Source organism: Myxocyprinus asiaticus, chromosome 12 (assembly GCF_019703515.2).
Source record: "Myxocyprinus asiaticus isolate MX2 ecotype Aquarium Trade chromosome 12, UBuf_Myxa_2, whole genome shotgun sequence".
NCBI classification, from domain to species: Eukaryota; Metazoa; Chordata; class Actinopteri; order Cypriniformes; family Catostomidae; genus Myxocyprinus; species Myxocyprinus asiaticus.
In genome coordinates, this window is record NC_059355.1 from 35,714,054 (window position 1) to 35,840,281 (window position 126,228).

The window sequence follows — 126,228 nt, forward strand, 5'->3', positions numbered from 1 at the left end:
CCGTGTCCTGCATGTCATGAGCAGTATTTACGTATTAACCCGTGCTCTTGCAGGGGGACTGACAACTATTACAGCTACTTTGGGTGGATTAACTGTATAAATGTAAACATGTAAACATCCAAGTTAAGTGTAAATAAATGCCTTTTGCTCTGCCATTCGCGTGATTGACAACTGGAGCACGAACAGGCAGCATTTCTGTACATGCACAGTGAGGGCGCAGGGCACGCGCGTGAGATGTGCGGGCACGAGGCGTTCATATGGTGAAGAGAGACTGGCTGTGTCTGAAATCATTCACTCATTCACTATTTCCTATATAGTGAATGGCAGTTAGTGCACTATATCTCGGCAGTAAGAGAACAAAATGAGTGATTTGGATGCTGACGTATACACCGAGTGTCGGAGCTCTGGGGCTGTTGCAGAATCAACGTCATATATGAAATTTTAAAATACTTGGGCCTTACTTGTTATTCTTATTAAATAATATATTAATACAATAAATCTTCATTCTGTTTGTCATTTTTAATATATATTGTGTGTTAATATAAAGAGTAAACACATTTTATCAAATAAAGAGTACATTTTAAAATGTATCTGTATGTTTTGCCTCTCTATATGTTATTTTGTTAATCAAGTAATGATTTGTCAAAAAGTAATTTATTACATTCAGCATGAAATAAAACATCGCATGAGTGAAGGAAGCAGTAAACTCCCAGCTCGTACATCGTGCAAGCCAAAGAACACCATCCCAACCATGAAGCATGGGGGTGGCAGCATCATGTTGTGGGGGTGCTTTGATGCAGGAGGGACTGGTGCACTTCACAAAATAGATGGCATCATGGATATATTGAAGCAACATCTCAAGACATCAGCCAGGAAGTTAAAGCTTGGTTGCAAATGGGTCTTCCAAATGGACAATGACCCCAAGCATACCTCCAATGTTGTGGCAAAATGGCTTAAGTACAACAAAGTCAAGGCATTGGAGTGGCCATCACAAAGCCCTCACCTCAATCTGATAGAAAATTTGTGGGCAGAACTGAAAAACCATGTGCAAGCAAGGAGGCCCACAAACCTGACTCAGTCACACCAGTTCTATCTGGAGGAATGGGCCAAAATTCCAGCAACTTATTGTGAGAAGCTTGTGGAAGGCTACCCAAAATGTTTTACCCAAGTTAAACAATGATACCAAATACTAACAAAGTGCTTGGGAATGTGATGAAAGAAATAAAAGCTGAAATAAATAATTCTCTCTACTATTATTCTGACATTTCACATTCTTCTGATTAACCCTTTTTATTGATTCACACATTTGAAACAGAAAAGCAAAACATATATTCATAGAATCAACTATAACCCCCATTATTCCCTTTCCCCCTCCCAATCCCACCCTGACCCTCAACAAATATCCCTGTGGTCACAACTTAAGAAAAAAAAAAAATTATATATGTATATATTTTAGGGCTGTCAACGTTAACGTGTTAATGCATGCGATTATTCTAAAAATTTTAACGCATTATTTTTTTCACGCAAATTAATCATTTGATCAAGTTTGACCCCAACTTCTTCCCATAATCGCAGCATGGATGGTTACCTAGCTTTGTGTGATAAGGGCACGACAAACGCGAGTAATATGATGACAGAGGAGACGGTGTCCGCACTGCTGAACGGCAAGTTTCGTTATAAAAAGCTTCCAGATGGAAGTTTTGATAAAACCAAAGTTGTACGCACTTATTGCAGTGATGAACTGTCCTTCCACCGAAGCACGACAAGTTTGAAGTACCATTTTCGGGCAAAACACATTTTTGCTGATTTTAGCAAAAGATGCTAGTGCTGAGACAGGGTCAACAAGCCGTGCTCATCAAACGACACTGGCGGAGTACAGCCGGGGCAAGTTTGTCAACAAAAAGACAACAGCAAAGCTAACCAGTACAATCGCTAAATGGATTGCCACAGACTGCAGGCCCATCAACATAGTTCAAGACCGGGGGCTTCAAGACATCATTCAGATCGCCACAGGTGACCCATCATACAAGCTACCTTCGAGGGGAACTATTGTTACGAGAATACATGAACTGTACAATGTTGATAATGCTACGAAAGTGAGGCAGTTGGCAGAAGGTACTTTTATTGCACTTACTGGAGACCACTGGACATCAGTAAGTAACCATAACTACCTCAGTGTAACAGTACACCTAATCGATGACAACTGGCAGCTGCACTCATTCACTTTAGGCGTTAAAAACAGAAGAAAGGCATTTTGCCGAAGCATGCGCTAGCCAGTTTCTCAAAGTTGCAAATGAGTGGGAGATAACGGGCAAGGTCACAACCATAGGAACAGACAGCACTCACAATATGATTGCCACTGCAAGGAGTCTACCATTCGAGCATGTGCAGTGTTTGGTGCACATGATACAAAGGGTGATCACCGCAGCTTTACGGGACAGCGGATTTGACAGCGTTTTAGCCAAGTGCCGTAAAACAGTCGGACACTTCAGACACAGTCCCGCAAACACAACAGAGCTGAAAGCTCAGCAAGCCTCTCATGGACTAATAGAGGAGTCCCTCATCCAGAATGTACCGACACACTGGAATTCAACTCCTGAAATGATAAGACGGATTCAACACAACAAAGATCCACTGAAAGCAATGCTGGCACAGCAGAAGCACAACTTAGCCATGCTAACCTCAGCTGAATATAACAGGCTGGCAAAGTTGGAAACGTTGCTGGAAACCTGCAGGTAAAGTGATTTCTCTGTCTTCTCCAATTTTACTGATAAAAATAAGTAATTTGTAAGTCATCTAGACATAATTTAAGGCCTATACCCTAAACAGATGCCATCTGCATGAAAACTGTAGTCATTAAGTCAATTGTGTGGTGCTGTGTTTGCACTGTAGGTACATCACTGAGCTCCTAGGTGGTGAAAAGTATGTATCCTACTCCGTGGTGCTACCTGCACTATGTCATCTCCTGCGTACAGTGGAGGTCTCTGATGTTGACCCTGCCTACATAGTGTGCTTCAAGGCTGCATTCACAAAGGACCTCAATGGGCGAAAGAACTCAAACCTGCGGTGGTTAAAGGTAGAAACCGCTCTAGATCCTAGGTTCAAGGACCTTAGGTGCTTGCCCAGAGCAGAGAGGGGAGAGGTGTGGCAAAAGCTGAGCGAGATGTTGAAGGATAGAGAACCTGCACCACAGACCTCTGGAGAAAAAGTGGAGCCAGAGCCACCAAAGAAGAAGATGGCCCTCCTACTGATGGGATCAGAGTCAGAGTCTGATGATGAGGTACTGTCCACAGATAAATCTCTAGAGAGGTACAAGGCAGAGCCCTGTGTCAGCATAGAAACATGTCCACTACAGTGATGGTAGTCACAAGCAGGTGCAAATGGTTAGCTGGCCCATATTGCAAAAAGGTACTGGGCTACACCTGCCTCAACAGTGCCATGTGAGAGACTGTTCTCTTTGGCAGGCCACATCCTGCAGAAGAAGAGGTCAGCTCTATCATCTGAAAATTTGAACAAGCTAGTCTGCCTGAGCAACTGGTTGAAAGAAGAGTAGACTGTATGATTGGTTGACAGGTGGGATGTTGCACAGATGCACACTGTTTGAAGTAATAATCTTTAACCAAGAATGTAGAGATGTTCACTCTGTCTCTTCACAGACATTATGGCATTCCATTTCTATAATAGGCATACTTATTGTTGCATTCATTTGAGTTGATGTTACTATGCAAAAAATTTACAGGTAAGCTATTTGTGACTTTGTAGCATACATTACTTTGTAACAGTTGTTGGTTTCTGCTAAATATGTCTGCAGTTCATATGGATGCCTCAACAAATTAAGAGATTATTATTGAACACTTGATAAATAAATGTTAATGGTTGAGATAATAAAACTGAAGAATCTGTTTCCTTAAACCAGTTTGTCATGCATTTATTTATTTCAACACTGCAGGTTTACAAGTAAAGCACATGACTGTGATTAACTCGATTAGATTTTTTTATCGATTGACAGCACTAATATATATATATATATATATATATATACAGTTGTGCTCAAAAGTTTGCATACCCTGGTAGAAATTGTGAAATTTTGGCATTGATTTTGAAAATATGACTGATCATGCAAAAAACTGTCTTTTATTTAAGGATAGTGATCATATGAAGCCATTTATTATAACATAGTTGTTTGGCTCCTTTTTAAATCACAATGATAACAGAAATCACCCACATAGCCCTGATCAAAAGTTTACATACCCTTGAATGTTTGGCCTTGTTATAGACACACAAGGTGACACACGCTGGTTTAAATGACAATTAAAAGGTTAATTTTTCACACCTGTGGCTTTTTAAATTGCAATTAGTGTCTGTGTATAAATAGTCAATGAGTTTGTTAGCTCTCACATGGATGCACTGAGCAGGCTAAATACTGGGCCATGGGGAGCAGAAAAGAACTGTCAAAAGACCTGTGTAACAAGGTAATGGAACTTTATAAAGATGGAAAAGGATATAAAAAGATATCCAAAGCCTTGAAAATTTTCCTCTCACTTTTTTCTCCCCAATTTGGAATGCCCAGTTCACATTGCACTCTAAGTCCTCATGGTGGCGTAGTGACTTGCCTCAATCCGGGTGGCGGAGGACAAATATCAGTTGCCTCTGCATCTGAGACCATCAACCCGCGCATCTTATCACGTGGCTTGAGCGCGTTACCGCGGAGACAGAGTGTGTGTGGAGGCCTCATGCTATTCTCCGCAGCATCCACGCACAACTCACCACGCGCCCCACTGAGAGTGAACCACATTATAGCAACCACGAGGAGGTTACCTCATGTGACTCTACCCTCCATAGCAACCGGGCCAATTTGGTTGCTTAGGAGACCTGGCTGGAGTCACTCAGCATGCCCTGGATTCAAACTTGGGACTTCAGGGGTGGTAGTCAGCGTCTTTACTCACTGCACTACCCAGGCCACTGACCACATAATATTGATGAAACGCCTAATGTTATCAGAATGTTATCAGTTTTTTCAGCACCGAGTAAACCCCACCTGATCTATATGTATGAGATGTAATAACTTTACTTAATCGGTTAGCCAAAATTTTTGACAATATTTTTTCGTCTAGCTGGATCAGGGAAATTGGACGGTAACTATTACACTCACTTGGATCTTTATCATTTTTAAGAATCAGACTGATCCGGGCTCGTGTCATGGTTGGCAGAAGCTTTACATTCTTTAATGCATCCGTATAAACTTCCAACAAAAGTGGAGCCAGTTCTGTAGCATAAGATCTAAAAAATTCAGCGGCAAAGCCATCTGGCCCCAGAGCATTGCCTGTAGGCAAGACCTTAATTACCTCGCCAAGCTCCTCGAGTGCAGAAATTTTCCTGCTTTGTCCCCCGACTCAAAGTATGACTGTCTTGCCCTGAATAGCCAAAACTCCACCTTCCGTGACAAAATAGTATTATATCTGTATTTCAATCGGGTCAATTCTCTGAGGCCATCAGATGACATTCGATGCTTCAGTTCTGCCTTGGCACTTTTAATATTTCCTTCCAACTCCAAGTGTTCTTGTGCTTTGGATTTTTAGATGAATGAGGCATACTATATGATCTGACCCCTAAGAACTGCCTTAAGTGCCACAGAGGATAATGAGGACCAGTTGGTCTCCATATAAACATTGATTTCGGCCTTTAACATTTGTTGAAATTCAGGATTTTGCAAAAGGGATACATTAAAGCGCCAACTATACGATTTATTTTTCTCCATATGTGGCCACACCTCTAAACTCACCAGGGCGTGATCTGAGACTATGTTTCAGATGAAATGAGGGACTTAAATATAAAAAATAAAATCTATTCTAGAATACATTTTATGGACTGATGAAAAAACAAATTACAGTCCCTACCAAATGGGTTCAAAAGTCTCCAAATATCTGTAAGACCAAGATTTTTTACACATCCTGTGAAGCAACAGTGTTGCTCTAGGGGGCTTACACACTTTTGCTTCACTATGATCGAGGACTGAGTCAATCAAAAGATTAAAGTCTCCTCCCAATATTATATCATGAGGGGTGCCAGCAACTTGCAACCTCCCTTCAAGATCTATAAAAAAGCCCCGATCATCAGCGTTAGGTGCGTAAATATTAGCCAAAATAAGACTTTGCCCCTGAATTTCTGCTAAAACAATAATGACTCTTCCTAATTTATCTTTAATCTGTTTGAGACATTTGAATTGTAGATTTTTACTCATCAATGAAATGAATCCCCTGCTCTTACTTGAGCCAGCACTAAAGAAAACACGTCCACCCCATATCTTCCAAAATTTTTCAGCTTCCTGTGGGGAAAGATGTTTCTTGAAGAAACACTAATATCATATTTCTTACTTTTAAGAAAATAAATAACCTTCCTTCTTTTTATGGGGTGCCACAACCCATTCACATTCCACGTGGAGAGAGACAATCCACTCATATTAACATTTGACATTTTGATATATCAGAAAAAATAGATTGTATGTCAAAAATAAAATTATAAAGACCACATTTCAACATTAGTGCAATCAAACCCCGAACTTCCCCTAGAACAAAAAAAAAAAAAAAAAGAAAAAGAAAAACGTGCGCATTAACCCCGCACATGACAGCGCCAACTGGCGTCCATCCTTCTAAACTCAAACAGTCCATACACGCCTACGAGAGCCCCCGTGACAACTTTGCTGTCGGATTGCTCAAGTCTGGTGCTTCTATACAAATTTGTGAGACAGAATTACACAACAGAAGATAATCTATAAAACAAACTTCAGCCAATAGGAGGCATAAGCACAAAGAATGTATTGATTCATCCACATAACTGTTCCGACGGTGTGTTTCTCCACAAAAAAAGCTCCAGCTGCTAGCGGAACCAGCACACACACACACACACACACACACACAAAAAGACGTTCAGTTTCCTCAGGCAGTCAAACTAATGTTCAGTAAGCTGGCCCATTCGGCTGTTACCTGAGTGCAACAAATGACAATCACTCCAATGTCCTGCAAGAAATATTCCACAAAACAAACTCCAGACAATAGGAGGCATAAGCACAAAGAATGTGCAGATTCATCCACAAACTGTCCTGAAGGAGTGTTATTCCACAAAACAAACTCCAGCCGCTAGGCAGAACCAGCACAAAAAGAAACAAAAAGGCGCTCCGTTTCCTCGGTCAGTCAAGTGAATGTTCAGTGAGCCGGTCCACTCGGATGCAATGTGAGTACCACAAGATAACTTACTCACTCCACTGACTTTATGAAGGACATTGCTTGCTGTGGGCATGTGAAGGTTTTACGGCCATCCTTAGCATCTATTATCAATTTGGCCGGGAATATCAGTGCAAAAGCGACCTTCCATTGATGTAAGAGTTTCTTGTATTCCTTGAATCGATCACGTTTCTCTCATTGAATTCGCAAAGTCTGGGAACAAGAAAATGCTGTGGTTCTTCCAAGAAAGCCTTCCTTTATCCTTGCCTCACGTAACACAGGATCTTTATCAGATGATCTCAGAAATTTGGCCAGAATTGATTGGGGCCTGCCTCCCTCAGTGAATCTCCGAGCCGGAACCCTGTGAGCTTGTTCGATTTCCAGCTTATGGCCTGCTATGTCAAGCAGATTCGGAAAGAGCCCGTCCAGGAATTTCATCGTATTCTGTCCCTCTTCGCCCCCTGGAATTCCGACGATACGGACGTTATTCTGCCGGCTACGGTTCTCCATGACCTCTAACTTCTCCCAGACATGCTCCAAATCCACCTTGGTCGCTAGCGGATTAGCAGATAATTCCCTCTCTGCTGACTCTAAATAATCGATCCATTTCTTGACATTCCCCACTCTTGTAACCAAATCAAGTAAATTTCGCTTCCATGACAGTGAACGATCGACGTATCACAGCAAGATCCTCCAAGACAGCAACGACCTTCGTCAGCATTGCCGACATGTTCAACATCTCTCGCTGCACTTCCCCAATTAAATCGACTCCATGGCTCACATCCTGCTAAGGGGCGTCAGCTTAAGCACGTAAGTGTCTTTTAATGTCTCCAGAGCCCGAGGATTTTGAATTCTTTGACATATTGTCCTTCTAGAACAGTTATGGAACAGAGTGTATCGAATCTCACCAGTTAATATTGTTAGTATTAAAATTAGCAAAGCTCGCCGTTCACACGTCCTATCCTTGCATGGCGTCACATGACCTCGACATTTCACATTCTTAAAATAAAGTAGTGATCCTAACTGACCTAAGACAGGGAATGTTTTCTATGATTAAATGTCAGGAATTGTGAAAAGTTTTAAGAGTTTAAATGTATTTGGCTAAGGTGAATGTAAACTTCTGACTTCAACTATATTTGTGAAATGCTTCATTTTAAATACATTTACTGAAATAAAATATAAAGCCAGCAGTGTTTTCATATTTTTGACAGAGCTGTGTTCTCCCATTATTTTTAAAGTCTCAAATAATAGACATTTCAGCTTTTGTCTGGACACACACACAAAGTCTGCAGTAATGCTAGGAAACCCAGCATTTCACAAGCCTAGGCACACATTTCAAACTGTGTAATCTCAGCATTCTTAACATTGCAACAAATGCACAGCCACACTCAGTGAAGATAAAGCTGAGATAAGATAAAAACAAGCAATTTTGAATAACAAAACAAAACAAGAAAAAAATATATATATAATTATGAAAGGGCATCCTAATTCTCCTGAATCATCTCTAAAAAGTTTCATATCCAATTTGTAAATCATCAAATATCTGTACTGAATGTGTATGCATAACACAGTGGAATATGTGTCAAATTTAACAAGCAATTCATTTGAATATTGATACTGACTGGTTCACCCATTAGATTTTCTTTTCTTTAACCTGTTTGCACAAAATCTCAACATTATATAGAGGCCATATCAAAAGATCTGCCTGACCAGATAAATGTCATGGTTATAGTTATTTTAGAACAGTATTTTTATTTTTTATTTTTTTTGGTGAATACTGCACCATTACTAACAAACTCACATTTCAAACAAAAAAGAGTCGTGATCAAGGAAACGGTATAAATCCTAAATAACAATACAATTAATTTTCTTGGACTGATTTTTGAGTGTATAAAACACAAAACATGCTTCAGAACATAAATGAACATTTGGAACAAACAGAGGGATGTTACAAAGACAGAAAGTTTCATTTGGGTGACTAAGTGATGGTGCACGATAAATAAAAATATGCATAAAAAAATAACTACAACCTATTATATCATACCAGTGCTATATTTTGTGTGAATCATTGGGGGGGAAAAATAGTTTGGATTTATTTTATTTTTTTCAGATTCGGACACAAAAAGTCATTTCAGATAGGCAAGAAATCAGAAGCATTCCGTGCTAGTGCCTTTAATCTTAAGTGCAATTCTCTGCCATCTGCAAGGACAGCGTTATCATAAATCATACAATTTAATTCAAATTAATTTGAAGGATTATTAATATGGACATTCTAGCATATGACACTGAAGCTATTTTTTTTTAAGACAAAAAATGTCACACATAGCCATTACCATGTCACACCCAGGAATTACTAGAACAATTCACTGTTTTTATTGTGGATTGACAAATCAATTCAACCGAGACAGGACATTCGGGACAACACATACTAAACTAATTTGTGATTTATAAAACAAATACAATAAAAAAATATTTCAACAGGAACACAAAAGATCAAGAGAATTTGTCTTCAGCTTAAGATGATAAAATACAATGTTCCAGGTTCAGCTCAATCGACAGCATTTGTGGCACAATGTTGATTACCACAAAAATTAATTTCAACACGTTCCTCCTTTTCTTTAAAAAAACAAAAATCGAGATTACAGTGAGGCACTTACAATGGAAGTTAATGGGGCCAATTTTTCAAGGGTTAATAGGCAGAAATTTGAAGATTATAATTTTATAAATGTACTTTAATTCTTCTATTAAAACTCATGTATTATCTGAGTTGTAAAGCTGTTTAAATTGTAGTTTTTACAGTCATTTTAGGGTTTGTTGACATTAGTTGCAAAATTGGCTGTAACTTTACACAGAAATGGTTTGTGATTTTATCACACTAAAACCATGTTTACAAGCATATTGTTTGTCTTGCGGCTATACTTTTGAAAAAGTGAGTATTTTACTGTTCAAAAATTGGCCCCCCATTTACTTTCATTGTAAGTGCCTCACTGTAATCTCAATTTTTTTTTTTTTTTTTTAAAAAGGAGGAACAAGTCTAAATTTATCTTTATGGTAATCAATTATGGTACAAATGCTGTCGATTGAGCTCAACTTGTATTGAAACCGGAACATTCATTTAAGTGCTGAAAAAGTACCACTCCCAAACTAACAACAGTGTATGACTAATCAAAACTTTCTAACTGATTACTCGCCTATCCAGGAAACAGGAAAATCCAACATTTCTATATTCTTGAAGTTGTGCAATTTAGTAAAAACCATCTTATTCCCTTTTAAATGATTAACTCAAGTAAAAAAAGAAAAAAAAAAAGAAAGAAAAAAATCCAACTGACTCCAAACAAAATATTCAAAAACATTTCCTGGCACTTCTCTACATTGTGCCAACTCAATATTGGTGTAAAATATGATTGACTATAAATGACAAAATACAAATGATAAGGTTAATGTTTTTAAGAGGCAAAAAAAATAATAATTAAAATAATTTTACTCACAGATCATTTTTAGGGCAACATTAAGCTATGTTTGTTTCTCATTAACAAATAATCCAAAGATGCAGAACTTAGATAAAGCATAACCTTAGTATTAAAAGACTACTGTAGTAGCATAATGATAATTGTTCCCCTCAGTGTAACATTAAGGGATTACATCTCAACAACTAATACAACTGTGTCTCTTTTAAGGTTTGCAAATTCCCAAATTCCAAACCAAGGGATACAAAAGATCAAAAACGCTCTTGTAAAGACATTTTCATGTGTTTTACACTTCTTAAAAGTTTACAATTCCATAGGTTACTTTTAGTTTGTTCTACAATCATAAATATATGCACAACGTGACCACAGAACTGACAGTGCTGTACATGACATGCCTTTAAAAATTGCATGGGAAGCAGTGGCTGACTGGCATGAAGGTGCTGACATCTATTAACACATTAATAGGGACTTAATAAAGTTCACAGCTTAAACTATCAAATTATATCTCTTCAATAAAAATCTCTACAAACTACTGTTTTGACTTGCAAAAAACTAATCATTACTTGGATCAAATAGTAGGGGTTTGTATTTTTACACACACAGTCAATATAACTGAAATGTCCGCAAATTCATCTTTTTCCCTCCCCTTTTGGCGTAGTGACTCGCCTCAATCCGGGTGGTGGAGGATGAATCTCAGTTGCCTCCGCGTCTGAGACTGTCAATCCGCGCATCTTATCACGTGTCTTGTTGAGCACGTTACCACAGAGATGTAGCGCGTGTGGAGGCTTCACGCTAATCTCCGCGGAGAATAACCTCCGAGGAGGTTACCCCATGTGACTCTACCTTCCCTAGCAACAGGGCCAATTTGGTTGCTTAGGAGACCTGGCTGGAGTCTCTCAGCACGCACTGGACTCGCGAATTCAGGGGTGGTAGTCAGCATCAATACTCACTGACGTACCCAGGCAGTCTGCATACTCTTCTAAAACAAAAGTACGGTGATATAGTTTGAATTGTTTTCAATAAAACATTTCCCCCCTCTAATTACTAGCAGCTTACGAATGGTCGGGATGGGTCACATGACCTCATCCCAGAGTGCCGTCTTTGTTTTTTTATTTGGATGGGTCAAAAGGCTTGCTTCTGTTAAAACAGAGAACATATACCAGTAACAGATACATGTAAGAACAGACTGATATATAAATGGAAGGCTAAATAAATGAAATTAATATTGTAAATGAAGTTATGAGTTGTGATAAGCATGTTACATCACTGGCTTGCAATGATGCTTGCAATGATGCAACTTGACACAATTAAGACTGCAAGAAGAAAAGGTTAAGTTAAAATGTTTAATATGAAACTGTGAGTTGTCCAATTAGGTCATGGGTTTAAGTTAAATGGGTCAAATTCAGGGTGTCAGTGGCTTGTTAAAAGGGAAACCAAAATCTTGAAGACCATGATCAGGGATGGAGGCCTCTGGCTCCTCCTGCAGGAAACAAGGGTTCATTCCATTCAGGATGTTCGGCTCATTTAGGAACTCTTGCAATGTTATACTAACATCAGTGTCAGGAGGAGAGAATGCTTCTGGAAAGAGGACATCTACACTAGCCATGGGAAGAGAGTCTTGGAAGCATGGTGATGAAATGTTGGAATCGGTCTCTGGGAATGCTTGTGGAACACTGAATTCATCCTCTAAAATGCTGTTAAGCAAGTCAGCATCAATGGTAGAGCTGGAGAGCATGGGTGAATTCTCAGGCCCTTGGAGCATGACCTCATTGGCCATCTCAGAAATGGGAGGGTCTTTTTTTTTTTTTTTAATGAAGGAAAGGAGAAATAAGGAGATATTATAAACCCAATAAGTGCAGTATCACAACAATAGCAGATTCTTTCAGTTCTGACACATTCCTTCTTTGGTGGACTCGAATAACTGAGCATTAGGCATTACATGCATTTTAACAATTTAAAGGTATAGTTTACCTAAAAATAATTTTGTATTATTTACTCACCCTTATGTTGTTCCAAACCCATATGACTATCTTCTGTGGGGAAAAAAAAAAAAAAAATTACGTTAGGGATTGACTACCTCAGTCACCATTCACTTTCATTGTATGGAAAAAGATGGAATGGAAGTGAATGGTGACTGAGACAGAGTAAATAACGAGATAATTTTCATTTTTGGGTGAATTATCACTTTAAGAAAGTCAGTTCAAGAGAATGGCGTGCAACCTGAAGAGTTAAGTCAACAAGCTTCCACACACAAAGAATGATACATTTATGTTAAGCGGCTTCCACATGACTCAGGTCAGGGCGTCAACGCTCTGCAGAATGCTAGCGTCAAGCGCTGCTTTGCTCTCCACATGCAGGGTTTGCACAGCTTTTTAAGAATGAAATTTAAGCACTTTTGCAGCGCTCTCAAGCTACCCAAGTCATCTTTTTCCAGCACAACATTATCCAGTTTTTCTTGGAAAAAAATGCAATGATATATATAAAAAATAAATAAATAAATAAATAAAACAAACAAAAAACTTGTGACTTCAAACCCCATCTATAAAAATAAAAGTTTCAAGAATTAATTTACACCCACAGCTAGGAGAATCCTTAATAGGATAACACCCAATGCTTAGCATTAACACAAATCGGCAACACCGGGTATCTATGTGGCCGTGGTTTATAGTGGGGTTAAAACCGTGGTTTATAGTGGGGTTAAATTAATATAAAAACAGAATTTCAAGAATTTATATTTTTTTATAAGCCATTTGAATAGTGGATAAAAGAAGACTTTGTTGAAAAATGCAAGCAATTCAGTGACAAGATATGAGACACTGAATCTCACCTCTAAATTCAGTGTGGGACTGTTTTACCCCCACACCATTATACAGCATGACTGCAATTATTAGACTGATCTGAAGAATATGTGGAGTATTATGAGTGATTTCAGCTGTTTTAACAGCTAAAATATATAAGGGATAAATCTATACAGCTAGCCTGAAGCACACATTCAACAAGGCCTTAAAACATGTAACACTGATTGTCAGTAAAACATATATAAATTTAACACTCAAGGCATGTTTTCCACTTATAGTTTTCCACTAAATGTGTTAATGGAAGAATATTCAATCATAAATATAACTATATATAAAATTGGTAAATGTACCAACATATCAATAAATATGAACAATATTTAACCACAGATACTAAATTTATTGTACAAACTCATGATCACTTTTAACAGATTTAAGAAACAAACTCAGATATTAGTCTACATTACTGTAGTCTAGTACTGAATAAGAATTATTGAAGTACAAATATAATATGTCATAATTTTTTATGTTCATATGAATTGGTCCCGTTAAACCCTCAAGCCTTTATTTTGAAGGTGAACTGAATACATTTGTGTTTCTTGCGTAGTGTTTTTGAATCGCTCCTCATTCACAATCTGGGAAAATGCCCCCTTCTCCTCTGTGCCTCAGTGTCACGTTATAACAAGAATATCTGGAATTACATGAAAAAGTGATTTCGTAGCACAAAAAAAAAACGCACCGCACACTAATAGCAAACCAAATTCAAAACACTCCTGAGATTGATGGAGTTTGTGTTGGCCGTTCACGGTTTACAAGTTTACCGTATCATGTTAGGGCCATGTCTATGAAGACTATATGTATATTTAGCTAATAAAACTGCAGCCTTTTGGAGGGTTTAATAAATTGCACTAGGCTTAATGCAATTTCCCTTTTATTTTGATAAACTGTTCAGCCCTAAACTGAACACATTTAATTATCACATGCATTAACTTTCTGCCCTACTTTTAAGCATTCATGCAATTCTACATATTTATTGTAAAGTTGTTCCAAAGTAAATTCAAGTTTGTAAGCTTGTCTTGTGCATAATCCCTGCACAAGACAAGCTTACAAAAATGTTTAAAATGTTCTTGGCGAATTTAAATTAGTTCAAGAAACGAGGTCTCTGGAGTCTGGATGCTTGGAAGCAATAAGGTAAAAACTTATGGATACAAAATATTTGAGATATTGAGACATTAAATATCTCTTCATATAGTTTGACCGTTTCTAAAAGTTTCTTGTTAGTTTCATCAGTAGTGAGGCAAAAATTTGCTCTAAAGTTGAACCTGTCATTGCCAAGACAGACTTTGTGTATATGCAAATTGCCCGGTAATCATTGGATGACACTTTGAAAGGTCAGTGAAAACAAGTTCACAGTGGAAATTATTTGAATTTATCGGCACCGGGGGCAATGCTGACGCTTCAATACACAGACTTCGATATATTCGGCATGTGGAAGCGCTTTAGAGTAATGGTTACATTTTTGTTGTTAAAACAGAGAAGTATAAATGCCACAGTCCCCAGTCAAAGTCCATCACACAAACTGAAGGTCCCTTTGTGCACAGTAAATCAAATGCACTTAGGGAGGGAAAGAGTGAGAAAGGGAGGGTCTAAAAAAGATCCTGGCTATTGACAGACAACTTGATATGGCTTCTGAATGGAAGATACATATCTGAAAAAGCATCTATTATAGATCTCCATTTATTAGAAAATCATGCATCATGAAATCCAGGTGCACAGTAACACCACAATGATCACCCAGCAAGTGAGAGGCAGGACAGAGACGAACTGATTGGATTTTGAGGGGCCGTGGAGGCTGGACTCACCTCTGTGCTGAGTGCACAGGTCAGAATCTGGCCCCTCTCTGACGCTTGTACATCCGTTCCTGCAGCAACCAAGCACAGAGCACTCAGTTTACTATGGAAACCAGTAAACCTACTCACACCACATTCCTGAAACTTTACAGCATCACATGCATGGTATAATTGTTCCAGATAAACTAGTCGTAACTACTTTAAAAGAATTGTCACAATGTGATCCTTACATTATCAGATAATGATGCTATGTGCAACATCCAGTAATAAAGTGCTGTATAATCTCTACACAGGCAGTATAACAAGTATGTGTCTTCACCAGCCGAAGACCGCTAAAGTGATTTACAACTCGATTTTCTTGTGAATCCAGCACCACCTCAAATCTCTGAATGAAGCCAGCATGTGCGAGATAAGACTTAATCAAACTCCCATCTGAACAGACCCGAGTTTTCTTAAAACAACTTGTACCACTCCCTACATTATAAGAAGTCATTAGTCAATCAAACATGCTGGCTATTAAATAAGCTATATGGCTTAAAGTAAAGCCCAACAAGAACATAATGTATGATTTATAAAACTTACAGCAGTTAATATCCAGCAGAAAACGACCTCCAATAGTACCTTTAAAATAGGGATGTGCAAAATTATGTATTTTCCAAATCAACAAGTTGGTGGGTTGCTTAAATGACTAGTTGGAAGAATATTCCTTTAAGAAGCGTTTGAAATGGGTACTGCAGTCTAAATTCAAAATATTGGAGAGTTGTCTGCCCCGCCCCAGACTCGAAGCTCATGCGGGTTTCCAGAATTAACCAACTCAGCATCCATTTTAAAGGATTTACGTGCTTTAAGTTGTCTCCATCTTCCAAAGGCATCTCCAATATTTATCCTTGTTTTACTACGTCTCTGGTCATGGTGGTACTTCGATGGATGGCGAGGCTTTTTAGATCGGGTGGAATCTGTTATCTCTTATCCAGTTCATTTGCTGGCTTCCATAGCTGCAGCACGCAGTGTTGTTTGCCTGCAAACTTGTTCAAATCTGGCAACCCGGCGGTGTCTAAATACTATTGGTGAGTGGGCGGGATCACACAGGCCAAAACACAAACAGAAATTCGCCCGGAATGGAAACTTGAAAGTTGTGGCTGTAGCATTGTTATCGGAGAAGCCAGTATTTCAACTTAGCATGTTTCCTAATTCTCTAATGACATATTACGGTCATTTTATGATTTAGTACAGTAAAAATATTACATATAGCACCTTAAGTTCAATCAATAGCATTTGTGGCATTATATTGATTTCCACAAAAAATTACTGACTCATCTGTCCTCTTCTTTAAAAAAAGGAACAGGGTTCAAATTTACAGGGATAGTTTACCCAAAAATGAAACTTTTCTCATCATTTACTCACCCTCATGCCATCCCAGATGTGTATGACTTTCTTACTTCCGCAGAACACAAATGAAGATTTTTACATAAATATTTCAGCATTGTAGATCCTCACAATGCAAGTGAATGGGTGCCAAAATTTTGACCTCCAAAAAGCACAAAGCCATCATAAAAGTAATCCATACAACTCTAGTGTTTTAATCCATATCTTCAGAAGTGATATGATACGAAACAGATCAATATTTAAGTCTTGTTTTGCTAGAAATTCTTCCCCCTGCCCAGTAGGGGGCGATATGCATTAAAGGTGCTATAAGCGATTTTGGAATTATGAAGCGTTCACACGACTGAGATTAGCCTAACCCCCTCATTCCAAAACCCCACCCTCCAAAGATAATTTTGAGACCAAAAACCGAACAAAAGAGCAGCATTGTTCATTCCTGTGGCTGTCAAATTCAACTGACAAACATTATGAATCAAAGCCTCAATTACCTGCTTCAAATACAACACTAAGTGAACGAGCAAAATGATTGACAGGTGAAAAGCGTCAATGTCCGGACACATTTTTGATTGCTGTATACAAAGTCTACAGCTGTCACAGAGACCAGTGAGATATCTCAGGACACTTATTTCATTAATATCTTGAAGGGAGTTGGAAAATTTTCCTGGATTTTTTGCATACTTTTCCATGAGAAAGAGAGAAATAAAAATAAATAAAAATAATCGCTTACAGCACCTTTAAGAACATGAATCACCAAAAACACAAGAAGAATGTGAAAGTGAAAGTGGAGATTGATAGTAAAAAAGGACTTAAATATTCATCAGTTTCTGACCCACACCTATCATATCACTTCTGAGGACAATGATTTAATCACTTGACTTTTATGGATCACTTTTATACTGTGTGATTTTTTTGGAACATCAAAATGTTGGCTCCCATTCACTTGCATTGTATGGACCTACAGAGCTGAAATATTCTTGTAAAAATCTTCATTTATGTTCTACAGATGAAAGTCATACACATCTGGGATGGCATAAGTGTGAGTGAATGATGAGAATTTTCATTTTTGTGTAAATTATTTTCTTTTAATTGCACTTACAATAAAAGTGAATGGGGACAATTTTTGGAGGGTTTAAAAAGGCAGAAATTTGAAGCTTATAATTTTATAAAAGCACATACAGTACATTAATTTTTCTGTAAAAACTCATGTATTCTTTGAGCTGTAAAGTTGTTTAAATCAAAATTTTGCTATAACTATACAGAGAAAAGATTAGCAAGTACAACACAAAGTGGCTAAATTTAAAGACAACATTTCTGAGAGGGTTTTATCTTGTCCAATAGCTAACAAACAGCATGTTAATTAAAGCACCACAGCTAAAATACCTATGATGTAACAAATATATATTTCATGACCCATCTCTACTCTACAACATACGCAATTATGAAAGTACCAAAACATTCCAAAACAAAATGAGGAATGGTGTGAAATTCTTGGTACTAATGATGCACAGCACTTCAGTGCTGAACTAATAACTAGTAACCTGTACACCATTGTAAATATCATAAAACAAAAAGTGCACTAAACCCCAGCACCAGGGAATATGTGCACAGTCATAAATGTTAGCCATCATCAGTCAGCATCATAAAATTTGTTAAACTATTACAGATACAATTTTTTTAAAAAAAAGACACACAATTTTGAAATAATTATGCATGCACACAACACACACACAAAAAAAATAAATAAATAAATAAAATAAACAAAACATACTTACTCTTTGTGCGAGACAAAAACCAATTTGGTTTTGAGGTATTTCAAGTAAGGATTCTCCTCTGAAACAAAAAACAATACACACTTACTGTACTATGTATATGAAACAACAACAGCAACAACAAAAATCTAATGTAAATCATCATATCATGTAAAAGAGAGTCTTGCAATACAATTTCTCTCTTCACTCACACATACACACATTTAAACAGTCTGGTTCCAGAAGTAAAAATCCCATTTATTTTCTCCATAGGTGAAATTATTTTTAACGATATCATATAAATCTTGAAATGATGGTATATGTTTTTGTTTTGTTGTTTCAACTTCATTTTTTTTAACAAAGCACACCAAACGAGCTCTGCAGTAAACAGCCACTCCTATGATGCACTGTGAATGATTTCAAGGAGTCTCCCTATGCTATATATACACAGTATATCAAGTAATCATATAAACTCAGCAAAAAAGAAACGTCCTCTTACTTTCAACTGCTTTTATTTTCAGCAAACTTAACATGTGTAAATATTTGTAGGAACATACAAATGGGGGGGGGGGGGTCAAAATCAAAAGTAACAGTCAGCATCTGGTGTGGCCACCAGCTGCATTAAGTACTGCAGTGCATCTCCTCCTCATGGACTGCACCAGATTTGCCAATTCTTGCTGTGAGATGTTATCCCACTCTTCCACAAAGGCACTTGCAAGTTCCTGGACATATCTGGGGAGAATGGCCCTGGCCCTAGCCCTCACCCTCCGATCCAACAGGTCCCAGACGTGCTCAATGGGATTGAGATCCGGGCTCTTCGCTGGCCACAGCACTACACTAACATTCCTGTCTTGCAGGAAATCACGCACAGAACGAGCAGTATGGCTGGTGGCACTGTCATGCTGGAGGGTCAGGTCAGGATGAGCCTGCAGGAGGGGTACCACATGAGGGAGGAGGATGTCTTCCCTGTAACGCACAGCATTGAGTTTGCCTGCAATGACAACAAGCTCAGTCCGATGATGCTGTGACACACTGCCCCAGACCATGACGGACCCTCCATCTCCAAATCGATCCTGCTCCAGAGTACAGGCCTCAGTGTAACGCTCATTCCTTCGACGATAAACGCGAGTCTGACCATCACCCCTGGTGAGAAAAAACCACGACTCGTCAGTGAGGAGCACTTTTTGCCAGTCCTGTCCGGTCCAGCAAAGGTGGGTTTGTGCCCATAGGCGATGTTGTTGCAGGTGATGTCTGGTAAGGACCTGCTTTACAACAGGCCTACAAGCCCTCAGTCCAGCCTCTCTCAGCATATTGCGGACAGTCTGAGCATTGATGGAGGGATTGTGCGTTCCTGGTGTAACTCGGGCAGTTGTTGTTGTTGTTGTCATCCTGTACCTGTCCCGCAGGTGTGATATTCGGATGTACCGATCCTGTGCAGGTGTTGTTACACGTGGTCTGCCACTGCGAGGATGATCAGCTGTCCTTCCTGTCTCCCTGTAGCGCAGTCTTAGGCGTCTCACAGTACGGACATTGCAATTTATTGCCCTGGCCACATCTGCAGTCCTCATGCCTCCATGCAGCATGCCTAAGGCACGTTCAAGCAGATGAGCAGGGATCCTGGGCATCTTTCTTTTGGTGTTTTTCAGAATCAGTAGAAAGGTCTCTTTAGTGTCCTAAGTTTTTATAACTGTGACCTTAATTGCCTACTATCTGTAAGCTGTTAGTGTCTTAACGACCGTTCCACAGGTGCATGTTCATTAATTTTTTATGGTTCATTGAACAAGCATGGAAAATATTGTTTAAAGCCTTTACAATAAAGATCTGTAAAGTTATTTGGATTTTCACAAAATTATCTTTAAAATACAGTGTCCTAAAAAGGGATGTTTCTCTTTTTGCCAAGAGATAGAGATATATATATATATATAGATATATATATATATATATATATATATATATATATATATATATATATATATATATATATATAAATAATCAAATATATAACTCCTCAAAACAATGACTGACAAGTTTCTAGAATAAGCCTTTTCTTTTTTGCCATTTTTGACCTAATATTGACCTTCAGACTTGCCAATTTATTGCATACTGTGGCAACTCAAAAACAAACACAAAGACATTATTAAGATTCATTTAACAAACCAAACAGCTTTCAACTGTATTTGATATAATGGCAAGTGATTTTCTAGAACCAAATTAGCAATTTAGCATGATTCCTCAAGGATAAGGTGTTTGAGTGATGGCTGCTGGAAATGGGACCTGTCTAGATTTGGAAATTACTTTTTACTTTTTTCAAATGGTGATGGTGCTGTTTTTTACATTAGTAATGTCCTGACTGTACTTTGTGATCAGTTGAATGCCACTTTGGTGCATTAAAGTACCAATTTCCTTCCAAAACAGCTAAATCTGTACATTATTCAAAATTTTTGGCCGCCAGTGTGATTATAATATCAGAGGTCTTGTGGAGTCCATGTCTCGACGGGTCAGAGATGACTGATCAGCCACAACATTAAATCCACTGACAGGTGAAGTGAATAACATCGATTATCTCGTTACAATGGCACCTGTCAAGGGGTGGGATATATTAGGCAGCAAGCGAACAGTCAGTTCTTAAATTTCATGTGTTGGAAGCAGGAAAAAAGGGCAAGCATAAGGATCTGAGCAACTTTGACAAGTGCCAAATTGGGATGGCTAGACGATTGGGTCAGAGCATCTCCAAAACGGCAGGTCTTGTGGGGTGTTCCCGGTACACAGTGGTTAGTGCCTACCAAAAGTGGTCCACGGAAGGACAACTGGTGAACCGGCAACAGGGTCATGGGTGTCCAAGGCTCATTGATGCGTGTGGGAAGGCTAGCCTGTCTGGTCTGAACCCACAGAAGAGTTACTGTAGCAAAAATTGCTGAAAAAAATGTAATGCTGTCCATGATAGAAAGGTGTCAGAACACACAGTGCATTGCAGCTTGCTGTGTATGGGGCTGCGTAGCCACAGACCAGTCAGAGTGCCCATGCTGACCCTTGTCCACCACCGAAAGCGCCTTCAATGGGCACGTGAGCATCAGAACTTGACCATGGAGCAATGGAAGAAGGTGGTCTGATGAATCACGTTTTCTTTTAGATCTTTTGGACATGTGGATGGCCGGGTGCATGTGCGTCATTTACCTGGGGAAGAGATGGCAGCAGGATGCACTATGGGAAGAAGGCAGACCGGCAGAGGCAGTGTGATGCTCTGGGCAATGTTCTGCTGGAAAACCTTGGGTCCTGGCATACATGTGGATGTTACTTTGACACGTACCACCTACCTAAAGATTGTTGCGGACCACATACACCCCCTCATGGCAACTGTATTCCCTGATGGCAGTGGCCTCTTTCAGCAGGATAGTGCACCCTGCCACACTACAAAAATTGTTCAGGAATGGTTTGAGGAACGTGACAAAAAGTTCAAGATATTGACTCCAAATTCCCCAGATCTCAATCCAATTGAGCATCTATGGGATGTGCTGGACCAACAAGTCCGATCCATAGATGCCCCACCTCGCAACTTACAGGACTTAACAGGATCTGCTGCTAACGTCTTGGTGCCAGATACCACAGGACACCTTCAGAAGCAGTGTTGGGGGTAACGTGATAAAAGTAACGCGCGTTACGTAATCAGATTTCTTTTTTCGAGTAACGAGTAAAGTAATGCAATATTTTTTAATTTTAGACCATAATGTAGGAGTTACTTTTTAAATAAAGTAACGTGCTGCTTTTGTACACCTCTACTGTCCCTGTATTGTGTGAAATCAGGAGTAAAATGTGCAGACTTCGAGGAGGAGACGTAGTGCATGATTGGAGTGTGAGACCAGAGACTATTTAGCACAGAGAGATGAGTCACTTCTATTTAAATCAATGGGAGAATTGGAGTGCCCTACTAAGAAGCTCTAGCTCCCAACAGTCAATGGATGTAGAAAGGAAGTCCCACCTTGCAGATAAAAGCGCCAATCACCTTTTAGATACAGACATGGTCTGTCAATCAACTCGCTAACGTGCATGCGCATTTCGTGTTTTAGAGTAATATGGGGTCAACGTTCGGTTGAGTGAAACGTGGTTGATTCATGTGTTAATACACACTGCATTAAAAAAATAAAATAAAAAAATAATCAGTAAACACGTTTAGGCAGAGGGATTACAAGCGTCTTGCACTGGCCACGACATGATACACAGGGTGAAATACTCACTCACTTCACTGACTTATGCAGCTGAACTGCTCCATGTTACAGCTCCCCTGTAACTGGGAGAATGGGATGAGAAAAGCGGACTCTGAATCAGTGGCTCTGAGCAGTGTTCTACATCGATTATGTTAAAATGTCTTAGTTTCTAAAAAGATTATTATTAAAAAAAAAAATTTTTAAAAAAGTATAAACAAGTAGTTTGATTCATGAAACAAACCGTTTTGATGACATTTTGGTAGCATTAAAAAGATTCCATTCAAGTTCTATGAAAATGCACCTTTGAAGTTGTGGCGTCTGTACGCATCGTGGATCAACTCAAAACAAGCAGGCACTGAGATGACTTAAGTGGAAAATATTAATTTATTCATCAGACTTATTCCTTGAACATGTTAGGCTGGCATTCCCCAATAAATTTTATCCTGACTTCTGAAAAACTTCTCAAGTTGACTCTGGCATAGTCGATGGGCACCGCATATGATGACATATGATGCAGGTTCAAGTGTTGGACTTTGCTGTTTTAAGTAAGACAGTGGTTATTCTTCATTATTCATAATGGCTGCCATGTTGATGGAAAAACAAATCATGCATAGTCATGTTATTGATTCATTATTTTAAATATGACATGACCTACAGTACTTTCTAAACATCTGTTTGTTTACTATGTTGTTTTCACATGAGTGTTGTACAGTAGCTAGCATGACCTGTCATGTACCATGTATGCAATGCATGGCTTATTGGTATGGAATGCATAGCATAGCAGAAGAGAAATGGGCTGTGAGAAAAGTGTAACGCAAAAGTAACGCTTTACTTTCCATAAAAAATTACATTCTAATTAAGTTACTTTTTTAAGGAGTAACGCAATATTCTAATATTCTTTTAAAAGTAATGTTACCCAGCACTGTTAAGAGGTCTTGTGGAGTCCATGTCTCGACGGGTCAGAGCTGTTTTGGCGGTACGTGGGGGACCTACACGATATTAGGCAGGTGGTTTTCATGTTGTGGCTGATCGGTGCGCACACACGCGCACGCGCACACACACACACACACACAATTATTCAACCCCCACAAGACAGTAAGGATTTACAAAAGGTAAGCTTTTCTGAATTTTTAAACTTTACATCTATATCAGTTGAGTTACACATTCAAAGCCATAGTGTGAATATATAACCTAATATTTCTAAATAGCAGGATTTTTTAAAAATAGAGCCATGTCATAATTATTCAACCCCTATTGCATTTTGTTTCTTAAATATGTAAGGCTATAAAAGTAATTGTTTTAAAACAAAATGAAGTCAATCTGCAAATGGCACTTATTTATGTTTTAAAATTTAAGTTTAGCGTCGTAAGCAAAAATGTATTTTTATGCAACAAAATGCAATTAAAAATAAGCTGTCTCAAAAGCTAATAGAGGAGATTATTTCATTACACAAGAAAGGTCATGGCTAAAAGTAAATTTCCAAGGCACTTCAATTTCCAATAGACAAAGTTGGCAGCACCATTCATACATTTTTTAAATACGGTACAACAGCAACCTTCTTGGGGTGTGGAAGAAAGCAAAACTGCAAGGGAAATGTTGACTCCAGTCAACTGAATATTCGAGAAGTAATTAGGAAAGACCTGTGGAGTCCTGGAAGAAGGTTTTATAGATGTATGACACTAAACTGAAAATGAGTTTGACCCATGGGTCAGCAGTACGTCTGGAGTAAGATGACAAGGTGATGACAAGAACGACACCATCCCCACAGTCAAGCATGGAGGTGGGTCAGTCCTGTTATGGGGGTGTTTTACGGCTGCAGGAAACGGCTGTTCTGACTATGTGACTGACACCATGGATTCTTTCAGGTATCAGGCCATTTTGGCATAAAAAATGTGATGCCTTCTGTGTGTAAATTGAAGCTTGGTGATCACTGGACTTTCCAGCAAGACAATAACACCGCTGTCCAAAATGTGGTTCAGGGATAGGTCGTGGAATGTCCTTAAATGGCCCTTTCAGTCCATCATTAAAATCCCATTGCAAACCTTTGTTGGGATTTCAAGGAAGCAGTGGCAGCACAGAAACTAAAAAATGTCAATGAGCTGGAAGCTTTTGCTCATGAGAAATGTGTAAGAATTCTAATAGAGAGGTGTCCGAAGCCTGAGAACACTTACCTGAAACATTTATTTGCTGTTATTAAGGATAAAGGATGCTCTACAAATGATTGAATTTGGGGGTTGAATATTTTTGACATGACATTTGTGGAGAGAATTAGTTATTTTTTATTGTAAAATTTGGGTAAACTGAACTCTTTGTTCTCAAAATCACTCAAATGTGTATTAAAAACTTACTTTGACTGTTTACTGAGGTTTTAGTTGATGTGTTTTAATTTACATCACCAGAATGTATTGCTGGTCAGGGGGGTTGAATAATTTCGATTGCAACTACACACACACACACACACACACACAAATATTTTGCAATAAACTTTAAATATGTTTTTTCTTTCCTTTTTACATAAAACAACATTAACAATCAACATTAAATCAATAGTTTTATATTTTTCCATAGATTTTAATCCGATTACATCCTTCGCAATGCTTCTTGGGATTGTAGTTCATTTCTTCATGAAAGATGTTAAAGTACACAATCAAGTACCTTTGTCTTTTTATTCATGGCTTAGAACTCTTGTATGAAGTACTTTATGAAATCCTTATGGAAAAAATACTTCTGGATCGAAGACAGCTGACAGAGTAAGCATGTACTGATGCTGCGGACTGATCTAATAGTTCGATATTTTTAGTTGGTTATTAACTCCTTATATTTTAGCTTTTTAGATATTTTAAGAGTATCAAACTACTTTATCAAAAGGTAGTTTAACTGTAACTTAGTGTAATTTCTGTGCTAACAGCGCCACCAAACAGCATTGTGAAAATAAACATTCCTTTTAAACAGCTTTCTTGAATACTCTCTTCTTCTGCCATTAATCAAACAAACAGATAGTGCTGCCCCAAACCCACACGATTGGTTGAGTCAATGTTGCGGTGTTGGACTGGATGGGTCACTTAACCCCCGTTCACACCGCAAATGTCATCGAGACGACAAAGCAACACAATCCCTTTTTTTTTTTTTTTCAGTGAGAGCAGAGTGACTTCCGGTGAAACGAGCAACAGTGACAGTTGGCGACAGAGGTCACTGTTGCGAACGATATGACAAAGTTTAACTTTATGCAAATGATAAGCGACATTTGGGAGTGACTACCAATGAAAGTAAAGATACCAGAGTCGAGTGCAGGCAAGACGGAGAAGTTAAAAAATTTTCTGTGAGCGATTTCATTGTTCTATATCATTTGTCTGTAACCACACACATGGATATAGCCTAATAAAAATGATGCATGGAAAACTGTGTCGGCATTCCAAGCAAGTTTGATTCAGACATTGAAAGATTGTCCATCTTGTTCGTGATATGATGCATTGAGCACTGCTGCATGTAAAAACACTCTCCCCTACAAAATATTCATTTTCAGAAGCAATAGAACAGATTCCTTCTCAAATTAGAATAATATCTTAGTTTTACCAGCAGTATAATCTGTAATCAGAATTTCCCAAGCTACTTGGCAAGCTACAATTTTGAAGAAGTTTCCATAGCACCACTCCCTAATAAAACAAACCCAGTGCATATCAGACCACAAACACATTCACCACACTGCAAGAACATTTAAATAGTTTTGCATAATTCTTCCTTGTTCTTTTTCAATATCTCATTTTCTCACTCACAAATGCACACACATCTGCAAGGCATACACCAGCTTACCTCCAGTCTTTTCGCTGTAGTACTTGCCGAATGCCTCGTCTTTAGGGGTGTTTGGGTAAAGATAACACAGTGGGTTAACAGGAACATTTTCTGCTTCCATGATCTGAAAGTTGCGGACAATCTCAGGCAAAGCAATCTGCTTCAGGTCTGCACTGGTAAATGGCTGCACTGCTCGAACATCCGGTTTGCCTAACAGAGAACATAGAAAAGTGTGTTGAAATGTTGTTGGCAATGTGTACATTCAGTCTGATTTTCTTTGACACAACATGGTCATAGACTGAAGTAAGAGTAGCTGGGTCCCTTAGGACAATATATATAAAGGTTTACCATAGTTAGAATACTGCACCCAGCTGAACGTGATTCCACCATCTCTGATACTCTCACTGAAACGCAACAGGAAAGTGCCATTCTGCTTCTTCTTCAATAAAACCTTCTCTGTTCCTTTGCTCACAAAACCCATTATAGATCTGCAGAGACAAACATACTTGTGTTGAACAAACATCTACAGCTTAATGTCTGTCTGTCTATCTATCTATCGATTGATCTAGGCTTCCTTACCCATCACTCCACAGGTCTGACAGGTACACTTTAACCAGGTTGAGAATACCATCCAGCCACACCCACAGGGTGAAGTTTGTACCAGGGATATTCTCCTAAAATACACACACACACACACACACACACACACACACACGTAAATACATACTAATACATCCGTTTTAGATATTTAAATTAGAACTTTATAAGTGCCTTGTGCTCAGGTGTTCTTACCTTACTGAATCTGGCCCAGGATATCTTACAGTTGTCATAACTCTGTTGTTTACCTGATTTATACATATATACACACATATTTTCACATCATTATCTTATAGGAGATCACTTTTTAGCCTTTACCATCATATGTATTATATAAAGTAGAGATCAAATGTCAATTCTGAAAATCTGAGATTCAAGTTCAAATTTAAACCTGGAAATAAACAAAGTTTAAGGATTCTGAAACATTTAAAAACATAATAATGTAAAATTAATATGCTTTTAAGATGTTTTCATTTCTAGGTCAATAATCAAATAAGCAAATGTGTGATCTTAACTGCTTTGTACAAAAGGTTAGTTTTCATTGATTCCACTGAAGTAAACGTTATGCTGATAATATACTCTGTAATGAAAAAATATATTAAAAGGAAAAGAAAAACTGAAGCATATACAGGATCTACTCTCTCTCTACTCTCATTCTAATGTACAGAGAGAGAGAGAGAGAGAGAGAGAGAGAGAGAGAGAGAGAGAGAGACCAACCAATATCTCAGTTTTACCGATTAATAGGTGCCAATGGTTGCTTTTTGGATCTATCGGTTATCTGCAAAAATCTATGCCAATAGTTGCGATAGTTTTTTTTTTTTTTTTTCCATCATGTCTCCAACTGCACATCTTGTGAATAATATAATGATAAACCTTATTCCTCATTAAACCTCATCTGATGAAATATATAGGCTATAAAAAGCTTAACTTTGTAAATGCTTTAATGTAGAGCATTGTAACAGAACCAAGTCTCTATCCTTTCAAAATAAGAATCCCTTGAGTGTTTCTGGCTTGTTTATAGTTAAAAGTCCCACATTATGCACCAAATCTTTATTTTATCCTTGTTGTTATCTGGGATTTTATTCATTTTGGACTTTTGTAGCATCTATGTCCGTGCCCGTCATAGTAAGTAAAAACTACAAAAATTTGTACATTCTATAAATCGATTTTTAAAACTATCGCCCTTTTCCAACCTTAATTATCTATATCAGCAAAATACACTATCGGTCGACCTCTGATATTGTGTGAATATATACACACATGCTTTATATGGTCCAATGTCCAAAGGGAAGATAATGTTATTTGAGGGTGTTTTCAGTTAAGTAACAAAAGGTGGGATGTGCGCTTACCAAAAAGTTTGATGGCGAGGGTCTCCAACTGATCGTTGTCCAGACCACGTTTTCCACAGGAGAGAAACTGCCAACTCAACATCTCCCCAAACTGCGACCAGGAGGCTACAGGGGAGCTCTCAAAAAATTTTACTTTCTAGATGCACACACAAAAGTGAACTGTTAAGATGTGAATTAAAACGCACTTTATGTTGCACTATTACTATGGCTCATTAAAAATATAATGCAAGCATGACTGCTGCTCTCTGACCTTGAGATCTGAACAAAGCATGTTGAACCAAAGAACAGATGCCCAGGCACTCTGCTGCTGACTGGAATTTGAAATCACCACAACGGGAAGAGAAGAGGTCTAAGAAAAAAAGGAACTATGATTATAAAATCTGAGTGCCAAGTCTCTGGAATATCCAACTGCTTTGAATGAGGAAAGGATGCCTCACCTCCAAAGAGACAGACAGGCCTTGATAGTCAAACTGTGTCTCAAAGTTTACTTTGTGTAGTTCTTCTGTCACACTCAATGAAAGCTGCACAAAACATGTCACAGGATTTACACATACACATAAACAGAACAATGCAGAACACATTTTGTAAGTAGCCCCAAATACTTCTGAACAAGTTGAATAATCAAAATAATTCCTTGATACATGAACATTTTGTTCCACTTCTGTAGCTGTTTTGCCTCAGGAATCAATGCTTATCTGTTTTATTTGGAGTGGCACTTCAGACCAAACGTGTTCTTGAATTAATAAAAGCTAAATGCAGTGCAACGAATGGAATGGAATGCAGGTGTCTCAAGACACGTTTTCAAAATTATTTTAACTTTACAGCGTTTAAAAATGTGGCGCTCATGCAAAAGATGCTGAAAAAAATAGCGAGACCATCTAGCATGTTTACATAGAAAAACAAAATGTAGACGGAAAGCAATTTACAAAACTCACCTCGTTGATTACTTTTCCTCCACCACCAACCTTCTGATCTTTCAAAGTCTGAAGAAATTCACACATAATCAATGCTTTTCCCTCCCCCTCTCTTTTTCATAATTCTGACCTCTCACACATACAATGTAGAAATAAACAAATATATATGATGCTGTTGTGCTACCACTTAAAATCAACTGAACATTAAAATGTATCTGGTTTCACTTTTGATATTCTTCAGATTCTTCAAATACACTTCAACATTATGCTGGAATTAGCAACATTCATACAGTGTTTTAGCACATAATGAAGATGTAATGTTACTATAACAAAACATTCCAACACACACTTTAACACTTACCAAATGTCTGAAATCAGCCACCATACCCCCATTCGTACTCTCAGCCATGTTAAGGGCTTTGCTCGATGTGCCCAGCACATTAAACTTACGAACCCTATCACACACACACACACACACACACACGTATTAAAATGACATCATAGTATCATATCCTGGTTCTGAATTTCTGCATTCTTCTGTTTAGCTGTTTGATTCGTCTCCAATACAAAACATTGGACCACATCAGATGAGGTCAAACAGCCATTCCTTAAAACACTGTCCTTTAACTGATGAAACTGTGTATTCTGTACACATTTAAAATTTAACATGATAAGGCATGTGATTAATTAAATATGATTAACACATTTTATGCAGTTAAAGCATTCATTCAGTTTGACATTCTAACTGTTAGATTCTGTTCTGTGTAATTTTGAAAAACCTAGATGTGATGTTTAACAAAAGTAAAGTAATTTAATGTGTGCTAAGTTACAAGTATACAGGTAAGAGTGTGTTCACAGTATATGTGTATGGAGACACTCACCCTTTTACTTGTGGAGCATCCCTAAAAATAAAGGATGGAGGAGAGATTGAGAGTGTAAACTTATCCTCATTTATGATTCTCAAACATACTATTAGTCACATCTTACAAAACAAAGACAGAAAGTGAGACATAAATCTTACTTGTCAGTGGAGACAGTCACCTTCATAACATGGTTGAGCTCAGGAACTTTATACAAGAATCTGCAGAGGAAAGTGATGGGATAAATAAACAGTGAGGCCTGTGCTGCATAAACTAGATAAATCAATATTCTAGTTTATATATAGCATACCTTGCATATATATTTTTTGCATATATATATATACACAGGTGCATCTCAATAAATTAGAATGTCGTGGAAAAGTTCATTTATTTCAGTAATTCAACTCAAATTGTGAAACTCGTGTATTAAATAAATTCAGTGCACACAGACTGAAGTAGTTTAAGTCTTTTGTTCTTTTAATTGTGATGATTTTGGTTCACATTTAACAAAAACCCACCAATTCACTATCTCAAAAAATTAGAATATGGTGACATGCCAATCAGCTAATCAACTCAAAACACCTGCAAAGGTTTCCTGAGCCTTCAAAATGGTCTCTCAGTTTGGTTCACTAGGCTACACAATCATGGGGAAGACTGCTGATCTGACAGTTGTCCAGAAGACAATCATTGACACCCTTCACAAGGAGGGTAAGCCACAAACATTCATTGCCAAAGAAGCTGGCTGTTCACAGAGTGCTGTATCCAAGCATGTTAACAGAAAGTTGAGTGGAAGGAAAAAGTGTGGAAGAAAAAGATGCACAACCAACCGAGAGAACCGCAGCCTTATGATTGTCAAGCAAAATCGATTCAAGAATTTGGGTGAACTTCACAAGGAATGGACTGAGGCTGGGGTCAAGGCATCAAGAGCCACCACACACAGACATGTCAAGGAATTTGGCTACAGTTGTCGTATTCCTCTTGTTAAGCCACTCCTGAATCACAGACAACGTCAGAGGCGTCTTACCTGAGCTAAGGAGAAGAAGAACTGGACTGTTGCCCAGTGTTCCAAAGTCCTCTTTTCAGATGAGAGCAAGTTTTGTATTTCATTTGGAAACCAAAGTCCTAGAGTCTGGAGGAAGGGTGGAGAAGCTCATAGCCCAAGTTGCTTGAAGTCCAGTGTTAAGTTTTCACAGTTTGTGATGATTTGGGGTGCAATGTCATCTGCTGGTGTTGGTCCATTGTGTTTTTTGAAAACCAAAGTCACTGCACCCGTTTACCAAGAAATTTTGGAGCACTTCATGCTTCCTTCTGCTGACCAGCTTTTTAAAGATGCTGATTTCATTTTCTAGTAGGATTTGGCACCTGCCCACACTGCCAAAAGCACCAAAAGTTGGTTAAATGACCATGGTGTTGGTATGCTTGACTGGCCAGCAAACTCGCCAGACCTGAACCACATAGAGAATCTATGGGGTATTGTCAAGAGGAAAATGAGAAACAAGAGACCAAAAAATGCAGATGAGCTGAAGGCCACTGTCAAAGAAACCTGGGCTTCCATACCACCTCAGCAGTGCCACAAACTGATCACCTCCATGCCACGCCGAATTGAGGCAGTAATTAAAGCAAAAGGAGCCCCTACCAAGTACTGAGTACATGTACAGTAAATGAACATACTTTCCAGAAGGCCAACAATTCACTAAAAATGTTTTTTTTTATTGGTCTTATGATGTATTCTAATTTTTTGAGATAGTGAATTGGTGGGTTTTTGTTAAATGTGAGCCAAAATCATCACAATTAAAAGAATCAAAGACTTAAACTACTTCAGTCTGTGTGCATTGAATTTATTTAATACACGAGTTTCACAATTTGAGTTGAATTACTGAAATAAATGAACTTTTCCACCACATTCTAATTTATTGAGATGCACCTGTATATATATATATATATATATATATATATATATATATATACACACACATTAGTCAGCCAATATTAGCCTTTCACCGATATATCGGTATCGGCGTATATTTTACCGATATGAAATATGTTCTGAAAAAAAGTTAATGCAGAAAACAATGCTTTAGAATTGGAGTCATAACGTAGTTTGTCCAGCAGAGCGCGCTCCAACTGCAGACTAGGCGGAGTTAAACGGTGTGGATTTGAGCGATCTGTTCTCATTAAATTGCTAACTAGTTTGTGAAATACATACTGGAAAGTTAATAAAAAACTACCCCATCATTTTATATAACTAATATAATGTTAACCCTGTCCCTGACAACCATGTCACTCATGTTTATCACATCTGTTTGCTTTTAGCCAGCTATAGTTTGTCAATGCAGTCAGTAATGTAGCAGATTGAAAGATAAACATCAGAGCATCTTTTTGCAGCTCAGCAGACAATGGTGCGGTGGTGGAACGTGTGTAGTGAGGGTTGATTTCACGCTTCACTGTTGCCTAGTTGGTGAGACACAATGCTGGAAAGTAAATAAAGTCCATATTTTACTCTCCGTGACAACAAGCTTACAGCTAACTAGCTAACCACGTAGCTACTTTCATTGTTGTCAGCTGAGTGGAAGCTAATGAGTAAACATGTATTCACCAAACTGTTTTGTTCAAGATTCACAGTTTGGTACCCCCTTCAACCGAACAATTCCAGTCATGTCATTTATAAAAATTTAATATTTAAAAGTCTGGTTTTCCAGACATTAAAATAGGATATGTAATAAAAGTAGATTTAATAAATAGTATATTTGCCCTGTGTAAATAATAATATATAGGAACTGTATCTAAAATAAATGAGGGGTGATACATACTAATACAACAGGCTGGAAAAATAGACATTTATTCATTTTAATATCCTATATATATATATTTTGAATGTTGAAATTTGACACCGGGCGACGCACCCTAAAAATGGCACCGTTAGATCAGCTTCATACTGAAGAGCCGCTTAAAAGTATGTTTTTTTTTTTCCCTCTCTCGTAAATGGAGTGTAAATGCCAACATCATCATATATGTCGAAAGGATTGAAGCCTGTCATGCAATACATGGGTCACTGATGTCATTAAATATCAGTCTGCTTTTTTATTCCATCAGTTGCTCCTGGTTGGAGGCTTCTGTAAATATTTAGTGTATACGTAGGGTTACGTCCTACATAAATGTAATGGTGCAACGCTCAGATATTTAGTAGAGCGTAAATAGTGACTTAGTGCCCATTTACGCCACAACTATGCTAAGTTGTAATGTACATATAGCTGGTGCAACCAGCCCCTGATGTTTATTTAGCTATTTATTTTATTTTAATTTATTATTTATTTAAATGGTCAGCATCTGACTGATACTAAACATACAGTACTGATTTTTATTTTATTTTATTCTTTATTTAAATGGTCAGCAATTGACTTATACTAACAGTACTGATGTTTATTAAGCTATTTATTGTATTTTTATTCTTTATTTTCTCAGTGTTCATTTCTAGAATTTGTTGGCAATGTATAACAATAATGTCAAATGTTCTTTGATAAAAAATATTTAAGAAAGCAGCCTTCTGAGTACCTTTGCATAGTCATATCAGTGCAAAATCGGTGCACAATCCACATAGAAAAGGTCTGTTTTCATTCCAGCTCAAATTAGCTATATCGGTCACCATAACGGTTTTTTTGTACGCTTATGCTGTATTTTTCTTTGCTTTTGTTTCCAAGTTCTGCGCTTGATTTTCCAAAACTTGTGAATAGAGTTTCATGTAAATCCGGGGGCGTTTTACGTGCCCATTGGTCCACTAGTTCTTGACTCGACAGCTCCTCCTCTAGCCAATCATTCGAAGAGAGGAGGTGACGTCACTCCAATGCAACTCCGACAGCTGCTGATCAATATTATATTATTTGTGGTTGATAGATATGCTGCTTGTGTCTGTTTTGAGTATTTTCTGCCAGCTCTAGGAAACAATGTGTTGTCCGAGTAGGCTATTATCATAGTCCGTTAAAACGTATCGAGTCAGCTGAATTTAGTTAGCAGAGTCTTTAAATTTAGGCATAATCTAAGACTTCCTTGTTTGTAGGTTATTGGCTGCATATCTAAAAAACAAAAAAAACAAAAAAAAAACACAAGGCTGGGTTGGTGTGGATGGTTGATGCATGTTTTTACTAGCTGCACCAATGTAGTCGCAAGTTCAGAACCCAACTTGATCTGCTTTTCCATGAAATAAAATCCAGATCCCGACAGGCCTATTACAATAGACTATTTGTGAATCAAGAACGTCCAATATCAAGTCAACTTTATTGCATTATTTATTGACGTGGGGACGCTTGGTGACTTGTTTCTGAATTTCACTGCAGTATCATGGAAAAAGAAACTACATGTAGCCATGCCAACGATGCCAACGTAGGATCAGTACATAACGGCACATTCAGCAACATGGAAAAGCGGATCAAGTTGGGTTCTGAACTCACAACTACATTGGTACAGCTAGTAAAAACATGCAAACATCCACACCAACCCAGCCTTGTTTTTTTTAGATATGCAGCCAATAACCAACAAACAAGAATAATGCCTAAACTAAAGACTCTGCTAACTAAATTCAGCTGACTTGATACATGTGTTAACGGACTATTTTTTTTTTGCAGCATATTTTAAATGTGTTTATATATTTTTGATTCATGCTTTTTTTTTTTATCTGCGCTTTTTATTTATTTTTGCGCTTATTATTTTTTGATCTGCGTTTAATATTTTTCGATTCACGCTTATTATTTTTGGATCCGTGACTGCAATACATTTGGTGTGATTTTGATCCCATAATTATGACCAAACAGTTAAAAAAAAAAAAAATCATTAGACCAGAGGACATTTCTCCAAAAAGTAAGATCTTTGTCTTCATTTGCACTTGCAAACTGTAGTCTGGCTTTTTTATGGTGGTTTTGGAGCAGTGACTTTTTCCTTGCTGAGCAGCCTTTCAGGTTATGTCGATATAGGACTTGTTTTACTGTGGATAAAGATACTTGTCTACATGTTTCCTCCAGCATCTTCACAAGGTCCTTCGCTGTTGTTCTGTGATTGATTTGCACTTTTCACACCAAACTACGTTCATCTCTAGGAGACAGAATGCGTCTCCTTCCTGAGCGGTATTATGGCTGCGTGGTCCCATGGCGTTTATACTTGCATACTATTGTTTGTACAGATGAACGTGGTACCTTCAGGCATTTAGAAATTGCTCCCAAGGATGAACCAGACTTGTGGAGGTCCACGATTTTTTTTCTAAGGTATTGGCTGATTTCTTTTGATTTTCCCATGATGTCAAGCAAAGAGGCACCGAGTTTGAAGGTAGGCCTTAAAATACATCCACAAGTACACCTCCAATTCAGTACACCTCCTATTAGAAGTTAATTGGCTAATTGTCTAAAGGCTTGGCATAATTTTCTGGAATTTTCCAAGCTGCTTAAAGGCACAGTTAACTTGGTGTATGTAAACTTCTGACCCACAAAAGTGAAACAATATACAATTGTTGGAAAACGTACTCGTGTCATGCACGAAGTAGATGTCCTAAATGACTTGCCAAAACTATAGCTTGCTAATATTGAATCTGTGGAGTGGATGTTTGCTCAATATTTAATTTTGACACACACACACATATATATATATATATATATATTATATTATATATATGCAGAAATAGTGTGCAGTATTTCAAAAACATTGATATAATGTGACCGGTGAGCATCTGATTGTGAATGTGTTTTATGAATGTCAATGTCAGAGCCTGACCTGACTCTGACTGAGAACTGGACATTTGTGCGCAGCACCAGTGGGCCTCGACCTTGTGGCATGGTTGGCTGAGTCTCCACAATGAATGCACTAAAAAACATATATAATTAATAAAACATACAGTACATAGACACATAGATGTAGAAAGTTATAGTAGTGAATATTCAGTGTACCTCTTCAGCAGGTAGGTCAGTAGAGTGTCCACTCTGTTATTTAAGAGGGGCTTTTGCACTGGAATGGGGTCATTATTGTAGCTCATCTTCCCCACCAGCTCATCAAGCTTTTGTAAAAACTTCCGCAGCTGGAAAACAGAGTCCACCATCTGAGTAAACCTGTCGAAGGTCATTAAAAGACAGACGAAGTTTAGAAACAGGTCCAAATGGGGTTTAAATTGACCACTACTTAAAATAAATTCTTGTCTTGTGGATACCATTTCTCTAATTGTTCCAGACTTGTATCATCTGGAGCACCAATGCAGGACTTCTGTTGTCTCCGCTTCCAGTCCACCAGTTCCTCATCAACGAGTACTGAGCGCAAAGAATCAGCAGAGTCCAACACAATCGACATGTCAGACAGGAAGGTCTGAGACAAGGATACAAGTGCAGGCACAGGGCAAAGACATAACTAAGTAATGAAAACACTGGAAACATCAGTACAAATGTTTTATTTATCAACACACGATTCGTGCTTGTAGAATTGTTCATGTGCATGACATGAGTCACTTTTTGTGCATAGTTCATCAGTGCACGCTGTTCCAAATGTTTTTGTAATATTTTATCAGTTACAACTTATGCCTCTGAATCAACATGCCTATTTGGATGGCATTACAAATGCTTACTTTTCAACCCCTCCTCTCCTACCACCCAACACCACTGAGGTATATAGTATAAAGCCCACTTTTCACAATCCACTCAGGTACTGATGAATAAAAATCAAGTCCCATCCTAAATGTTTTTCCTTTGCCGAATATCCAGTTTCACTTGGAAATGTGCCAGATTATTAAAGTAAAATAGGTTGCGAACAGCATTTCATGTTGACAAGAACACAATAATAATGGTTCATGGCTTGCTCCTTGTGGTGACTGAGTCAGCAACCTTCCAGTTGCCAGCCTGAAGCCATAAGCACACCACCCACAACACATTCATAAATAATTTTCGCACTTACAGAACAGAACAAACCCATGTGCCTACCTTTCTAGACTTATCAAGTGCGTTAAGCATCTTCTGAAGCCCTTCTGTCTGCTTCTTTTTCTCTTCTTCTGTGCAAGCTAAACACAAATGGACACAAACACACAAAGTTCTGACATCAGTTACCAGTGGACAAAATCTGATGTATCCCCTGCCACTTCACCTGTTCTTCCAACAGAAATGTGATTTCAGCCAGGAAGAGACAGTAAAGAAAGGCTACGTTCACACTACAGCTGAATGTGGCCCAAATCTGATTTTCTGATCAAATCTGATTTTATTTATTTATTCATTTAATTTACTATTGCTCACACAATATTTTAAATTTAGCCCAAATCAGACACTGGTCTGAACAGCCGACATTTGTTAACGGACACGTATGCGTATAACAAACCCAAACATGTTCATTATTTTAATATGTATATTGAATTAACAAAATTACATTTGTTTTTAGCAGTTATTTATTTATTTTTAACACGAATAGGACACTTCTGACTATCTAATAAAATATCAGCATGTGATGGAAGACCAGATGGATGAAGTAATTTTAAATAAAGTCAATTTAAGACTTTTTAAGACCAACTAAAGGAAATTTAAGGAATAAATTGAAGGGAACACAATACAGCAATATGTTCTCTAAATGTAAATGTCAAGGGAGCACATGAAGAGTCATATTTATAGCAACATTCAAAGTTAAAATGCAACTTTCCATAGATCTCCATTACTTTTTAACATATTTTACAAAAAGTGCTATATCTTAAGCCTTGAATACCTCCCAACCACCAGAATGTGGAAATAACTTTTACATTCTGGTCAGACTCATTGTATCGGCTATATTGCTCTACTACACTGCTGTGTCACTTACTGACAGATGAAGCAGCACATACCGCCACCTACTGTACACTGATCAATTAATATTTCGCAATCTAGCCAAAGCCATGTGGCAGAGAAATTAGGCCTACTCTTCACCATAAAATGACTTAACACAACGAGAAAACAATCCCTCATGCAACATTTAATGCCATGACCTTATAAATTAAAGACTTGTCGCTCCGATTTAAGACCTTAATTTGCAGATGGGCAAATTAAGACTTTTAAGACCCACGGAAACTCTGTATATTGATCTGTAACATCTTAAATTCAGTAAATTTGCAACAACAACAGGCTTTTTTGCTGGTTTGGTGTTTGATGACTTCACCTCATAATCCACCAAAGCGCATCCTGTACAGCTCTAACAGCTTGTTTGCAGTTTTAAGCATCTCCTCTATTCACGCCCCAAAATATAAGACCTCCAAAACGATATTTAAGACTTCTTGTATTTTATTAAAGATATTTAAGACCTTTTAAGGCCTTAAATATTAAAAAGTTAATTTAAGACATCAAGACATTTTAAGGACTCGCGGGTACCCTGTGATCTGTGTCACAATGTGAAAAAATTAGCTTTGGGCCACATTCAGCTGCATTGTGAATGTAGCCATAGAGAACCAGAGAGACAAATAAAGGACAAAAAAGGAGAGTGTAATACAATACCTCCACTGTCCATTTGGTGTGTCTGATATTTGAAGTCAAACTCATCCTGGTGTTCCTCCAAACACCTTATGTTGTGTTCCATCACCTGCCACAATGAGAACCAAAACATTATCTTGAGAAAACATACTTGCGCACACGCACATTTAGTATATGTATACACACCAAAAACACACCTCTACTTTGGTCTTGAGAGCTTTTAAAATCTTTTCTAAGTGTCTCTGGCTTTCCAACTCCAGTGCAACTGGTTGAACCTGCAACATCTTCACCTAAGCCAATGAGAAAGACCAATTTAGACGATGTGGATGATAATGACAATGACAAGTGATAATTGAGAAGCTTTAAGTTACTGACTTGTTGTGCAAGCTCTGCTTCATTCAGGATTTCTTTCTCCTTTACTAGGAACCAGTGGATAATAGCAGCTAGAGTATAGGGCTCCTCTTGATACTTCTGGGAACCAGTAAACATGACCCATTATGAGACAGGTGTCATTTATTTTACTTTGCAATTTATTTTTTTCCTATGGTCAAAAGAAAAAAAGGGGTGCAGGGGACAGAAATCAACTGACCTGAAAGTTTTGTTTGTAACGTCGGAAATTACGCTGCAGTAAGAAAGACTCTTTCTCTTGCGCAAAACGACTGAACTGGTTGTCCAGATTCTCCAAAAGCACCTGAAACAGAAGCACTGCTTGGGAAGAGTCCCGAGAGGCACGCTCCCTACAAAATAAACAACAAACATCACATTAAACAGTGTGCCCAGTGTTTCTTACAGAGCTATACAATTTATTACAAAACTGCTTTTGTGTATCTTTAACTAAATGTTGTCATATGAACAACCACTCAGTAATTCATTAGTTTCATGAATCTTAAGTACATAAAATTTCTTCATTTTAAGCCGGACTTGACAGAAATTTAATTATTGCAGTTCAGTAAATCAGATTTTAATTAATTAACCCCTCTGACGGATTTGGTCCATTCAGTCAGACTGATTCAAAACAATCACTTGTGAGTCTGTTAATCATGATGTGCTAGCTTATAAAAGTAATTCCTGGTAAATATGTTTGTTTTCGAGTGCAGTCAGCAAAGACAACACAACAGACAAACATGTTTTTTTACTGCAATTATTTTGCAGTAACTTGTTACCTCATGACATTCAATTTCAAAGTGCAAGCACACAACTATTTTTATTTATTTTGTTTGGCTGTATTGCTGTGTGGGCAACACTGGTGCCATAGATATTCCTTGGTGTGGTCATGTCATGTTTGGTAACATCTGTTAATCCATAGTTGTTTATAACATTTAAGAATTAAGAACTGTACAAGCAATTGGTGTTCAGGTGGCAATGCAGGTTTTAGTGGTTTATCACACAGGTACAACACTCACCAGTCCTGGCCCTCGATCCAATGAGCCAGGTAATGTCTCACATCCATAGAGAATTCATCTCCATTGTACAAATCAAAAACCTTCTGCAGATACACTGTATCCAGCCGCTGCAAGCTTTCCCACTGTGTCATTCTACAAATTGAAACATATTACATGTCAGCTGAAAGGCTATTCATTTGATGAACAAATGATGATCAGGAGCACTCGAAATACCTTGTTTCACAGGTTAAAAAAGAACTAAAACATTGCGGCAACAGCAACACAAGGTGAACAGAGTAAACACTAGGGATGCACCAATCCGATACTTGGATCAGTATCGGCTCCGATACTGACGTTTTTAAACGTATCGGGTATCGGTCCGACGAGCCCGATCCAAATCCGATACTGCGTGTTAGTCATGTTTAGGGCTGCACCTAACGATTATTTTTTTATCGATTAATCTAACTCTTCTTTTTCCGATTAGTCGATTAATCTAACAACTAATTTGCCGATTATTCTAAAGATTTTTTATAATTATTACTCGATTAATATAACAATTAATTAACCCAAAATAAATATACAAAACTTGTCTCATTAATATTTCAATATTTTATTAAATCATCTTCTCTTAAACACAAACAAATGTACAAGAAACAAAGTGTGCACTGCTGGGCATTATTCTGCAACAAAAACAGTGTTACAATGAATGCAAACTTTAATACAGTGAAAAAGACACTCTATTAGCATAACATCAATATATATATATATATATATATATATAGGCAGTATATATGGGCAGTGGTAGCTCAGCGGTTAAGGCTCTGGGTTACTGATCAGAAGATCGGGGGTTCAAGCCCCAGCACTGCCAAGATGCCACTGTTGGGCCCTTGACCCTATCTGCTCCAGGGGCGCTGTAATATGGCTGACCCTGCACTCTGACCCCAGCCTAGCTGGGATATGTGAAAAAGAAGAATTTCACTGTATATGTGCAAATGTATAATGTGTGATAAATAAAGAAAATTATAAAACAAATTATAAAAAAAAAATTAATAAACATTTCCAACATTCTTTTGAATGACCATGTACTAAAATAAAATATTTGCTGCCATGAGTGTACCTTCATTTACTATTACTATTATTTTGAATGGCCATGGAAAATTAAGCAATGTGATAATTTTACCTGGTCGCAAAAAGTAGTCCGTTAATTTACCTGATGAACTTTAAACGTCTGCTGACCCTTTATGCTTCGCAGAGCTAATGTGTGCTTCTAAATCACTTGCACCTTTATTAGCAATAAGATAATCGATCTCGACCTGGACGAAAGCATGGGAATTATTTTGCAAATCTTCTGTAAATTTGCACTTTCGTTTGGGCATTGTTTCCACTGCTGCTGCTGTCAAGCAACTGTTTGATGCTGAACACAACAGTGCTTCGCGCGTTCGCGGAGAGATTGACAGGCAGGAATTTGGCCAATAGTTGCTGCAAGCCTCTTATAATTGACCAATTGGTGTGCGAGAAGGCGGGACTTACAAAGAGGGGTTAAAGCAATTCAAATATGCACGCACACACAATGAAGTATTAGACCAGATGCACATCATAATGCAACTAAAGCCGAATCCCTGACATTTTCGCAAATTTAGAAATCCCGGTTGGACACTTTAAGGTCCGAAAAAGAGGGCATGTCCGGGAAAAAGAAGACGTATGGTCACCCTATGTTAGCAGCGGTGCAGAAATTACTTTTAACATGGGGGCGATGAGGAAATATTTAGAAAATAAATTTAAAGTGACTACTATAAACAGAAACGTGTTGTAATACTAATATGTCATGCTTGGGTGGGAACAAAAAGTAAACAGGACTTACGGTGCTGCCTTGCTGCCATCTTGACAAAGCACTCTGGGATGCTTTCGCTTCAAGTGTTCGTTCATGGCGGTTGTACTGCTGTGATAAGCCATTTCCAATTTGCATAGCTTACACAGCACCATATTGTTGGTTCTCTGGCTAAAATACTCCCACGCTTTAGATGACCGTAGGCGAGTTTTTTTTTTTAGCTGCAGCTTGTTCTTCGGCGGAATCCATACTTAACCCGGGCGCTGCCATTTTAATTACTCCACTGCGACGCACCGACGCATGTTATGCAAATCGACGTATTTCTGTAATCGATTACGTTGATTACGTTGATGAATTGTCCCAGCCCTAGTCATGTTTGTTACTGTCAAGCTCAAAAAAAAGACATAAAAGAACCATAAAAACACAATAAAATAGTTTATATGACTCGTGCATTTTATTCAAAGCCACCTGAAGACGTGCAATAGCTCTGTGAATCACAAAAGGCTGTGTTTTATAAGTAAATACATAAAATGCACGCGCAGCTCCAGCGCGTCAGTGAATGGCGCTGCTCTGTTTTTGCTCACACACTTGCGGCTATTTTTAGCCTTCACCCGGTGCACAATATTTGAGCACTACTCACAAACAAATATAGGAAATTTCTGTATCGGCCGATACCGATCCCGATACTGGTGTTGTTTTTTTGCATAATCAGTTTAGAATATCTTTACATTATTGTGTGGAATTAATTGGGTGTGCTCTTTAATATGTAAAGAAACACAAACCTCTAACTACACATTATTTCAATATAAATGTATAGCTTATTAAGAAATACTTTACTGTTAACTAGTATACTGGATAATGTAGCAGCAAAATAAACAATAATTCCAGTATAAGTCATCAGTAGAAAAGAAGCCATTTATTTTTTTTGCAAAAATTTTTCAACTTGTATCTGGACTTTAGATCTCTTTTTTTGTTCAATTTAGTTGTAAGATATCCACTCACTTTTCATTCACACAGTTATATTTTTGAACCCATTTAACTTAAATATTATTATAATTTGTAAACAAATGATAATACATTATAATAGTAATATATAGTAATACATCTCAATCGTGCACCATTAACTTTAAAAATCATCTGGGTTTTATTTTAACATTCTGAACTCTCCAGGAAGTCCTGTATGTGTCTGTTTGTAGACACGTTCACAGTAGTTTAATTTGCATCTTATTAAAATTCCAGTAAAATGCACCTCCGGTGCCATTATAAATTCATATTATAAGTGAACCGAACTTTTGAGTATCTACATCTGAGATGTTGTTCGTGAGTAGCGCTCAAATATTTTGCACGGGGTGAAGGCTAAAAATAGCCACGAGTGTGTGTGTGCAAACAGAGCAGCGCCATTCACTGACTGTGCGTGCATTTTATATATTTACTTATAAAACACCTTTTGTGATTCACAGAGCTATTGCACATCTTCAAGTGGCTTTAACTAAATTGCACGAGTCATATGAACTACTTTATTTGTGTTATTATGGTTCTTTTATGTCATTTTTTTGAGCTTGACAGTAACAACATGACTAACACACAGTATCGGATTTGGATCGGGCTTGTCGGACCGATACCCGATCCGTTTAAAAATGTCAGTATCGAAGCCGACAGGTATCGGATCGGTGAATCCCTACAAAAGTATTTCAGAGCTGAACATAGCTAAAAAAGTATTCCATATTTCACTATAAAAAGTTGTTTTTTATTATTATCTGCATTACTTTTCCAGGCCTTGAAATCACAATTTTAAAATTCCCTGATATTTTCAGGTTTCCAATGACCGTGGGGACACTGAATCAGTAAACTAATCAAAATAATACAACATTAAAGTAACAAAGAAAAGAGAAAAGCAACCATATTGATGACTTAAATTTAAATGTTTTCTGCGCACCAAGTAAACAATGTTACCAGTAAAATGGCACTATTTTATCTTATATAAAGTAACGGCTTAAGTTTCCTCACAAATAAATCACTTCATTTTCAGTAGTGACCCAGTGTCAGAAATTACATAAATTACATTTATGGTCAGTATTTGCCCCCTGTATTTGATTTTACAGATAATACAGTGTTGTGGACCTCCTGTTCCTGTTGCTGCCGGCACGCTGCACGAGTGTTTGTAGCTTGCTAGCCTGCTTATTCTTATTCTCATACGTTCGTCGTTTTATCCTTTGTCATTTTACCGCGTGTTTCTTGTTTTTCCACTTTTCTACTATTTCATCTGTGGTTATTTTACCTGTTACTGCTGGCGCCTAACTCGAGTCTGCATTTGTAGCCTGCTAGCTTTTTTAGCATCGCTTATCTATCTGTTTTAAGCTTTTAATCCTTAACATCTTTCAGCGCGCATCGGGTTTTCCCCCACATTATTCTCTTATCGCGAGTCAACTGCGTGCATTTTCCATGTGCATCTGCTTTCTATTTTTATCGTGATTAAACTGCGTGCATTTTACAGTGTGCAACATTTTTTCTCCTCTGTGTTACACGGATTATTGCATCGATCTCAAAGCACCACTTATCAAGAACAAACATAACAAGCAATTGCGTGAGGGATTCACATCAATCTTAAACCCTCACCCCTCAGCAACAACAAACAACAACAATCAATTGCGGTAAGTCATGGCATCCGCTCATGTTATTTCTTCCTGCATTGCATGTCACATGTTTACAATAGCTGCTTCCGTCAGCAGTGAGGGATTCACATGTGATAAATGTAAGGAATTAGTCAGGCTACCGGAGAAGGTTAATGAGTTAGAGACACGCATCCGAATGCTAGTGGAGGTCAGTGAGAAAGAGAAGCCGGTAGATACTGTTTCAGATGCGGGCAGTACAGAGAGCAACACACACACTTTGGTTCCGGCTGTAAAGCCCCTGCAGCAGGGCGTTTGGGTGACGTCTCGGCAGCATACTCGCTCAGCAAAGCGACACCACTCTCCCATTCCTGTTAGGGTTTCCAATCGATTCTCCCCACTCAGTGATGCACCAACTGAGGATCATGTTGAAAGAGCCCTTGTTATTGGTGATTCTATTGTAAGGAACGTGGAAATAGAGACTCCCGCCACTATTGTTAAATGCATTTCGGCACTAATAATGTCTGGCTTTGCCAGTTGGAAATCACTAGAGATAATGTTAAAGAGGTGTGTGAATTTGCAAAAATGGTATCAGACATTGTAATATGCTCTGGCCCCCTCCCTGCTCATCGTGGTGATGAGGTTTATAGTAGATTAGTGTCACTGAATGGCTGGATGTCTGAGTGCTGTCTGGAGAATAGAATAGGAATTATAGACAATTGGAAGAGTTTTTGGGGTAGACCTGACCTGCTAAAGAGAGATGGACTCCATCCCTCCAGGGAAGGTGCCGCTCTCCTCCCTAGTATCTGGCTCATAGTCTTAATAATGATAGTATTTGACTAACTGGGGCCCAGGTCAGGAAGCATACAAACTGATTAATCCGAACATCTGCTAGCTGCCTTGAGAAGTCACACAGGTCACATAAATTACAACACATAGAGACTGTATCACCTAGATATCACATAGAGACTGTGTCTGTTCCCCGAACTACCAAACACAAAACTCTCACTAAATCATTTAGAAAAAATTTGATTAAGGTCAAACTTTAACAAAACAAAACAAAAAATTCAAGATAAACATCATATGAAGGTAGGGCTACTAAACATTAGATCTCTTTCTACCAAAGCACTAATTGTAAATGAAATTATTACAGATCATAGTTTGGATATGCTCTGTTTGGCTGAAACCTGGCTTAAACCAGATGAATATATTAGTTTAAATGAATCTACTCCCCCAGGTTATTGTTATAAACATGAGCCTCGTCTGAAGGGTCAAGGTAGAGATGTTGCTCAAATTTACAGTGAAGTTTTTGGTGCTACTCAGAGGACAGGATATAAATTTAAGTCTTTTGAACTAATAATGCTTTATGTGACACCGTAAGGTATAAATAAAAAAACTCTGATTTCCTTGGTGAATTTGCAAATGTTTTACTGTAGATAGAGCTTTAATTGTTGGTGATTTCAACATTTACATAGATAATGAAAATGACACATTGGGATTAGCATTTATCGATACTCTCAACTCTCTTGGAGTCAGACAAAATGTAACAGGACCAACTCATCCCCATAATCATATGCTAGATTTAATTCTGTCATATGGAGTTGATGTTGATACTATAGAAATTCTGCCACAGAGCGATGACATTTCGGATCATTACCTCGTCTCTTGTATGCTGCGATCAGCTAATGTTACTCAATCTACACCACGCTATCATTCAGGTACAACTATTCTTTCGACCACTAAAGATAGCTTCACTAATAATCTTCCAGATCTATCTCATACACTCAGTAAACCCCAAAGCCTAGAAAAACTTGATGAAATAACAGAAAATATAAATAGAGTCATCTCTAGCACTCTTGATAGTGTCGCCCCCCACTTCGATTAAAGAAAATTAAAGAAAAAAACCCAGCACCATGGTATAATGATCACACTCATGACTCAAGAGAGCAGCTCGGGAAATGGAGCACAAGTGGAAGAACACAACTTTAGAGGTATTTCGCGGTGCATGGAAGGATAGTGTCTGCAGCTACAGACAGGCACTAAAAGCTGCCAGGTCAGCATATTTTAGCAAACTCATAGAAAATAACCACAACAATCCTAGGTGTTTATTCAGTACTGTGGCTAAATTGGTTAGGAATAAAGCCTCAACAGAACCAGATATTCCATCACAGCACAAGAGTAATGACTTCATGAATTTCTTTACTGATAAAACTGAAAAAATGGAATTAAACAATCATCTGTCACAGTACCTCAGAAAACAGTGTCTTATAATTTTCCTCAAGTGCAGCTTCAATCCTTTGCTGTCATAGGTCATGAAGAGCTAACAAAATTTATCGAAACATCAAAAGCCACAACATGCATGTTAGATCCAATACCAACCAAGCTTTTAAAAGAGGTATTCCCTGTAATCTCAGAACCTCTTCTTAACATTATTAACTCCTCGCTATCCTTAGGACATGTCTCAAGAAACTTTAAAATGGCAGTTATCAAACCCCTTATTAAGCAACCACAACTTGATCCTGGAGAACTGGCTAATTATAGACCGATTTCAAGTCTCCCATTTATGTCGAAAATACTAGAAAAGGCAGTATCCTCCCAAATATGTTCATTTCTACAGAGAAATAGTACATATATGAACAATTTCAGTCAGGATTTAGGCCTCATCACAGTACAGAGACTGCACTTATCAGAGTTACAAATTACTTGCTCTTATCATCTGATCGCGGTTGCATTTCACTTCTAGTGCTTTTAGATCTTAGTGCTGCATTCGACACAATAGATCACGACATTCTCTTGAATAGGCTAGAGAATCATTTTGGCATTTGTGAAGTTGCATTAGCATGGTTTAGGTCCTTTTTAGCAGACCACTACCACTTTGTCTATGTAAATGAGGAATTGACAAACCAAACAATGTATGGAGTGCCACAGGGATCAGGTTTAGGGCCTCTGCTTTTCTCCTTGTATATGCTTCACCTGGGAGATATTATCAGGAATCATAGAATAAGTTTCCACTGTTATGCCGACGATACCAACTTTATATTTCTTCAAAACCTGATAAGATTTCACAATTCTCCAAATTAGCAGAGTGTATAAATGAAATAAAAGATTGGATAATGACCAGATATTTCCTTCTACTCAATTCCAACAAAAAAGAGGTACTAATTATTGGACCAAAAACCTCTAAAAACAAGCCGCTAAAATATAATTTGACTCTTGATGGATGTACTGTTACATCATCTTCTACAGCAAAAAACTTAGGTGTTATATTTGATACCAATCTGTCCTTTGAAAATCAAATTACCAATGTTTGTAGAACAGCATTCTTCCACCTAAGAAAGATTACTAAATTACAACACATGCTTTCTGTTGCTGATGCCGAAAAATTAACTCATGCGTTCATGACCTCAAGACTAGATTATTGTAATGCATTACTGGGAGGATGTCCTGCAAGATCAATAAATAAACTTCAATTGGTTCAAAATGCAGCAGACAGAGTGTTGACTAGAACCAAGAAATATGATCATATTATCCCCATTTTATCGTCATTACATTGGCTACCTGTTAAATTTCGTATTAATTTTAAAATTCTGTTAACTACGTACAAAGCTTTGAACGGTCTAGCTCCGCAGTACTTAAGTGACCTTCTACCATGCTATATTCCATCATGTTCATTACAATCACAAAATTCTGGTCTGTTAATAGTTCCTAGAATATCAAAATCCACAAAAGGAGGTAGATCCTTTTCATATTTGGCTCCTAAACTATGGAACAGTCTACCTAACACTGTTCGAGATGCAGACACACTCACTCAGTTTAAGTCTAGACTAAAGACTCATCTATTTAGCCAGGCATACACCTAATTTATCCTTCAACTCACAATTAGGCTGCTTTAGTTAGGTCTGCCAGAACCAGAAACACTGATCGTGATCTATAACTGCAATAAATTGAATGGCATCTATGCTAATATTATTCTATTTGTTTCCCTGTCTCAACCTCGGGACTCCTATCCTGAGGTCACCAGAACCGGCTGAATCCAGCTCCATTTCTGCTTCGTGTTGGACTCCACTGCTACGTGTCGCTGTGTGATGACTAATAGCAGCCAGTGCCAGCCAAACATCAGTCTATTACGATGGACTTCAGAGGATGAACTGATGCCAATTCCAACCATAAGACATGGGATACTTCATATGCCATTGCCTGAACCTTGGACTTAGGATAGACCTCACCGAAATCACCAGCCAGGTTGAACTGCGATGCACCTAACTAATCTCTGCCTACATCACCTCGGTCTAATGATGGACTACACTCTTGAAATGGAATACATAGTCTATCAATTAATTGCCAACAAAACCCTTCATCAGCCAACTAACAAGGGCAACTGCATCTATGTGAACTTCTGCAATCCAAGATGGACTTCAAAGACATTAGTCATTAATCTTACAGTTCATACAAAATCTTTGTTTAAACACTGACCCTTAACACTTACTTAGTTTAATAATTTTAAACCATGACTTGCACTATACATAAGTAATACTGGCATTATATTCATGATGTTAGCCAGAGGGGAACTGGCCCCCACAGTGAGCCTGGTTATTTTTCTCCATTAACCAACATCTTATGGAGTTTTGCGTTCCTTGCCACAGTCGCCTTCGGTTTGCTCACTGGGGTTATAAATACAAATATTATTTAATTACTTATTTTTAAACAATTCACAATCGTATTTTATCAAACTACACAATGATGACTCTAAGACACTATAGATATTATAGTTTTATTTTCTGTTAATGCAAGATCTTCTGTAAAGCTGCTTTTAAACGATGTGTGCTGTGAAAAGTGCTATAAAATAAAAAATGAATGACTTTTAAGGGGAATTTTTAACCTTTTTGATGGCATGTTTTTTTTCCTAACAATTCAAAACCCAAACTGTGTCTTATCCGTTTATGTCAAAATGTCAATTCAATCAATTTATTAATACAAATTCTTCAGTCTGAGAATGTATTATGTCTTGCCCTAAAAATTACATCAACTTCAACTATATCAGAGGTTACAAATAAAAAACAGAAGAATTCATTACAAGGGCATTTTTTGCCCCACATTTTGAATTTCGGGAGCATTTCTATGATGTTTAATGGCATTTTTGCTTCAAGCTCCCCTTAATTTCAGACCCTGTAGTGGCCACGCAATGAGTAGGCAGCTCTATCAAAAGGTTTGAGCCCGTTTGACTCGCGACAAGAGCGCTATTGCGAGCTGTCATTGCTAATGAGATGCCCATCCGGAAGTTTCGTAAAGTTGCTCAGAAAAAGTTTCAGTGAGAGTTACGGATGGAACGGAGAGCAGGCGCAATCCCGTGAAGAGCGATGGAGATTGCTGCGCGCGTCTGTGAGGGGAGAGCTGTGAGGGCACGTGCTCCAGGATGCGCTAGAATAGATAATGAAGCCACTCATGTCTCATTTTAATCGCACATGTAAATAATTTAATATTTATATATTCTAAAATATTTTACTGATTTGCTGAATTGCGATTAATTTGATTTTTAACAGTCTAAATCGATTATTGACCAACACTCACGATTCTCACGATATGCAAGATCGATGCATCATCGGCAGGATTACTAATCGATGCATCGAGAAAACGAGTGAATCGTTACACCCCTAATGCTATGCACAGGGTTGGGAGGGTTACTTTTGAAATGTATTCCACTACAGATTACAGAAAACATGCTGTAAAATGTAATTTGTAACGTATTCTGTTAGATTACTGACCTTGAGTAATCTAACAGAATACGTTACAAATTACATTTTACAGCATGTATTCTGTAATGTATTCTAAATACTTTGGATTACTTCTTCAGCACTGGTAGATTTTTACACTTGTTTTGACTATAAAAACTCTGCCAGTACAGAAAGGCAAAATACATGCTAAAAATACATTCTCTGAAAAACCTAAATATCTTATGCAGTGTTGTTTCTAAAACAAGATCAATCAAATTGATCTTGTTTTAAGGATTTTTAGATATTTTTACAGGAAAACAATACAAAAATTATTATCAAGAATATGATTTTTGCCCTAATATCAAAGGTCTTACTAGAAAAAAATTGATTATGATCCAACGTGAATTTTCTTGATAAAAAAATATGATCGTGCCTGGTAACATGTGCATGTAAAATGGCTAGAAATAGCATTTTAGCTTAGCGTAAAGCTGACAATTTACACAAGGTTTATTTACTATTTCTTCTCCTCCAAACTTACTTCAGATTTAATTCTCTGTCTGCTCGTATGAATGTAACACATCATAAGAAAGTGTTTCACCTCTGTTCAAATGCACTTTGGATCGCATCATTTATATGTATAAATGTTTTCCATCAGAAAGGACTAAATATTAAATGAAACAAATGATAATAAAATACAAAGTAATCTCTTCAGTAATCAAAATACTTTTTGAATGTAATTGTATTCTAAATACCAATGATTTAAATTGTAACTGTAGTGGAATACAGTTACTTATATTTTGTATTTTAAATACATAATCCCGTTACATGTATTTCGTTACTCCCCAACCCTGGCTATGCATAACCTAAATATATACATAAACATACTGTATGTTGTATGTAATGAACATAGCATGTCACATGTGGCTATATGTAATTACATAAATACATGAAAAATTAAAAAAGCTATTTTGACCCACATATGCAAACTAGGCAGAACTGCATTTTAACATCAAATTGAAAACTATGTATAACTGTATGCATTATATTACAATGAAAGTTAGCACGTTTCACAACTCTAAAACGCCTAAAGGTGTATACTGATTGGCGGAGGCAACGTTATTTCTGATAATCATTAATAATAAAAGTTACAATTTATTCAACATTGGTATCTTTTGTCAAAAGTAATAAGCCACAGAAGGACACCCCTTAAGAATACTGAGGTAAAATGACTTTACCTCATGGCGTCTCGTGACTTGTTTATGAGCTTATTGACATGGACGCACTTGCAAAATAACCACTCCTCGCCAAACAGTGGAAAAACTGACTCAAGAAATGTTTTACCTTTCTAATCATGAGGACAAAATGTATTAGTATTACTGTACTACTACTACTGGCGTATAGACCTTAATCACAGGAGCTTTATACCGTTCGAGCTATTGAAGAGACTGTAAGTTTATCCCTCACGGCCTCGTTGTCATTTCCATTAAAAAATGATGGCGCTAGCGTGAATAACCGCATATTGTGATGCATTGCCATTTTCATGTTACTGTCAACTAATCTAAACGCAAACTCTTAAAGATCATTGACAAACTTACCTGCTACAATCGTATGCACTTTGGGAGAAGTGATCCTGAAAATATGACCCTCGGTTGACTAGTAAATAAACACACGTCTTGCTTTTCTCAGGAAACCGACGGCAATTTAATAAACCTCCCTCTGCTGTCCCTTCCAGCTAAAGCAATTTTTACCCTCCCACTAAACCATTAACCCCACCCATTTAGTGACGTCGCCTGAGAGCGTTCAAGCGTTCGTTTATTGGTGCATATGGAACCACTAATTCACCCGATTGGTTGAAGACCCCGTCAATCATTACCTTCACAGCAGAGGGGTGTTGATAGAAGAGCAGTAGAACGAAACTCACGACTTCTCTTCTCGTTTTCCAAGAAATGACGAAGCGAGAGTGGCGTTATGGAGGGATGCCGCGAAAATGTAAAATGTCACCATGTAATCTCTCTGTGAAAGTATTTCGAGATAAATCTGGGAGAAATGTAATCGGTACAATATATTCTACTCCACACTAATCAGGATTTCAGGCTATGCAAATAAAATATGATTATACATTGAACCATAACAGAGAATATGAACACATAAAATAAATGTAGAGACACAAAATGTCTTTACGATTTTACAAGTGCATGTTATACATCAGAAGCGTGTTCATTCATAGAGACCTTATTCAAAGCAGCGCCATATTTAATTTTTATTTCATACATACATATTTAGATGGCATCCATTTTAAAAGGTCCTAGATCACATCTATTGTTCCATGCATGTTTTCAGTTTTTATCAACCGAAACGTCTTGGAAAGATTTCCCCCCGCCCCCTTCCCCCCAATGTTTTTGGGGAAAAAATTGGGTAAATGGGTACAGCCCATTTAAAATACTGAAAGTCTGTCCCTCATACTGTAGCATAGTTGAAAGAGTAGGAGATGAGAATACTAAATTCAGCTTTCAGTATTATTGCTTTTCCCATGCATTGCCTGTTTATGTAATTGATTTTGTTAATTGTCACTGTGAACATTATCCTTTATGATCCAGATTTATCCTATATGATATGATCCAAACATATACAACCCCAATTACCAAAAATTTGGGTCGGTATGGAAAATGCTTACAAAAATAGAGTAGTGATTTATAAATCTGCTCACCCTGTACTATATTAAAAGTACAACAACAACACATTATTTGATGTTTTACCTTATGAATTTAGTAGTTTTGTTGTTGCTGTTGTTGTTTTTAAATATAAACCCATTTCAAATCAGATGATTGCAACAGGCTTCAAAAATTTGGGACAGTCAAGTGTTTACCACTGTGTAACTTCATTTCTTCTAATAACACTTTGTGTTTGTGTTTGGTTTAACGCTGTTTAATGGTGGTGCTTCTGGACAGTGTTGATGTATGGCTTCTGCTTTGCATAGTAAAACCTTAAAGGTGCAGTATGTAAGATTCATAAATCCTTGTTCTTAATGACACATGTGGCCGTGAAGTGAACTGCAGCCATCTACCTGTTGCTCATGCTCGCGCTCGTGCACACACTCCATAGGGACGCGAGCGAGCAAGCATCTGCCAAAACAATGACATAACATACAAAGAGACTGAACGTGATCCACCGGCATCATGCTGACAGATAAGGTAGTATAATTAAAATTACACAGTTATGATTGTTTTACTACAAACTTTGAGACTATACTAAAACTACTTATTAGCTAACATAGCATACTGATACACACATACAGCTACATACTACTGAACTATACCAGACAGTTTACTGTTGCACTGCACTATTATGTTGCACTATTGTATGTTTTGTATGTCATATGTTGTACTACGATCAAGAAACCAGTGTATTTGCTTAAATTTATCCCATATACCTGACTTTTAGTATAAAGAGAAGATCGTTGAAATTATTTGAAAGTTACAAAGCAAGGTAGCTTGCAATTCATCAGCGTTAACAGGCAAGATCAAGTTTAAAATTACACAGATCAATCCTTATGGCACTATATTTCACATGCTTTGCAGTTATGTAAGCTTACCTGTCCAATAAGAAGAACGCCAATTCAGGGTCGGTTTTGATCCCCAAAACCGAACAAAGGTCCCTCCAGGAATCAAATGCCCTGCCGATGTTCACTCTAGTTTTCGCTCGACCGCAATCACGTTCCCGCTTAGCCAGACGGAATTCAGTAGAAGGCTCTCAGGAGCGCGCATAAACATCACATCCTTTGGATTTTCCTGGCAAAACCGACCCGTTTCCTTTGCTGGAAAGGAGTTGCGTGTAAGTGTGTTTATTTCATTGTTTTACTTTTTTGTAGAGTGGTATTCATTGCTAGACGTGTGCTGTTTGTTTACTGGCTTGAACTCATGTCACTTAAACATGCGTTGGTGTGTGTGCTATATTGTTTTGACTTGTCCCAGGGTATTCACTGCTAGATTTAGTTGTTTGTCCAGTGTGTGTAAAACCATCATTGTTTTTAGTGTCTATAAACAGTGCTTCACTTGTTTTAGAGCATTATTTATTGCTAAAGTGTAGCATAATTTATTTGCGGTGTACTGAAGTTGCGTTTGTTCCCGCGCTGTTCACCTCGCGCAACCCGTAGTTTCGGTTGCCCACGTGATTAGCTTTGTGCTAAGAAGCATTAAGGCGTGTCCTGCTTTTTTCACTGTACGGCTCGTTAGCATCATGTACATATTTGACGTGAATGCTGACGTGGAAGCAGCAGCAGAAGTGGTAGCCCTTGTGTAAAGCCCTCCTCATGTAAAGACCAGCGATTCTACCTGTGCGAGTCCACAGAGCACCGACAAGGCACCACTCACCATAGCACTTAAGTATCTTTTAGTTATCTCTTTTCTTATTTTCCTTGTACATACTAACATGTCTACTTCACCAATAACATATGCCTTTAAGCACATCCCTGTTATCTGTTACAGACCGTTTACATGATATAGATGCAAGACAAAACTCAACCCACACAACCTACAGCCACTTTGCACTTCAGCTCCGCTCTCTTTCTCAGTGGGACTCTGGAACTGCCAGTCAGCTGTGAACAAAGCTGACTTCATTCCAGCCTTTGCCACACAGTCCACCCTCAGCATCCTGGCACTGACAGAAACATGGATACGTCCAGAGGATACAGCAAAACCTGCTGCTCTCTCCTACAACTTCTCTTTCTCTCACACCCCTCAACACACCGGTAGGGGTGGGGGAACAGGTTTGCTCATTCATAACAACTGGACTTTTTCACAACACTCTTCTCTATTTAACAATACTACTTTTGAATTCCATGCTATTACTACAATGCAACCCACAAAAATCCATGTTGTTATCATCTATCGCCCTCCAGGTCAGCTGACAAACCTTCTCGAGGAGTTGGATGTCCTGCTGTCCTCCTTCCCGGAGGATGGTAAGCCACTTGTGGTTCTTGGTGATTTCAACATACACCAAGAAAAGCCCCAGGCCACTGAACTGAATGCTCTTCTCGCCTCATTTGACTTGGAAAGACTAAGCACCACAGCATCTCACAGATCGGGCAATCAGCTGGACCTCATTTTTACACGTAACTGTACCAACTCAAATATTCTTGTTACTCCTTTACATGTTTCTGATCACTACTTTGTACAATTCAACATGACTCTCCCATCTACATTAAAACAGACTCCAGACTTCGCCGTAACCTCCGTTCTCTTTCACCCTCTCGCCTTTCCACTGCTGTCTCTACCTCTCTTCCCACACAAAATGTATTTTCCACCCTTGATGTAAACACTGCCACAGACACACTAAGCTCTACTTTAACAACCTGTCTAGACAAAATCTGTCCTCTCTTCTCAAGGCCAGCACGTACTACACCACCCAGCCCCTGGCTCTCTGACGTCCTTCGTGAACATCGGACTGACCTCAGGGCAGCTGAGAGGAGATGGCGGAAATCTAAAGATCCAGCAGATCTAGTTAAGTATCAGTCTCTTCTTGCAACTTTTTCAGATAACGTTAAATCTACAAAAACTTCCTACTACCAGAACAAGATCAACAGCACCACAGACACTCGCAGCTTGTTTAGAACATTCAACACACTTCTCTGTCCTCCCCCTCCACCGCCTGACACATCACTGACAGCAGATGTCTTCGCAACATTTTTTACTAATAAGGTTACAACCATCAGCAATACATTCTCAGCACCTCACCCTGTCAAACACCCGTCTCCTGTATGCAACTCCTCTGTCTCTGTGTTCTCTCCTCTGACTGACACTGAGGTCTCTAAACTCCTCCTCGCCAACCACCCCACCACCTGTTCCCTTGACCTCATTCATGTTCACATGCATATTGTTTATATCTTTTGGCTATACTTTTGAAACAGTGAGTATTTTAATGTTTATGGATTGGCCCCATTCACTTCCACTGTAAGTGCCTGACTGCAACTCAGATTTTAGCTTCTGACAAGTTGAAATTAATTTTTTGATCATCAAAATAATGTAATAAAGAAGAAGAAGCCTTTATTTTTTATACATACATTTTTTGCATATAAATGTACAGTGCAATTTCTTTTTTTTTTCACATATCCCAGCCAAGCTGGGGTCAGAGTGCAGGGTCAGCCATGATACAGTGCCCCTGGAGCAGGTAGGGTCAAAGGCCTTGCTCAAGGGACTAATGGTGGCATCTTGGTGGTGCTGGGGCTTGAACCTCTGACCTTCTTGGTCAGTAACCCAGAGCCTTAACCACTGAGCCACCAGTGCTCCTAAATACACTTAACTTGTATTGAATCTGCAATATTCCTTTAGTATGGTGGGGACTTTAATTGCTTAATGAGTTTTCAGTATGATTGTACTGATTTTTTTTTTTTTTTGCTGTGCTGTATGAAGCATTATCTCATCAGCCCAGAACTCATCCACCATGGCATTATGCCATTCAGGAGAAATAATAACGGTCTTTTTCACAGAGCCATAATTGAGCTGTGTGAACTGAATGTTATTATTTTAATTATTGTCACAGTGCATTCCTTCTAGTGTATTTTTCCTTTTAATGTGGGATGCACATACTTACATCTAAGATTTCCAAGTACAGAATGCACCAATCAGATACAGGATGTTTTGATAGGTTTACTGGGTCATGGAGAAGGAAAACAGTCCTGGTTTACTGGGTCATGAAAAAGGAAAATGGTCCTGTTAAAAGTATAATGTGTGTTGGGTGGAAAGATGTGGTAAGATTTGCTGCTTATAATTCATTCTTATGAGCATAAATTATGCTTATTTAACATGTCGTAAACATACCCGCCCTCAAATATATTTAATTTCTTCAATGAATTTAGGTAGTTGTACATCACAAACACATTTACATGATATTCATTAAGGACACCATAAAAAGTGTTCATTGTAAAAGAAGTCTTTATTTAATATGCTGGTTATCATCCTCATTGAATTGATTTGTTCTTGTCATACATTTGCCTCACACACTCTTTTATAAATAAAAGCTTGCTGTGGCAGTACTGTACAAGATTCCCTTTGTACATATAAGACACTACTGAAAAACAGAGAAGAAAACAAGTACCTTTGGATTAAAGACAATGGCATGAAATCAGAAATGCAGATTCACTTTAACAGGATTGGACACATTTGCATCATCCAGCTGGTTTTGATGTTCTCATTAGCAACAGGTCTGCTTCATTTCAGAAATGTCGGGCTCTCTCTTCATGTAACACCCAAAGTGCAGAAGCAATGGAAAGGCCATTAATGAGAACAGGGCATTGGAGCATACTTGCAAACACACACAACTCATTATTTAAATTAAATGTTTTTCGCAGAAAACATGAATTGTCACATGAATCTTTTTGCCTCAAGTAAGAAAATGTCCAATGTAAATATTCCAATGAATCAGAATTATAAGACATGCAAATGTAACTCATATTACCTAAGAGGCATCAGCAGTCCTGATCCTGTTGTTTAAACAATACTATTTCCTCAAATTACTGTACTCTTCATAAGCATGTTCACTGTTTGACATCTAATGCATTGCAAAAGAAATGAGCATATGTAAACTTGAAAAGTAGAGAATGTTTACAAATGACAAACCAAAGGGATTTCTGAGAAAGATCAACATACTCGGGAGGTATGAACACATTCAAACATGTCTTGGTAACTGCTCTTTAAAATAATGAACCGACTTCAGAGAAAACATGTATGCTGTATTTGAATTGTGAAGTATTTTTCCTCCTTGCTTCAGCAGTACATTAGAGTGCTCTTTTCCACAATAAAACAGAAGTACTTTGTGAGGCTTAGCACTGAAACTATGCAGTGAACAGTGTAATTCCCACCATTCATACATTATTGAAGACTTTTAAATAAGAAAAGCAATAATTTTTCCAACACATTTTCACTCCCTTACAATTTTTAAGATGTACAAAGAATTCGTTTAGGTACTAAAATAAGGATCATTTCACCAAGAATATACTACATGTTGCTTGATCTTAGGAGATGCTGTCCTGTCTCTTAAACCTCATTCTGTTCAAAAACTGCTACAAAATTGTGCTTGGAGTGGTCACAGGGCAACAGTGGTTCGGATTCAAATCAAACTTCTTTATTTTCAGTTCAAATAAGATTCATTCACATGTAAATTCAACTTTTATTTGAATTCCTTCATAAATGTGCCAAGTATTTATGTCAAGAACTAATAACAAACAAAACATTGGCTAATCAAGTGTAGGTAAAGATGTAGCATTCTCTGATGAACACCTGAACCACATCTTCTGGAAAGAGTAAGAGCACAGCCTGTTTTGCTGCCTCTGCTGAAGGTTTAAAGGGGTTTAAATATCAAACTTTATCTAAAATTAAAAAGTTGTGGTTTAAAAGGAAGACGAGAAAATACATTTAACATTATTAGCAATGAAAGAAGTTTCCAAACTATATTGGGATAGAGGGTGAATACACTTAAGAAATGGTCTGATAGCATTAAAACCTGCACATTTACACAGATGCAAACATTTGAGAAATGAGAGACAATTCACACACTAAACCACAATGTTATGGCACACATAGAGTGTTGCAGGAGTTACTGTGCTAAAGGTGTGAATTAAAGTCAGTGCGCAAGAGTGAACTGGGGCAACCCTGAAATTCTACCCTAAATGAAAAGCTTCACAGTCTTATTCTAGTTTAAGTGTCGTGTGGTCTGTAGAATCCAATAGCTCACATCCTGCAGGCTTCACAGTCTGTAAAATGGTGCTCATTTACAAGACCACAATTCCCATCAGGGTTGAGAAAAACAACAGCACATACTTTAGCCATCTTATCTACCTTACTTTAAACCTCTTTCCCAAGAGCTCATGAACAACTATTGGGCCAGCCAACAGGATATTCAAGTAGAGCTAATTTGCATTCATGCAGCTTTCTTGACTTTCAGAGCAGGGTAGAATGGCTTACTGGTGCTGACGGACTACTTCTTGTTTAGGTGGGACAACATCAATATAACTTGATTAAAGTAAGTTCTACACCTTGCATTTGGCAAATGTTGTTGTGGGTGTTGTGAAACACTGCTGGAGCTTAAGTGTGTTTACTGAATTTAACTGAAAGCTATAATTTGAGAGATAATACGAGCTCTACAGACACTCTGAATTATTATTTAAACATTTGCTTAGAAGATTACTGCATACACTGAATGGAAAAGTGGTCTGGGGACATAAAGAAAGTCATGGTTTCTCTGGATCAGAGCAGAGGCACTAATTCAGTGGGGAAAAGGCAAATGAAAAGAAATCAAGGCCTTTTTTTTGGCAACAGAATAGGACACAGCTATTACATCATACATGGCACCGTGCTTATGATTACACAGTACCATGACCTCAACACTGTGCAGAGTAAACAATTCCCCCCCAAAAAATTTAAAACGCCCCCCAAATTGCAATCTGATAGCAGGCATAATGGATAAAGAGGCAATCATGGGGTGGAAGTCTTGCTTGTGGCCCAAAGAAAGAGAAGGGTATACCTGCAGGCATTGCTCCAAAAGGGGGCGGGAACTCCAAACCGCCATTTAAGAAATAGGGAGCCCCTTAAACGTGGGTGGAAGTGACACTGTTTTGGAGTTGAAGCAATCCCTTTTTGGAGTAACTCCGCCCTCTTTTGGAGATTCCACCCCCTTTTGGAGGTCTCCGGCCTGCATCTATACCTAATTGGCGGGAAGAAAAAAAAATACCCCATGTTATTATACCATTAAGGCAGGCTCTGTCAACCTTCATTTAATACAATTCTGTATTGTCATACAAATATCTAGAGACATTCACATACAAATGCATTAAGAGGAACACCCTTCCACACAGTAATAGACTACTAGTTAATTAAACCACACATACACGCACACATTTCTGTGGCACAATAAAGGTCTTTCGAGCCAAAGTAAAAATGCAAATCACAGGCAGTCATCCCAAAAAACAGTTCTTTAGGAAGAAGATTTCAAATGATCAGTTATTTAAAAAAAAAAAAGTCATAAACAAAAAGCTGCTATAACTTTTCCTCAGGTTCAGGGGCTTTGTCTTCCCTTTTCTATGCTTCTAGCCCCTGCTCTTGCTCTGACTCTCCAATCTCCACTTTGTCTGGGGGATTAAAGTCTTGTATGACACTGGGTTCAGGGGGCTGATAGCGGTATTTGTAGCCAAAGGCACGTAAGTGGTAAGTGTAGTATTCCAGCAGGTACATGTGTGATGCGTCCACATAGTGGAAAGAAACAGCCAAATCTGAACAACACTGGGGCCCCTGAGAGACAGAGAGAAAAAAAAACAGAATGTAATCTTTAAACTTTGTTTCCTTAAAGGAATATTCCGGTTTCAATAAAAGTTCAGCTCAATCGACAGCATTAGCGGCATAATATTAATTACCACAAAAAATTATGTTGACCTCCCTCCTTTTCTTTAAAAAAAGCAAAAATCAAGGTGACAGTGAGACACTTACAATGGAAGTGAATGGGTGCCAATTTTTGAACATTAAAAAAACCGTTTCAAAAGGTTAGCCACAAGATATAAACAGTGTGCGTGTTAACATGATTTTAGTGTGATAAAATCACTTACTAACCTTTTCTGTGAGAAGTTTTAGCAAATTTTGCCAATGTCAATAAACCCTCAAACCCTAAAATTATTAAAAATGACAATTTAAACAACTTTACATCTCAAATAATACATGAGTTTTAACAGAAAAATTAATGTTATTTATTTATAACATTTTAAGCTTCACATCCGCCTTTAAATCCTCCAAAAATTGTCCCCATTTACTTCCATTGTAAGTGGCTCACTGTTACTTCGATTTTTGCTTTTATTAAAGAAAAGGAGGGACGAGTCGAAATAATTTTTTTTGGTAACCAACATTATGCCACAAATGCTTTCAATTGAGCTTAACTTGTATTGAACCCAGAATATTCCTTAAATATCATCAGGCAAAGTTGCCACTGTAGATGAACTTGGATCTGAGCTAAAACAAACTCACACTTCCTTGGGACAAAGACATGGAGATTTGTGCCTTTTGACTTGCAGGGCGTAAAATAAATGTTCTTTCGAGGTATAATCAATATTTAATTGAACAGGATGTATGTGAAGGGTGACATTAAAACATGTGTGTCTTAAAAAATGACTGAAAATTCAATCCTTTAAAAGGAATAGATCACCCAAAATTGAAAATTCTCTCATTATTCACTTACCCTATTGCCATCCCAGATGTGAATGACTGATTTTCTTCAGCGGAACACAAATTAAGATTTTTAGAAGAAGACAGAGCTCTGTCAGGTGACAGCACTTTGACGGTCCAAAAGTCACATTTAGGCAGCAGAAAAGTAACCCACACGACTCCAGTCGATCAATGAATGTCTTCTGAAGCGAATCAATAGGTTTATGTAAGAAACATGTTGATAATTAAATGTTTTTAACTTTAAATTGGCACTTCCGTCCAGAGCTCTGATGTTGTTTGAAATAACCACTCTCACGTGACGTTCATTCTTCTGTTGTAAATAAGTGCCGCTTAATGAATTCACCGACGCGCTCACGTCACGCGAAAGCTACGTGATGCGTCAACTGCTGGCAGGAAGCGCTTTTTAAAAGTTAATAACGTTTTAATTATCGATTTATTTTTTACACAAACATTTCAATTTGCTTCAGAAGACATTCAATGATCAACTGGAGTCGCATGGATTACTTTTATGCTGCTTAAATTTGACTTCTGGACTGTCAAAGTGCTGGCACCCGTTTACTTGCATTATAAGGACCTGACAGAGTTCTATCTTCTTCTAAAGATCTTCATTTGTGTTCTGCTGAAGAAAGACAGTCATACACATCTGGGATGGCATCAGAGTAAGTGAATATTGATAGAATTTTCATTTTTGGGTGAACTATTCCTTTATTGCGACTAGACCAGAGTAAAATAGTAAGCTGCAACCAATAAGACAATAGGCTATGGTTGTCTGTATAACAATATACAGAAAAATAGTCTCAACAGTTAAGTTAATCGAATTAAGGTTTCATATTAAAGGTAGACCAATATATCAATGCTGATAGTTGCATTTTGAAACTAGATGTTCAGTAGGGCTCAGATCTAGGCTTTGTGTAGGCCAGTCAAGTTCTTCCAGACCAGACTCTGTAAACCATTTCTTTATTGACCTCGTTTTGTGCACAAAGGCATTGTCATGCTGGACTAGAAAAGGGCTCTCCCAAAATTGTTGCCACAAAGTTGGAAGCGCACAATGCCCTTGAATGCCATTGTTTGGAGTAGCATTATGATTTGTCTTCACTGGAATTAATGGAGTAACCTAATGCGTTAATTAGAGGGGGGTGTTCTCATACTTTTGGCAGACAACTGTAGTATACTTTGTCCATATACGCTATTGCTCCGCTCACAGTAAGCATGACGCAAACTTCATCATTAACCTCACCTGTGAGCATCACTGGTGCATTCGCCTGCTATTGACTGTACTAAAAGAGTATCACAGAGTAATTGTAGTGGGTATGCGTCGAACACGCTCGTATTCACTTGCGATCAGAAGAGTATACTCTAAAAGGCAACGCGGTCATCCAGGCGCGATCCGATCCAGAACACACAAAAATGAAGTGTACCCGGGCCTTTAATATATATTGCCAATATATGATAAGCTTATATGTTTAAATTTAAAAAATCTAAATTATGCTACCCTTTAAATGTACTGTTTAGAACCTATAATGCCTTAAAATACTGTGAAGGTTGCCAGCCCAATTGATTGTGGAACAGAACTATGAACTTGAGAAAATCAGCACCCATGTTTTCGACAAGTTTGTGCTCACCTGCACAATGGGGTAATAACAGTAGTTCCAGTACCAGAAGGTCTTCGGAAATGTGCCAGCGAGATGGGACTCAGGTACGAAAGGATGGAACGTCTCTCTTTGTATGGTGTCTCTGGAATCTCCTGCCAAAACGCCCATCTTCTCCATACACTGACCCAAGGCTAGGTCCTCCACCGAGGAAGTATGTGTGCACACTTTGGTGCGAAATCCTTCCACAAACCTCTTCAGAGCCTCTTTGCTGAGCACATAGCCAGCACCGCCACTCATGTATCCCTGTTTCACGTAGGGCTTAAACCGCCGTCCAAAATACACTGGGTCATCTGGTGAGTGACTGGCCAGAATCCATCGCAGGTTGTCTATAATCACATAAGTGTCATCATCTGCTTTGAGGAACCAGTCTGCCTCATCCCCGTGTTTCTCCATTACATAGTGGAATGCATGGATGGTTTTCCAGTACAACTGATCCCGACCCTCCTTGGTGTTCAGGCCAACCGTGGGAAAATCTGGGTTGTCTTCAGAGCTTATGAAGACCACGATATTGCAGTGCCGACTCCATGTGGCTTTCACATGCCGAGCTTTCTTCTCAAGGTTTTTAGGACCAGTCATAACCCAACATAAAATGCGTACCCGCTTATAGAGAGCATCAGCTACTGTTCCATCCTCACCTAAATAAGACAAAGATGATTCAGAAAAATACAGTACACATAAAAATGCAAAGAATATGGGCCGTTCACACCAAACAAGTTTTTACGTAAAATAAATAAATAAATAAATAAAAACTACACACAGAGCAACGAATGGAACAGAATGCTGGTGGCTGAAGGAGCATTTTTAAAAGCTGAACCGTTTTTAACATGACACGTCGTCTTAAATATGCAGCACTCCTACGAGACGCAGCGCAAAGACGTCTGTCTAGTGCATGCTAACACTGAAAAACAATGGAGATGGACGCAAAAATGCATGGTTGTGTGAGATGAATGCGTGTGAATAAAATTTAGAGTTGTCATAAGACAGTCTACAGTTTACCACTTGAGGGATAGTTTATTGATAACCAGATGGCAATAAAACAGAGTCTCTAAAACATCTCTGTATGCTTTAACAAGGACAACACACATTTGACGCAAACCCAAAAGCAGACCAAAGTCCATCTTTTCACCAGGATACACAGTCAAAACAAACATGCACAAACAGAGTCACATTATGTGGAAGAGATCATTCTTATGCATAACATATGGGGCCAAATTAACTGATAATAACTGAAGGGCTATTTGACCTGCTCATATAGAAATCCTTGCATACATGAATGATATAAAGCTCAAATAGTACAGGATAATTGTCTTTTTGATTTTATCATCAGATTATATTAGATCCACAATTCTTTGGGTGAAAAAGGCTGGGACACTGTAAGCATTATCTGACCCTACCTGTCTACATTCCTCTCTTGGGAATGCCTACTTGTACTATTTGAATAACTATCATGTTCCTGATTTACTCGTTCTTGTTGCCTTTTTAAATGGATAATAAGACCACATGACTACCATGTTCAGCCATCTGGTCCCATCAACACCTTCATACTGAATGGGTGCGTTAAAGATAAAAGTCACAAGCAGTAAATGGCATTTTCGACAGATAGCATTCAAATTTATCTGAAAAATCTACTTATTTTAACGCTCATGTAGAACAAAAATGAGTACATACATTATAAATCTTAGACTTTCATATCATTGCTACCTTGTGAATCTGAAACAGACTATTAATGAGATAATTTTCTTATGCTGGTGGTTTGGAACTGAAACAATGTAAATCAAGTTTAACAACATCTAGGCAAGGCATCAAATGACACTGAGAGTACAATTTCCCCCAGCGCTACTGAAGCTATTCCATCCAGCTACACACAATTACCTTACATACACATCCTCCTCAACCTACAGCTCATACGAGGGGTGGGGTATATTCTCAAATTATAATCCATTAAAATTCAAGAGTGCTATTAATATCAGGGTTCCAACTAATTTTAACCAATGAGTTTCTATGATTCATTCATAATTCGGGGATAGGGATTTTAAAAAATCATTTTATAGAAATTGCTGTCACAAAAAGCAATATATAGTTGATTAAATATTATATTCAATTTTTATATTGAGCTAAGCATAACTAGCAAAAAAATTATATTCACAATTTAAATTTCCCAAGCCTAGAAATCACAATTTTCAAATTCCCTCATATTTTCAGATTTCGATGCCCGTGGGAACAAAGTAATATACAATATGGGACTATAGTTACAGAACTTTAGTTGTTCTGCTCATGCAATAGTATATTCCAGAGTAAATATCTAGAATTATTCATTACAATTGCCGTATGTATTTGTATCATATTTCCATCCATTCTGTGGTTTCTACAGTGCGTTACCTGTATGGTGCGGGTGGTTGAGGTTGAAAAGAGCCGATCTCTCCTTCTTCCAGTTCTTGCTTTCCTCTTCCAGCATCTCCTGCAGGCTTTTCCTGGAGGCTTCGGGCTCACGAGATGCGAAGTTCCGCGCGAACCCAAACTGACGCAGGAACAGGTACAGACTGCACGTGCCCACCAGAAAGCCCAGGTAGAACGCTGAGCTCGCGCCGAGAGCTTTCATTGCGAGCTCTGTATCGACAGACTCCCACCTCAGAGCACCTGTACAGCACACAGAAATAAGGACTAACTTCTACAAGCAGAGGTGGCGCAACACTGATCAAATCCTGTCATCTGTCATTAAGTCTGATAGCATTATTTCTAATCGTAATGACAGATTAAACGACAAACACCCCTTGGAGTTGAGACAACGATGCAACGGCAGCCCAAACGAGATGTGTCATCATACCAGGACACAACTACTGACAGTTGTGCGTCGAAACAGGCAACTTCTGTTTAACTTCCTGGTCTTTAACGTAAAAAAAAAAAAAAAAAAAAAAAAAAAAAAAAAAAAAGAAACAAATATTTGCTTAAGGAACTGTACATACGCTTTCTCAAACACTTGTCAAGCGTCATGTAATTTATCAGACATCACATTTTAAGCTAATAATAACGTAAAATGTTAATCTTTCAAATAACGTCATTCAAAACAAAATGACACTTTTTTTTTTAACTTTAGATGATGACCCAATCTTACCAGACACTTGATTTCCGCCTTAACAGAAGTGAGAACAACTGTGGGATTCGACTCCGAGTCCATTTCAGTCCAACTCAGACAGCTAGCATGGCTTTAAAGCGAAGAGTTTTTCCATTTAAATCCAAATTACAGACTCCCAAGCCTGGTACATAAAATCCAAAATCATGTCCTGACTTATTTGTAAGCGCATGTAAATTTAGTTAGATAAGAATAACGATTTATTTTAAGCTAACCAGTAACGTTCTTGCTAACTGAATGTTTACGAAGTTGAAAGGGGCGGATCAGTTCCGTATTTAAAAAAAATAAAATAAAAAAGGTTAAAACACCCAGCCTATTTACAAGTTACTTGCAGTTATTCTCATTTCATGGACAGTAACCCACATACACATCCCACCTGGACGTGTCGCTAATTAAACCGATTCAGATTGCTTTCTGATCACACCGCTTTCGCCGACTGAATCCAACGCATGAGCCTGTTTGCGTCACCTCTGAAACAGTCAGCAGGATATACGGAAGCGAATGTGATTGGATGGATCACCTGTCACACTTGGTTTGAGCAACTGTAACGCGTGTTATGATTGGACCACATTTATCTTCTTCCGCAGAACCGCACACATTACGTCAAAGCCATGAGTGAGGAATCATGGCAAGTTAACTTTAGTCCGACATGTTAAGAGGCGTACGTGTCTTAATATCGTCCGCATTCATGTTTACTTTTACAACATGGCACAGGTTTACAATGACAGTCTAATATGGAAATATGTTCCAGAAAACATGGAAAAAACAGAACCGCAACAATGTAGTGACGAAATCGATACCTAAGTGAGGCAGATACATAGTTTCTTAACTTTTCATTCAATGAGTTAATGATTTGCTGTATTAATTGTGGACCAAATCGTATCATCTGTACATTTATTGTTTCACATTATTCAATCAGCATTTCTAAATGAATGCATTTTCAGGAGGATGCTGAGATGAAATGCTTTTCCAGTAGTACAAACATGTACAAAGGTGCATTTCGTGGAAGTCGACATTTTAACTCTTAAACTGCTGTAAACAATTTCAGGGCCACTCGCTAGAGTAGACCTTATTCACAGCAGCGCCATCTTTGATTTTTGACTGGAACGACAACGAGGCTGTAAATGGGCTGTACTACAGCTTCAAGAAAAATGTATTTTCAAGAACATTCAGTAGACAAAAAACCCAAAACAAAACTCTAGACAACGAGTTGTGGAAAATCTGATGTGATCTAGGAGCTTTTTACAGCTTTATATACCATGCATGCCACTGAAGTAAGTCTATCCCTCACAGCCTCAATGTCATTCCCATAAAATCAAAGATGTCGCCGTATTCATTGGACAAATGCGTAGTCCTGCTCTAAAGGCCTGCCATTGAGAGCTGCCTTCAGATTTTTTTATTTCTCAATTATAACTCCTATTTCGGAAATATTTGTAAGGTGACAGGAACATTTTATGCATGGTATAAAAAAGAAAAAAAGAATTTGCTTACAGCAGATTTACCACTCCTGTCCTTTCACACAGAGGACAAGTGTGCTTACATTAAAAACTCAAAGTAGCCTATGCTTTAAACGTATCAACAAACAATTCAGACACTACAGCAACATTATTTACAATCTACCAAATTATAACCACTCAAAAAAATTTACAACAAAGAGAGCCCTTTTGTCTTGAGACCAAGAGGCTAAATGTGTCTAAATGTAGTGGATTTCTAATAGTTGGCATCAGTTTTGGTACAAGGTAAATGAAAAGCCAGCTCTATCTTAAAATGATGTGATTAGAGATAAATTATTTAAAGCCTTGTCTAAACATGACTAAACATTAAATATATGCATTACGGTGAATTATAAATGCTTACAGTCCAGAGCTTGGCACAGTAGCTGTATGAGAATCTAATTGTACATGTTTGCAACAGATATGAGCCTCAACAGTGGCCAAAAAAAAAAGCAGCATATTAGAAATCCAAAATAACTCATTAAAATACCAGAAAATAAATGGTGACTAAACATTGGTTACCTGTCACTGCTTCAATTTACATTAGGATGACTGCATCAACTCTACTACCACACTGTGCCTGCCTTGAACCCTTCTTATCATTAATAAAAAAACAATTATTTCATGTATCCAGATTTTCTTGACATTCAAGAGCAACCAAAAATCAAACAGACCGTGACTATTTTTGTTGTTATGAGAACATGATGATCCAGACTGACTTTGAACAATGAACAATAAACTTAGTACACCAGTTAGTGTGCATGAGAAAGGAGGTACCGTTAAGTCTGTTTCATAACCTGTCACACATAGACATAAAGAGCATGGTGAATTTCACAAGTCTGAAAAAACAAAACTGACATTTAGGGAATATCAGCAGGTTCCCCAACATCACTGTAACATGGATGTGAAATATCGACACCAAATGCAAGTGATTTTTATATTTGTTAAGGGAAAAAACAACAAGACTGAAACAGGAAGGACATAACTCAGATGCTCAAAGAATAATCAGAGTTTGTGGAAGTGGGCTGAACATCGCAGAAGGTTCTCATGACTGAAACGATCCAAGAAAGCAGTTCGGTGGGGATGCCACATGAACCAAAACAACAATGACTACATAATACAATCAATCAACGGCATGTCTGGTCTTAGCTCAGAGTTAAAAAAAAAAAAAATTTGTCCCAAGTTAAGAGCAAGAGAGGGCTCAAAAGTCTGCATCATCAGAATCACTGTTTCCTGTGGATTGGTTGTCATCCTGTTTCTCTCCCCACACAAATCTGTAGTTATTCTCCAACTCTTGCTGTCTCTTCTGCTCTTTATATACCTCCTCTGTGCCTCCCGTCTACACACAAAAAGGGAACAAAAAGTATGTAATTTACCCGCTGAATCAGTGTTAAATCCTGTAAAAAAATGAAAGGCTATTATCCATGCTAACCAATAATGCAGCATGTTTTCAAAGAGTTTGGCAATATGAGAATCTACATGACATCACATCCCTGTACGTATTGAATCAAGTATTAGAGTGTTAAAAGCCGAGGGTGAAATGGACCTGACATTAGTTCTGGATCAGAAATTTTAATCAAACATTAATTATATTAAATATTTGGTATGGAATCTAAAACTTATAGGATAAGAAACCAAGAATGCTTGTTGGGGGGGGTAACAGAAAAGACGTAAATATTCACTGACCAATCTTAGTGACCACTTTATTAGGTACACCTGTACACCAACTAATTCATGCAATTATCTAAACAGCCAATCATATGTCTGCAGATACGGGTCTGGAGCTTCAGTTAATATTCACATCAACCATCAGAATGGGGAACAAATGTAAACTCTAGAGACTGTAGTATGTGAAAATCCCAGGAGATCAGCAGTTACAGAAATACTCAAACCAGCCCGTCTGGCACCAACAACCATGCCACGGTCGAAATCACTGAGATCAAATTCCCCCCCGCATTCTGGTGGTTGATGTGAACATTAACTGAAGCTCCTGACCCCTATCTGCAGCCACATGATTGGCTGATTAGATAAATCACATGAAAAAACAAAATGGTCACTGAGTGAATATATACAAACTCAGCAAAAAAATGTCCCTTTTCCAGGACACTGTATTTTAAAGATAATTTTGTAAAAATCCAAATAACTTTACAGATCTTTATTGTAAAGGCTTTAAACAATATTTTCCATGCTTGTTCAATGAACCATAAACAATTAATGAACATGCACCTGTGGAACGGTCGTTAAGACACTAACAGCTTACAGATGGTAGGCAATTAAGGTCACAGTATAAAAACTTAAGAAAGAGACCTTTATACTAATTCTGAAAAACACCAAAAGAAAGATGCCCAGGGTCCCTGCTCATCTGCGTGAACGTGCCTTAGGCATGCTGCATGGAGGCATGAGGACTGCAGATGTGGCCAGGGCAATAAATTGCAATGTCTGTACTGTGAGACGCCTAAGACAGCGCTACAGGGAGTCAGGAAGGACAGCTGATCGTCCTCGCAGTGGCAGACCACACGTAACAACACCTGCACAGGATCGGTACATCCGAATATGACACCTGCAGGACAGGTTCAGGATGGCAACAACAACTGCCCAAGTTACACCAGGAACGCACAATCCCTCCATCAGTGCTCAGACTATCCGCAATAGGCTGAGAGAGGCTGGACTGAGGGCTTGTAGGCCTGTTGTAAGGCAGGTCTTTACCAGACATCACCGGCAACAATGTCGCCTATGGGTACAAACCCACCTTCGCTGGACCAGACAGGACTGGCAAAAAGTGCTTTTCACTGACGAGTCGCAGTTTTGTTTTATCGTTGAAGGAATGAGCGTTACACCGAGGCCTGTACTCTGGAGAGGGATCGATTAGGAGGTGGAGGGTCTGTCATGGTCTGGGGCAGTGTGTCACAGCATCATCGGACTGAGCTTGTTGTCATTGCAGGCAATCTCAACGCTGTGTGTTACAGGGAAGACATCCTCCTCCCTCATGTGGTACCCTTCCTGCAGGCTCATCCTGACATGACCCTCTAGCATGACAATGCCTCCAGCCATACTGCTCGTTCTGTGCGTGATTTCCTGCAAGACAGGAATGTCAGTGTTCTGCCATGGCCAGGGAAGAGCCCGGATCTCAATCCCATTGAGCACGTCTGGAACCTGTTCGATCGGTGGGTGAGGGCTAGGACCATTCCCCCCAGAAATGTCCGGGAACTTGCAAGTGCCTTGGTGGAAGAGTGGGGTAACATCTCACAGCAAAAACAGGCAAATCTGGTGCAGTCCATGAGGAGGAGATGCACTGCATTACTTAATGCAGCCGGTGGCCACACCAGATACTGACTGTTACTTTTGATTTTGACCCCCGTTCAGGGTCACATGCCACTGAGATCACATTTTTCCCCATTCTGATGGTTGATGTGAACATTAACTGAAGCTCCTGACCCGCATCTGCATGATTGTATGCACTGCAGCCACGATTGTCTGATTAGATAATCGCATGGATGATTGTTGGTGCCAGACGGGCTGGTTTGAGTATTTCTGTAACTGCTGATCTCCTGGGATTTTCACGCACAACAGTCTCTAGAATTTACAATATCAGGCAGGTGGTTTTAAAATTGTGGCTGATCGGTGTATATATATATATATACATACATACATACATACATACATATACACACACACACTGTATATATACAGTATATGTAGTGGACAAATTATGTAGGCCTACCTAACAGTATTAAAAGTATGGAAAATATAAAAAGAGGTTAACACAAGTATGGGTATTTTTAAGTTAAATTATCATATACTGTATGTGTTTATGAATTGATAAGATATGTGTGTCTGTATTGTTTGTACGAACATAGTATATGCACACAAGAATTGTACCATTTTTGTTTTTTAGATAATTGTATGATATACTTTACATTTATGTATTATGTATGTTTCAGTTACTGTTAATAAAATGTATTGAAAAATTTGTCAGATAGTTGCCCTTATCACTTTCAGTGACATTGCTGGGCAGCTATGCCAGAAAAACAAGTTTATGTTTATATATATAGCTTACAGATTACAATCGATCACTTGTCTAGTGTGTGCACATATTTACATACCAAAAGGTTGATGAGAAGCTCTCTAAATGATTTTGTATCCTCCTCAGAAAGCCACTGGTCTCCTGCTTCATCTGCTGTTTTATGGGTTAATATCTTCACCTCAATCTTTCCTGAAAAACAGACCCAAAATCGTTAGTCATCATCTGCACAAATTAATCTAAACAACTACACTGACATTGTTTTACCAACAGAAGTACAGAAACAAATGTTTAATTTTTATTTAAACTCACACATACACACTCACACAGTTGTTTGAAGTAGTAAGTAGTGATAGAATTGACGCATGCAGAGACGGTAATGAAGGCTGTGCGAAGTAAGGACAAGTGAAGTGCTGTCATCCTCATAAGTCTCCATATACCATCAACCATAAACATAATTTCCACTCCAAAACCAGAAAAACTGGAGCAACAGCCACCACCTTCTACTGACAAAATGGGTGTACTCTAAATCCCTTCAGTCACGCTATTTAAAATGCTTCCATTCAATGCCATTCTGAAGATCGACAAAGGCAACCTCAAATTTCTCTACAGCTGTGCAAAAGCCAGCATCAAAGGGAAAAACAAAAATCCTTAGCAACTGGGAGGAGAAGACTTAAGTTTCCTAGCATGTTCATAAAACTACTTTTTGGTAGTTGATAGTTCACCCAAAAAAATGAAAATCATGTCAATATTTACTCACTTTCACGTTGATCTAAACCCATACTATTTTTCTTCCATGGAACACACAGGGATTTTAGGCAGAGTGACAGCTTTAGGAACCATTCACTTTCATTCTATGATAAAAAGATGCAATGAAAGTGAACAGTGACTGAGGCTACCTCTGTGTTTCCCAAAATAGAAGAGTTTTGAACAACATGAGGGTGATAAATTATGAAAAAAAAAAATCATTTTTGGGAGAACCTTTCAGTTGGAAAGTGTCCTAATCTTGAAGGCCACAAGATTGGAATAGTCAGAAAGAGAGGAATAGCAGAAATGACCATTTATTTTAATTCAGAGATAAAGAATCACAAGCTACTCAGGCAGAGCCCCAGCAGAAGAATATTTAAAGATTTCAGAATGCAAGATTAGGTCTTTGCTCCACTCATTAAGACACACACGGGAGATAGGAATACTTAGTGTTGGTGTGTGTGTTCTGGCCTACCTTCGGCTTTGATGCCGGCTCTCTCTAGCTGTTCTTTGACCACTTCCTGAATCTGCTGCCACTGGGGGTCGCCCTCGCCCAGTTCCTTCACCTTCACACCCCCCTCATCATCGTTGCCCCCGGTAACAGCTCCTGCAGCCACACCTCCGCCCACCTTATACTTAGTCACCCTGACTTTTACCTGCTCGCCACTGCTGCCCGCTTGGGCTTGGGTAATGAGAGACAGAGGGAAGGGGGGTTACCGCAGATACAGCGGAAAATTTGCCCTCCCCATTGTTCAATTTTATGTATTGTAGTCTCTCTAGCAATATCAATGGCTCAGCCCAGTCAGGTGCACAACAGCATGACAGTGTGTAGTATTAGTATTAGTGGTGACAATGATTTGATCATGAAAATAAACTATCCATTGGCCCCAAAAAATAATTTAGACACTTAGGCTACACTTATAGATGTATCACTGCCATTGCATTAGACAACAAACTATTAAACCAAGTTGCATTTGTTTTAAAGAACGACAGCACAAACACATTTTTCAGGTATAATATTTTACAGAAAGTATATCAAATTATCAAACGCAATGATACATACACATTTTAAATTTGGCTCAATTGCCCAAAATATTTTGGGCCCACTGTACAATGCATTTATACAGTATATCTAATACATACACATACACCGATCAGCCACAACATTAAAACCTCCTGCCTAATACTGTGTAGGTCCCCCTCATGCCGTCAAAACTGCGCCAACCCGCATCTCAGAATAGCATTCTGAGAAGATATTCTTCTCACCAAAATTATACAGGGCGGTTATCTGAGGTACCGTAGACTTTGTAAGTTCGAACCAATCTGGCATTCTCTGTTGACCTCTCTCATCAACAAGTCGTCTCCATCCGCAGAACTGCCGCTCACTGGATGTTTTTTGTTTTTGGCACCATTCTGAATTAATTCTAGAGTCTGTTGTGCATGAAAATTCCAGGAGATCAGCAGTTACAGAAATACTCAAACCAACAATCATGCCACGGTCCAAATTACTGAGATCAAATTTTTTCCCCATTCTGATGGTTGATGTGAACATTAACTAAAGCTCTGGAACCGTATCTTTATGATTTTATGCACTGCAGCCATACGATTGGCTGATTTGATAATCGCATGGATGACTGTTGGTGCCAGACGGGCTGGTTTGAGTATTATTGTTACTACTGATCTCCTGAGATTTTCACGCACAACAGTCTCTAGAATTTACTCTGAATGATGCCAAAAACAAAAAACATCCAGTGAGCGGCAGTTCTGTGGACAGAAATGCCTTGTTAATGAGAGAGGTCAACAGAGAATGGCCAGAATGGTTTGAACTGACAAAGTCTACGGTCACTCAGATAATCGCTCTGTACAACTGTGGCAAGAAGAATAGCATCTCAGAATGCTATTCTGAGATGCAGGTTGGCGCTCTTTTGGCGGCACAAGGGGGACCTACACAATATTAGGCAGGTGGATTTAATGTTGTGGCTGATCGGTGTATAGTACATAAAAGTTACAAGCAATTTAATGAACCATCCATTCTTCCATCTGTTCATTCATGCACTCACGTCTTGCACCTGTTCACTCAGCATCCATTCTCCATATTTACCTGGTGTTTTGGGAACCAGGTCTGGGCTGCCAGGGGAAGGGCCTCCCTCTTTCTTATGTGGAGAGTGTGTATTTTTATGCATTTCTATATTTTCTTCTGTTTCTGGTTCATTTTCATGTCCGGTCTTGTCTTCAACACGATCCAGGAGTTTCCCAAGTGTGTTCTCTAAAGTTTGCATCGCCTGAGAGCGATCAAACTCTCCCTTAAGACCTTCGTTCTCTAACTCTTGCTCAGCCTGGGAAACAAAAACAAGACAGAATTTACATACGCAAATCAGATTTACTTCCGAATCTATTGCCTGATTTGTACACGTTATAATGGTGGAGCTCATACTTCCTCTATGATGTTGTCAAACTCTTTCTGCATCTCTTCTTTTATCTCTTCAATCTTGGAGGAGGGGACAGACAGATCTTCCATCTCATCCTCAAATTCTTGCAGTAATCTCTCATCCTCATCCCCTTCCTCTATCTCCACCTCCACTTCCCTCCCTTTTGTCCTTTCTTTTTTCTCCTCCTCCACTCTCTTCTGAGATGATTGCTGGCTCTCTTTTTCCAGCTCGGCTTTCATGTTCTGAACACAGAAATTAGTGGTTGACCGATAAGTGTTTTTTTATTTTCAATTGCAATATCAAGAGAGTAGTGTGGCTGATGACTGGTATAAATACAACACAAAAATATACATGATGGCTGAAATGAAATACTCAATTTTAAAAGGTTATTTGGTGCAAAAGGGGAAATATGCAAATGTCAGAGGTGTGGTTAAAGAATGCTAAAGGTGCAAATAGATATGTTTATTTTCGATGTGGTAGAGGAAATATACATTTAGAATTGAAACAAATAGAATATTGATAGAGGGCAATTGTAGGTTTCACACACACAGCAAAAGTGTGAATGTTTGCATTTTTTTTATGCTAAAAACTTGCAACTTTCCAAATACATAAATAAGTAATTAAATAAATAGCAAGTTTTTTTTCTTTCAATTCATTCTGATTCTTCATCTGTTGGTGTTTATTGCCAGTTGATAAATCAGATTTCGATGCATCAGCTCCTTAATGTGTACCGGTATGTGTACCGCAAAGGCTCCACGCACCGTCACCTAAAGCTTACATTTTATTGGTCCATGGGGTTTCATCGCAAGACACAAAAAAATTATAAATTATATGCACTGTCTATGAGCGAATGCTAGTTCACGGTGTGAAAGGCTTCACAGGAATCTATTCTTTCTAATCAAAGTCTTAAAATAACCCAGGGCTCTTTTTATTATAAGTGGACCTCAGGGAAAAATATGATGTACAACCCCTTTACATGAAACAGTTATTGTACAAAATATTGACTCAAAATAAAACAAAAAAACAGACATTATACATTGAGAAGTCCCCAATTTTTTTGTTTTTAAATCAGTAGATTTTGGAAAAGGCACAACAATTTTCACTTTATCAGCCAACCAGGCACGCCTATCGACTGATAATTTCAAAATTGCCACATGCTGGATAATTAATTATGGCTGATACTGTATATTGGTGTAGCACTACAATAGAAATGTCTCTTTATACAAAGAGGGGGTTATTTTCTGCATTACAAAAATACATAGATGTGCATCTAGAAAGAGACAGTACTCATACTGTAACATGACATGACACTGCACAAACATGCAACCTGGGATGACAAATCAATTAAAGGTGAGTGTGATGGTCTGCAATAGGAAAAAGAGTGTGTCTTTAATAAAGCAAGAACCTGCAATCCTCACCTTTTGATTGCTCTCTTTAAGGTGTTGTACAAACTTCATCAATTCTGCAGGGTCAGTGATGATTTTAAAATTAAACTTTTCTTCCCCAAATACTGAAGAAAAGGAGAAACATGGGCACAAAAGAATGTGAAAAAGAGAGAAGGTTCTTGATACTTCAGTTTCAAGTGTACTGTTCAAAGTGAAATTACAGTACAGTTTTCAATGAAGTGTTTGGTGAAACTAGTTGCACAGAAATTACACACTTCACCTTTATTCTTTATTATTATTATTTAGGTGAGGAACATGTATACATTTAAATAAATTGTCTTACTGTCATTCTCATGCAACTGACTCTCCTGAGGCTCCTGAGGGCTCTGTAAGACAGTTGGTCATCATTAGTGCTCCTTCAACAGTTGACAGTTTACAGAGTTACAGTGCCATCTTTACAAAGCTGTTAAGGCTTTAGTAAAGTATATGTGGTTTACATCAGGATAGAGAAAGCAGTGAGCACGTGCTTTAGATAAAACTATACCTCTGATTCGGGTGTGCTTGACTCTGTGCTGGCAGGTTTGGTAACTCCCTCCCAGAAGCCCTTGTCCTCTGCCTCTTCACTCACAGAGTCTCCCTCAGCTGCCTCAGCCTCTATTAACACACAAACACACACAGAAGTTTATACTGTTTGATGGGGCAGAGAGGACAATGCTGTAAGCTGCTACTAAACTGACTTTGAGAAAGATACAAAAATAATATAGTATATTTGGACAAGAAACTGGGCAAGAAACAAATAATAATAATAAACTAAATAAAGAAATAATAATAAACTAAATTATATCACTGCCTGGGTACTAACCTTTGGTCTCTGACCCTGGAACTGTCGTCTCATCTGAATGGACTGCAGAGCTCTCATCTATTTTGTCATCTTGCAATCCCTTGTTCTTGTCATCTTTTGACAGAATTTCATCCAGGTTCCTGAGCTCCTCTGAGATCTGTTCCACTTTACGTTTAGTGTCAGCTGAGAGAGAGAGATACAGAGACAGATGTGCTAAAAATAATGTATCAATTAGAGGACAGTGTATGATTAAATGTAGGCTGATTGCTTCTATGGAGCAGAGTAAGTGAACGGAGCGGAGTGGAAGCGGAGTGAGGAGTGGTGCGGCATGATTTTGCCTGGAGCAGGTAGCGGGTTTTAAAACAATTGGAGCGTCATTGTTTTCTTTCGCTCCTAGAGCGCTCCACTAATGCTCCATCACGGGCACAAAACCTGTTAATGGCCCTTAATGCAATAATAACACTATTGGTATGTAGAAACTATGGAATTTCTGATATAACCATAAAGATTGTGATAAAAAAAATAAATAATTGTTTTTTTAAATCTAGCGGCACTTGGTAGCCTAATATTCAACCTCCCGCATGAAGGTTACTTTCGCTTTCACTCTCTGTATTCTGTTCACACTCCTATTGAGGTAAGCTTGTGGTAAAGCTCGAGTTAACTGCATGCTCGTGTCTCGTCACTTTATTCCTACATCAGCTGGCGTATATTTAAAATTAATGATGGGACGGCAAAGGAGAACATGAGTGAGAAGGTGATTGCCACGATCAAAGGTTCGTTGCGAAATCCTAAAAGACGTGTCCAGAAAACTTGATGATAATCCGTTCACATGTGGAGAGAAAATCTAAAGGTCAGTAACACATATATAACTCTCTCTCCCCTATTATATATTTTAAATAATTATTCTAATATAATGCATTGCAATCTTAACTGTAGGCTATTATGTTCCGCATTAAATAGAATTGAACTTTTAACGACCTAAAACACCAACTGAAATAATCAATATGTTAATATTGCGTAGTTTGACTTTGATCAATTGCCATCTAAATTTATTTTAGTGCTGCAGGCACATACAATTTGCTCACCCTGCATTATACATTTGAAGATGAAGAAGCTCAGCAAACGCGAACAGATGGGTAAATATAAAATCTTAAAAAAATTCAAAAAGCTAGTATTTCTAAAAGTGAACTCGGCATTAGATATATAGTTTTGATAGTCTTATCTAGTTTTGATTAAAAAAAAAGTGTGGAACATTCTGTGAATGTAATTGTTTCGTTCACAGAATTATAGGGCAAGGTTAATTAAAAGAAGTGCAATAATAGAAAATAATAGGCAATAATTAGGAAATAATACATAGGCCAAATAATGTTTTTTTTTGTGCAATTTATTAATTTGATTTAATTTAATGTTTTGTTTTCGTTCTGGTCTTTTTTTTTCATTTGATAATTCATATTTTTAATTTAATGTTTTTTTGTATAGTAATTTATTTAATTTATTAAATCCAGAGAATGTTGCAGACATGTTTCAAAAGCAAGCTGTTCCAATAAAGCACATTGTAGTTTTTCTCCTAGTATTGTGTATTAATTTTCATTTAATACATCTTCTGCATGGTAGGTTGTGATATTTAAAAGCATACTGAAAAACGTTACAGTGGAGAGGTAGTTAGGTGCTAATTTTGCCATGGAGCGAACATAGTGCGGGGTGTCTCTAATCCAAGAGCGTGGAGTGACCGAGGAGTGGGAAATGGACAACCCAGAGTGGAGATGGAGCGGAATGATTAAAGAATGCTTTGAGCGTGGAGGGGATTGTTGCCACTCTAGTCCACTCTGCTATGAGACGTCATCTCAAAGGACATCACTTCCGCAGCTGAGACATTTTTCATGAATAGAGTAATGAGTGAGCAGACAAAAGACAGAACTCATGATGTCAAAATCAGACTACTACAGTCTGATGAAACTTATCAAAGGGATAGTTCACCCAAAAATAAAAATTGTCATCATTTGCTCACCCTGATGTTGTTCCAAGCCTGTATGAATTCCTTTCTTCCGCGAAACACACGAAAAAGATGTTGGGCAGTATGTTAGTCTTAGTCATAGAGACTGACTGAGGCTGTCTTTGTCTAACCTAACCTAAACCTCCTTTTGTTTCTCCGGAAAAAGGTAAGTCATATACAGTTGAAGTCAGAAGTTTACATACACTTAGTTTGAAGTCATTAAAACTCATTTTTTAACCACTCCACAGATTTAATATTAGCAAACTACAGTTTTGGCAAGTCGTTTATGACATCTACTTTGTGCATGATGCAAGTAATTTTTTCCAACAATTGTTTACAGACAGATTAATTCACTTTTAATTGACTATATATCACAATACCAGTGGGTCAGAAGTTTACATACACTAAGTTAACTGTGCCTTTAAGCAGCTTGGAAAATTTCAGAAAATGATGTCAAGCCTTTAGCCAATTAGCTTCTGATAGGAGGTGTACTGAATTGGAGGTGTACCTGTGGATGTATTTTAAGGCCTACCTTCAAACTCAGTGCCTCTCTGCTTGACATCATGGGAAAATCAAAAGAAATCAGCCAAGACCTCAGAAAAAAAAAACTGTGGACCTCCACAAGTCTGGTTCATCCTTGGAAGCAATTTCCAAATGCCTGAAGGTACCACGTTCATCTGTACAAACAATAGCACGCAAGTATAAACACCATTGGACCACGCAGCCATCATACCACTCAGGAAGGAGACGCATTCTGTCTCCTAGAGATGAACGTAGTTTGGTGCGAAAAGTGCAAATCAATCCCAGAACAACAGCAAAGGACCTTGTGAAGATGCTGGAGGAAACAGGTAGACAAGTATCTATATCCACAGTAAAACGAGTCCTATATCGACATAACCTGATAGGCTGCTCAGCAAGGAAGAAGCCACTGCTCCAAAACCACCATAAAAATGCTAGACTACAGTTTGCAAGTGCATATGGGGACAAAGATCTTACTTTTTGGAGAACTGTCCTCTGGTCTAATGAAAGAACAATTGAACTGTTTGGCCATAATGACCATCAATATGTTTGGAGATAAAAGGGTGAGGCTTGCAAGCCAAAGAACACCATCCCAACCGTGAAGCATGGGGGTGGCAGCATCATGTTGTGGGGGTGCTTTGCTGCAGGAGGGACTGGTGCAGTTCACAAAATAGATGGCATCATGAGGAAGGAAAATTATGTGGATATACTGAAGCAACATCTCAAGATATCAGCCAGGAAGTTAAAGCTCAATCATAAATGGGTCTTTCAAATGGACAATGACCCCAAGCATACCTCCAAAGTTTTGGCAAAATGGCTTAAGGACAACAAAGTTAAGGTATTGGAGTGGCCATCACAAAGCCCTGGCCTCAATCCGATAGAAAATGTGTGGGTAGAACTGAAAAAGCGTGTGCGAGCAAGGAGGAGTGGGCCAAAATTCCAGCAACTTATTGTGAGAAGCTTGTGGAAGGCTACCCAAAAACATTTGTTAAATGTGAGCCAAAATCATCACAATTAAAAGAACCAAAGACTTAAACTACTTCAGTCTGTGTGCATTGAATTTATTTAATACACGAGTTTCACAATTTGGTTGAATTACTGAAATAAATGAACTTTTCCACGACATTCTAATTTATTGAGATGCACCTGTATTTGGCTAAGGTGTATGTAAACTACTGACTTCAAATCTAGGTTTGGAAAAACATGAGGGTACATGCGTAAATGATGATAGAATTAAAAGTTTTGGGTGAACTATCCCTTTAAGATCTCCTAAAATTTAAACGCTTAAGTGTAATCAGAGTCTAAGGCCACATCCACCACTCGTTTTCTTAAAGGGATAGTTCACCCAAAAAATGTAATTCTCTCATCATTAATTCACCCTCATGCCATTCCAGATGTGTGACTTTCTTTTTTCTGCAGAACACAAATGAAGATTTTTAGAAGAATATCTCAGCTCTGTTGGTGCTTACAATGCAAGCGAATGGTGACCAGAACTCAGAAGGCCCAAAAATGACATAAAGGAGATATTAAAGTAATCCATACGACTCCAGTGGTTTAATCCATGTCTTCTAAAGCAATATGTTGGTGAGAAACAGATCAATATTTAAGTCCTTTTTAACTATAAATCTCCACCTTTGACCAGCCCCAACCAGTAGGTGGCTGAATGTGAAAGTGTAGATTTAGTTAATAAAGGACTTAAATATTGATCTGTTTCTCACCCACACCAATCATATCACTTCAGAAGACATGGATTTAAACACTGGAGACTTATGGATTACTTTTATTCTGCATTATGGGCCTTTAAAGGTCTGGTCACCATTCACTTGCATTGCGAGTACAAACAGAGCTGAAATATTCTTTTAAAAATCTTCATTTGTGTTCTGCAGAAGAAAGAATGAGAGAACTTTCATTTTGGGCTGAACTATCCCTTTATGTATGTGGTAATGGAGAGCATTTTCAAGACACTGTTCTAGTGTGGATGTGACGTGTAACGTAGCTAAATTAATGCGCTTTCAAATGAAAACGTATTTGTGTGGACGTGGCCTAAGACAACTGGTGTAACGTACAGTACTATAAAGTGGTCATACCACGTTATGGCAGGCTGGACCACAGTTGATCACTACATACATAACCCTAACTTCTCAATTATAATGTTTCCTTTACATGAAAACATTGTTCCAACTTTCTTTCCTCTGTAAATGAAGACTTCACCTGTCCAACTTACAGACTTGAGCCTTGACGTAGTCCATGTACTGCTGGGCACTGAGAGCAGGTTGGCACACAATGCCTTGTGGCTTGGCATTGGAAGGTTGGCGCAGGAGCGGATGCTGGCATGTACGAGACGTGTGCACTGTCAGGACATAGCGACAGGACTGAGGTTCATCCACCCGTGCAATGAAGTCACTTGAGCCCTCCTCGCACACAAACTGTTAAAAAAAAACAAAAAAACAAATCACTGCCACTGGATGTAGCCCCATAAAACAGCAGCACGTGATGATAACAGCTCACTCCAAAAAGGTATTTTTGCTGTTCTCAAAAAGTTATTAGTGATGGTTTCGTCTTGTCTTCAGATTGATCGCTTTTTTTAATTTTCTCCATGGCTCGGAAAAAAGCAGGTTGATGTTGTTGTGAATGTATGCGCTCTTACTCTGACTTCTGTCTCTCTGGGGTTGCCGTTCAGGTCACATTTGGAGCCATTGACATATGACTGACTGTGATACCTCTTCAGCTTATGCTGCTTAGAAGCCTAAATAGAGGACAAGGAGGAATTTTCAGTTTTAACAAACCTTAACAAAAATCAACCTGTTTCCTACTAGAGAAGCATGATATATTGATGACCATATTGGTGTTGGTTGATAATAGTGACTGTGTTTTGTTCTTGGCATTGGATGATATAGACATTTAATTGTATACTCTTGTTTTAACGTATTCAAGAAGAGATAAATCTTTGCTGTATACATGCAATAGTGTATTTAACCATAGTAGAACTGTGTACGTTTATGCCTAAAAATTTGTTTTATTACTTGAAAAATATTCATAACAAATATCACCTCTATTAATGTTACTGATGTAATAAATATGTAGTCTATGCCAGTTTATTTTAGATCCGAATCATGCCTGTAGTTCTGATGATAATATGAAATGTTAAAATTGATAATGCTCTCCTGGAGGTACTATACATGTATTATACCCAATTTATCATTAAAATCCATTGGTTGTTACCCTGAGCACTACTTTCTGACCACAGTCACCAGTCTTTTAAAGCCTAACTAACTGTATCAACATTTAAGTTATCCCTTCTATATTTGAATGAGATCCCAAGAGTTTCAAGAGTAAGCCTTTACTTTTAAATTCAGTATTCAAAAGATGCTGTATTGTGAATTATTATATAATAATAATTTATTATATTATATAAATGTATTATATAATAATTTATTATTATAAATTATAGTATTGTGATGCTTGAATTCAATCAAGACACATAAAACTCTTGTGTGTGTTTTATTAACACACAAAATAATTTGTATAATATTGTTTATAATGTTTATAATATTGGTCACTGTATTGTAACTTCAGGGACCTACACTAAATTAGGCAGGTGGTTTTAATGTTGTGGCTGATCGGTATATTACACACACACACACACACACACACACACACACACGCTGGTGGCCAAAAGTTTGGAATAATGTACAGATTTAGCTGTTTCAGAAGGAAATTGGTACTTTAATTCACCAAGGTGTCATTCAGCTGATCACAACGTATAGTCAGGACAGTACTGATCTAAAAAACAGCACCATCACTATTTGAAAAAAGTAATTTATCATCAAATCTAGACAGCCCACATTTCCAGCAGCCATCACTCCAACACCTTATCCTTGAGTAATCATGCTAAATTGCTAATTTGGTACTAGAAATTCACTATTCACCATTATATCAAATACCTTTGAAAGCTATTTGGTTCGTTAAATGAAGCTTAACATTGCGTTTTTTTTTTTTGTTTTTTTTTTTTTCACTTAGTTAGACTTTTTATTTAAGAATGCAGAACACTGAGCAACAATGTTCAACTAAAGCTGTGGCCAAATGACTTTAGTACTGTTTTGTTTACATCTCACAAACACAACATGTGACCGTAGATTTCATATTCCCTGGACTTCATATGATTTGAGAAATTCTGCCTTCTGACACAACAAACTGAGTAGTTCTCTGTTCTCTAAGCACTTTAAGAAAGGTAAAGTATAATTTTCAGTCTTCAGCTGAATGTTTATCCCACTGTAATGGCCAAATTGTGTGGCATGCACATCTTTGTAAGCTTCTATGTTCATGATGTTTTGTGAGAACCTGTGGTCTGTCTTCAATAAACCACTTTCTTTTTTTCCTTTTTTTTGTTATTAAAAGTTTTTATTGATTCCATATAATATATATATATATAAAAACAGAATATTTGGAATCACATTATATTATTTACAACCCTTCCTCCCGAACATTAACCACCCCACCATCCAATCAAAAACAGACACCCCAGTGGTCAAATACAATTGACAAAGGCACACAAACAATAAAACAGAAGAAAATATTTAGAAATACATTTAAAAAATGTATATGTTCAAAAACAAAAAGGCTACAACATACACATTTAAAACACGTCTCCCTCCACTGTCCCTCCCCGAGAGCCCTCCAAAAAGGCCAAATAGCTGCCCCACCTCCTGATGAACATATCCGTGTTGCCTAGCCTTCTATATGACAACTCTTCCCAAGCTGCCACTCTGCCCATCTCCTCACACCACTCACGAAATGAGGGGGCTCCAGCTGACTTCCATCCTCTAAGGATAACCTGTCTGCCCACCATAACACCGGCCAGGATCCAATTCTTCATGTACTTATCTCCTACATCAATGAACGCCCCGTCACCCAAAATACAGAACCTGGGGCAAAAGGAGATCTGAGTACCCAATACATCGCCCATAAAATTCTGGACCCTCAACCAGAACTCCTCCTAACAGAGGTTAGTTCACTCTCCGTCTCTGTAGCGGATGTAACCCGATCCTTCCGACGGGTGACTATCCGCAAAGCCGCGGGCCCAGACGGCATTCCAGGCCACGTCATCAGAGCGTGCGCGAACCAGCTGGCTGATGTTTTTATGGACATTTTCAACCTTTCCCTCTCTTTGTCTGTAGTCCCCACATGCTTTAAAACGTCCACCATTGTGCCTGTTCCAAAGCAATCAAAAATCACTTGCTTAAATGACTGGCGTCCTGTTGCTCTGACCCCCATCATCAGCAAATGCTTTGAGAGACCAATCAGAGACTACATCTGCTCTGTGCTGCCTCTCTCTCTAGACCCATTGCGGTTTGCTTACCGCAACAATGCATTACTGATGATGCCATTGCATCTACAATACACACTGCTCTCTCCCACCTGGAAAAAAAGAACACTTATGTGAGAATGTTGTTTGTAGACTACAGCTCAGCATTCAACACCATAGTGCCCTCCAAGCTAGATGAGAAACTCCGGGCTCTGGGCTTAAACAGCTCGCTGTGCAGCTGGATCCTGCACTTCCTGTCAAGCAGACGCCAGGTGGTTAGAATAGGCAACAACATCTCATCACTGACCCTCGACACTGGAGACCCACAGGGCTGAGTTCTCAGCCCACTCTTGTATTCCTTGTACACACATGACTGTGTGGCAACACATAGCTCCAATGCCATCATTAAGTTTGCTGATGACACGACGGTGGTAGGTCTGATCACTGACAATGATGAAACAGCCTACAGAGAGGAGGTGCACACTCTGACAGACTGGTGTCAGGAGCACAACCTCTCCCTCAACGTCAGTAAGACAAAGGAGCTTGTGGTGGACTTCAGAAGAAAAGACAGAGAACACAGTCCCATCACCATCAATGGAGCACCAGTGGAGAGAGTCAGCAGCTTCAAGTTCCTGGGTGTCCACATCACTGAGGAACTCACATGGTCCATCCACACTGAAGTCATTGTGAAGAAGGCTCATCAGCACCTCTTCTTCCTGAGACGGCTGAGGAAGTTTGGAATGAACCGCCACATCCTCACACGGTTCTACACCTGCACTGTAGAGAGCATCCTGACTGGCTGCATCTCCGCCTGGTACGGCAATAGCACAGCCCACAACCTCAAAGCACTGCAAAGGGTGGTGCGAACAGCCAGACACATCATCGGAGGTGAGCTTCCCTCCCTCCAGGACAAATATACCAGGCGGTGTGTGAAAAAAGCTCGGAGGATCAACAGAGACTCCAGCCACCCGAGCCATGGGCTGTTCTCACTGCTACCATCAGGTAGGCAGTATCGCAGTATCAGGACCCACACCAGCCGACTCCATGATAGCTTCTTACCCCAAGCAATCAGACTTTTGAACTCTTGATCTCCCACGATCAAAATACATCAGCACTGCACTTTATTACTCTTATTCTTATATCTCACACCGGACTGTCATAAATTATATTATTATTATATTCTCTCTTAACAACTTACTATCAACCGACAGCCTGAATGTCAATACAGTACAATACAACCTACTGTACATTCTATATATACGTTTTAATTAAATAATGTGTATAATGTGTATCTATATTGTGTGTGTTGTATACTGTACAGTTTATGTTATTATTTGTATATTGTGTTGTGTGTAATTATGTGTATATTAGACTTTAAATTGTGTTGTGTTAATTTGATGTTATTGTAAATTGGTATATGTCTCATCACTGTCACGACTGCTATGTTGATCGGAACTGCATCCAAGAATTTCACACACCATTGCACTTGTGTATATGGCTGTGTGACAATAAAAGTGATTTGATTTGATTTTTTTATCTTACGACACCCCCAAAAAACATGGGTGTTGTCTCCATCTTCTAAATGGCATCGCCAGCAGGTGGATGTGTCCTTAAGACCAAGCCTATACAATTTAGAAGGGGTCCAATAAAATCTATGTAGAATCTTAAATTGCACAAGGCGCACCCTTGCATTTCTAGATGCAGACTTGACGTTTTTAAGAATCCTAGCCCACACTCCCTCCTCCAAAACCAAATTTAAATCTTCCTCCCATAATCTTTTGAGGGAATTTAAAGCTCCGTCCCCCAGACTCTGAATTAACAGGGAGTAATACACTGATGCCTCATGACCTTTTCCAAAAGCAACAATCACCACTCCCAGAGTATCTGCCGCACTGGGGAGGGTGTGCCACTCCCAAAAACAGTGCAGAGTAGGTGGCGCAGCTGTAAATACTTATAAAATTGAGATCTGGGAATCCCAAAATTTTGAACCAAATTTTCAAAAGGTCTCAATACTCCACTCTCATGTAGGTCACCGAGTGTATTAACCCCCCTCTCACAATCCAATCCGACCAACAGAAAGGGGACTTATTAATGCATAGTTTAGGGTTCTGCCATATGCTCGAGGCTACGTTTAAATAAATATCCAAATTAAACACTCTGGACACTTTTGTCCAATAAAACAAAATCTTGGGTAGGCCTAACCCACCTTTGTCAATCGGCCTATGTAACTTATTGAAATTTAACCTGGCACGCTTACTATTCCAAATGAAGGACTTTGCTATGCTATCAAATTGAGAGGGGGACATCTATAGGGAGAGATTGTAACAGGTAGTTGAATTTTGGAATACAGTTCATTTTGATAACATTAACCTTCCCAATCATTGATAAGTGTAATGAAGCTCACTTGTCCACATCATTCGAAAACCTTTTTATTAAGGGATCAAAATTAACTCTGACTAAATCAGACAAATTTGCTGGGAATAAAATTCCCAAATACTTAATGCCCTGTTTGGGCCACAGGAAGGTGCCCGGCTGGAAGGCCATTACTGGACAGTACGCTGTCAAAGCAAAACCTTCGGATTTAGACCAATTGAATTTGTATCCTGAGAACTTGGAAAAGGAATTAATAATTCTGTGGAGGCAAGGCATAGATCTTGTGGGGTCGGAGACGAATAACAAAATATCATCTGCATAAAGCAGAAGCTTATGCGCCACACCTCCCACAATCACCCCTGGAAAATCATCCTCCTTTCTTATCGTGGCTGCTAATGGTTCCAGGGCAAAACAGAACAATAATGGGGAAAGAGGGCAACCCTGCCGAGTGCCCCTATTCAGAGTAAAATAATCTGAAATTAATCCATTTGTTTGTACCGCTGCTACAGGGTGTCTATAAAGTAACTTAATCCAACCAATAAATGTACTCCCGAACCCATACATTTCCAAAATCTTAAAAAGATAATCCCATTCTACCATATCAAACGCCTTTTCGGCATCAAGTGAGATGGCAGCGACCGGAGTCTGATCATTCGAATCTAATCATTCGCCACTGACCACATGGTATTGATGAGACGCCTGATGTTATCAGAAGAGCTGCGGCCCCGAATAAACACCACCTGATCTATATGTATAAGAGATGTCATAACCTTACTTAATCGGTTAGCCAAAATTTTTACATCTAGTTGGATCAGGGAGATTGGACGGTAACTTTTACACTCACTTGGATCTTTGTCCTTTTTAAGAATCAGACTGATCCGGGCTTGTGTCATGGTTGGAGGAAGCTTTCCATTCTTTAATGATTCAGTATAAACTTATAACAAAAGTGGAGCCAATTCTGTAGCATAGGATCTAAAAAAAGTATGACTGTCTTGCCCTGAAACTCCACTTTCCACGACAAAATAGTATTATATCTATATTTCAATCGGGTCAATTCTCTGAGGCCATCAGATGACATACGGTGCTTCAGCTCTGCCTCGGCACTTTTAATACTCCTTCCAACTCCACGAGCTTTCATGCCTTGGATTTTTTGATGAATGATGCATACTGTATGATCCGGCCCCTAAGAACCGCCTTAAGTACCTCCCAAGCCACGCCCACAGAGGATACGGAGGACCAGTTGGTCTCAATATAAACATTGATTTCAGTCTTTAACATTTATTGGAAATCAGGATTTTGCAAAAGGGATATATTAAGGCGCCAACTATATGATTTTGATGTGGCAACACCTCTAAACTCACCAGGGTGTGATCCGAGACTAAAATGTTTCCAACTGAGCAATCAACAACAGATGAAATGAGGGATTTGGATATTAAAAAAAAAAATCTATTCTAGAATAAATCTTATGGATTGATGAAAAAAATGTATAGTCTCTACCAGATGGGTTCAAATGTCTCCAAATATCTGTAAGACCAAGATTTTTACACATCCTGTGAAGTGTCACTGTTGCTCTAGGGGGCTTACACACTTTTGCTTCACTATGATCAAGGACTGAGTCCATCAAATGATTAAAGTCTCCTCCCAATATTATATCATGAGGGGTGCCAGCGACTTGCAACATCCCTTCAAGATCTATAAAAAAGCCCTGATCATCAGCGTTAGGTGCGTAAATATTAGCCAAAATCAGACTGTGCTCATGAATTTCTGCTAAAACAATAATGACTCTCCCTAATTTATCTTTAATCTATTTGAGACATTTGAATTGTAAATGTTTATTTACCAATATAATGACTCCCTTGCTCTTACTTGAGCCAGCACTAAAGAAAACATGTCCACCCCATATCTTCCCAAATTTTTCAGCTTCTTGTGGGGAAAGACGTGTTTCTTGAAGAAACACTATATCATATTTCTTACGTTTAAGAAAAGAAATAACCTTCCTTCTTTTTATGGGGTGCCCCAACCCATTAACATTCCATGTGGAGAGAGATAGTACAATCATATTAACATTTGGCATTTTGATATAATAGAAAAAATAAATTGTGTGCCAAAAACTAAATTATGAAGACCATATTTCAACATTAATGCAACAATAAAACCCTGAACTTCCCCCCGAACAAAACAAACAGAAAAAAGAAAAACATGCGCATTAACCCCGCGCATGACAGCGCCAACCGGCGTCAATCCCTCTAAACTCAAAGAGTTCATGTACGCCTACGAGAGCCCCCGCGACAATTTTGCCATCGGATTGCTCAATTTTGCCTCACAAATTTGTAAGGCAAAATTACATAACATCAAATATTTTGTAAAACAAACCCCAGCCAATAGGCAGAATAAACACAAAGAACGTGTAGACTCATTCACAGAACTGTCTCGAAGGTGTGTTCCTTCACAAAACAAATTCCAGCCGATATAAAGCCATTCAGTTTCCTCGGACAGACAAACGAATCTTCAGTGAGCCAGCTGATGAGTGCAGCAGATGTAATCATTGTAATCATTCCAATGTCTCATGAAAATACTCAACAAATCATACTCCAGCCAGCAGGAGGCATAAGCACAAGGAACTGACAGATTCATCCATAACTGTCCCGAAGTAATGTTATTTAACAAAACAAGCTCCAACAGCTAGGCGGAACCAGCACAAAAGGAAACGAAACACGCATCCCGGTTCCTCGGATGGTCAAGAGTCAATTCACTCGGAGGCCGCATAAAAGTATATCCCATGATTTACACAGTCCGCCAACTTTATAAAAGACATCCTTTGTGTGGGCATGTAGATATTTTGCGGTCATCCGTAGTGTCTATTCCCAATCTGCCCGGGAACTTCATTGTATAAGTGATCTTCCGTCAATGCAAAAGTTTCTTTAAGGAAAAGTGTTAATACACAAAACAAAACAAACTCCAGCTGCTCGGCGGAGCCAACGCAAAAACAAACAAAAATGGTGCCCAGCTTCCTCCGAAAGCCAGAGTATGTACAGTGAGTCAATCCACTCACAAGAAAAACACCCAATGGTTACTCACCCATTGTTTCAATAAAAGATATTGCCTGATTGGGACATGTAAAAACTTTGCTGCCATCCTTGGTGTTTATTCTCATTCTGGCCAGAAACATCAGAGCAAAAGTGATCTTGTGCTGATGTAAGAGTTTCTTGCATTCCTTAAACCGATCGCATTTCGCTCGTCGAGTTCGCAAATTCCGGGAACAAGAAAATATTGTAATTCTTCCAAGAAAGCTTTCCTTTGCTCCTCACCTGGCGCAACACGAGATCTTTATCGGATGATCTCAAAAATTTAGCCAGAATCGATCGGGGCCTTCCTCCCTCAGCAAATCTGTGAGCTGGGACTCTGTGAGCTCACTCAATTTCCAGCTTGTGGCCTGTTATGTCGAGCAGACTCGGGAAAAGCTCGTCTAGGAATTTCACCATATCTCTGCCCTCCTCATGCTCAGGAATTCCAACAATTCGAACGTTATTCCTGCGGCTTCTATTCTCAAAATCTTCAAGCTTTTCAAGAACACGTTCCAAATCAACTTTGGTCGCGTTTTTCAACATCAGTCACTCTAGTAACTAACTCAGAGAATTTTTATAATCAATCGACGTATTACAGCGAGATCCTCCAAGTCCACAAGTACCTTCATCAACATCACCGACATGTTGGACAGTCGACGCTGGATTCCTTCTCCCGACGCGCCATCCAAATTGAGTCCCCGGTCCACAGGCCTGTCTGGGCTTTCATCTTGAACACGTAAATGTCTTTTAATGTCTCCAGAGCCTGAGGATTTTGACTTCTTTACTTTCATGAAAATAATTTAAAAAAAATTAGCAAAGTGCGCAGAGCTGTCTCTCACACTTCTGCACTTTGCATGGTGTCACTTGGCTCCCTTTGCGTTTGTTTTTGAGTTGCCACATTTTGCAATAGACTGGCATGTCTTAAGGTCAATATTAGGTCAAAAATGGCAAAAAACAAACAGCTTTCTCTAGAAACTCATCAGTCAATCATTGTTTTGAGGAATGAAGACTATACAATGCTTGAAACTGCCCAAAAAAAAACTGAAGATTTCATACAAAGGTGTACACTACGGTCCTCAAAGACAAAGGAATTTTTTTTCAAATAGTAATAGTAATTTTTCACGTTATTAATGTCCTGACAATACATTGTGATCAGTTGAATGCCACTTTGGTGAATAAAAGTACCAATTCCTTTCCATAAGAGCAAAATCTGTGCATTATTCCAAACTTTTGGCTGTCAGTATATATATATTTATATATATATATATATATATATATATATATATATATATACACACACCGATCAGCCACAACATTAAAACCACCTGCCTAATATTGTGTAGGTCCCCCTCGTGCCGCCAATACAGCGCCAACCCGCATCTCAGAATGCCAGACGGGTGTGTGTGCCAGTGTGTGTGTGTGTATGTATGTATGTGTGTGTGTGTGTATATATGTATATATTATATATATATATACATATACATACACACACACACACACACACACACACACACACACAGTATATATATATATATATAATTTTTTTTACTTATTTTTTAAACTGGCTAATTGAAAATAATTATATGCAGAATTTTTATATTGGTGTATCCCTAATTTATTCACTTTCTGAAAGGAAGAGGAAGAACATGGAGAGAGAAAAAGGAAAATTTGTAACAAGTAAATAAGGCATTTTAATTGATTCCTTACCTTGGCAGTTTCATTGGTCCAGTCAAACTCTGAATCATAATATCCCAAAAATAGCACATCTCCATTGATCTCTGAATCTATAAGCACAGACATTGTATTGCGTTAACAAATCTTGCAAAGTTTAAACACCAGAGACCACTCAGTCCTTTTTCCATGAAAAAGACAAGAGTCATTACACAAGTGTGCTCAGGCTGTACAACCAGCTACATATTTATTTCCCCGTTACAAAATGCTATTAGACATTGTAAGACTTCAGTTATTTAGACAATAGTATTAAAGACACATAATGTGAATTATTTAGCATACCTTCTAAATGGTACTGCCTAATGTGCTGGCCGTAGCAGAACTCATATGTCCACCAGTCTTTGGTCTATAAACAGAAGACAAAAGAAGTTGCAAGCCCCTTTAACAAGTTTGCAAATCACTGAATTACAGGTAATAAAATGGACTTTGGCAAATGGCAATAATTTATTTTCTCTGAAAGGAATATTCCACTCAAAACTGAAAATTCTCTAATTTACTCATCCTCATCATGTCTATGACTTCTACAGAACACTAACCAACATTTTTTGAGGAATATCTCAGCTCTTTAGGTCCTTCCAATGTAAGTGAATTGTGACCAAATATTTGAAGCTCCAAAAAGCACATAAAGGCCACATAAAAGTAATACATAAGACTCCAGTGGATTAATCCATGTCTTCTGAAGCGATTCAATTGGTTTTGGGTGAGAACAGACCAAAACGTAACTCCTTTTTCACAGTACATCTTGTCATTACAGTCTCTAGGCACGATCATGATTCCAAGCTCGATTACATTTCCTAGTGCTTGACGCATACACAGGATGCTTCTCAAATGGAAGGCTGCAGCCTAGTTAGGTTGTGTCCTTCCTAGACCAGTCCTTCTGGCTGCAGGCTAGACTCCTCCTCAGCATTCAGTGCTATAATGAGATGGACTAGTAAGTGTGCATGTCAAACCATATGCTTAGAACAAGTGATATTTTACTTTGTTTAGAAAACCCATTGTGGCAGTGGGGGTGTGGTCAAGCATCTCTCCGGAGACAGAGAAAGCGGTAAGGACGCTTACACCTGAGCTAAATTATGTCTAACACCTGTCTCTAATTTCAGTGAGCACGGGGAAAGCGGCACAAATAGAGCGACACAGCACTTAGTCGGGGAGAGAGACTGGGCACGACAGAGCCGAGCCAGAGCAAGAGTTTTTTAGTAGTGAAAGTTTATTTGTGAAAGCAGTGTGTGTTAGTGTTTAGTTTAGTGCTTAAAGGTAAACTGTAAAGTGGTGTGGCGAAGAGGGAAAAATAAAGCCTCACCTTAAGAAGGAAAACTGCTTCTCGCTTCATCTTTTACACCTATATACTTCAGAAAATGAGAAATATGTCCTTAATCTCTACATTATTTTAGCAAAATGTGTTATTCACAAATTTACAGTCACTCAAAAAAAGCCTTTAGATAATACATTTTGCAACACTGATCTTAGAATTTATATTTATTTTAAATCCTTTCAATAAAGAAAAAAATGGAACCATAGACTTGTAAAAACTATAAAACTTTTCAAGCTTTTCAAATTCGTGTTACTGCCTTTTTATTAAATTCCTTTTTGTCTTTTTTTGTTGCTTTGTATCTTCTTATTTGTTGTATTGTCTAAACTACTTGCATTTTTTTTCTACATACTGTCATTGCTGCAAATGCAAATTTAAAAACTTTAAAAAGAGAGAAAAAAGTAAGCTGCGTCATAAAGGTTTCTGCCTCCGTGGTCATGCGACTCATTTTCCACCCTTTTTTTTTTCATGTGCAAAGGATTGTGGGCCATGAAGAATACACCCGATGCATGCTCCAAAATATGGCAAACAAAGGCTGCGAAATGAGGCTGCCTTCCAAGTGTACTCACAATTGAGATGGCCTTCGACAATGCTTGATGTCATGGCAGCCGAGATATCCAGCCTAACGAGGCTGCAGCCTTCCAATTGAAAAGCACCCACAGAGAGCTAGATGGTGCTAGGAAGGGTAGAGCTTGAACTCATGATCACCAAGGAGACTCCTGATGTCAAGATGTAAAGTGAAAAGGGAGTTATTTTTTTGGTCTGTTCTCATCCAAAACCGATTGGATCGCTTCAGAAGACATGGATTAAACCACTGGAGTCTTTTATCTTGTACTTTTATGCTGCTTTATGTGCTTTTTTTGTTTTGTTGTTGAGCTTTAAATTTTTGTTCACCATTCACTTGCATTGTATGGACATACAGAGCTAAGATATTCGTCTAATAATCTTTGTGTTCAGCAGAGGAAATAAGTAATTGATGAGAATTTTCATTCTGGGGTAAACTATTCCTTGAAGGTGCTTTTCCTAAATAACATTTTGTGATTAATACAATACATCCACTCAAATCTTGGTCTGTAGTTGTGGATGTCCAGTACTGTTTAGGTCACTCTGACATAGATGTTGGAAGAGATGACAACCTTAATTAAGCAGGCTGCAGTCTGCATGGGTTTGAGGAGCTCAGGGACTCCTGGGCCACTGTAGCCCTGCACGTCAGGCTCCGACACCGGGTCCTGATGAAAGCGCACAGCCTGAGCAGGCAGCCTACACTCATACAGCTGCTTGTATTTGTTAGAAACCAACATCACATCTTCCACCTAAAAATAAGAACAGAAAGAACATGAGCGAAACAGAGAAAGGGAAATAGAAAAGGAGAACCAGAGAGCGAGAAAGAGAGCGATTTGTCTACTGCAATGTGATTTACAGTGTCACCTCATGACGGAAGAGCTCAACAAACCAGAAACTTTACAATTTAATACTTCCATAGGATGCATAGTAGTTACAATCATATGAAACATTTTGCAATATGGCAGATATTAGATCCAAAATAACAACCTGCTTTCACACGAGCTAATTCCCCAATACTAGCTTAACAATTCTGTATAAGACCAGCAGAAGCCAGCAGCAAACACTGGCGTGTTTACATAAATATGCAGCTGTCTGTTTCTGTTTACAGTCAAGCTGCTGTACATCAAGCTAACAGCTGTCTGCCTAGCAAACAAACAGCTAGCTTCAGCTATGGCCAAAACAATCTTACCTGCCCCATAATAACAGGGTCGGGCAGAATCTGTATTCCATATTTCATTTCATTTAATTCTTCTAAATTCAAAAAGGCCCATACGGACAGGAGACATGTTAAGAAAAAAACATATAATCCTCTTAACCACTTTATCAAGGAGGAAGCCATAGTTATCTCTTATCGCAAACTAGCGTTGTCAAACGGCTTGTTATTTGGTGCATGTCGATGTGCGCTAGGCAACTGGATTGGACGTTTTGAAAAGTTGACATGTGATTGGATAGTACAAACGTCAGTCAAGTTCAGAGCGTGTTTTCATTGGATATCTGGCGCTAAAAGACACCCATCAGTCACGAAAACGACTTCCATTGGACCCGACACGTACATGGGAGATGCGACTGTGCTTGACACAAAATAATGTCATGTTTCAGCCTCACGGGGTCGCTGTGGAGTGTTTAAAAGTGCTCAGCCGCACAGCACACATTCTTTTGGTTTTCTGTATCTTTATTTTTGCGTGGTGGATGGAAATTGTGCGGATGGCACTAGTCATATTATATAATCACGCAGTGGAACAATATTTAAATATTCCATGCACAAATCTCCAGTGCAGCTTAACTCCTTTCTTGCCTTTGAGAACATAAAAACAAAAGATTAGATTAGATTAAACTTTATTGTCATTGTGCAGAGTACAGGTACAGAGCCAATGAAATGCAGTTAGCATCTAACCAGAACTGCAAATAGCAATATGTGTGTGTATATATATATATATATATATATATATATATATATATATATATATATATATATATATATATATATATATTATTTACAACCCTTCCTCATGAACATTAACCACCCCACCCCACCACCCAACACAAACAGATACCCCAGTGGTCAAATACAATTGACAAAGACACACAAACAAACAATAAAACAGAAGAAAATATTTAGAAATACATTTTTAAAAAGTATATGTTCAAAAACAAAAAGGCTACAACATACACATTTAAAACAACATGTCTCCCTCCACTGCCCCTCCCCGAGAGCCCTCCAAAAAGGCCAAATAGCTGCCCCAACTCCTGATGAACATATCCATGTTGCCTAGCCTTCTATATGACAACTCTTCCCAAGCTGCCACCCTGCCCATCTCCTCACACCACTCACGAAACGAGGGGGCTCCAGCTGACTTCCATCCTCTAAGGATAACCTGTCTTCCCACCATAACACCGGCCAGGATCCAATTCTTCATGTACTTATCTCCTACATCAATGACCACCCCTTCACCCAAAATACAGAGCCTGGGGCAAAAGGAGATCTGAGTACCCAGTACGTCTCCCATAAAATTTTGGACCCTCAACCAGAACTCCTGTATCTTACGACACCCCCAAAAAACATGGTGTCTCCATCTTCTAAATGGCATTGCCAGCAGGTGGGTGTGTCCTTAAGACCAAGCCTATACAATTTAGAAGGGGTCCAATAAAATCTATGTAGAATCTTAAACTGCATAAGGTGCACCCTTGCATTTCTAGATGCAGACTTGATGTTTTTAAAAATCCTAGCCCACACTCCCTCCTCCAAAACCAAATTTAAATCTTCCTCCCATAATCTTTTGAGGGAATTTAAAGCTCCGTCCCCCAGACTCTGAATTAGCAGGGAGTAATTCAATGATGCCTCATGACCTTTTCTAAAAGCAGTAATCACCACTCCCAGAGTATCTGCCGCACTAGGGGGGTGCGTGCCACTCCCAAAAACAGTGCAGAGTAGGTGGCACAGCTTATAAAATTGAGATCTGGGAATCCCAAAATTTTGAACCAAATTTTCAAAAGGTCTCAATACTCCATTCTCATATAGGTCATCGAGTGTATTAACCCCCTCTCACAATCCAATCTGACCAACAGAAAGGGGACTTATTAATGCATAGTTTAGGGATCTGTCATATGCTCGAGGCTACGTTTAAATAAATATCCAAATTAAACACTCCATATCGAGTGTAAATGCAAAATAACAGGGTGTGACTTAACTTCTCAGATTAATTTGATCGAAAGGCTATGCAGAGGCGAGATAGGGGCAAGAGTTTCCTTTTCAATACAAAACCAGGGAGGGGCTCTCTCAGGTGGAAGCGACCAATGAGCCAAATGTCTGAGACCGAATGCATAATAATAAAACAAAATCTTGGGTAGGCCTAACCCACCTTTGTCAATCGGCCTATGTAACTTATTGAAATTTAACCTGGCACACTTACCATTCCAAATGAAGGACTTCGCTATGCTATCAAATTGCTTGAAATTAGAGAGAGGGACCTCTATAGGGAGAGACTGTAGCAGGTAGTTGAATTTTGGAATACAGTTCATTTTAATTACATTAACCTTCCCAATCATCGATAAGTGTAATGAAGCCCACCTGTCCACATCATTCGAAAACATTTTTAATAAGGGATCAAAATTAACTCTGACTAAATCAGACAAATTTCCTGGGAATATAATTCCCAAATACTTAATGTCCTGTTTGGGCCACTGGAAGGCGCCCGGCTGGACAGTACGCTGTCAAAGCCAAAGCTTCGGATTTAGACCAATTAACTTTGTATAATTTGAAATTAATCCATTTGTTTATAACGCTGCTACAGGGTGTTTATAAAGTAACTTAATCCAACCAATAAATGTACTCCCGAACCCATACATTTCCAAAATCTTAAAAAGATAATCCCATTCTACCATATCAAACGCCTTTTCGGTGTCAAGTGAGATGGCAGCGACCGGAGACTGATCATTCGCTACTGACCACATGATATTGATGAAACGCCTAATGTTATCAGAAGAGCTTCGGCCCCGGATAAACCCCACCTGATCTATATGTATAAGAGATGTCATAACTTTACTTAATCGGTTAGCTAAAAATTTTGACAATATTTTTACATCTAGTTGGATCAGGGAAATTGGACGGTAACTTTTACACTCACTTGGATCTTTGTCCTTTTTAAGAATCAGACTGATCCGGGCTTGTGTCATGATTGGAGGAAGCTTTCCATTCTTTAATGATTCAGTATAAACTTCTAACAAAAGTGGAGCCAGTTCTGTAGCATTAGATCTAAAAAATTCTGCGGCAAAACCATCTGGCCCCGGAGCCTTGCCAGTAGGTAGGTACTTAATTACCTCGTCAAGCTCCTCCAAAGTTATCTCAGAATCAAGATCGTTTTTTGCTCAGTCTTCAGTTTAGGAAGATCTAATGGTTCCACAAAGTTTCTAATATCTTCATCAGTAGACAAAGACGTGGAACTATAAAGATCAAGATAGAATCCTTTAAAGGCATTATTAATATCAATGGCTGAGGTAAAAATTTCACCACCAGCAGATTTCACTGAGGGAATGGTAAAAAAAAGACTCTCTCTGCTTTATATATCTAGCCAAAAGCTTCCCTGCTTTGTCCCCCGAATAACCAAAACTCCACTTTCTGCGACAAAATAGTATTATATCTATATTTCAGTCGGGTCAATTCTCTGAGGCCATCAGATGACATACAGTGCTTCAGCTCTGCCTCTGCACTTTTAATATTTCCTTCCAACTCCACGAGTTCTTGTGCTTTGGCTTTTTTGGTGAATGAGGCATACTGTATGATCCGACCCCTAAGAACCACCTTAAGTGCCTCCCAAGCCACGCCCACAGAGGATACCGAGGACCAGTTGGTCTCCATATAAACACTGATTTCAGCCTTTAACATTTGTTGGAAATCAGGATTTTGCAAAAGGGATACATTAAGGTGCCAACTATATGATTTCTTTTTCTCTATATGTGGCAACAGCTCTAAACTCACCAGGGCATGATCTGAGACTAAAATGTTTCCAATTGAGCAATCAACAACAGATGAAATAATGAAAAATCTATTCTAGAATAAATCTTATGGACTGATGAAAAAAATGTATAGTCTCTACCAAATGGCTTCAAAAGTCTCCAAATATCTGTAAGACCAAGATTTTTACACATCCTGTGAAGCGTCAATGTTGCTCTAGGGGGCTTACACACTTTTGCTTCACTATGATCAAGGACTGAGTCCATCAAAAGATTAAAGTCTCCTCCCAAAATTATATCATGCCAGCGGCTTGCAACATCCCTTCAAGATCTATAAAAAAACCCTGATCATCAGCGTTAGGTGCGTAAATATTAGCCAAAATCAGACTTTGCCCCTGAATTTCTGCTAAAACTATAATGACTCTTCCTAATTTATCATTAAACAGTTTGAGAAATTTGAATTGTAAATGTTTATTTACCAATATAATGACTCCCTTGCTCTTACTTGAGCCAGCACTAAAGAAAACATGTCCACCCCATATCTTCCCAAATTTTTCAGCTTCCTGTGGGGAAAGATGTGTTTCTTGAAGAAAAACTATATCATATTTCTTACGTTTAAGAAAAGAAATAACCTTCCTTCTTTTTATGGGGTGCCCCAACCCATTCATATTCCACGTGGAGAGAGATAATATACTCATATTAACATTTTACATTTTGATATAATAGAAAAAATAATTTGTGTTTCAAAAACAAAATTATGAAGACCATATTTCAACATCAATGCAACAATAAAACCGTGATCTTCCCCCCGAAAAAAAACAAACAGAAAAAAGAAAAACGTGCGCATTAACCCCGCACACGACAGCGCCAACCGGCGTCAATCCCTTTAAACTCAAAGAGTCCATGTACACCTACGACAACTTTGCCATCGGATTGCTCAATTTTGCCTCACAAATTTTTAAGGCAAAATTACATAACATCAAATATTTTGTAAAACAAACCCCAGCCAATAGGCAGAATAAACACAAAAAACGTGTAGACTCATTCACAGAACTGTTTCAAAGGTGTGTTCCTTCACAAAAAAAATTCCAGCCAATATAAAGCCGTTCAGTTTCCTCGGACAGACAAACGAATCTTCAGTGAGCCAGCTGATGAGTGCAGCAGATGACATAATCATTCCAATGTCCCACGAAAATACTCCACAAATCACACTCCAGCCAACAGGAGGCATAAGCACAAGGAACTGACAGATTCATCCATAACTGTCCCGAAGAAATATTATTTAACAAAACAAGCTCCAACCGCTAGGCAGGACCAGCATAAAAGGAAACGAAACACACATCCCGGTCCTCGGATGGTCAAGAGTCAATTCACTTGGAGGCCGCATAAAAGTATATCCCATGATTTACACAGACCGCCAACTTTATAAAAGACATCCTTTGTGTGGGCATGTTGATATTTTGCGGTCATCCGTTCATTGTAAAAGTGATCTTCCGTCAGTGCAAAAGTTTCTTTAAGGAAAAGTGTTAATCCACAAAACAAAACAAACTCCAGCTGCTCGGCGGAGCCAATGCAAAAGGAAACAAAAATGGCACCCAGCTTTCTCCGAAAGCCAGAGTATGTACAGTGAGTTAATCCACTCACAAGAAAAACACCCATTGTTTCAATAAAAGACATTGCCTGATTGGGACATGTAAATACTTTGCTGCCGTCCTTGGTGTTTATTCTCAGTCTGGCTGGAAACATTAGAACAAATGTGATCTTCCGTTTCTCTCTTGTCGAGTTCGCAAAGTCCGGGAACAAGAAAATATTGTAATTCTTCCAAGAAAGCTTTCCTTTGCTCCTCGCCTGGTGCAACACGAGATCTTTATCGGATGATCTCAAAAATTTGGCCAGAATCGATCGGGGCCTTCCTCCCTCAGCAAGTCTGTGAGCTGGGACTCTGTGAGCTCGCTCAATTTCCAGCTTGTGGCCTGTTATGTCGAGCAGACTCAGGAAAAGCTCGTCTAGGAATTTCACCATATCTCTGCCCTCCTCATGCTCAGGAATTCCAACAATTCGAATGTTATTCCTGCGGTTTCTATTCTCAAGATCTTCAAGCTTTTCAAGAACACGTTCCAAATCAACTTTGGTCGTGGGCGGATTAGTGGCTAATTCCCTCTCTGATGACTCCAAATAATCGACTCGTTTTTCAACATCTGTCACTTGTGACTAGCTCAGAAATTTTTTTCCATCGCCGTAATCGATCGACGTATTACAGCGAGATCCTCCAAGTCCGCAAGTACCTTCGTCAACATCACCGACTTGTTGGACAGTTGACGCTGGATTCCTTCTCCCGCCGTGCCATCCAAATCGAGTCCCCTGTCCACAGGCCTGTCTGGGATTTCATCTTGAACACGTAAGTGTGTTTTAATGTCTCCAGAGCCCGAGGATTTTGACTTCTTTGCCATGTTTACTTCAAACAGTAAATGTGTAACTGGGTGTATCGAATTTCACCGTATTATATCATGAAAATAATTAAAAAAATTAGCAAAGTGCGCAGAGCTGTCTCTCACACGTCTGCCCTTCGCGTGGTGTCACTGTACTCTCTGAGTGTTATGGATCTTAACCCCATTAAGCTTTTGTGGGATCAGCTAGACTTTAAGATGCATGAGAAGTGCCCGACAAGACAGCCACATCTATGGCTAGTGCTACAGGAAGCGTGGGGTGAAATGTCACCGGAGTATCTGGACAAACTGACAGCTAGAATGTCAAAGATCTGCAAAGCTGTTTTTGCTGCACGTAGAGGATTTTTTGATGAGAACTCTTTGAAGTAGTTTAAGAAGTTCTGAACATTTTTTTTCAAATAGTAATAGTAATTTTTCATGTTATTAATGTCCTGACTATACATTGTGATCAGTTGAATGCCACTTTGGTGAATAAAAGTACCAATTTCTTTCCATAAGAGCAAAATCTGTACATTATGACTTATTCAGTAACTTATAACGATTTAAGCCTATTTTCCACATTACTTTTTAATTATTATAGCCATTTTTTTTTATAGGCCTACTTTTTTTTTTTTTTTTTTTTTTTTTATGCCAATGTGCACTGGTGGCCAAAAGTTTGGAATAATGTACAGATTTTGCTGTTTCGGAAGGAAATTGGTACTTTAATTCACCAAAGTGGCATTCAACTGATCACAAAGTATAGTCAGGACATTACTGATGTAAAAAACAGCACCATCACTATTTGAAAAAAGTCCATTCTGTACAAGTGATAAATACACTGGCAGCCAGAAGTTTGGAATAATGTACAGATTTTGCTCTTATGATTCTGATTGCCTGTTTTCTATTTCTGGTCTCGGATGGCAAGTTTTTTTTTTTTTTTAGTTTATTTATTTATTTTTATTATTGCTTCTATATATATACACATACATATGTACAAATACAGATCTGTTACATACAGATGCAAGGGAAGAGGTAGGGTATGTTGGATAAATATAAAGAGACTAAGCTGTATATTGCACATAATTATTGCTCAATGGGGCAGTTTTGTTCCTGTGCCTGACGGTTCTGGTGCTCAGTGCTCTGTAGCGCCGGCCAGAAGGTGGTCAGGGTGAGTGGGGTCCAGAGAGATTTTTCCTGCCCTTTTTCCTCACTCTGGAAGTGTGCAGTTCTTGAAGGGAGGGCAGGGGGCAACCAATAATCCTCTCAGCAGTCCAAACTGTCCTTTGTAGTCTTCTGATGTCCAATTTCATAACTGAACCAAACCAGACAGTTATTGAAGTGCAGAGGACAGACTCAGTGACTGCTGAGTAGAATTGTATCAGCAGCGCCTGTGGCAGGTTGAACATCCTCAGCTGGCAAAGGAAGTACAGCCTCTGCTGGGCTTTTTTCACAAGTCAGTGTGGGTCTCCCACTTCAGGTCCTGTGAGATGGTAGAGCCCAGGAACCTGAATGATTCCACTGCTGCCACAGTACTGTTTAGAATGGTGAGTGGGGTCAATGTTGAGGTGTTCCTCCTAAAGTCCATTATCATCTCCACTGTTTTGAGCATGTTCAGCTCCAGGTTGTTTTGACTGCACCAGTCTAATAGATAGATAGATAGATAGATAGATAGATAGTAGTGGCCAAAAATATTGGCACCCATGGTAAATCTGCACAAAGAAGGCTGTGAAAAAATTCTGCATTGTTAAAGCCTTTTGATCTTTCATTCAAAACATTCACAAAAATCTAACTTTTAATTGAAGTAAAACAATTGAAGCAGGGGAAATATCTCATTATTATATAAATATTTTTCTCCACAATGCATTGGCCATAATTATTGGCACCCTTTTATTTAATATTTTTTTGCAACATCCCTTTACCAAGATAACAGTTCTGAGTCTTCTCTTATAATGTCTAATGAGGTTGGAGAACACCTGGCAAGGGATCTTAGACTATTCGTCCATACAGAATCTCTCCAGATCCTTCCAGTTCAGAGGTCTATGTTGGTGGACTCTCCTCTTCAGTTCACCTCACAAATTTTCTATGGGGTTCAGGTCAGGGGACTGGGATGGCCATGGCAGAACCTTGATTTTGTGGTTAGTGAACCTTTTTTGTGTTGATTTTGATGTTTGTTTTGGATCATTGTCCTGCTGGAAGTTCCAACTAGGGCCCATTGTAAGCTTTCTGGCAGAGGCAGTCAGGTTTTGATTTTTGTATCTGTTGGTGTTTGATAGAGTCCATAATGCCATGTATCCGAACAAGATGTCCAGGACCTCCATGGGCATTGGGTACTTCATCTCTGTGTACGCCAAACCCATCTCTGGTGTTTGCTGCCAAAAAGCTCTTTTTGTGATTCATCTGACCATAGAAACTGGTCGCATTTGAAGTTCCAGTAATGTCTGGCAAACTAAAGACGCTTGAGTTGTAGTTGGATGAGAGCAGATGCTTTTTTTCTTGAAATCCTCCCAAACAACTTGTGATGTAGGTGATGTCTGATTTTTTTTTAGACTTTATGACCCCAAGACCAAATTAATTTCTGCAATTCTCCAGCAGTGATCCTTGGAGATTCTTTGGCCACTTGAACAATCCTCCTCACTGTGTGTGGAGTCAATAAAGACACGTCCTTTTCCAGGCCAATTCTTAACATCTTCAGTAGATTGGAACATCTTAATTATTGCCCTGATTGTGGAAATGGGTATTTTCAATGCTTTAGCTATTTTCTTACAGCCACTTCCCAATTTGTGAACCTTTATAGTTCACATCAGAACTATATTCTTTAGTCTAACCCACTGTGATTGATGATTAAGGGAATTTGGCTTGTATGTTACCTCATATTTATACCCCTGTGAAACAGAAAGTCATAGCTGAACAATTTCATGTTCCTAGTCACCCAGGTGCACTAAAAACAAAAAAAAAAACAAAAAAAAGTAAAATATGAATGGGAAAATACTTCAGATATATTTTACTCAATTTCTAGGGGTGCCAATAATTGTGGTCAATGTGTTGGAGAAAAATATTTAATAATGAGATATCTCCCCTCTTTCAATTGTTTTATTTCAATTAAAGGTTAGATTTTTGTGAATTTTTTGAATGAAAGATCAAAAGGATAAACAATGCAGATTTACCAAGGGTGGCAATATTTTGGCCACTACTGTATATATATAAAATAGGGGTGTAGGGGGTTTTACTTTACAAAACCATAATCCTCCAATAGAGAATACAAATATTTTGCTTTGAGACTTTTCATCCCTCTCATTGTCTCCCAATAATTGGAAAAATTCCAATTTAGGAGCTTTGAAAAAAAAAAAAAAAAAAAAAAAAAAAAAGTGTATACAATTTCAACAAAAGCAAAAAAATTCACAACGTAAGATACATTTTTATCCTTAAACCAAACGTAAGAATTTCCCATGAGATTATCGGCATAACAGGTATTGTTTTGTTGTATCCAGCTGAATGCATCATTCCAGAAAGAATGCTCCAAATTACACACACAAAAAAAAAAAAAAAAAAAGTGTTCTGTGACGAGACAGGAGAGGAATGAGGATCTAATGCAGCCTTTAATAAAACAAAAGTAAACCAGATAACTCAGAACATAATGAAACAAAACACAGTGAACAAAGCATGAAGGCTCTGGAACTTAGCGGTTCCCCTTATGAAGACTGATGAAAAAACCAGGGGAAAACAAGGGCTTAAATACACAAGGGAACGAGGAACACAATCAGGGGAAAACCAATCATTAAAAAACTACAAAAGGACTACAAAACTAACAGGAACAGGGAACTAAATCAGAATTTCAACACAAGTCAAAACAAACAACAGGGAATATGACAGAGCCCCCCTTTTAAGGAGCGGATTCCAGACGCTCCAAAAAGCAAAAACAAAAATTGTCCATGGGGTGTGGGAAAAAAAAAATAAAAATAAGAACAGGCACAAGGGGAGCAGAGGAGCAAGGCAAAGTCAGGGAGGCTTGAAACCAAGGCGGAGCCAGAAGTATGGAGAGCCAGGGCGATGCTGCAGGCTCAGAGGACCCAGTAGACCAGAGCAGATCAGGCGGACGGCCAGGAGACCTAGGAGACCAGAGCAGATCAGGCGGACGGCCAGGAGACCTAGGAGACCAGAGCAGATCAGGCGGACGGCCAGGAGACCTAGGAGAAGACCTCAAGGTGGGGACTGGGTCAGGAGGCTTGGGAGGCGGCCGCAGGGCCGAGACAGGGTCAGACGGCGGAGCCGCTGTAGGAGTCATCTCTGGGGGAGCGGGCGGAGCCGCAGGAGGAATAGTCTCTGGGGGCAGAGCTTATGGGGAAATAGTCTCTGGGGGTGGAGTTGTGGAAGACTCTGGGGGCAGAGCCGTGGAAGACGGAGCCGTGAGAGGCTCGAGGGGCCAAGCCGTGGAAGGCGGAGCCATGGGAGGCTTGAGACAGAGTTCTGGATGAATGGGAAATGACCTTTGTGGTCGCGGGCATGGGAGGAGACCCGGGAACGACCTCCGTGGCCGCGGGCATGGGAGGAGACCCGGGAACGGAAACACTTCTTCTCTTCCTCCTCCTCCTCCAGATGGCCGAAGTTGGCAACGCTGGCTCTGGGACGGACGAGGCTGGGAACGCTGGCTCTGGGACGGACGAGGCTGGGAACGCTGGCTCTGGGACGGACGAGGCTGGGAACGCTGGCTCTGGGACGGACGAGGCTGGGAACGCTTTGGCCGTGGCAGGCGTGGGCATTGGCACGTTGACCGTGGCAGGTGTGGGCACTGGCTCGTTGACCGTGGCAGGCGTGGGCACTGGCTCGTTGACCGTGGCAGGCGTGGGCGCAGACAATTTTTGAGGTAGGGTCTTCATGGACCTACGCACCAACATCAGTGGCAGATCATACAACTTCGAGACAGGGGCCGCGGAAGGCTTCGAGACAGGGGCTGCGGAAGGCTTCGAGACAGGGGCCGCGGATGCAGGTTTTGGCCCGGGGTTCCGCTATAATCCACTGTATAAGGGGAACCGCTAAGTTCCAGAGCCTTCTCCACATAATTGCCGAGCATCCAATGAGGATCAGCCGGAGACATGAGTTCCCTCAGTGCACTATTCAGACTGGCCCGGAAGAAAACCACCAGAGAGCGGTCTGGATAGTGCACTACGTTTGCCAGCTCTAAAAACTTGCATGCGTGATCCTCAACTGGACGGTCCCCTTGCTGAAGGAGTAGAATCCTGACGGCCGCTAGATCCATTTCTCTGTCAGTCTTTCTGTGACAAGACAGGAGAGGAATGAGGATCTAAATGCAGCCTTTTTTTAATAAAACAAAAGTAATCTGGGTAACTCAGAACATAATGAAACAAAGCACAGCATAATACAGATGAAGACTGACAAAAAACCAGGAAAACAAGTGCTTAAATACACAAGGGAAAACAAGGGAACGAAGAACACCTGGGGAAACAATCAGGGGAAAACTAATCATGAAAAGAAACTACAAAAGGACTACAAAACTAACAGGAAACAGGAACAGGGAACTAAACCAGGATTTCAACATAAGTCAAAACAAACAACAGGGAATGTGACATGTTCAACCGTTTCTACATCCATCTTGCATATTTGACATAGATTTGAATCCCCAACATCAAATATTATTCTTAAAAATTATATTGCTGGGTATATATGATTCATAATTTTAAAGTGCACCTCTTTACCCTACAGGAAATTAGATGAATTTACTCCCAATTTCACTCACTGATTTCCTCTCAAATTGTTGGAAAATATAAGTTCTCACAGGTCCTGGGAAACATTCTTTTGCTAGATAATTTCTAAAAATTTTGTTAGTGCATTTTTTATCTACAAAGTTTATATTACCTATCATAAGATCATACATTTTAGGTATTGCCACTGAGTACTTTAATTGTTCTTTTACTAACTTAATCATTGAAATTGGAATACTTTTAATATTTTTGTCAAAAACGTTAGGGGAACAATTTAGATTGCATTTACAACAAAAATGACTATGACTCAATCTATTACCAAAATTATCCATAACGTGTTACTGACCATATGCCTTTCTGCCACCATTCATCAATAAACAAAGATCTGTTCACTAATATACATCTGTTATTCCAGATTGACATGTCATGTGGGCTAAATTTATGTTTGAAAATTAATTTCCAGTATAATAGTACTTGTTGGTGAAAGGCAGAGAGTTTCACAGGAAGTTTAGAAAGCTCAAAGTCACACTGTAATAGAAAACTTATACCACCACATTTTTTAAATAAGGTTGCAGGAATATCAAACCAGTATGCGGTCTCCTTGTTAATGAATGATTGTAACCATTTAAGTTTTAGCACCCCATTCATACTGTCAAAGTCAACCATCTTAAGTCCACCTTCTATCACAATCATATCACTTTTATGAATATAATGACTTTTCTTTTTCCATATAAAATCAAAAGGTCATTTATTAATTGCTTTTATCTTTTTAGCAGAAACTGCTTGTGAGAAACATGGATAAATGATTCTAGAAAGACTCTCTACATTCATCAGTATAATTCTTCCAAATATCATTATGTCTTTCTGCAGCCAAGTATTCATAATTAATCTACATTTCTCCATATTATATAATCTTATATTAGGATGATTGTGGATGGCCATTAGCTTTTGAGAAAATCTCAATATACTGAAGAGCTAGAGGTATTTGCTGTTCATTTGTTTTTTGTTTTTAAAGAGTAGTGTCATCAGCAAGTTGACTAACAATAAAATAATTTCCTTTTAAATTAATGCTGGAGATGCTGCCCATTTTAAGTAAAATAGACAACATTTCCACTACCATAATAAACAACAAAGTGAACTACCACATCCTTGTCTAATACCTCTTTTCACCATGAATCTTTGACATGTGCATTGAGTAAGAGCTACAGAACTGTTTATATCTTTATAAAGCATACTAACAATATTTATAAATTTTGGACTAAAACCAAAGTATCTAAGTGTTTGAAAAATGAAAGAATGTTCCACCATGTCAAACGCCTTACAGAAATCCAAAAATAAAATGAAACCATCTTCTACAATTAGATGACCATACTCTATAATATCCAAAACTTACCTGATATTATTATAAATTGACCTACCCTTTAAGAATCCTGATTGTGACACTAATAATTTGCGATAGTCCAGCTTTTATTCTAGAAGCCAGAGCCCTAGTAAATCATTTATAATCTGTATTGAGAAGTGTTATGGGATGCAGGTTATATAATAACCTCTTATCTTACATGGCTTTGGTAACAAAATTATAAGCCCTTGCTTCATAGTTGGTAATAATTCATTATTTCTTATACATTCCTGTAAAGCTTCGAATAAAATATATTTTAGGTCATCCCAGAAAAATGTATAAAATTCTGTGGTTAAACCATCAGGTCCCGATGATTTACCAGTTTTACTCTTTTTTTATTGCCCCATCTAGCTCTTGTATGGTTAAGTCTGATTCACAAAATCAATTGTTGGATATTATTTTTTATAATCTCAAAAAATATAATAATAATAATAATAATATTATAACTAGTAGAGGAAAAGGATGAGGAATACAGTTTAGAGTCAAATTTAAACACCTCATTTTGTATTATTTTGTGATTTGAATGTTCTATTTGGTTCCCTTTTAGACTGTTAACAGAATTTCTTTCTTGACGCCTTTTTTCAAAATGAATGAAGTATGAACAATTTTTTCCCCCTATTCCAGCCACTTAGCCCTGGATGTCACGTATGCCCCTTTTGCCTTTTTAATAAGGAATTCATCTAAAATGGATTATAGCTAAATATGTTTTTATGAAAAAATATACTAAGCTTGGAACAACATTTATTAATATCTTGTATTAACTGGATTTCTTTTTCACGTTTCTTTTTTATCAAATTCTTACTAAAGTTCATTGAGTATTTTCTCAATTTATGCTTTATATATTCCCATTTGATACTACTTGACATTTTATTTCCCTTTGAATTGGCTGTCCATGGATTCTTTCAGGTATCAGGCCATTTTGGCATGAAAAATGTGATGCCTTCAGTGTGTAAATTGAAGCTCGGTGATCACTGGACTTTCCAGCAAGACAATAACACCAAGGATACATCCAAGTTGTCCAAAATCTGGTTCAGGCATAGGTCATAAGAATGTCCTTAAATGGCCCTTTCAGTCCATCATTAAAATCCCATTGTAAACCTTTGTTGGGATTTCAAGGAAGCAGTGGAAGCACAGAAACCAAAGAATGTCAATGAGCTGGAAGCTTTTTCTCATGAGAAATGTGTAAGAATTCTAATAGAGAGGTGTCCGAAGCCTGAGAACACTTACCTGAAACATTTATTTGCTGTTATTAAGGATAAAGGATGCTCTACAAATGATTGACTTTGGGGGTTGAATATTTTTGACATGACATTTGTGGAGAGAATTAGTTATTTTTTATTGTAAAATTTGGGTAAACTGAACTCTTTGTCCTCAAAATCACTCAAATGTGTATTAAAAACTTACTTTGACTGTTTACTGAGGTTTTAGTTGATGTGTTTTAATTCACATCACCAGAATGTATTGCTGGTCAGGGGGGTTGAATAATTTAGATTGCAACTGTAAGTTTCTAGAACAATAGAGAATAGACAAGTAGCAACGTATTACTGAAGTGTCATCTGTTACACACATTGAATGTAAATAACATAACTCAGTGTTCTAGAGCATCATCTTCTCATATACAATCTACAATAATCAGTAGCGGTTTTAGCTTGTATGGCGCCCTGGGCAAAACCCGCTTCAACACGCCCCCGAATTTGTTGACCGGGGGTGCAAGATGCCACATGGGCCCATGTCGCCCATGCCTAAATCCGCCACTGACAATAATCTCTATATTATGTTAATAACAACATTGTGTATTACCTCACATAACTCAAGCGCGATAAACAGATTGCGCTGATATAAATGAACTGAACTTACAAACAGTATCTCTAGCATATACTTATATATAACATAAAGTAAATAACAGTGATCTTACTTCGTCGGTTACTCATACAATGTCTCCAGAACACGAGCAATCCAGAGAATCTTCCAGTCAGAATTGCTGATGCAACATTATGGTGCTATGATCATTCACTGACTACTCAATTTCCGTATCAACACGAGTAGCGTATATCTTAGCTCCGCCTAGCGCTTATTCTGTGTGCCTCTCCGTTATAAGAACAGACATAGAGAATTCTATACAGCCGCCCCCACATTTGAGTAACAATGTGTAGATTAATAGAATTCTTATGGTTGTAAATTCTCAGTATTATTTGGGAGTCCTGGAAGTGGGATAAGGCGGGCTACAGGCCGGGTGTAGACTTTATCCTTTACTTGAACCTCAGCAGCTCGTATGCACTTATCTCTACTTGGCATGAGCTTCACCACTCGACCTACAGGCCACTGGGCTCGTGGTAGGTTAGGATCAACTATCATTACTACTGTATCCAGCGTAAGGGACCCTGCTGGTTGCTGCCATTTGCAGCGGGACTGAAGTGTTGGCAGGTAGTCTCGTAGGTAACGAATCCAGAACTGATCTATTAAGTACTGAAAATGTGGCCATCGACAGCGTCCTATAGTCTCAGGAGCATAAATGGCTTGAGGCAAGGAAGCGTCCCGCTGCCCCATGAGAAGCGTATTAGGAGTGATAGGGTCAGGATTAGCTACGTCAGCTGAAATGTATCCTAGCGGCTTGGAATTGAGAATACCTTCCACCTCAACTAGGACGGTGTGAAATACGTCTTCTGACAATGATTGAGTTCCCACTGCAACTTGGAGGGCATTCTTGATAGAACGAATCTCCCGCACCCATGCTCCTCTGAATTGCGGCGCATTAGGGGGATTGAATTTGAACTCAATTTGATAGTTTGCCAGTTGCTTTTGAAGCTGCAGTTCCATTTGCTCAAAAGCTGTTTGGAGCTCTCTGTCAGCACCTCTGAAGTTTGTACCTCGATCTGAAATTATCTCTGCTGGTTTGCCTTGCCAAGCAATGAATCTGCAAATGGCTAGTAAGAAGGCATCCGTGTCTATTGAACTGAGGAGATCCAAATGAACTGCACGTGTGGTCAAGCACTTAAAAATAACTCCCCAACTTTTCTCAGTATGTCGAGCAATGAATGGCCCAAAACAGTCAACACCTGTTGAGAAGAAAGGTGGGCAGAAGATAAGGAGGCGAGACGATGGCAAATCTGCCATTTGAGGAACCTTAGGCTGTGCTCACCATCTTTGACACTCTGGGCAGTGAAGTTGGTACTTTTTAATGGCCTGTCGACCCCTCAAGATCTAATACTGTCTCCTGATTTCTGCAAATAATCTCTCAGAGCCAGAATGTAACAGACGTTCGTCATAGTCTTTGATTAAAAGTACTGTAGCAGGGTGACGAGGGTCGAGTACAATGGGGTGAATCTCAAAGCCACTAATCTGCTGCAACTGTTGTAGCCTTCCACCTACTCTAATAAGACCTGTTGTTTGATCCAGCTTTGGAGCTAGATCCCTAATTCTACTACTGACATGAACTGACTGACCTGCCCAAAGAGAAACAAGCTCTTCTGGGAAGCGCTGTGCTTGGCAAGCTCTACAGAGAGTAGCTTCGGCTTCACAGTAACTGTTAGTCAACTGAGACCGATTTGGCTCTGCCGCCCCGTGACATTGCTGACGTACAGCTTTGACTAGCTTTTTCCATGAAGCAAACTGATTTGCATCTGGAATATCATTCTGTGTTGACACAGATGCTAAACTACAGAATGTCAGACTTTTAAACTCATTGGATTTAGGTGGCTGAGCGATGTGTGGTCTCTTAGGCCACTTATCTGAACCATGTGAAAGGAAGGATGGACCTTTACTCCATCTACTGGGTCTAGTAAGCTCTAGAAGCTTCTTAACACATGTCAAATCATCAGCCGGATTGTTTAGTGAGTTAACATATTGCCATGATCGCAGATTTGTTAGCTCCTGTATTTCTGATATACGAGTGCCGACAAATACCTTAAACCGGCATGACTCCGACTGTAACCATTCTAGAAGGATGGAGAATCTGTCCATAGTGTGGTCTGTTGTAAGAAAGATGACAATTCTGTCTGGATCAATCTCGCCAGCTGTGCTCAAGCTAGCACTGCACACAACTCCAAGCGTGGCATGGTCTGTTGACGTTTAGGGGTCACTTTCGATCTGGCCATGATTAATGAAACATTAGTGACACTCTCATGAGTTGTAGAGATGTATGCTACTGCTCCATACGCCCTCTCTGACGCATCACAGAAAACATGAAGGTGATGTTCAATCCCTGATTTATCCATCACTTCAGGGACATAGCAACACGGGATCAATACTGAACTGAGGTGAGGTAATTCGCTCTTCCATTCATTCCAAGACTCACACAGATCTGCAGGGAGATCTGAATCATCCCAGTCTCTTCTCTTAGACCATAACTGCTGTATGAGAATCTTGGCCCTAGTCGTGTAAGGCGTGATAAAACCCAAAGGGTCATACTGACTTGCAAGTATATTATAAACTGCACACATTGTCAGTGTTGAGTGCTCAATAGGTCGGTATCTGTAACCAAGAGAATCTGTCCCACAATTCCGACAGAGTCCTAATGTGGGTTCTTGAGGATCACCCCTATTGTTTTCTAACCATAGCTCCATGTCCTGGGATCTAGCATCAGGTAGTAAGTGAGCCACTACTGATGAGCGATTGCTAGCCCATTGTCTAAGTTCAAATCCACCATCCGCCAGAAGTGCACGTAAGTCATCCATTCTAGTCTTAGCTGCTGCAATTGTAGGGAGACTCTCCAGACAATTATCAACATAGAAATTGGATTCGACTGACTGGATGAGATCAAGAGTGCTGCGTGGATGCTCTTTGATGTGCTTCTGTAACGCATAGATGGCACAGCAAGGGCTACTGGTTGTTCCGAATGGCAGCACCTGCCATTGGTATATTTTCGGTGGGATCTCTCGTTGCAAATCCCGCCAAAGAAATCTCAATAAGGGTCTGTCTTCAGGCAACGGGTGAACCTGATGAAACATAGATTAGCTAGCACTGACTCCTTAGGTGCTCTCAGTTTGGGGGAATCTGTAGACCATAAGAGAGGGGTGGCATAACGATGAACTCCATCGACTAACACCCTACAGGTTTTGCTCTCTAGGACCTTAATAGACTCTTTGTCCTGTCTAGAATGAGTCAACAGCTTTTCACTGTGGTAAGTTAGGGAATCTAGCTGCCACAATCGCTCCATGTCTCTATAGAGAGTATCATACGCTGCTGATGTGGTAATGAAATAACTCTGATGAGTGGAGGTTGCTCGGTTTGGAAGAGCTTCAGGACCTTGAAGAGCCCATCCTAGTTTTGTATGAACTGCGACTGGTCCTATATTATTATCTACTTGGACTGTTTCTGCCACAGTGATCGGCGGGCTATTATCTGAGCCAAGCAGTAACAGGGGCAGAACATTCTTGAATGACTGCAATGGAATACCTCTTAAGTGAGCATATCTGCATTGAAGAGCTTGGACTGGGTAGCTCTGTTCTGCTAGATCTAAACCATCAGCAGTGAAGGCATTTTGGATTCTGTATCTGACTCTTGGATTGACCTTAGAGGACACCTCGAAAGTAACAACTGAACCAGCGAGGAACGTTACATCAGGATGGGTAATACGTAAGGCTAGAGTTTCTTCTTTACCTTTTAGCTGAAGCTGTTGAGCAGCAGCAAGTACCAGCATGGTACGCTCTGCACCATCGTCCAATATTGCAAAGGTCTCCATTGTTATGTCCCAACAACAACAAAAAATCTTGCTTATGTTATAGGCTAGAGAGCACATTGGCACTCAATTATTATTGTGTCATTTTTGTTATTTTGTATGTTGTACCTTGCAGCCAACCAGAAAATTCTTGAAGGTTACAGGGGTTGAGGTTGGAGACATTCAACTTGCCTTGCAGCTATAAGACCTCAATGAAGTTATCTCTGAGATACATTGGGAGTTTGCTAAGTAGCCTGTCTATGTGTGAACAACAGTTGAACTCAATGCCTCTTGGGCGTTCTAGGGACAATAACATGCTCACAAGGAGATGAACTCTTAATGCGAATGATTGAAAACTACTAGCATCATTGACTTTCACACCTGGAGCATTAAATATGGCTGCTATTTCGCTCTGCGCTAATTGATGCGGCTGACCATAGTGTAACTGTAAAGCCTGCATTGCTACTGTATATGGCCGAGCTTCATGTCGACAAGACTGACTGATCATTTGAGCTTCTGGAAGCTTAAGATGTTCAAGCAGCACGTGGTACTTGTATTTCTCTGACAGCTCAGAATGAGGTTTGAGTAGATTATCCAAAGCTAGTTTCAGATTGGCAAAATCTCTTTCACTGTCTACAGCGAAGTCTGGGATAGAGGGTTTCGGAACCCCCCAGAAGTTAATGGGCGGTGCATGAGCTGACCGATAATTGACATACTGTGGCCAGGTTACTTGTGGTGCTGAGTACTGATGGCCATGGGCATCAGGATAAATATGCTCTGCTGAGTATGCACCAAGATAACTGGGCTGACAGTTGGTATAAACTGGAGCTGCTGAGTGTTGCATCATACGTGCTGCAGTTGGATGATTGGTGGCCCATTGTTGCTGGGTTGAATGAGCAGCATTCTCTGGTTCTAAGGAATTTCTAAGCTTAGGAGGTGAATTATATTCATATGGTATTCGTGGGAGTAGCCCTCCTTATGGCGCAGCATCAGGCACTGTAGGAAGAATAGGGGACACACAGTATGATGGAGGAATTGAGTGGACTGAACTCATATAGTGCAGCAAAATAATTTGCTGTGCTGTTTGAGATTTCATAGCACTATGGGCAACGTTCGGCATAACTGATACCGATGTAATCGGAGATGATTCAACCCTCTTTGGTTTAGGGCTCATTAGCTCAGGCTGAGATTCAAGAAAATCGACATGTAATGTATAATGTCTTTGAGAAGTGTAGGGCAGTCAAGGTAATGTTAAGAACAGACTCAGGGGAAAGTGCTCCCTTCTGAGATGCTATATCTCCTTCTTGGATTGAGAGGTTATCTGTTTCCTTCTCCAGTAGGAATGCATTAATGCGCTTTAACATATCCTGTTGATGCTGCCGCCTGTTCTCATAAAGAGACAGTCTGCTCGTAAACTGTGCAATCTCAGCGGATGATTCCTCCTCAGCTGCAACGATAATCTCCATCAATTCTCTCAGGGACATTATATCCTTTGACTGGACTGGCTCTGCTTCATGTGCTGAAGAAGACATACTAGTTGGAGAAGATACTGTGCTGTCTACAGCTCTGTTTACTACAGAAGTCACTGACTGTGTATTTAGTGAGCATGATGGGAGACTAGTTGATTTTGTAAGATTACTATGCATAACATAGTCCTCCAAATGCTTAGGAAGCTTACTTTGTCTCACTGGCCTCCCAAATGGATGATCTGAACTGGAGGGATTATCATCATGCAATAACATATCTGTGGTAGTCAGTATCCGGCTCGAAGGACCATGTTCAAATTAGGATTTGAATTGCTGTATTGGTATGCACTGCTGCCACATTGTTCCTATTAGAAGACACTGAGTCACTGATAGATTATATATTCCTTTAATGATTGCTCTGAGGTTGACATATGAAGATGTACATGTAAGGAGGACATGTGTAAGGAGGACATATGTAAGTTTCTAGAACAATAGAGAATATACAAGTAGCAACGTATTACTGAAGTGTCATCAGTTACACACATTGAATGTAAATAACATAACTCAGTGTTCTAGAGCATTATCTTCTCATATACAATCTACAATAATCGCTATATTACGTTAATAACTCCTCAGAGAATTAATATTGTGCATTACCTCGCATAACTCAAGCGCGATAAACAGATCACGCTGATATAAATGAACTAAACTTACAAACAGTATCACTAGCGTATACTTAGGCAATATATAACATAGCAAATTAAATAACAGATCTTACTTTGTTGGTTACTCATACAATGTCTCTAGAACACGAGCAATCCAGAGAATCTTCCAGTCAAATGTCTGATGCAACACTAGCTCTTTTATTCTACATGAGGCAGGGGCGCCCTCATGGGGGCAGCCATGTTAGGATCACATGACCAGCTGAATACTACTGGCGCTATGCTCATTCACTGACTACTCAATTTCTGTATCAATGCGAGTAGCATATATCTTTGCTCCTCTTAGCGCTTATTCTGTGCACCTCTCCGTCATAAGAACAGACATAGAGAATTCTGTACAATTTTAGTTATTAAAGGTGCACTCATCCGTTTTTTGAAGTATGTGAAGTGGCTTACATTGGCTTACACTGACACCTAGTGGCCCGGATGCTACATCATTCAAAAAGAGTAGTTTTCAGTAGCCAATGCCATTGTAGAAATTCACTATTTACTACAGTAAACCAGGATTAATTTAATCCATGAATCCATTACAGGGCAGTTACTGAGATTTAAGGCCCAGGTATACTTAGTTTTTGCGTGTTCCAGATCGGCTCGCGCCTGGTCGACCGCGTTGCCTTTGTGAGTATACTCTTATGACAGGTAGCGAATACGAACACGTTTGATGCATGCCCACTACAACTTCTTTGTGATACTCTTTTAGTAGGGTCAGTGGCCGGCGCATTCGCCAACGATGCGCACAGACGATGACCGTGTGTTGAGAAAACCTGGATTATGATAAAATTTATGTCACGCATACTGTGAGTGGAGCGATCAGCAAGATGCGCCACCTATACTTTGGCCTTAAGCCAGTAGTATTCAGCTGGTCATGTGATCCTAACATGGCTGCCCCCATGAAGGCGCCCCTGCCCCATGTAGAATAAAAGAGCTTTTATAAGGTTACTGTGATATGACTGAAATCTTCATCTCACATGATGTGTGGTCATGATTTTATACTTATGTTTCAAAATTACTAATAATTTCTTTAGAAGAAAACTTTTTAAATGAGGGGAAAAATACTGAAGGAACCTTTAAATAGCTAAATTAATTAAATAACTAGTTCATTTTCAAGCATTAAAAACCTTTCTCTTGTACAGTGGTAGGTTTGAGCGCATGTTGAGAAGCTGCAACCATTCTCTCCTCCACTAAGAGGAGCGCAATCGCTATTACCAAAGAGGGCTAGCAGGACTCCTCTCTGTTCTCCTCTATTCCGTCCCGGATTTTCTCCATTTTTCAGCTGTTTGCGTTCATGTGACACGCGTACCGGGTTATTTTAAGAATAGGAGATCCCTCTTGTCGGCGACATTACAGGTAAGATTTATCGGAACGGATTTATTTGCTCATCCGCCATGATGTGATTAGCACTGATATAATTTACTTATTAATTTACAGCACGTTTATTTGTTAATACTGCACGACCGCCAAATAAATTTATAAGCAAACTGATACTGCTGTTTGACTTGAACGGAACGGTTTAAGAACCTGAGATAAATTTGAAATAGAATTATGGCTCTGCATTGCCTAATTATATTTTCTGTGGATGGCGTGACATATGGCGACAATAGGCCAAGGGGCTTTCGGTAGCTCTGCATAGCGAATGAAGCTTGAAACACTGGAAATGATGAGTAGGGCAGTTATCATGCCACTTAATGGCTATTGACTATTTGCCAAGGGTTTGAAAAGCCAACGGTGCATCTTGCCAGCTGTGCGGCCTATCTGCGGTATAGTTTACATTGGACGATGTCTGCTGTATAGACTGTACATATATCACTAGGAGGGAAGTTGGATGTACTAGGCGTTTACACGGGGCTCATACATCTCAGGGCTGCGCATGTTCTTTTCTACATAGCCATTGATGGAGGGGTGAATGATGCACGTGAATTGTTAATTTACTGCTGCGCTAGTTGCGCATCAATAAGCTGTTTTTCAAATCACTGCAATAAAAAAACAACAACAACAACAACAACAAAAATCTTGCCTATGTTATAGGCTAGAGAACACATTGGCACTCAATTATTATTGTGTCATTTTTGTTATTTTGTTACATAATTTTTATGTCAATAATTTGACAATATATATATATATATATATATATATATATATATATATATATATATATATATATATATATATATAATTTTTTTTATTTTTTACCCTGTGCAACAGTTTAGGACAAATTTGTATACACCCATATAAGTATATAGACTATTACACCGATGTGTAAATTAGTTTTACGTTTGACATTCGTTGGATATTCGGGTTCATACGCAATAAACTTCAAGACCACTTGGCCTAAAGATGGTAAACCAACTGCAAAGTACTCAGAATAGTATTCCCTCTGTTGCACAAGGCTTATTTTGTGGAGTTTTTCTTTGGCAGTTTTTAATTAGAATATTTAATCACTGTTTTTATATAGAATATTTATCTATTTAAATGAATTATACTCCAAGACCGCTTGACCTAAAGATGTCAAACCAACTGCAAATGACTCAGAATAGTATTCCCTCCATTGCAAAAGGCTTATTTTTGGTAGTTTTTATACAGAATATTAAATCCCTGTTTTTATATAGAATATTGGGTCTGTTTAAATTCATTAAACTCCAAGACCGTATGACCTAAAGATGTCAAAGCAACTGCAAATTACTCAGAATATTATTCCCTCTTTTGCACAAGGCTTTTAAAAAAAGAGTTTTTCTTTGGTAGTGTAAAAAAGATAATAAGATAATTTTCTATCCGTTCCGGAGTGGAACTTCAATAAATTGCCCTTGAAGGTCTCTGCGTCTTTTCTGAGCGCTGAAGTAAAGCAATTATTGTTAATTCACACATTTGATTCCGTTATTCACTTTATCTGACTCTGAATTTTATATTAATCTGACTCCAATTTTAAGTTGACCTCTAATTTATATTTAAGCTCTAATTAATTACTGATCATTCTTTTAATTTAACATTTTTAGGTTATTGATTACTCTAAATCCTCTTCTATTCATTGTCCTTTCGATCTTTGGAGACTTACGCCGGCCGTTATTAAATTACGTAAACCTCCCTAAAATGGATAGCCAGTTCCGTTCTTAGTCAGCGGTTGTAGGGTTAACTAATATCGTCTGGTTTGGCTTGTCTCATAACCAGACGATATTGCCGCTTAGTCACATACATACAACTTGCTAAGATGGGCGGTGAGCAGTGACTGAAAGTCTTTAAATGGTTTTCTCCTACCTGGTTGTCCTGAGTGGTTTCTCCTATATTAAAGCTCCAGTATGGTCTACCCTGGTCTAATGAAATTCAAATCCTACCCGGCTGTCCTAGGTGGTTGTCCTACGTGGTTGTCCTGAGTGGTTTAAATTCAAACTGAGAGTCTTTAAATGGCTTCCTCCTATATTAAAGCTCCAGTAATGATTTCAGAGGAATTCAGAATAAATCAAATAATAACAATTTATTTGTCAGGTAGGATATAAAACATTGTCGCAGAAATTCAAATCAAAGCCAATTTCACATGATCAGAATAAACAAGCATTACTAAAAATGAAAGACAAGTCAAAGAAACATACCTGACAAAACTACATGCAGCGGTACAGCATGGGAGATCTGCTTACAGATCCCCAGAGCTTCCTGCAAACTTTCCTTAAATATCTAGACAGAATAAACATTGTGTACCAAATGGTATTATCCTTTGAACAATGAGAATTTGGGGGTGAATGGGTTCTTGACTTCCTGGGGTTTAACCTTATTAACATAAAAGAGATAATTTCAATTGTAGGTCAAGGAGGGGGATAGACCTCCAGAATTATGCAGTATTTGGCAAAGACCTTATAACATTGTTACCATTAGTTTTATCAACATGGGAAAGAGACCACTATACCAGTCGCACAGAGACCTCTAAAATTATATCAAACACATACAGTTGCATTCTTTGTTTTCATGGTATTTGTTATATTTTTACATATAAATCTTGTGTCTTTTGTGTTGGTCCAGAGCTGATGAAGGGGAGAAGGGGGAGAGAGAAGGGGGGGCATCACACTGTGGTGATATTCAGGCTTTTGTGAGAGAGTTCTATGACGTTGATTCTCGCAGAGTTCTTTCACTTATACCGGAAATGGCGCATTTTGGTTGTAGACATTCTGTTGCCAGCCTTACAGTAGTTTTTAAATAGAATATCTGGTCCCTTTAAATCCATTAAACTCCAAGACTGTTTGACCTAAAGATGTCAAACCAACTGCAAATTATGCAGAATAGTATTTCCTCTATTGCATAAGGTTTATTTTGGGGAGTTTTTCTTTGGTAGTTTTTAATTAGAATATTTAATCCCTGTTTTTATATAGAATATTGGGTCTGTTTAAATCCATTAAACTCCAAGACCGCTTGACCTAAAGATGCCAAGCCAACTGCAAATTACTCAGAATATTATTCCCTCTATTGCACAAGGTTTATTTTTTGGAATTTTTCTTTGGTAGTTTTTAGATAGAATCTTATTAATCTTTTAAACTCCATGGCCAAAACACTTCTCCTTACACAGCACAAAGCTGACGCCCTCCCACCCGCGTCTTCTGTGATACCCGAGGATTCGCATGAGGAGGCACGACGGAGCCACAAGGTTGAGCCGCAAGGTTGAGCAGGATGAACTTGAGGTGGAAATACACTGCGGCCTCGTCTTGATCTGACACTGGGGATGATAATGATGATGTCATGTCTCTCGCCACATCAGGCGAGTGGTCAGTGGATGATGCTGCTGCCCCTCCCCCCAGCGAGGGTGAGGAACGTGCACGTGCCACTGACAGGGAGATGCTGTCCATAGAAGGGCAGTCGAAGAGCTCAACCTCGAGTGGTCTCCCCCAGAGGAACCTGAGCAGTCTCGCCTCGATGAATGGTTTCTGCAGTCCGGAAGCTGTCAAGCAGCCGCGTCCCGCAAATCTGCCCCATTCTTTCTGGAAGTTCATAATGAACTGTCTAAGTCCTGGCGCACGCCCTTTTTAGCGCGCACACGCAGTGACGCCATCCTCTCAAATGTGGATCACGGGGAAGAGTACGGCTATACCCAACTACCCCCTGTGGAGGAGGCTGTAGCTGTACACCTCTGCCCAACGAGTACCAGGGTGTGGAAATCACGCCCCATACAGCGACCCCTCCATCCCCAGGCAGATGGCCGCGGCTGCTCCCTTGGCGGATGGCAGTGGCGAGGACTCCGCGACAGCACATCCCTCCTCCCTCCCGGGTTTCAGCACACATAAAGGTTGGGCAAGGAGGAGGCGGGAACTGGATGAACAGTCAACATAAAGCTTAATGTTCAACATAAACTTAACCAACATAAAACATAAGGACACACACACAATACGGCCATTTGCGTCTCTCTCACTCTCTCGAACCGGTGTCTCTGGCCGCCCCTTTATCTCACTCTCCCGCTGATCTGCTGATTCAGCGCCAGGCGTGCTCCATCACAGCCCGGCCATACCCTCCTCCTCATCACATTGTTGTTAATAAGTAATTAAAAAAATAGTTAACCATGGTTTTTTTGTTGTTGTTGTTGTTTTTGGGTTGAAACCATGGTTTTACTACAGTAATATTGTAGTAGTAACCATGGTTAATTGTGTGGTAATAATGGTGGTAACGTTGCAAATGCACGAGATGCTCATACATTCTCAAAAAAGAGCCCTTTTCCTCCTCAAAGCACACACATTATTAGGGATGCACCTATCCGATACCTGGATCGGTATCGGCTCTGATACTGAAGCTTTTAGACGGATTGGGTATCGGTCCGACGATCCCGATCCAAATCCGATACTGTGTGTTAGTCATGTTTGTTACTGTCAAGCTCCAAAAATGACATAAAAGAACCATAAAAACACCATTAAAGCAGTTCATATGACTCATGCATTTTATTCAAAGCCACTTGAAGACGCGCGATAGCTCTGTGAATCATAAAAGTCTGTGTTTAATAAGTAAATATATAGTATGTGCAATATTTGAGTGCTACTCAAGAACAGCATCTCAGATGTTGGTGCTCAATAGTTCGGTATAATATGCATTTAGAATGGCACCAGAGGTGCATTTCACCAGAATTTGAATAGGAAGCTAATTAAACTACTGTGAACTTGTCTACAAACAGACACATACAGGATTTCCTGGAGAGTTGAGAATGTCAAAATAAAAGCGTGAGGGTTTAAAAAGTGTACGATATAAATATATTACTGTTGTATTTAAAGTTAAAGGTCAATAATAATAATAATAATAATAACAATTTATTATTATTATTATTATTATTATTATTGTTATTGTCATCGTTAGTATTTGTTTACAATTTTTAACAATATTTAAGTTGAATGGATTCCAAAAAAATAACTGTGTGAATGAAAAGTGGACTGATGTCTTATAACTAAATTGAACAAAAAAGAGATCTGAATCCTTTAAAGTCCAGATGCAAGTTGAAACATTTTTAAAAGAAAGAAAAAAAAAAAGAGGCAAAAATAAAACATTGGTTTCTATTCTACTGAAGACTTGAAGACTGGAATTACTGTTAATTTTGCTGCTACATTATCCAGTATACTGGTTAATAATAAAGTATTCTTAATAAGCTATACATTTATATTGAAATAATGTGTAGTTAGAGGTTTGTGTTTCTTTACATATTAAAGAGTTCTCCCAATTAGTTCCACACAACAATGTAAAGATATTCTAAACTGATTATGCAAAAAATCAACACTGGTATCAGCTTGGGATCGGTATCGGCCGATACTGAGATTTCCGAAATCGGAATCGGAATCGGATCGGAAGAGAAAAAGTGGTACCGGTGCATCCCTACACATTATGTGCAACCGCTTCCTTATGGTGAGCAACGCATTATATCATACGGTGAGCAAACCAAATTGCCTTCTGTCCTGCTACGTGGATGCGTGGCGAGCCCTAACGGGTATTTCAGAATGGGTACAAAGAACTATCAAACATGGTTATACGATCCAATTTGCACGCCGGCCACCCTGTTTCAACGGCGTTCTGTCTTCCACGGTTTCGTCTGAAGACGTTACAAGCCGAAATACACAATCTCCTCGTGAAAAGCACGAAAAGGGTTTTACAGCCATTATTTTCTTGTCCCAAAGAAAGACGGCAGGCTTTGGCTGATCTTGGATCTGAGACATTTAAATCACGCACTCACAAACCGCCCATTCAAAATGATTACTCAGAAACGGATCGTATCGCATGTACACCCACACGATTGGTTTGCGTCGATAGATCTGAAGGATGCACACAACCGCCATCATTCCATTAGGTCTCTTACACATGAGACTTCTTCAGTGCTGGCTGAAGCAATGTGTGCCACGACATGCTTGGCGCCAAGGGTGCGTGCGCATCACTATATCCCGCTGCTGTATAGCTGCTTTAGCACCCTGGACAGCTCCTGTGTTTTTCCAGTGAGGTACCATGCTGGGGCAGGTTGTCAGGCAGAAAGTGGTGACTACGGATGCTTCCAACACAGGTTGGGGGGCGATGTGTGATGGACGCCTGACTTTCGGCACCTGGACAGGTGTGAAGAAAGCGTGGCACATCAACCGCTTAGAGCTATCGGCTGTATTCCTAGCCTTAAAGGCTTTTCAATCAGAAATAGCGAACTGTCATGTCCTGGTTTGCTCAGACAACATGACAGTTGTGGCATATATAAACCACCAAGGTGGAATTCATTCACCGCCACTGTTGAGACTGACGCGTTACCTCCTCCTATGGAGCGAGCGTCATCTCCTCTCCCTGAGAGTGACATATGTCCCAGGCCACCTGAATTACAACACGGGCATATTGTCACACCAAGGGGTGATACCGGGCGAATGGAGACTTCATCCTCAAACTGTATTGAGGATTCGGGAAATATTCGACAAAGCAGAAATCGATCTATTTGCCTCAGTGGGGAATACCCACTGTCCCGTCTGGTACTCGAAGTCCCAAGCGCCGCTGGGAGTGGACGCAATGGCCCGCAAATAGCCGGCGAAACGCAAATATGCCTTTCCCCCGGTGTGCCTGATACACTCTGTCATATGTAAAGTCCGAGAGGACAAGTAAACGATTCTATTAATTGCGCCAAATGGACCAACCAGCCATGGTTTCCAGAAATTATAGAGATGCTGTACAGCTCGCCATGGGAAATACTGCTGAGGAGGGATCTCCTCTCTCAGGTGCATTGCACAATCTGGCATCCCCAGCCCAAGCTGTGGAACCTGCATGTGTCCCCTGAACGGAGCGTGCTAACTGCGCCAGAACTGACACATTCAGTCTTGAACATCATTTTACAGGCCAGAGCACCGTCCACGAGACGCCTCTACATGCTAAAATGGAATGTGTTCACTGACTGGTGTCTCTCACATGGCAAAGACCCAGTAAACTGCCCCATACATGAAATTCTCATATTTCTCCAAAGGCGATTATTCTGCGTATCACATACATTAAGCCGGCACCACTATAGGCAAGCATGATTTAATTATAAAGTTCCTTAAAGGAGCTAGACGATTAAACCCACCTCACCCGGCTACAGTCCCGACGTGGGACTTAACTTTAGTCCTAAAAGCTCTCGCAGGGCACCCTTTCGAGCCTTTGGACTCTGTTGATTTGTGCATGCTCTAAGATAAGACCACACTACTGCTGGCTCTGGCCTTAGTAAAGTGGGTCGGTGACCTGCATGCACTATCAATTGACAATTCATGTCTGGAGTTTGGCCCCGGTCTTTCAAAAGCCACTGTCAAACCCAGAAAAGGCTATGTGCCTAAGGTCCTAACCATGGCCTTCAGAGCGCAGGTGATTCACCTTCAGGCATTCTTCCCTCCTCCATTTAATTCGGATGAGGAACAATCATTGCATTTGTTATGCCCTGTGCGGGCAGTACATGCATACGTTGAGCGTACACACCAGTTCAGATTGTCTGATCAGCTCTTTGTATGCTATGGAGCACGCATGAAAGGAACGTCCATCTCCAAGCAAAGACTTTCTCACTTGATTGTCGATGCAATTGCCCTGGCTTATGAGTCGCAGGGTAAGACTTGCCCAATTGGTGTTAAAGCACATTCAACTAGAGGCATGGCCTCCTCATGGGCATGGACGAATTGTGTGTCCTTACAAGACATATGTTTTGCAGCTGGATGGTCTTCTCAAAACGCATTTGCATGGTTTTTCAACCTAGACATAACGTCTCTCTCTTCACAAGTCCTCTCTGTTCAGAGCGCTTGCTATTTCATTGGCCAAATATATATACTTATGCTCCTCCCTTTAAGGACGAGCTCCCTATCTTTTTACACAACCGCCTGCATTCAGGCTGTTGTAATTTATCATAAGTCACAAGCACTTACATTATAAATAAGCTCCCTTCCCGACTGGATTCGTGAGGGAGTTAATTTATACTATATGACTATAGTTCATATATTCATTCTGAGTGCTCCCCTCCTGACCCAACACGAGTGTCACACACTGCTGCATACTCATGTCAGTCGCCATCCCACAAGACTGCAGCGTCATGCTTCCTTTCTGGGAGGTTATGTTATGTAGTGCGTCGTGATGGGATTCTGTTCCCCATATGCATTAATAAATGCAATGTCATGTGTACTGAGTCGTAAGGGAATATCTCGGTTATGTACGTAACCTCGGTTCCCTGAGACGAAGGGAACAAGACATTGCGAACGCTAGCCGCACTACAAGACTCAGAGTTCTTGAGGCACGAGCGATGCGGTCTTTGTTCTCAGTCAGAAATTCTGAAGAAATGGTGTTTGTGCACCTGTTTTTATAGCAGACAGCTTCGCGCCAAAACAGGCAGGGCTTAAACACCATCGCCAATATTAGAATATTGCCGTTATTGTTGAGAGGTTTCAACTAGGTTGTGTAAGAAGGCACCCCCCCCCCCCCCCCATATGCATTAATAAATGCAATGTCTTGTTCCCTTCATCTCAGGAAACCGAGGTTACGTATGTAACTGAGATGAATATGAAAAG

The 126,228-nt window shown here is 39.0% G+C and overlaps 3 protein-coding genes across 7 annotated transcripts; all 3 read right to left on the reverse strand.

Moving 5' to 3' along the window:
- Positions 1-9,549: 9,549 nt before the first annotated feature.
- LOC127448824 (signal transducer and activator of transcription 1-alpha/beta-like) lies at positions 9,550-51,867 on the reverse strand. Of its 2 annotated transcripts, XM_051711645.1 has the most exons (25): positions 51,744-51,867; positions 40,022-40,153; positions 39,208-39,355; positions 38,994-39,089; positions 38,816-38,908; positions 38,643-38,727; positions 37,119-37,195; positions 36,359-36,510; positions 36,102-36,260; positions 35,929-36,018; positions 30,336-30,395; positions 30,196-30,216; positions 29,676-29,769; positions 29,336-29,383; positions 28,838-28,921; positions 28,651-28,749; positions 28,401-28,536; positions 27,247-27,299; positions 27,034-27,128; positions 26,803-26,942; positions 26,476-26,664; positions 18,488-18,545; positions 15,345-15,403; positions 12,688-12,720; positions 9,550-12,481 (listed from the first exon to the last, which is right to left on the reverse strand). In XM_051711645.1, exons 2-25 carry the CDS (start codon positions 40,150-40,152, stop codon positions 12,090-12,092), a joined length of 2,592 nt encoding a protein of 863 aa, XP_051567605.1. In that variant the 5' UTR covers position 40,153; positions 51,744-51,867; the 3' UTR covers positions 9,550-12,089. The 2 variants fall into 2 exon arrangements, with proteins under 2 accessions (XP_051567605.1, XP_051567606.1); XM_051711646.1 differs by lacking the exon at positions 15,345-15,403 and having other exon boundaries at positions 12,366-12,481.
- A 5,192-nt stretch (positions 51,868-57,059) lies between these two features.
- Positions 57,060-66,597, reverse strand: LOC127449049 (glycoprotein-N-acetylgalactosamine 3-beta-galactosyltransferase 1-B). Of its 2 annotated transcripts, none has more exons than XM_051712144.1 (4): positions 66,114-66,597; positions 65,381-65,638; positions 62,972-63,636; positions 57,060-60,428 (listed from the first exon to the last, which is right to left on the reverse strand). In XM_051712144.1, exons 2-4 carry the CDS (start codon positions 65,598-65,600, stop codon positions 60,219-60,221), a joined length of 1,095 nt encoding a protein of 364 aa, XP_051568104.1. In that variant the 5' UTR covers positions 65,601-65,638; positions 66,114-66,597; the 3' UTR covers positions 57,060-60,218. The 2 variants fall into 2 exon arrangements, with proteins under 2 accessions (XP_051568104.1, XP_051568105.1); XM_051712145.1 differs by having other exon boundaries at positions 66,508-66,570.
- A 411-nt stretch (positions 66,598-67,008) lies between these two features.
- On the reverse strand, positions 67,009-95,299 carry LOC127448644 (protein OS-9-like). 3 transcript variants are annotated; one of them, XM_051711324.1, is made up of 15 exons: positions 95,096-95,299; positions 94,479-94,655; positions 92,316-92,379; positions 92,010-92,086; positions 82,207-82,305; positions 81,784-81,985; positions 77,069-77,230; positions 76,751-76,860; positions 76,550-76,592; positions 76,240-76,331; positions 74,827-75,063; positions 74,494-74,728; positions 72,868-73,074; positions 71,728-71,837; positions 67,009-68,963 (listed from the first exon to the last, which is right to left on the reverse strand). In XM_051711324.1, exons 1-15 carry the CDS (start codon positions 95,243-95,245, stop codon positions 68,826-68,828), a joined length of 2,103 nt encoding a protein of 700 aa, XP_051567284.1. In that variant the 5' UTR covers positions 95,246-95,299; the 3' UTR covers positions 67,009-68,825. The 3 variants fall into 3 exon arrangements, with proteins under 3 accessions (XP_051567284.1, XP_051567285.1, XP_051567286.1); XM_051711325.1 differs by lacking the exon at positions 72,868-73,074; XM_051711326.1 differs by lacking the exons at positions 94,479-94,655; positions 95,096-95,299 and adding an exon at positions 93,334-93,378.
- Between the last annotated feature and the right edge of the window lie 30,929 nt (positions 95,300-126,228).

Bases quoted from the DNA above. Each gene is read 5' to 3' on its own strand.
- LOC127448644 (XM_051711324.1), bottom strand. From the start codon at position 95,245: ATGGCTTCCTCCTTGATAAAGTGGTTAAGAGGATTATATGTTTTTTTC. The intron at 92,380-94,478 runs GTTGTCATCTCT...TTCTGTTTATAG, and splicing joins CTGCAGCCTGCTTAATTAAG to ACCAAAGACTGGTGGACATA. The intron at 92,087-92,315 runs GTATGCTAAATA...CTGTGCTTATAG, and splicing joins TAGGCAGTACCATTTAGAAG to ATTCAGAGATCAATGGAGAT.
- LOC127449049 (XM_051712144.1), bottom strand. From the start codon at position 65,600: ATGAAAGCTCTCGGCGCGAGCTCAGCGTTCTACCTGGGCTTTCTGGTG. The intron at 63,637-65,380 runs GTAACGCACTGT...TGTCTTATTTAG, and splicing joins CAACCACCCGCACCATACAG to GTGAGGATGGAACAGTAGCT. The intron at 60,429-62,971 runs GTGAGCACAAAC...TCTGTCTCTCAG, and splicing joins GTTATTACCCCATTGTGCAG to GGGCCCCAGTGTTGTTCAGA.
- LOC127448824 (XM_051711645.1), bottom strand. From the start codon at position 40,152: ATGACACAGTGGGAAAGCTTGCAGCGGCTGGATACAGTGTATCTGCAG. The intron at 28,922-29,335 runs GTGAGTTTTGTA...TGTTTTGTGCAG, and splicing joins GAGGAAAAGTAATCAACGAG to CTTTCATTGAGTGTGACAGA. The intron at 12,482-12,687 runs GTGAGTAAATAA...AAAAAAAAAAAG, and splicing joins GGGTTTGGAACAACATAAGG to ACCCTCCCATTTCTGAGATG.